Source organism: Prunus persica, chromosome G3, assembly GCF_000346465.2.
Source record: "Prunus persica cultivar Lovell chromosome G3, Prunus_persica_NCBIv2, whole genome shotgun sequence".
Classification (NCBI taxonomy): domain Eukaryota; kingdom Viridiplantae; phylum Streptophyta; class Magnoliopsida; order Rosales; family Rosaceae; genus Prunus; species Prunus persica.
Window position 1 is genome coordinate 7,834,240 of NC_034011.1, and position 144,179 is coordinate 7,978,418.

Sequence of the window (144,179 nt, forward strand, 5' to 3'; positions counted from 1 at the left end):
TGTTCTAGTCTAGGGTAATAGCACTGCTATTTCCTATGACATCCTATTTCTAATGCATGTTTACCCCTGTAATGTTCTAGTCTAGGGTAATAACACTGCTAGTTTACTGTCATGTTGATTAATGTTTATCATGTTGCTATTTCTAATACATGTCCACCAAAGAAAAGATGAAGAAAGAACAAACCAGACCAACTCAAAACAAGCTGAGCCCAGATTGTTAATACTATTATGTCATAGAAGTATATTGTTAATACTCTGTCATAGAAGTACATTGTTAATACCCTATCACAGAAGTACATTGTTAAACAAAAATGAGATTCATAACTGAAATAGTAACAAAAGTTGAATCGATCATCAAAGCTTCAAATACATTTCGAAAATCAACTAAAATCCGAAGAGAAACACATAATTGAAGCAAAAGATCAAAAATCTCAAGTACAAACCAAACGACGACGACGGCGGCGACGACAATAACAACGACAATGATGTGGCGAAAGAGGAGTAGAGCTCGAAGATGAGGAGTAGAGCTAAAAGCATCTGATCGAGGTTTTTTCAAGGTCTTGAACAATCCGAAAAAAAGAAAAAATCAATAGAAGCACGATTTTAGAACAAGAAATTGAAGGTGAAATATTGAAAATTGTAGATTAAAGATGAATAATATAGTTGGACCTGAGACTGAGCTTCAATGGAAGCTCCTCTTGCTCCAACACCAGAGAAAACACCAGCGAGAAAGGAGAAAATAAATATGATTTGATTTTTTGGCAGATTTGGTTTTTTTGGCAGATTTGGTTTTTTGGCAGACATGGAAATATTTGGTTTTATGGCAGATCTGGGCAGATCTGATTTTCCTCTCTTAAATCCATAGTACAAGGACAATATAGGTATTTAACACACACAAATAAACTAAAAAACAACTATTAAATTAAAAAAAATTGATAGCTGTCAATTTTTGGATTTTTTTTGGGTGTGTTTATAGTTTTTAAACGGTGTAGGGTTTCTTTATAAAACCATGTCTAACATTGGGTATATAACTAAATTTCTAAAAACTCAATTTCAAATTAAAATTAAAACTAAGATGCATACATTTATTTTAGGAATAACCCAATAGAAGAAGATAATTAAAGAGAAGAGATTAAGAAGAATACTTGTTTCCTTGTATATGAGAAGAGAAGGGGCTGTCCACGATTGCACAACTTGACTATTGCACAACCAAGACTATTGAGTTGAGAAGAAGCTACCGACTCTGTGTGGAATTGCACAGCCACTATTTGGTTGCTTATAAGTTATATTCCCCCTTTTATTAAAGTATGATTGGGCCATTCCATAACATGGGCTGGTTATAATTTTTTTTTTTTTTTAAAAGTTTGAGTGGGCTTTAACACATGTGGTGTGGGTTTTACATGGGCTGGTTAGGCAAGGGTTTATACCATCACATGTAGGGCTCGTTTGGTACACCGTATTAGACTCTGGATAGGAGTAAATAGTCTATGTCATGTGTTTAGTGTCAACTTGTATTATTTAATTAGCCGACTATTTTATACAGGTTAGGCTTTTAATACTCTCCTTACCTGACTAACTAATACAACCCACACACTCCGGTTTAGATAATACACGCTTAATTATACTGCTAGGGAAAAAGAACACGCCTTCTACGAAAAAAATCAGACGCTCTTTTCATCTTCTTCTCCCTAGGGTTGTTCTCTGCTATCTTCTCCACAGGTTATTTTCTTCACTCTTCTCCAGGTATCCATCTCTCACTCTCTCTCTTTTTCATACTCTCTCCAATATGCTTTATATATTTCAAATTTTTAGTGGAAATTAGGTTATGAATTTTTCTTTTTTGGCTTTTTTTTTAATCGAATGTTTTCTTTGTATGTGATATAGTAATTCGACATTGTGGGAATATTTAGATTGTTGGTATTAAACAGAGTATTGCCAGTTTTCGTCCAAAAACAAACAACTGTGCTAGTGTTGGTAGTTTAGTTGAATACATACATACCTGACGACTAGGAGAGCAAAATTACAAAATTAAAATTGTATGAACCTGAATTCTAAGAACCATTTTTTTTCTTTGTCAATTGCTATTAGAAAAGCAAAGATGGACTTGTCTATTAATGACCAAATTAAGGCACTACAGCTAATTTTGGAGAAAGCAAGTGATGAAAAAATATTCCTGACATTGGATGGTGCTATGAGAAAAGCATTTGTTCTTCTCTTACTTGGGGCGAGGGAGTTGTGATTCACTCTTTGATGTAGTTTGGTTTATGAACAATTTTCTCTTTTGCTCTTATCACCTTAATATGTGATCACTTTGAATTATACATTATTTGGTACTGTTTTTATTAACGTATGCGAGTATGTTGGTATTTTTATGAGATACTACAATTATGATAATGGGTTATATGAAAAAAAATCTTGGCAAAAACAATTGAAAAACAAATCTTGTCATATGAATCTTACCCAAAAAAAATTTGTGTCATTTGAATCTCAATTTCCATTAAAATTATCAAAGATTTTTTATTTATTATTATTTATAAATAGTCTGATATGAGGTTATCCGAAACATCACCAAACATAGTACAACTTAGTCAGATTATTTATCCGGAACAACACCAAACGCCTTATAATATTATCGATAAATAGTCAGTACTCTCCGGAACAGATTAATACTATCCGACAGAAATTAGTCAGTACAGTCCGACGTACCAAACGAACCCATAATGGGTAGCAATTACTTTGCTTATATATATATATATATATATATATATTGATGAAATTTTTTTAGTTAGGCAGCTGCCTACCTCCTGGCTGTAGGACCACCACTGGTTGTCGCAGTGCTTGGGCAAATTGAAGTTGCCCTGAGCTCGGAGCCCTGTGAATATCTTAGCAGCTATGGCTCTCCTCCTCTTCTCTCTCCTCCGGTTGTTCTCTCTCTCCCTTCAGGACAACTTACTTCGCTTCACTGTCGCCGCAGACGTGGCTCCATCCGACGTCATTCCCTGATCAATTATCTTCCCTCTCTTTTCTCTCTCAGTATCAGGTGCTGTGCAATTAAGTTTTTTAAAGTATTATTAATTTTTTAATAATTAAATTAAGTTGTTTAAAAGGCAATTTTTAATTTTTAATTATTTTTTTTTCACACATGGCATTTAGTTTAACAAAATAGTGGGTCCCATTGGTGCCACATCAGCATTTTTATAGGAATTTTTAACGGACTTGACAGTGAGGGGGCAAAGTGAGACATAAAATATCGGTTAAGGGGGCAAAGTGAGTCACTTTAACTTTAAGGGGGTTTTAGTGAAAATTGACCAATGTTTCAAGGGGCACTGTAGCAATTAAGCCTAAATTTAATAACACTAAAATTTGTACCATTGCAATATTCTCAAAGAGATATTTAAAAAGAGACCAATATTGAAAAAAAAAATTTCTATTGCATTGAACTATTGAACAACCATTGCAGATGCTCTTAACAACATAATGCATTAATTATTGTATTTTTTTCCTTTTTTTATTGACATGTGGGTCCAATGGTTAGCCTATTGCAATCGCAATAGATGGTTCATCACATTACCCTTTCTTGCAATTGCATCTATTACAATGAACTAAATCACACCATTGCAAATGAAATTTTAGTGTTTTAGTTCAATTTCATACAATAAAATTGCATTGATTCTAACCATTGCAGATGCTCTAACAGGCAATTCCTCTTTTAACGCCACTAACCTAGCCAAATTCTCATTACTTTATATCAAAATAGTGAGCCCAAGCCATCAATTAGCCCAATTCTTTTATTAATTTGCATGGATTGAAAATAGGCCCAAAACACAGGGATGTAACTGAAGCAATTAAGATTCTTGTACAAAAACTCAAAATCATAAGAGCATGCTCTCATGTTCGCATGGTGTCCGAGTTTCTCCTCTTCTACTGCTGCACGTAAGATACAGTGCATACTTTAAATTTCTTTTCAAAGGTCTAATGGCTTACCCTCGCCTGTTACAGGTGAGGGTACAATTCACCTCACTCCTTCCTTATCATCATCCCGTGAGCTCTTGGTTCTCAATATTCACTGTAACTTGTTATATTTTGGTCATTTATTTGATACACTTAATGTGTTTGCTATTTTCTATTCTACTCATTGTATTTTCCAAGATCTTAAGACTCACAAGACAATTGGACATGGTAAACGGAGAGGGGGGTTATACTACTTGACTTTACCGATTACAATAGTTCGTGATTGTGTTGCTAATAAAGTTCAGAGTGGCAGTGTCAAAGACAAACAACAAATTTGGCTGTGGCGTAGTCGCTTAGGAGACTCGTTATTTGGTTATCTTAAGCATTTGTTTCCGTCATTATTTTGTTCTTGTAATGAGTCTACCTTTCAATGTGAGACTTGTGTATTGGCCAAGAGCCATTGTATTGTTTTTCCTTTAAGTAATAATAAAGTTGCCAAGCCTTTTGATTTAGAACATTTTGATGTATGGGGTCCGGCTCATGTTACTTTGAACGGATTTCGTTGGTTCGTCACATTTATTGATGATTTTATCTGATTCACTTGGGTTTTCATGCTCAAAAATAAAAATGATGTTGCTTTCATCCTTCCTGAATTTTGTAATATGTTATCTATTCAGTTTCAGGCTCGGGTCCAAGTATTCTGGACTGATTAACGAGGGGTAAATATGTGAATAATACTTTGGCATATTTCTTTCGTGCTCACAGTATCATTCATCAAACAACCACCCCTTTTACTAGGCCTCATCATTTGGCCCGCGGGCTCATGGGCCGATGGGGGCCCGCCCGGCCCACGGAAAAAAAGCCCGGCCTGGCCCGTTATGGGCCGACACGGCCCACCCACAAAAGCCTTACCCGTTAGGCCCGCATACGTATATAATTATATATAAATAAGAGTTTAGGATTAGGATTATGTCACTTAAATCACATATATAATTTGTTTCATTTCATTTACTTTTCTTTACTCATTCCTAGTTTATAATTGGATGATTAGCACGTTAATTTGTGTCAATTATTAATACAACAATTATATATAAAAATAAGATGAACAACATATCATATCACCAAATATAATCATATCACGAAACATAATCGTACCACCAAATATAATCATGCTTTTCTTGAACACATCACCAAACATTTGCATATTTATTCATGCCATCCTTTAAAAATTATCTTTATGATACTTATTATTTTTTAAAATTATTTCTTAAAACGTATTACAGTCTAATTATGTAATAACCTCAAAAATAATACTTGGTTTTATTATTTTTATAGAAAATCTTATTAAGTTGTGTGACTTTATTAGGTGTTTTATGAATTTGGTTTGATGTGAAAATATTGGAATTAAGTGAGTTTAATCTCAAATTTGGACTAAAATGCCCTTATGATTAAGTTTATGATTTTTTTCGAATGAAGTAGGCCCGTTTCGGCCTGGCCCTTTGGGCTTAGCCCGGCTCGACCCGATGGGTTTTCTCAAGCCTGGCTCATGGGTCATGCTTGGGCTTTGAATTTTTTTAAAAACCCGGCCCAGCTCGGCTCGATATTTTCTCTCTCCTCTTTAAAGCCTGGCCCGGCCCGGCCTAAGCCCATTAAATTTGGGTCAGACTAGCCCGACCCGGCCCATTGACGAGCTTTACCTTAGACCCCTCAACAAAATGGTGTGTCCGAAAGGAAGAACTGACAATTGCTTGAAGTTGCTCGCTCACTTATTTTGGATATGTCTATTCCCCATTATGTTTGGGGACATACTGTTATGTCTGCTGCTTATTTGATCAACCGTACTACTAGTCGTGTTCATGACTTTGACACTCTTGTTCATGTGCTTGGTGACCATGTGCTTCTTTCTTGTTTTCTGTTTTGTGTAGGGAATTAAATTGAATCAATCTATCATCAATCTCCGTGGGATCGACTTCGCACTTACATATGTTATACTACCCAACGGTTCATGCACTTGTGAGTATCACAAGTTGAGAATGCAGCTGAATCAATTTTGGCACAGCTGAATCGACACAAGAAGTTTTTGGTGACGGGGATCAAACCCGGGTCACCCACATGACATGCGGGAATATTTACCACTATACTACAACGACTGGTTCTGTTGCCGGGACTTGAACCCGAGTCTTTCGGTTGACAGCCGAATATCCTGAAAGCCAAACTTTACAATGTAAAACAATGTTACCAAGAGGTGTGGTAACAAGTAGAAAAAGAGGCACACACAAATGATGCTACAAATAGCCCAAAACGAATTCTTTGAACCAGGCTTGGAGTGGGAAGGCCTGAGATCTCAATATTGATCTAATAGGGCCCAAATTTGGATATGTTGTAATAGACACCTATTGGAACAACTTTCATGAAGAATGTATTCCTATCCGAGCACAGCAACATGCTGATCCAAAGCCAAGAATTTGACCTACGAAATGAGAAAAAACAATTTATATTCAATAATGAACTTTTAGCTCACATTTATTCCAACCAAGGTAAAATTCTATAATAAAAAAAACACAAAAAGAAAGTAAAAGACTATAAACTGTCAATAACTAACAAAAAATATCGGTGAATCACATGATAAATCATGTACAAAAATGAACCCAACAAACTTCCCAAACTTATCTTTTTTCTAGTCCTTGAGCAAAACAAAAGGAAAATAAAGAGAAAAACAAGAAGTTAACTAGACCACTTTCGCAGGTAACTCGATTGCATTGAGCGTATACAACAAGCATTTAAACCTCTAGGCATCCCTAATAGGAGGAGTTGTGTCGCTTAAGGATTTAACAGATACAATACCCACAAACGTTTTACTGACTCTTCAAAACAAAGTGGTTAGAAAACTAATTAAATTATGTTAGTCCTTGAGCCAAAAAAAAAAAAAAAAAAAAACTCAAAATAATCTTTCTGAACATTTTCAGAAGAGAAACGACTCATGCACATGACTCAAAAGTTTTAACAATAAAAGTGTAGTAGTGTGATAGCCAAATGCAACTTATTCCCGAATTTCAATTTTCACATGATTTCAAAAATCATACAAAGCACAAATGCAACTTCAAATCTCACCAAAATTATCTTCTCACCAATGAATCACTCAGAAAAGGGAATGCATCACTCAGTTATAAACATGAGATTAGAGTTAAACCATAAGGGACTTAACTCGCAAGAAAGATGAAGAACTTGCATTAATATGATCTCAAGAAGGATGTCAAACACTTAAAAGTAGGTGCAATTCAACCATTTGACCTTTAGGATCAATTTAGGACTTTAACATAGGTTGAAATGGGGCCAAGGTGTAAGGTGAGTGAGAAATGAAAGGTATGGATAATACAAAGCCCAAGGAACTCACAATGTAAGAGCATAAAACAATGGTTTCCAAGACTTCGAATCATAATGATTAGAATTTTTTTTTTATATGATCAATTAGATCATAATTCCTTATACCTCCATTTATATTGATTCACACTCATTTCTTTTAAATCAACTGATTTTTAAAAGCACAACTTTTCTCTTTTCCTTCACCAATTGGGTGAATTTCTTTGTTTCTTTATTTTTTTTTTATTTTTTTTTTTATAAATGTAACACCCCTTCCCAAACTTAGCATGAAAAACACATCACAATTAAAGCTCATGAGTTCCCTGGAAAGGTAAATACTTGTTTTTCATACTAAGGCGAGAAAAAATAACTGATTAAATGAAAGAAAAGGTTTACGTGTAAGCTCAAAATGGTTAACAATGGAAAATCATACTTAAGCATGCATAAGGTTAGCTTGGAAGGCACAAACGATTCAAAGAGCGCCTTAATATCATGTAATCAAATTGCATAAGAATGAATGATTTTTAAGTGCTCAACCAAATCAACGAATAATGAGATCAAACAATTTTGATGACAAGAAAATAAGAATATGTGTAAAAACACTCATGAATTGCAGCACAAGCAGTGGCGGTTGTACACAGGGGGCAGGCTGGGCTGCTGCCCGGCCCAAAATTTTCCATAAAAACAAATAGGTAAATGTGTTATCCAAGCCAAAAAAAAAAAAGAACAACTCTGTCTCTAACTAGTTGCCCAACCAGCCATGGCCTACACTTACCAATTGGTGGCTGGGCAAGAATACCCACCACTTGCTCGATGAAATACCTCAGTGAAGAAGGCATAGCAACACCTTCCTTGCGATGAGTTTTCTGATTTGCAGAGGCAGCACTATGTGCCTGGCAAAGAAGACCATGTCTCGGTGCCCTTATAAACGAAACACACCGTTTTGTGATTAGCCTCCTTTAGTGAAACGGTGGTTTAGTGTTCAACACTTGGCTGCCTCTTTTCATTGTCGATGGGTTTAGTGGGCTAGTTTTCGTTTTATCGGTTTTATGAGGTTTGGCTTCATAATAATGGGTGAATTATTTAAAAACTTTATCCTATGGGCCAATATAATATAATAGAAGATTATTTAACAAACAAAAAAACTATTTTAACAGTAAATATAATAAATATATAGAAATATATATATATATATATATTTAACTAATGTGTTAATTCGATAATGCAATGATAATTGAGAAATTTAAGACTTCTTGTATGGTAAAATTTCAAATTTAAATAGTGTTAATATGTATTGTATTGCATTGTATTTACTTGTGATTTTTATTTTTATTTTTAAAGCTTTTATTTATGTATACAGATGCATTTGAAGTAAGGCTCATTACATTCCCATGAGTAGATGTATCTTTTAGGGTTTATTACTGAATTCACTCGTAATCTCAAGTTTAATATGTAAGTTTTGCCTAGCCAGTTTTCAAATCTTGAATCCGTCACTGAGCACAAGGCTCAAAAGCTCACATTATATGGTTATACAAGTTTAATTTATGCTTGATATACAATTCCTTGGATCATGCAAGTCCTTTAATTGGAAAATTATGAAGCAAATGGCAAGTGCATAGAAGGTTTCAAACATATTATGCTAGAATGATGCCATTAAGTGACAGTTTTTTATTTTTAAATTTTTTTTTAAAAATCAAAAATCAAATTTTCATTCAAGTCATGCAAACATTTATCACAATCTCATCATATGTGTTCGGAAAGTGACTTAAAAATGGGAAAAAAAGACTCAAATAAAACAGAAAAAAAAAAAGAAGAAGCAAAATACAAAATACAAAAAAATAAGAAAAACCAAATTTACTTACTAAACTACCTTCCAAAGTTTAGAAATGAACATTGTCCTTAATGTTTAAAAGTTAGGCACAAACAATGTCATAGCAACAAATGAAAGGTACTAAAACAAATAAATATCACAAAATACAATAAATAAAATACAATAAAGTTTCAAAAATAAAATTAAAAATTACCAAAAAAAAAAAAAAAAGATCAAACGGTTATGCAAATTGAAACCCAAACCATTTTGAAACCCAATCCACTTTGAAGCCCAAACCACAGTGAAATCCGAAGCCCACACATTTTTTTTGAAATTTTTTTTCTTTTATTGTAAATTACCAAATTTAAATTTTTTTTTTTAAGACGAAGCGTGATTGGGAACGTGGGTCCCAACATCTCATCTCTTGGTAAGTCATGCGCAAACAAAGCACGAGAGGCGTGTCAACACACAGAGGTGCCGCAGATCCCTACCGAAAATTACAAATTTGCTGAACGCCTTCTTTCAGAAAGGTCACGTCGCGACAAATTATTGGGGGATGGGTAGAAAGCCAAAAGGCTGTGGAGCTCGAGGAACAGGGGAAAAGTCAGAAATATGTAGAATGGTGTTGTGGCTAGGGTTCGTCAAAATGGACATCTAGAAAAGGAAACGAGGGAAAAATAAAAAAATTCATAACCACGCAGAAGAGAGAAAGAAAAGAATAAAAGAGAGATGGGAGAAAGAAAGAAATAGAAAGCCGAAATAAAATGTCGTCTTCCTTCCCATGTTCTCTAAATCTCAACCTACCTCCGCCAACACATACATGGGGGTAAGGAGAAGCACCTGTGTGGATGCCCTACTTTTCTCTCTAGATCTCAACCTACCTCTGCCAACACAGACATGGGGGCAAGAAGCGGCACCTGTGTGGGTGCCCTACTTTGCTTCCTCACGAGGACCAGTTACTGTAAACGACTCTTTAATTACATATTGACAACGATGTTTCGATTGGAGTTACGAGGAGTTTGGTGAGTCCCAAGGATTTGTGCGTGCTAGGAACAAGGGATGACAACTGGGTAGGAGCGATGCCTTGACATTGAGCGTGCAAAGTGTGGCATCTGTTGCAAGTGTGGGGCATCGCCTCATTGTGAAATCCTATGAGGTGCTGGTGCTAAAAGCTCAGTTGGTGGTAAAGCAGAATTTGGTTGAAGATTATCAGAGTGTTATAAGGAGATTGAAAAGGTATAGGGCAAAGTCGTTGGAAGAGACACGACACCAACTTGAAATATTGCATGACGAGAATAAAAAGCAATCAAAGATGGTAGATTCTTACTCTAAAGACATGCAAAGTAGCAGGAGGCCCTAGAGTGAACGGGTAAATGCAAGCACGGAGATCACGAAACAAGTTTTGCTCAAACTAAGAGAGTGATCTTTAGGAGCTTAAGTGATGAGCCCCAAGAAGCAGTGTGTGAAACCTGAGAGATGAGATCCAAAGGGCCAAACAAATGTCTCCTATTGTGGAATCGGGAAGCACTCCATGATATTTGATAAGACCCGACTCGAATTCTATCTTGGAATCCGTGATGAACCCTGTGGTTTTTTCGACATCTAACCAATGCCGGGCCCACTTACTAAAATAGTCCCCTTCTTTGCTACCAAGGAAAAAAGGGCTGAGACTTCTATCGAAATTTCGATAAAGTCACACTTGAAAAAAAGAAGAAAAAAAGAAGAAGGTATTTTTGCAAATTTTCCACTTGCGAAAAACAACAGAAAAAAGTTCTCAACTACCAGCACACACAATGCTAAAGGCGCACAGATTATAGAATAGGCCTTCGGCCTTAAATTCAACCCTACATGGTCAATAATACAACAAATCTAAGAAATCTTTAGTTTTACAACCAAAGCATAAGTTCCAAAGGAAATTAAACAAGTAAAAGTTCCCTACAACAGTTTGAGGCATGAGAGTAAGAAGTCTTGGCTCGGTTGCACGGATCAAGTCAAGCTACTGCCTTAGGGCGCAAAACAGAAATTGTGAGTGGACAAAAATAAAGTTTTAACATACTTTTAAACAAACATACTAACCCCACCGTTTTGGAAAACGATGCCAAAACATGCAGAAAAACCATTTATATAACATAATTGACTTTTAAAACCAAGGTATCCCATAATCCCGATGTAGCATATAACACAAACTCAAACTAGACTTTTTTCCCTTCCTAGACCACTCTCTTCTAAGACACATGCCTTTAAGCACAACAAAGCGAGGAAGGATCCTCACAAATAAATAAGAGAATATATATATGTAGGTATAACCACTACACCAATACTAGTACATGGGAAACAATCCAACACGAGGATTGTTTGACTAGACCACATGTAGAAATCCTCAATACACATTTGGCTAGGGAAGAGCAGTCCAACAGGGACTATTGCTCACCACACATGCACAGCAGAATCCTCAATACTCTGTCTAACACACGTTGACTGCCCCACAAGGGCCTACGATAACACCCTGTCAAGGGTGCCCGGGTTCCAACATATCCAAGTATCCATCGTTTCCAAGTATCCAAGTACCAGGGAGGTACATAGGGTGGTGCTAATAGCACTCCAATATAACATATTCCACATCCCAACATATATATCATAACCATATCCCAAATTCCAAATATTCCAAAGTACCCAATCCCATATACATAGACAGACATTAATAGAGTCCATAACTCAATACCCAAATATTTAATCGTAGTATAGATATCAGACTCTCAAAAGCATATATTCCATAACCGAAAATATTCACAAACTTCAAATATCAATATAACATCTGATAACCATTAGATATTAGGGAAATAGCCCTAAATGACACCCATTTCATAATTTTAATTAAAAATACCATCCCTTCCCAATTTTTGTACAACTATCACCTATAAATATAAAATTATTGTCCACTTTCTCTTTGGTTCACAAGTTCAGAAATTTTGGAGAGAAGAAGCTCACACAGCTCTCTCTCTCTCTCTCTCTCTCTCTCTGTGGCACAGCTCTCTTTCTCTTTGGTATCTGTCTATCACAGCTCTCTGTGTCTCTCTTGGGCTCTCTCTATCTTGGTCTCTCTATCTTGGCTCTCTCGCTCTTGGCTCTCTCGCTCTTGGCTCTCTCTCTCTTGGCTCTCTCTCTCTCTCTCTCTAGGCTCTCTCTCTCTCTCTCTAGCACAACTCTCTGTCTCTCTCTTTGCTCTGTTTCTCATAGCGCAGCTGTCTCTCTCTATCTTCGTTATGTCCCTTTCTCCCCTATTCGATCTCTTGCTCTCTGTTTGGAATCGCGAACCCCTCCCTTTAGCTATGTCTTCTGAATAGCTGCTTGCAACCTTGAAGCTCTAGTGGATTGCCGACCTCGAAAAGGTAGTGTTGATGGTTATTTTCTTAATATCAGTATTATGTGAAATGGGTTATAGTTTGATTGTTTGGGTTTGTGTTAAATTCGTTTTGGCTTTAATTTATTTGGGTTAGGTTTTGTTGAATATTCATGCTCATTCATCTGGGTTTGTACCAATTGCATTTAGATTGGTCTGGATATGTGAATCTTGAAACTTGGGATTTTCTATTTGATGTAGTAGATCTGTATAGTGTGATTCTGTTGTGTTCCTCTTATTTTACAGTCGTATTGCTGTTATATTGCCATTATATTGCCTATATATTGCTGTTATATTGTGGTTATATTGCTATTGTATTGTATGATTATTGTGGTTATATTGTGTGAATGAAATGTTGTTTTGTCATGGTCAGAAATGGAGACAATTGTTATTCTCGTGTGCTATAATGGAAAATGGGTCACCTCGAAGAAGATGTGCAAATACGAAGGGGGTGACTCAAAAGGCTTAATAGTTCCACGTACCATCAAATTTGCTGAACTGTTGGACCGTGTGCATCAGATTGGTAATAAAAACAGCAGGGAAGACAAGGTTTGCTTAAAATTCTCAGTTTTGGTGGCCTCGAATGAGTGGAAGCACATAAAGATTGAGGAAGATGATGATGTCAATTTTTTTATGAAGTACAATTCCGAGGTAACACCTTCAAAACTAGCTCCCTTACTCGTGAGTATAGAAGATAAAGGACTGACAAATGATGTAGTTCATAGTATGCATATCACGAAAGATAGTAGTCGGATGGGTCATTCTTCAGTTGCCATTGTTGAAAGCAATGAAGTAACTTGGAATAATACAAATGTCACTGATTTGGGAGGTGAAGTAGGGACAGATTTTATGGATATGATTGATTTTAGCGAGGTGGAGGAGATGCATGGTGGTGATAATGGTACTGAAAGAAATGAAGTGTCAGTGTACTCTGCCCCTCCTAATTTGGGGTGCTTGAACACAGCTGCCCAGTTGCCAAAAATGCGTTTAGGAGGAGAATCTGAACCCACTTGTCAACATTATTGGAGTCAAATGGGTGAACAAAATCGATATAATACAGTCGGTGTAAATGATGAAGAAGCATATTTGGACAGCGGGTTTTCACGAAGCGATTGGAATCCGAAAATTACAGTTGGGCAAATTTTCTCTAGTAAGAAAGCATTGTTGACGGAGTTACGGTTGACGGCATTAAGAGGCCACTTTGAATTTAAGGTGCAATTCTCTTGCACTAAGAGGTTGCTTGTGGTTTGTTGTCAACGTCCATGCCCATGGCGGGTCCGAGCATCGAGAATTGGAGAATACAGCTTCATGATTGTGAGGTGTACAACTGTCCATGAATGTGATTTGAGGTTCGTAAGTGACAAGCATCGTCAAGCAACCGCAGCACTTGTAGCCACTTCACTTAAAAGTAAGTTGAAGGATTGTCGGACAATATACACACCAAGTGACATTATGAAAGATGTGAAACACAACTTTGGTTGCACCATCCATTATTCGAAAGCTTGGAAAGCAAGGGAGTTAGCTCTATTGTCCATTAGAGGATCAGCGGAGGAGGCATATTATATCCTTCCAGCTTATTGCTATGAATTGGAGCGTATGAATCCCGGCACAAAAACACACATCCGAACTGATGAGAACAATCACTTTGTGTATTTATTTATGGCGGTTGGCGCATGTATTAGAGGGTTCCGTTCTTCCATGCGCCCAGTGATAGCCGTGGATGCCACTCATTTAAAATCCAAGTACAAGGGTGTTATGTTTGTAGCAAATGCATTCGATGGTAATCGAAATATATATCCTCTTGCTTTTGGGATCGGGGATTTGGAGACGGATGCATCATGGCATTGGTTTTTCACTAAACTTCATGAAGCCATTGGTGAGTGTCCCAATCTTGTTATTATTTCTGATCGCAATGTTAGCATAGAGAATGTGTGGAACAAAATTTTTCCAACTGCACAACATGGCATATGCTTTTATCATATGAAGGGGAACATGAAACGCACTTGCAAGTTGAAAAAGCGTGATCACATACTTATGCACTTTGAGAAGGCTGCGAAATCTTATTCCATTGCTGAATTTGATTGTCATTTTCGCAAGATAAAGCGAAAGGAACATGTTGCTCAATATCTTGAAGACGCAGGGTTACATAAGTGGTCTAGAGCTCACATGGATGGACGCCGCTACAATGTAATGACAACAAATATTGCGGAGTCAATCAACTCAGTCCTTAGGTTTACAAGAATGCTGCCAGTGGTTCATTTGATAGGGGAAATTGTTAATCTCCTTGTGAAATGGTTCACCGAACGTCGTGAGTTGGCTTTGAATTGCACAACAACATTGTGCCCCAATTTTGGAGAGAAGAAGTTGAGGAACAGGTTGGAGGATGTGGCAAGGATGAATGTGGTTAAAGTTAATAATGCACAGTATAATGTTTTGGACGGTGATATGGACGACCTCGTAGATTTGATGAACAACAGTTGTAGTTGTAGAAAGTTTCAGCTTGAGCAGCTACCTTGCAAGCATGTAGTTGCAGTTTGCCCGCTTCTTGAAAGTAAGTGTATACGCAAAGGCTTCTCGGTATTACACTCGGAAAACCTGGATGGATGCTTATTCGGATAGCATCTACCCGGTACACCCTCACGAATGTGGGATACTCCTGAAGATGTTCAAATCCAAGTGTGCTGCCTCCCATGGCAAGGGTCATGTCAGGCAGACGAAAGAAGTTAAGATTTCCCTCGCAAGGAGAGGGCCACCATTTGCTCCGTTTACCAGACGTCAAAGGCTTCTCGGTATTACACTCGGAAAACCTGGATGGATGCTTATTCGGATAGCATCTACCCGGTACAACCTCACGGAATGTGGGATACTCCTGAAGATGTTCGAAGTCGAGTTGTGCTGCCTCCCATGGCAAGGGTCATGTCAGGCAGACGAAAGAAGTTAAGAATTCCCTCGCAAGGAGAGGGCACCATTAGAAGAAAATGCTCAAGGTGCGGTTCCGCAGGGCACAATAAAAGCACCTGTAAAAACAATATTCCATTGCGCAATGTATCTTAGACAATATGATTTGTGTTGCTTTAGTAGGTCATGTAAACTCTACTTTTATTTGTGGTGGGTTTCGTGTTATGTTGAATGGGAATTCTTTTAAATTTGCATTATTTGGGTTGCATTGCTACAGCATGCTGTATTGCTGACAGATTGCTATTATATTGACCTTTTATTGTACTGGTATTGCTTCCAGATTGCTATTATAATTTGAGTGCGAAATTAAAGGGACTGGAATGTAATTCCAAATGGATCCAAAACATTAAAGTGCTTAGAATTTCTATATTACACAGTTACTGTGATACTCCGACTATACCTTCTTTTTTTATTACAAATTCGGCCGATGCATAGGCCAGATGTAGGGCAAATACAAGGTGAAATGTCCTGTGTGTTTGACTACATATACTTGTTGAAGGAGCATTACGAATGTCAACCTCAATAGATTGCTCATGTCTTGCCAAGAACACTCTTGAATTTATGCAATGTGCCCAAGCCAGTCCCAAAGCTGGACTCACCCGTCTCCCATCTGCCTGATGTGTCCAGGGACTCCAAGTTTCCCAACCTCACCCTATTCACTCCATCATGTGGCCCAATAAAATCCACCACTTGGTTGGTGACAACCACCGCCAACCCAAACTTATTTGCTAAACCCTTCAATGTCCCAGATATGTTGAAGAACATTTCAGACCGCCGTTTCAAATCTGCCGGTGTTGTCTGATACTGTGATCGGAACAATGCAGCAATGGAATCAATGACAATGAGTTTCACAGGTAGGCGGGTGTGATCAATGGCAATAAATGCTTCTATGTCTCCAAGGACATGGATGAGTTCTTGAGCATCATGAACACCATGAACATATATGTCTTCCAATGGCTCCAACCTTATTAAGTTGGGGTATGATGCATGATAAAGGTTGCCTAGTTGTTGCAATCGACGAAATGGGAAGCTGAATTCTGTGAATATGTAGACGGAGGAGCCCCCTAGTCCGCCATGTGAGGGTGGGAGCTGAGCTCGTACTGTAAGTTGGAGACAAAGCTGCGTCTTCCCAGAACCACTCTCCCCTACTATTTCTGTTATGGAGTTGCAGGGTATCCCACCCCCCAAGCAGTGATCTAGTATTAGGCATCCAATGGATAATTTAGGGGTTGAAAGAGGAAGGAGCATGAGGTTTTGGGGTGTCATGTTTGTGTAATTTAGGGGGGGATGTGATCGTGCTACAAGGCATGCATTATATATATATATATATAGAGTTCATTTTGAAGGTCTGTACTGTAGGCCATCTGTCTTTTAAGGGATGTATAATTCATCCTTTTTCCAGGTTGTAATTACTTTTTTGTTTATTTATTAGTATTTTTTTGGACCATATAATTTAAAACATATTCTGATGCAGTACGTCCTGTAATAGGATCATATTGTAACTCTATCACCACTCTATTGTATTGATATTGACATAATATTGCCACTATCCGCATGTTTATTGCATATTTATTGATGCTATATCGCCACAGAACTGGAGACCGATAAACTGTATACGCACAAATACAAAATGAGGCTTCATCATTCCATAAAATCCTATTGCCAAACTTACATAATACAACAACAGGCCACCCCATCGTTACATAATACAAAAATACGCCACCTCATAGTTCCATTTCCCTACAAAATGAGGCTTCATCATTCCATAAAATCCTATTTCCAAACTTACATAATACAACAACAGGCCACCCCATCGTTACATAATACAAAAATACGCCACCTCATAGTTCCATTTCCCTGCTGTTGACAAATTCGAAGTTGCATACTCTTCAAGTGCGGTGACCGCGACCCATGAAATTCATGACCCCGGCCACAGTGATGTTGGCCCAGTTTCCTGCCGGATCCATAATTTTTGCAAATTTACGAAATAGTTCGAATCCCCTTTCCACTTGTTCTTGCTTCAACTTGGCCATTGCTTCTGATTCCTTGAATACCATAATTGCAGTGGCAGGGGCAATTTCAATTTTTTCTTTCATTCTCTTTATATGTAGGAGATGCATGCGCGCATGATAACGAGAGCGAATTGTGCGGTTTTTTTATGACACCCCATCTAGCTTGGCCCTCCACAATTTTTGAAACTATGTCTGCATGAAGATTTTTCCAAAACATGGTATTGCCTCGACATTGCTGTATGCCATGGACCAAGTCTGCAGGGAGTGAATTCGGTGACTTGGCTTCTGTTTCAGTCCCTCCTTCAGTAATTGAAAGCGTTGGGTTTGGTGTGAGGTTATGGTCCATGGTCTTTGATATTTATTGTTGGCTGGTCTACAACTTAATTGGAACAACAGGGGACTAAATGCGATTTGAGTGAAATCAGTGGGGAAGGTAATGGCTGTAAGCAGCAGTTAATGTGATGGAAGTTTTCTGAGGCAAACAGCTGGGTTGATTAATATAGGCAGGTTTTAATGACCAAACCAGTAAGTCAGAGAGTTATTGGCGGGAGGGATTAGGGGGAGTAATTAGCGGGAGGGATTGGCGGGAGTGTTAGGCGGGATAGTACTGGGCGGGATAGTATGGGCGGGAGTTATTACCCAGGTTGACTTTATGCCTTTTTGTAATATATTTGTATGTTGGACGTTCCCAACTTGGTCATTTTCCCATTATGTATTTGAAATAAGGGAGTTGCCTATTTGCCTAATTCACCAACTCATTCGAATTGACCAATAATGGTTATTGTCTTATTTCTCATTTCAGCAATCTCAATTCGTTTCCATTTTGCCATTTTTCATATTTTCCTATTTTCCATGTGTCATCCAATTTTTCAATTTTTCATTATTTTTTCCTATTCCCTATTTTCCTATTGTGCAATTTCCTAAGTTTCCTTTTGTTCTATTTCCAGTTTTCCAATTTTTCAATGTTCCCATTTCCCCCCATTATGTACTTAAAAAAAGTTGCCTACTTTGCCTAATTCAGACAGTAATTAAAATTGTCCAATATGGTAATTGTCTTATTTCCCATTTCCACAATTTCAATTCGTTTCCAGTTTTCTGATTTTCCATGTATCCCTGTTTCCTATTTCCATTTTTCAAAATTTAAGTTTTTGTCAAATTATCCAATGTTTTTATTTCCAATTCGACTATTTTCTAAGTTTCCTTTTTTTCCATTTTCAAATTTTTCATTTTGGTAACTGTCCTTTTGTTCAATTTCCAATTTTGCTATTTTCCAAGTTGCCTTATTTCCTATTTTTCATTTATCCAGTTATCCAATATTCCATTTTTTCAATTTTCCAATTTTCAATGTCCCAATTAGCTTATTTGCCTATTTTCCAAGTGTCCTTTTTTCTTATTTACTATTTCGAATTTTCGACTTTTCATGTTTTCAGAGTTTCCTTTATTTCCTATTTCCTATTTTCCTATTTTCCTATTTTCCTATTTTCCTATTTTCCTATTTTCCAAGTTTCCTTTTGTCCAATTTCAAATTTTCCAATTTTCCAAGTTGCTTTCTTTTCCAATTTACAATTTCCAAATTTCCTATTTTCCAAGTGTCCTTTTTTCCTTTTTCCAATTTTCCTATTTTCCAACTGTCATTTGATCATATTGCCTACTTTCCTGTTTCCAATTTTTCCTTATTTCCTTTTTCCAATTTTCCAATTTTCCAACTTTCCATTTTTTCATATTTCCGATTTTCCAATTTTCCATTTCTTCAATTTCCAATTTTCCAAGTTTCCTTATTTCCCATATCCAAGTTTTAAGTTTTCACTTTTCCAAATTTCCAATTTTCGTGTTTTGCTATTTTGTGTTCTGAAATTCGCAATAAATGCTTACTTACATAGTCCTATTTTGGGTTCCAATCCACAATTTCCTATTTCCCATTCAGGTTTGGTTTTTTGTCGTTTGGAAGCCAATTTTATTGTTGTTAATGTCATGTTGTACTGCTGTAACTTACAGCCAAGGAGTTAATGGTGTAGTTTGCAATCCCATCAATTGAATGCACCAACACAATACCCAATTTACTTCATATCAGTTCGTACATATAACTGAACCTTCCTATATAGAACTGCAACAGAGGCACCTTCTTAACGGGAAAGGTAATTAGTCTTACTGAAAGGCAAATATTCTCCACTCAAGCTAACCATATAGTCGTTTACAACTGGAGACTGAATGTACCTATATTTGTTTTGTTGCAGGCAACAGCTGTGAATTGTCCCCAGTAATACTTGAACATGTCGGATGTACGCCCTCCTAACGAGCATGTGAGTTACCCGGGGGACCAGCCGTGGCATGTGCCATTCCCATCTCCACCTCGGACTCCCAATCATGATCCCACTTCATCTGGAAGTGAAGCTGAGAGTCATGATCCGCTTGACAAAATCTCTGCCGTCAAGCACCACCTCCAATATATGTCAAAGGCAACGGATTGGTGGGAGAGTAAGTGCGATATTCATGGCCAAGTTATGGGAAACTTGGCCAACAAGTTGAACAATGCATACGCTGGAGAGGTGAAGCAAGCTCTTAAAGCAAAAAGTCGGAGCAAAGAGTTAGAGTCCTTGAAGTTGAAATTGGAAGACAGAAAGAAAAATGCCCTCGAAACATTCACACAATCTGAAGAATATAACCATGAAATGGTTGAATGTTTCAACAACGGCTTGAAATGTTGCTAGATTATGCTTCGGTCATCTCACCAGACCACAATTGGAGTGAAATTGATGTAGCTGGTGTCTGGCAGGTACTTAATATGGGTTCTGATGGAATGGCTCATCATAGCCTCGTGCATGCAGCGAGAAGAAAGGACAAAGACATGGATCTTTTGATGGACCTGTAGTAACGGCGAATGCTACTTCAATTCATCTCACCCGAGTACATGGATCTTTTGTTGCCTTCATTTTCCCTTCGCGGGATAGATAGTATTGTTAAGGTTCGATGGCGATTTCTTTGGCATGTGTGAAATGTTGTCTGTAATGTGTATGTATTGTATGTATATTGCCTTAATATTGCCTTCCTATTGTGCTTATATTGCCCTAATATTGCCTTCGTATTGTATATTTATTGTGGCCATATTGCGACATTCTATGTAATGATAAAATTCCTATCGTATTGCCCTTATATTACTATTCCCTTCTATTAAGTTCATCTTGTTTCATCTGGGACTGGTTGTGATTAGAATCTTCATCATGAAGATGATGATGAGCCTGAGCTTGAGCCTTTGGAATATTATGAGCACTGGAAAATAAATCCACAGGCTCAGAATCAGCAATTTTGCCTCCTTCAAGAGGCGTCCCATGCTTGTATGCAACCCTAGCCTTCTCCCACGGGCTCAAAATAAATTGACTGTTAACAATCATTCAGAAGAATGGTAGAAATAAGCTCCATTGTGCCAATCCACGAAGTTCAACAAATAAATTGTGTTCGATACACAGATGACATGTAAAACTAACATTAGCATTCTCCAATAAGAAGACTTCTCTTCTTTCCCACCCCTCGTGGATTGAGAAAGAAAGAAGAGGGACAAAACACACACTACCAAGTTAAGGTGACATTACAAACCTACAAAATATCCTCATCAAACTTATAATGCTCCTTTTTTTCTTCTTTAAAGCAAAACTTCATTCAAACTGAGAAAACCACGTGCTTTCGATAATCACTCCGGAATTATTTGCTCATTATCTGCATCGCCTTCTGTCTCAACTTGAGGCTTCGAAGCAGCTTTGGCACCAGGAGGCTGCTTCTTCTTGATCCCACTCACAATGTCATCGATTCTGAGAAGTAGGCAAGCAGCTTCTATGGCCGTTTTAAAAGTCTGGGCCTTCACGTTGTAGGCATCCCATATCTGACATCATAATTGCTATAAATTAACAGCCTTACCAACAAAAGAAATTTCAGATTCAAGACTCCATGGATGCTCAAATATGAGCAATGGCGTTCACTTTAGTAATAACCACGACAACAGCACTTCCCCTCACATGAGTGCTGTCGAAATATATTGGGAGAAGCTGTAAACTATAACTACTACTGAAGCAAATCGACAATATCAACCAGAATATTGACGCTTATGCCATATCAATAAAGGGACATATAATGGATACATTTGAGAACAATAATACATTAAAAGTCCTATTTCAGAGCTTTCAGAAAATATCAATCACCCAACAAATTTGAATATTGAGATAGTGAAGGAAATAAAAGAGAGCAACAATAGTAAGCCAAAAAGATATCCACCTACCTTTTTCTCTTTCACATCAGTTATCACACCAGTGTTACCATCAATGCCAATCCATGCATTTTCACCATTTGCATGCTATGGAAAAAAAATTGTGGTTAGGATATCAATGATGCATCATATTGTGACCACAAAAAATAATCATGCATCAGAACGTATATAGAAATGACAAATCATAAAATAAAACAGAACAAAGCCATACAAAACAGATTCAAACCTTTGCCTGCAGCGCCGTCATTGTTCTAATCACATTCACCCCGCAATTCTGAGCCAAGGTACGTGGTATAGCCTCAAAAGCTATAGCAGCAGCTTCATATGCCCACTGTTTTACCATCAAAATACGTGTAGCCATAAAACTCCATTAAAATGCATGTAAAGTGAAACCACAACTAATTGTTAATCTTAAGTATGTCAAGGAGCATGTGAAGTGAAGTGACAGCCAGTTTATTCATAGAATTTAGATTTCTACTTCCACAAGGAGTTATTCTTCGACGAGTTTTACACAAGAAATACCGAACTTTTGGATGAGGAAAGGAGCTTTTACCTTTTCTATACCTTATACAGATGAACTCTTTTGCTTCAATGTAGCAGATAGAGTTCACTCTGTAGCACCACCAGCAGGAACAAGTTTCGGATTCTTGAGGATGTTTCTTGCTACAGACATGGCATCCTATGACCAGATATAAGGGAGTAAATAACAAATTTCAGCAGACTATATTTATTCTACGTAATGGGGACAAAGAATTAAAACCATTATACCTGCAAATTCCTTTCCACTTCATTTAAAATATCTTTACTACTGTCATCTGAAGAGTACAGTACATGCTTTAGGCTCTTTGCAATGAACAATGAATGCAAAAAACTCATCACCAATTTTCTTAACCTCAAATATCCCAGCGCCTGTACCAACATCAGACTCTTGCAATTCATCTGGTCTGTTAACAATTACAGCCCCACAAGCCTTGGCAATTCGGTTATTATCTGTTTTCCGCAACCTCCTGATTGCACTGACGCCGGCCTTGCTAAAATAATGGCATGCCAAGTCACTAAGCCCCTTTTATGTGATAACCACATCTGGTTTAAACTTCAATATTTGCACACATAGCCTCTCGATGTATTCTTCTTCCAATTTTAGCAGGACTCCCCAATCTTCTTCTTTAAGCAACTCAGCATTTGTTTGGTTCTCGCCTTTCTTATATTCCAGAGGACAATCAAGAAGAATGATGCGTAGGTTGAAAATCTTTCTTCTCATTTTTCCAGGTGCAATAACATCTTTGTTAATCATTACTCGTTTGAGAACCACTGAATCTTCCAACTGGCCACCAGGAATCTTCCAACTGGCCACCAGGAACCTTCTCAACCTTTATGTACTTTTTAATATCCATTCCCGCAGACCCTGGCCAAGGTCCACCCCTACTATTGTGGTAGTGTCAAGTGCAATTCAAGGGGGCAGTCAATTTGGTATGGTGGCATAAACATGTTTACTCCAGGATTCACCTGTATGGGACAGAGCTTCCTTCTTCCCTTGTCGTCTGTAGGTTTCAACTTCACACTTTTGATATACATGTATGACAACTTGTGGCTATTTATGTATGGCCTCCTAACACTTGTTCTGCCATTCCACAGTATTAGGCGAAAATTTTTGAGTTGAATAACTGGAAAGACTTCAGATGACAGAAGACATTTACCTCATAAATATGCCTCCCCCCTTAAACCCTCAATTGCAAGCTTCAGTCGGTAATATTTGATCTTCAAAGGGTCAACTTTATCTACTTCAATCCCAGCACTGAGATGCTCGATGAATTTGACGGTCAAGATTCCGCAAGACGCACTGTGAGGCCAATAAGTTGGGAAATTAGAGGGGGCAGTCATGTAAAATTTGGATAAACTGCACAAAATTCACAAAGCTTACCCATCTCGTTGTTATGGCACATCTGCAATGCTGCACACTGAGAATGGCGTATACATCGACATCGTCAGCCCCTTTTGCTTCACCTCTTCAACCTCAGAATCATCATAAAAGTGCATATCATACAGCACTCGTGCCAGCGTATCGCTAATAGGGTGCAGAAGTGTAACCAGCTTTGAACGTTTGGTAAAATCAACATAGGAGTCATACACAGTTGCAGTATGTCTGACGAAATCAATTTCGATTGCAACCCAGTGAGACCCTTTCAGATTATATGGCAAATAGACCTTCCGGACTTTTGTCCAAGCTTGGGCATACCCGTGTTGCCACGTACCACGCACAAAGTGATGTATATTCTTCAGCTTGCTAGGTGGAAGGTCAATGGTGTTTGAAGCAGCTGCCTTCTTCGATCCACGTGTCCTGGAAGTCGGTTTGAACGGCTCTAGAAATTGCTGTAGAAATTTAAATGAAGGCATATTAGAAAATCACAACCGACAGCAAATGAAGCAGTGAATGTAACATGGTTACGTGTTTACCTGCAAGCAACAATCTGCCGTTGTCCAGTCAGTTCCAAAAACCAACGGTTGAGAGAGTTGCCTTTTCCGGATAAGAAAGGTTGCCATGTCCAGGTGCTGAAAGTTGACACATAATATTAGCACAATTTCATACAACTGTACACTTAAAAAAGGTGAGAAAACAATTGAATTATCGTAATAAAGTAGAGCTTTGTGTATCGTTACCCTTGAGCTCATCCATTCCGTTTCATCGACAAGTCTGTAGAAAAAATCAGCGCCCACTGAAAATGATTCCAGCTGCACCTCCGCACTACAAAAGGCAAACTTGCAACGGTTACTTTTGTAGTCATCTCATAAATCTGACTTTGTTGATGACAAAAATACACATGTATATTAAACCAAACTCTACATTCTCTCATTAGTCTATGATTACATAGTAGAATAGGATGAAGATTGGAATTCAAAGGTCAAGAATCGTAACCTGATATCGCTTTTCCAGGCACTGCAAAACTGTATTACTGCCTTCACATCTTCAATGGGCAAGGGTTTTGATGGATCAAAACATGGCGGGGTTGCAGTCGCAGCCGACACAGTCATCGTCCTCTTCTTCCTCAAAGGATCAGTAAATGGGCTCAACAATGTCTGCGCCGGGCACTTATGTCTGCACCCTTTACCTTCCACTTCTTTTTTTTCAACACTCAAACTACCTTCTTCAACACCAGCCATAGTAACTGTGGGTAGACTTGGAGGATTGATCGAACCTCCCGATTGCATACTCTTAGTGATTTTCCAATCTTCTAACAGCTTCATGACTCTTTGGCAGATTTCGTCATACCCGGCCACATCTTCCGGGGTAGGCAGCTTCTCGGATTCTGCCTGCTTAGCTACTTCATGCACTTCTAAGTGAGGAACTGAAGCGGCCATTTTTGCCTCTTCAACTACCATGGCTGCGAAAGGTTCGGCTCCATCACCGGGGACTTGTGTTTCCATTACTGCCGGTTCTGTAGGCGGACTAGCATTGGCATGTAATGGCGACAAGTCATTGTTGCCTCCTTCATTCATATGAGGACTATCGAGGTCCTCATGTCCTTCCCCAGCTTCATTCACCCCACCATTTTGTTTTTTCAGCTGCTCTATCTCCAACTTAAAATAATGCTCCATTGAAGCCACGGTGTTGCACAAATCCTCCACACACTTTTTATTTTTTTCGAACTCTTTTTCAGCTTTCATTGACTCCTTCCGTACCTTGTCTTCCAACTGATGCACTCTATCGCGAAGCGCTCGATTTGATAGGGCAACTTTGGCCAATTCATCCTTTGTCCTTTCAAAGTCACGCTTCAAAGTGCGTAACTCTCTGGACGCGACTGTACCCTGCATTAAGTTATAATGCATGTGTTACTATGCAGGCCAAAAAATATTGCAACAATACAGCAGTTATTTTCCTATTGTATTATGACGTATATCTTCGAAAATATGTAATGCTTGCCTTAGAAGACGACGGAAGGCTTGCAGTTTCGTCAATGTCCTTATCTTCTTCTTCTACAGAGGCAGAAGTGCCGGTTTTTTTTTTAGCGTCATCGCCCAACAAGTCAACAAGTTCTTCAGTGTCGTCAGCACTGTCACCCCAAGTCCAATACGGCTGCTGCTTGTCCATTACAGATGGCCGGAGAAGCTGCACATCAACCTGTAATTTACACATACAATATACATATCAGTAAAGTAATTATATTATATTTTCATATCCCTAACATTATCATTACAAACTGAACTAACCTCACGGTTCTCGAATACTTGGCTCATTAGCTCATAAAAACGCGGCGAACTATTGCTCCTCCAATGTAGTAAATGAGGGATGTACGCATTATCTTCGTGCACCACCAAATGTAGTGCAGCCAACGCTGGAAAGACCTCATACGCCCAAATCTGGTTTGAGGAATAAAAGGTCAGTCATTGTAAACAAATGCAATTTAACTTCAACATCAATGGACATTTGCTCACCTGAAGTGCATAGGCAAAACCTTTGAGGTGGTACTCTCTTGGTCTACCAGTTGCCGTTGTTGTTGGTTTCTTTCCAGAATTTTTTTTTTTTTTTGCAGTTTTTGTGGGCAGTTTCACTCGCTGGTAATCTGCAGAAAGTGCCCTCAGCAGTGACGCATTTGTCTTCGCATAACACACAGCACCCCATGGATACTTCCCAAACTCTTCAAGGTCTTCCGCCAACTTCAAATATCGCATGTCAATGTGGACATGTTTTTCACTGCCCAACAGCACAAACACAGCAAAGTATACGAATCCGAGCTTCAATACATCGTCCTCATCATCGCATTTGAGGAAGGCCTTTTCTAATTCCAACAGGTTCACAGTTTTATCGTTGGCAAAGTACTTCCGTTTCAATGAGCAGTTCTCATTAGTGGGAATCGGAATTAAGGGAAGGTTTCCAAACCTTAGCCCTGTCACGATGCAAAATTGCTGCACCGTGAATTGGATGACCTTATTGCCAACAATGAATTTGATCCCGTTCAGTTGGGAAACTGTCTTGGGATCAGCTTTCCTGAGCAGCAAGCAGTGGACAATTGGAGAAGTCCATTTGAGGTCCTCAATCCGTAGGAGATGACCAAAACAACTCTGTTCAAACATTTGCAGCTGCTGTTCAGTGAATTTCTCCTTGATCGTAGTGATTGCGGTCTTCGTATGGGATAGCGACAATGCTTTCCCTTGGAACTTTTGTTCCTCTGCAATCATCAACTTCACTTGACCAACCATATTTCCCTGCATGCCAATATTATAAACAAACTTTCAGTCGGTTGCAATCTAGACAATAACAAGCAATAAACAATCACCACTTATCAACAGCCTATTATAGGATATGAAGTGAAAAAAAAAACAACAAATACATATCATAAACAAAACCCCAGCTATTTACAACTGACCTCCTCATTTAATGGCTCAAAGCCAAGTTTCAAGACACCCAGTACTCTACCACTCCTGCATAACCCTAATATCTAAACACACATCTCAACACACCATATAATCACACCATCTAATCATGAGACAGCTTCAGCTAGAATGGGATTGTGCGGTAGCACAAGCCTAATTGAGAACAATTCAACACTAACGATACAAATCTATCTGACTAGAAAGAGTTTTAAAAAACAACAAGACATCGGGAAACAATTGATTCACTTCAAGGTATAATGTAGTGGAACATCCTATGAATTAGTGGCAACCGCAATACTGACTCTACTATGGCCCTCCTTTCAAATGTAAGAAAATGAAATAAATTGACACCATTCCTTCAGTTTTTTCTTAACAAAATATCAAAGATAAATTCATAAATAAAACATCAAAACTGTATAAAATGTTTGTAAGACATGTACAATTACAAAATTATAAGTTCTCCTCAGAAACAGAGTTCTCTAAGTATCCATACACAAACAAGAAAAGCAAAAGCTTAAACAGTTAGCTTATAGCAAAATCATTGTCCCCATTTCTCTAAACCACACCTGCTGGTGGTAGGTTCCCATCTTCACTCATTTCCCGCTTTCTTTTAAGCACACAATGATGAAGCACAAAACAGCAAACTTTTAAAGAACTCATATTACACCACATATGGTTCTAAACAAAACTCATCCATATCCAATATGCAAGCCCTAAACTTAGTAAACAGAGTTATAAAAAAATATGTCAAATTAACAAGCATTATTCTCAAACAAAAAGTATGATATGGTTGGGAGTTTACAAGTTCAAAATGATATACACAGGTTAATTGTCTTGCACTTTTGATATCATCTTCAACAAACAAAATAGATACCAATTAGACTTGTAAGAAGGTTAAATGCAATGGTCATAGAGACTCATACTAAGCCACCAAATACTAATCAATAACTGCTACAAAAACCATAATAAAATCATAATAAAACTAAAAATACAATAGCACTAAAATGCCAACACAACATCACTACATTAGCAATACACTAGCAAAAAAACACAATACGACAGCAATAGCAACAGCAACACAATAGCAGTGCAAGCATCAGTCCACAAAGAACAAACCCATTCACTGTTTGAAACAAGGAATCATCATACTAAGATCATTTCAGATAAACCCCAAAACCAATTTCGTTGAAACCCCTAAACCAATTTCAGAGAAACCCCTAAACCTTCAACCAATTTCGAACAAACCCCTAAACTAATTTCAGCGAAATCCCTAAACCTTCAACCAATTTCGAACAAACCCCTCAACCAATTTCAGAGAAATGCATAAACCCTAAACCAACTTCGGAGAAACCCTTAAAGTGTAAGAAAATGCCGATGAACAGTACCTGTCGCTGGGAGAGGAAGAGAGAAGAGAGAGTCCGAGCTGAGGGACGAGAGATTGCGAGCTGAACGACCAGAGATTCAGAGCAAAGCCACGAGAGAGTGAAGAGAAACAGAGCCGAGAGAAGAGAGAGATCCGAGAGAAGAGAGAGAGCCGAGAGAAGAGAGAGAGCAAAACAGAGAGAATAAAATTTCAGCAAAAGTGATATGTGTGCAATAAGGGCACAATAAAAATATATTTATAGGTTATAGTTCCAAATTTTTTAAAAAAGGGTGGTATTTTCAGTTACAATTATAAAAATGGTGGCATTTAGGGCTATTTCCCAAGATATTATAACCCATAATTAAAACAACAATATAACTTCATAATCTCAATAATCAAAATAATCAAATTTATATATATGCAAGACAATCCACTCTTTGAAAATAATGATCATTTAAAACAAAGTCCACTCACGAAAAGTCCAAAGTTGCTTGACCCTTCGAGGGTCCCACCTGTTGAGTTCGTGGAGCCTGAGTACCTATTTTATCGGGATTCAACTCCTAAGTTTTCGGGATTCAAAGTGTGTGTGCACGACTACCGGGGAGTTTCTAAAGCCAATATAACTCTTTTCAAAAGGTGGAACGACCTCGGAAGACTCACGGTCAACAGGGTGGCCAAACTTCTCAAATTGGTCAACCCAGCGGGGCCACGACGTTTGATTTTCTATCCGAAAGTTCCTACTCAATCCTAAAGGTACAAAGAACAACATATTTGAAATTGGGACCGATCAAACGGTCCGAACCTATCAAACCCGGATATCGCATAATAGGTGCAATATTCTTTCGATAGTCAAATGAAAACCAATTCAAAATCCAAGCATACCGTCGTGCTCAGATTCAGACTAACTAGCCACATAGTGGTCCACGCGCCGCCACTCTCCGTCGGCAAGGTATGGTGTCTTGAGAATTTTCCCATGAAAACACCTTACAATACCTATGCCAACAGATTCAGACTAACTAGGGGATCAACTTCTACGCTGAAACCGTAAGCTAAAATGGGTATATTGAACGATTTGTAAAACCTTGAAATCAATCCAAGATACATATACTAACAGCTAGAGCACGTGAATGGGATGAAGAACCATACCTTGGTCAACAGAAACAGCAGCCGGAATCGCCGAAAATTGCACGAACACCACCGGCGACCAAACTAGGGTTTCGCTCGGTTCTAGTCCAAAATCGCGACCAAACTTGGAGTTTCGTAGGTGTAAATGGGTATGCACGTGTAGATGACGAAGAGACGAATGTTTTGTGGGTCGTGACGTCGCCAATCTTGATCGGACGGAGGAGAAAACGCCGACCAAACAAGCCAGTCTATTTCGGGAATGAGAAGAGGGTTGCGCGAGCAAGGAGAGGGTTGCACGAGCTAGGAGAGAGAGATCTGATAGCTCATTTTAAAACCCAACTTTGAAAAAATTATGATTGTGCCACTGCACTTCCATAGACCACAAATTCTTCGTTAAATCTCTGATTTGGGCCTACTACGTGTCTTCGAACTCGTGAGAGCTAGCTCTACGCAATGGTGCCACTCATTTTCCCAAAATCCTTCATAATCGAAAAGTGACTAAAGTGACCCTACCCCTAAGGGAAAAATTGTAAATTCAAAAATAAAAATAAATTTAATAAAATGATTAAATTGGGTCGAGATGTTACAATATTGTTGTTGTTGTTTTTCTTTAATTAATGTAGCCCCCTGGTTCCTCCTCTCTTTTTTTTAATTAATTTTTTTTTTGTGTAAATTTTTTATTTTATTTTATAATTTTAGCGACACTAAGAAAGATACCAACTCACCACACAACTTAAAAACATAGACTAACTTATAAGAAAATAACTATAAAAACAAAAAACAAAAAAAATCACAAATTTTAATTTTAAATATATATTTTCTTACAAGCAAAAACATTTTTAAAAAACAAACTTAAATTTTTATTTAAGTTAAACTTTATATATATAAATTTATTTTATGGACACATAAATATACAAGCAACTCAAGGATGACTAGTTAAGGGCCTCTGAAAACACAGCCAATGGTTCCGGGAAGGTTGGAGAGGTCAAAATTGTCTTGCTTAAAACCCAAACCTTCTTAGACACCAAAGGTGTCGCCGAAGAACTCCTAGACACTATATTGACAGAGGTAGCTCGTTCGGTTTACCAAAAATCGGCTCATATGACACATTAAATATTTATATTTATATTAATTTTAATTTTAATTTTAAAGAAACAAAAACTTAAAATTACTAAAATAATAATAACAAAACATGCAAAGAGAAAATAAAAGAAAAGAAAATAAGAATTATTGTATCACTCGTGTATCACCATGTAATCACTGTGGTATCACCCGTTTATCACGTTTTAGAGATGAATTTATGAACTTTCTATGTTTTCCAGTTTCGACCTCTGTCCCGTTTTGGACCAATAACTTTCAAACCGTTAGTCCAGATTTTATGTTCATTATATGGTTGGAATCAACATAACAAAATGAAATACTCAACCTGGACTGAATGGCAAAATTAGTTATAGAAGTGTACATAATTCATTAAAACGAACACTCAAAGTTTCGACACAATAAAAAAAATTCCCACCAAGAACTTAAATGAAACATTGTCCTTAATGTTGAAAAGAGTAAAATTATGCAATGTATCATAAGGCCAAGGGAAGAAACAAAACAAAATAAAATTAAAACAAAAACTTAAATTACTAAAAACTAAACAAGCAAAGAGGAATGATTGGAATACTCCCCTTCGAAGCGATTAGGGCGAGCATGGAAGCATTTGGAGGTCACGATTTCTCCCAATACTCAGCACTTCCCTTCTTTGTTTTGTTACTATTCCAGTTATATCTTTCTTAGATTGTAGATTAATAATTGTTTTTGAGGTGGTTTTGGTAGTGTCTTATTCTTGGTGGTATATTTTGTTACGGAATAATAATGGCATCGTAGTTTCTATTTTTTAATTGAGTTTTTATTTTTATTTTTTATGTAACAATTATAGTTATATTTTTGTTAGATCGTAGAATCATTGTTTTTTAAGTAGTTCTAATAGTGTCTATTTTTTTGGTATTAAAGTTCTGGTGGTGTCTTAGCGTTGCAAATATGTTTAGTATGAAATATAAATTGCTTCGTCATTTCTGTTTTTAACTGTGGGTAGGGTTTTGCCATTCAAAGCTTAGGGATTCTAAATCTTGGAGACTAAACAGTTAGCAACACATGAAATTTAAACATTAAAGAACAACTAATTATATAATCTGAAGGAGGGTAGATTCGGTGACTGCAATGCAACTAATTATACAACTAATTATATAATTAAAGAACAACTAATTATCTAATCTTAAAGAACAACTAATTATGTAAACAGTTAGCAACATATGAAATTTAAACATCTTTTAAATTTAAACATAAGCATTTCCATTGCATTTGTTCAATGTATCTCTTCCATCTTTTAATTTGGCTGAAAGACACAACACTTAATTAGACAATGAAAAGCACGTGGTGGAGCAGTTTCAATAAATGAGGGTGCGTTCCATCAACAATGATGCGCTGAACCTCCATACTTGAAGCTTAGTGAGAAAATATATTAGAAACTACAAAGGTTTGGAGTGTTGGGCAGGGCCTTGCAAAAGATGTCGGTCCACGTGAGAGTGAGGGAGTCAGTGGTGGTGAAGCCAGAGGAGGAAACGCCAAAACAGGCGCTGTGGATATCGCACTTGGATATCGTGATTTCGGCAACTCACCTTGGAAGTGTTTACTTCTACAGGAGGCCAAACGTTCAAAACGGCGCACATCATCTTCAAAACAACTGTGTCTTGGATTCGGAGGTGCTCAAGTGCTCCCTTGCCAAGGCCCTCGTGCCCTTCTACCCCTTGGCCGGCCGCCTGAAGCTGAACGATGAGGGACGTATCGAGATCGATTGCAATGGAGAGGGAGTGCTGTTTGTTGTGGCGGAGACTGACTCGGTCCTTGATGAGTTCGGGGACTTTGCGCCGACTCTTGAGTTCCGGAAGCTCGTTCCTGCTGTTGATTATTCCGCTGGGATATCCTCTTATCCCCTCTTGGTCGTACAGGTATTCAGAGAAAGAGAGGAGACATTTTTTCACTCCCTTTCTTTTATTTCTCTTGCTCATAATATCATCCGGGACAATTCTTGAACCTGATATGACTTAAACTTACAAAGTATGGTTCTGGTTTTACTCTGTTTATGCATCAGGTCACATACTTCAAATGTGGTGGATTGTCACTTGGTGTTGGCCTGGAACATCGTGTAGCAGATGGCTTTTCTGGTCTCCACTTTGTAAATACATGGTCTGATATCGCTCGAGGTCTTGACCTTACAATTCCACCATTCATCGACAGGACATTACTTCGTGCCCGAGACCCACCACAGCCTGCATTCGATCACATTGAATACCAACCTGATCCACCCATTAAAACCGGTACAAAAGCTGTAGGTGATGAGAGCGCAACGGTATCCATTTTTAGATTGACACGGGAGCAGCTCAACATCTTGAAAGCCAAGTCTAAGGAAGATGGGAACACAATCAACTATACCACATATGAGATGTTGGCAGGTCATATTTGGAGATGCGCATCCGTGGCACGTGAACTTCCTGATGATCAGGAGACCAAACTACATATTGCAGTTGATGGAAGGTCCAGACTGCAACCCCCCCTCCCTCCTGGTTTCTTCGGCAACGTGGTTTTTTCAGGCGCACCAATTGCTGCAGCAGGGGATATCAAATCAAAACCAACATGGTATGCTGCAAGCCGTATTCATGATGCTGTTGTGCGTATGGACAACAATTATCTTAGATCAGCGCTGGACTATCTTGAACTTCAGCCTGACCTGTTACCCCATGTTCGCGGAGCTCATACTTTTAGGTGCCCGAGACTTGCAATAACTAATTGGTCTAGGCTGCCGATCTATGATGCTGATTTCGGTTGGGGTCGACCTACTTTCATGGGGCCTGGTGGAATTGGATATGAGGGGTTGGCTTTTGTGTTACCAAGTGCAACAAATGATGGAAGTTTATCAGTGGTCATTTCTCTGCAATCTCAACGTATGAAATCATTCTCCAAGTTGTTGTATGAGATATAAGGAAATGAAATGCGTCGAATGGGAGCAATACGTTGAACATACTTTGGGCTTCTGTGTGTGTCCTCCGAGTTCTGGGACTTTTCATTGACTGTGGCCTAGCTGATCGGAAAGCAGCTGTTTTTGAAAAGTTCAAGTGGTCTTTTGGTTAATCTATATTAGAGTATCTGTTTTAGAAACACCCTAGTACTGAATAAGATTGTCGGAGTATCTGTAAGCTTTGTTTATTGCTGTGGAGGACTTCTTTTTCGGAGTATCTGTAGTTTACTGTGATTCTTAATAAGATTTTCTTTCTCCATGAAACAAAAAGATACTGAATCACTTTGGTTGCATAAAGGTTAGTGCCTTTGGTAAACCTGCACTTCGGTTATACTTTCAGAAATTTTGGATTAATGCAAGAGCATTTGTAGCGTTTTTATTTCTCACTGTGAAAAAAGGAAGAGTAAATAATCAAGAGGTTCTTGTTCTGGAGACTTCAGTGTCAAGTCTGCCTATTCGCTGAATTATGTATGCTTGTATATTAAATTTATGTCCTAAAATTTTAGGAATGGAAGAATATTCTGCAAGACTAGAGAATAATCAACATGATGCAGGTAAAATGAATTTTAATGGGATTGAAAAGGAAAATAATGGGGATGAAACTGAAATAATGACACTGTAATGAGTGTTGAAGAAAAAGTACAAGACCATCGAGTTGGAATGATTTTTGACATTTTTGATGAGGTGATCGCATATTACAAACAATATGGGAGGCAATCAGGTTTCCAGTGATAAGGAGATCATCAAGAAACGGAGATGATGGAAATTTGAAATATGTTATTATTTCTTGTGCCCGAGAAGGCAATTCAAAAAGTAAGTCAAGTAATTTTCTTAAACCTCGTCCAAGTATATAGAATAATTGCAAGGGTCAACGTAGGGCAGGTTTATTGCACGTCTCTGCACCACCGTTCTTTTTGCGATTTCTTTATGTTTTGAATAAATTGCAGAGAATCTTTGGGTATTTCCATACTCGGCTCCTAACCGGCCCATTCCCATACCTAATTATTTTCATTTGTAAAACTTAAGATACTATATCTCTAGTAATTCCAACACAAGACAAGCCAATTCAAATGATAATTTCATGGAGTGAATCTCTTTAAAATAAGGGCGAAGTATTACTTTTTAGGAATAGTAAATCAAATAAATAAGCATAAGTTATTGGTTTCAATCATATTATTCAATTTTAGACTTGTATATAATCGCTTTGATTCTCCATAGGAACATCTACGGAATTTTTTGATGACACATGTCCCCTTAACACCGTAACAATTGTCCACAACTCCATCTTTAGGTCCAACACAAAGTTTGGTAGGCCATGTGAACCTCCCAGCTTCATATGGTATTTTATCTCAAAAGATACATGATTGAGTTAAGCGCAACTTGTCTGGTACAGAGCTGATATTATCATAAAGGAGAGGTCCCATCTAATATTTGATATTATCACAAAGGAGAGGTCCCATCTAATGTTCGATATTATCATAAAGGAGAGGTCCCCTCTAATGTTTGGTTTGTTGTTCCAGGTTGTGTCAGTTATTAAAATTTGGAGACCCATCGACCAAAAACAGTTTCAAACCACGTCCTAAAAGTGGAGCAGTTTGTGTGATCTGAAATTAATCCTGGTAAAATTTGGAGACCCATCGACCAAAAACAGTTTCAAACCACGTCCTAAAAGTGGAGCAGTTTGTGTGATCTGAAATTAATCCTGGGTGAAGACATAGTGGAACAGTTTCAAACCACGAGCTATTTTGTTTGAAGACATCGTGGAACAGTTTGGGTCAGTGGCGGAGTCAGGAATTTATGTGTTGTGAGGCCAACATATAAACTGAAAGGACCCGCCCCGAATTTCTCAAAACCCGAGGCGAACCCTTTGGAATTCTTGACATCACCCCGATGTCATGCCCGCTTACCAAAGACCGAGACTTCCTGCCGAAATTTCGGCAGAGTCTCCCCTATAAATTGGACATTTCCCAAAATTACAACCTGCATAAAAACGCATTTAATATTCACAACTGGCAGCATGCACAATATAATTTCATGCAATTCACACAAACGGCCTTCGACCTTCCAATAATTCTCAACTACTACCAAACCCGCTAACCAAACAATTCATGCCTTAAACAAGGCAAACAATTTAAATATAAATTATGACTAACATTTAGTCTACGGCTGCACCTAATAACCTTAGGCTGCCTACGTACCCTCCTTGAGGGATCAAGCCACACGTAGTTCTTCCATAAAACACAATTCCACACATAAGCGATACCTTATTTCATTTCCCTGTATTTCTCATAATCTCCCTATACGCCGATACAACCAACGCCACGTATGGGGCCTGTCCGCACGCCGGATAACCTACGCCACGTGGGACCTAACTTTCACTTGGTGGTACTTGTAGTGCAACCAAAATCCGGGGAGGTACCTAAGGTAGTGCGTATAGCACTCCAAACTGACATTCTAGACTCTTTTGTACTCTTGTACAAACATATATAATTATATATAATAATTCTAATATTGTGTAACCCTCCACAATAGTCTAGCACCCGATAATCCCCCCTGGAAGGGTGAGATTACTCTGGGAGACTCACGGTCAACCAAGGGTCAAACTACCCTAACCCTGGTCAAACAGACCTGCGGAGCCTACGACCTCCAATTTCCGATCCGAAAGTCCCTATGGGTTTTACAAGGTATAAGACACTCGTCCTACAAGTTTGGTTTAGATAGGACGGTCGGATCGGTCACGATCGCACGATCTGACGGTTAATATAAAATATAAACTTTAAATTATTATTCGGAACATCCGGGGCTCCGATTCACAGTCCGTGAATTCCTATACGATCCTAGAATTACCTAGATTAACATATATTAAATTTGAGACCATTCAACGGTCCCAACCTATCGAACCCGAATAACGCACAATATACGATCGTCCGTTCGATAGTCAAACGACGTCCGAATTGAGATCCGCGAAATTCTACGCACTCGTGACAACCTAAGGATCTCATCGAGACACAGTGCCACTTTTTCTACAGTGCCCACACGCCGCCGCACGCTCCGGCAGCACGTGGGTGCCCAAAGCGATAAAGCTTCACAGGAAAATCTCAACACCACGGCTCCAAACTCCTACCCTGGGTATAACACCCTATTTGGAGCCACTTTTGTTCTTGGACCTACCCCAAAAACTGACCGGAAGTGGCCGGAATCGCGATCCTAAAACCGGCCGAATTTCAATTCGAAAATCGAATTGGCTATGCTAAGAATCGATCCAATCCTACCCAACAGGCAGCTAGAGCATGCAGAAGGGATGAATTTCCATACCTTGATTGCCAGAATCGGTGGCCGGAGGAGGGAGATCGACGGCGGCAAAGATCGGACGACGCCGGCCGCTTCTTCTCCATTTTCCGGCGAAACCACGGTGGCTGGAGGCGGGAGTCAGCTGGGGCTGGAAGAGGACAATGCCCCGGTCATTTTGGTACCGGCCTCGTCCACAGTCGTGGCCGGTGGCCGGAGTTACGAGGAGAGAGAGAGAGAGAGAGGGAGAAAATCTGATTTTTATAAAAAAATCTCATTTCGAAATAATTACGATTATGCAACTGGGTTTCTTTTGACCATATCTCTCTCGTTACAACCCCGATTCGAGCCCACTACGTGTCTATGAACTCGTCTCAGTACGACCTATCCAAAAATACTAGTCACTGCCCCAAACTTTCTCCGATTAAGAATATGACCAAAATGCCCTTATCTCAAGGGTAAATTTGTAATTTCCCTTAAATAATTAAATAATTTAAATAAGGGTTAAATTTGGAGTCAGAGTTTTACATAAACCAAACAAGACATTAACAAATTTCAATTTTTCAACCTTAACAATGTTTGGAAAAATTAAAGGCAAAAAATAATTGTTTATTCAATTAGGTATCAAAATAACACTCGTCGTTCTTTCATATCTCTAAAATCATCTATGATTGAGTCAATGCTAAACTTTTCTGCAATTTTCCTTTTGATGCACATAATCAAAGAGTCTGTGAGAAATTCGTCTTCCATCTTGTTACGAAGCCTAGTTTTTACTATACACATAGCAGAAAATGATCGCTCTGCAGTTGCTGTGGAAACAGGAAGAGTAAGCACAAGCACAACCACTCTATAAACAAGTGGATATGTCGTTGATCTTCTAGTCATTACCATCCATTGAGATAGATCATATTGTTGACAAGTTTTTGAACTTTGGAATTCTAACGACGTCACTCTCAAAATGTTGAAGTTGTCTTCTCAAACCTATCTTCTCATGATCTTCAAAGTTTTGCGGATAGAACTTATCTACTAATTGAAAAATATCATCAATACTAAAAGATTTATTCACTTCACGAGGATCCAAAGCCGACCCCAAAATAAGCGGCTCTATTGTTTGATCACTAAATCTGCTATTTAATTCTTGAAGTTGAGAATCTATTGCAGCATAAAAAAATATCTATCATGTAATCATGCTTAACCGTAAAATCATCTTCTTGATGGCTTGCTCGACCTCGTCTTGCAACATAGCGAGCATTCATATCTAGGATATCTATGATCTGTGCTTCACAAAAAGAATTCACCTTGGTAAGCAAAGAATCCCATCTATCATCTCTTAATTCTTGGATGAGTGCTTTAGTGGAAGAAGCAAGATTCATGGCATTTATGATGTCTTGGGATTGACATTGCAAAGCTTGACAAAGATCATTAGTGATCTCCATAAGTTCTTTCATAAGATGTAAGATAAAGACAAATTCATATGAAGTCATTGCCTCATAAGCCTCATCAGCATCTCCTCGTTGAGCATAAGTAGTTCCGTTATCAATTATATTAATTAGAACTGTGCATGTTGCACTAAACATATTTACCAAGCTAGTAATTGATTTCAAATGTGAGAACCCCAACAAGTATCACCAGCACGTTGTAAGGTGCCAATTTGGTTAATTCCTTTCCCAGTCTTGAGCTCATCAATTGCAATCATGTGCTCAATTTCAGCAGCTTGAGCATTTTTTAGTTCATCATTATGCTTGCATGAAGCACCAACAATATTGACAATAGATGTAACACCCCGACTCCAAATTTAATTCCTATTTTAAATTATTTAAGTGAATTTACGAATTTACCCTTAGGGTAGGGGTAAATTGGTCATTTTCTTACCCGGAAAGTGTTTGGGGCAGTGACTGGTATTTTTGGATAGGTGGTACTGAGATGAATTCGTAGACACGCGGTAGGCTTGAATCGGAGTTGTAACGAAAAAGTTACGAGCAAAACATCGACAATGGCAAAATCGTAAATATTTCAAAATCTGGTTTTAAAATATCTGACTTCTCTCTCTCTCTCTCTCTCTCTCTCTCTCTCTCTCTCTCTCTCTCTCTCTCTCCCGCGGCTGAACCCCTCTCCCCCGTTTTGATTTTTCGCCAGAATTTCAGATGGCGAGAACTTCGCCGTCCGACCTCCATTTCAGGCGCCGTTTCTTGCAAAAGCTTCCTCTCTTCCTCCTCTACCCAGCCCACCCCTTTTCTCCGATCGAAAACCCGGCGAACGGCGGTGGCAACGACGGGAAAAACAGCCGAAACTGCCGACATCACAGGCGACGTTTCCGGCCGTCGCGAGCTGCACCGTCACTTGGAACAGATAGCTCTCCTCCCCTTCTAGCTATTTCCTAGGTTGTGCGATGACAATGTCGACGGTGGTCACCGGATCGAAGCCCTGAAGTTCCGGGTTAAACCGTGAGTTTCCGACGCCGATTCCGGCCAATTGCCGTCCGAATTGGACTTGGGTGTAGTTGAATAAAGTGTTCCACTCGTCGAGTAGAACCTGTAGCCGGAAGGTGGCTTGTAGTTTGGAGATTTTCCGGCGAAGCTTTATCGCTTTGGACACCCGCGCGCTGCTGGCGCATGTGGCGGCGCGTGGGCACTGTAGCAAAGGGACATATTTGTCCCAATACGATCTCCTGGTTGTCACGAGCACGTAGAATTTCGCGGATCTCAATTCGGACATCGTTTGACTATCAAACGGATTTTCGCATATTGTGCGTTATCCGGGTTTGATAGGTTCCAACCGTTATATCCTTTCCGAATTAAAATATGTTGTTCTAGGTATTCCTAGGATCATATAGGAATTCACGGATCATGAATCAGAACCCCGGATGTTCCGGTTCAATAACTTAAAGTTTGCGTTTTTTTAATAACCGTCCGATCGTGCGATTGTAAGCGATCTAACCGTCCGTTTCGGACTAAACTTGCGAGACGGGTATCTTAGACTTTGTGAAACCTTTAGGGACTTTCGGATTGTAAAACGGAGGTCGTGGGTCCCGTGGGCCCGGTTGACCCAAATTGGGAAGTTTGATCGCCGGTTGACCGAGTGTCTCCCGAAGTTGTTCCATCGTCCAAATCGGGTAGTAGGACCTTAGAAAGTCTCATTCCTAGTACACTTACTAGAAACTTGGGAAATTAGGATACTTAATTTAAAGTACTCGTTCTAAACGTTTCGTATTAATCTCGTATACGTATTCTGAATTAGGTACTCCGACTACGCATACACAGGAGGCGGGACCCTCTCAGGGTCAAGCAGCGTGGGACTACTTGTGAGTGGACTTTGTTTTCAAAGCTTATGCATGGTTTTATTGATGAAAGATTTATGCATAACGTTTTAAATAATTTAACGAATATATTATATTCATGAGTTGAATTTGATGTTTGTATAGTGTTTTGGCATAGTTGGGTATTGAAAGTATATTTTATATATGGATTTTGGGAAATATTATGCATGATGTTTTAAATGGTATTTTGAATATATTATTTATGAAATTGTTGAAAGTGATATTTTTATGAGGCATTGAAAATATATTTTGGGTTTTGATATATTGGAGTATCTTGAATACGAATATTTGGATTTTGAGAATTTCTATATATATATTTGGCTATGTGTGAGGTACTTGGGTTGTTGAGATGAGATTGTGGAAAGTGGTGAGTATAGAATGTCAGTTTGGTGTGCTGTAAGCACTACCCTATGTACCTCCCTGGATGTGGAACTTGGATACAGAGACTTGAGATACTTGGAATTGTCGGAACCCGGGGCATCCTTGACGGGATGTTGCTGTAGACCCTTAATTGGGTAGTCTGCGCGCGTAGGACTGATCACAGACGTATGGGTTTTGAGGTTATCGACGGTACGTTCTGGCTGAGAGTTGGTCCCCCAGTTGGACGGCTCGTTCCCTAGTCACATGGTGGATTGAGGACTCATCACGAGGACTCTGCCAGGGTGACTAGTCAAACAATCCCCCGGTTGGATTGTTTCCCCGGTACAACTAGGTGATGGTTATATTTATACTATATATATATATATATATATCTCTTATATTATATATTTATATCTATTCATTCATTCTTGTTTCTCGGTGTGGATACTTCCTTCCCGGTCGTGCCAATGGGTACGCTTTCGAGAGTTTACTTGTGTGATTTATAAGTTTTGGATGGTGGGCTTTGTAAAGCGTTCGTTTTGGATTTCGGACTTGGCATCTGGTATCGATTTGTTTTGATATATTATATATATACATATATACGTGAGTATGACGGTTTTGAGATGCATGGGATTTCTTGCATGGTTTTCTAGACGGTGGGGTTATATTACGTTGGTTTACATTGAACTGAATTTATTTTTGTCCACTCACAATTTTCTGTTTTGCGCCCCCCAGCCAGTAGTTGACTGAGCTCCGCAACAGAGCCGGATCGTGAGCTTCCGAGCCTTGAGCCTTTGTAGGACTCTTTCTTCCTGTTATTTCCTTTGCACTTTGTTTTGTTGAAATTGAAGTTCTTAGACATGCTCTGTTATCGCCCCTGTTAGGGTTTGAATTGTGAGGCCGGAGGCCATTTTTGTTGTAAACTGTTTATTCGCTTCAAAGCATGCTGCTGGTTGGGATTATTCTGTATTTTTATGCAGGTTGAATTTTGTTAGTTTGTTCAATTCATAAGGGAGACTCTGCCAAAATTTTGGTAGAGAGTCTCGGTTTCAAGTAAGTGGGCCCGGCATCGGGATGATGTCGGAACAAAGACGGGGTCCGCTCCGGTTTCCGGGGAAATTCCGGGGCGGGTTCTGTCAATAGAAGTCAATTTAGTGAAAAAGTGGTGAACATGAATAACTTCTCTTGATGATGCAATTAATGCCAATTGTAATCGATGTGCTAAACAATGAACATAGTAAGCATATGAGCAATCATTCAAAATCAAAGCTTGTAACCCATTCCATTCACCTCGCATGTTACTTGCACCATCGTATCCTTGTCCTCTAATATTTTGAAAATTTAGTGAATTATGAGACAATATAGAGTAGATACCTTTTTTCAAAGTTAATGCCTTAGTGTCTGACACATGAACAAGCCCAAAAAAAGGCTCCTGAATAAGACCTTCTTTGTCAACAAATCACTACACTATAGCCATTTGCTCTCTCTTTGGATTCATCACGCGCTTCATCAACAATTATACAAAACTTTGATTCCCTAATTTCTTCACAGATTGCTTTCTTCACTTTAGTTAAAAAAACATGTAAAATTTCTTTTTGGATCTGTGGTGATGTGTAAGGGGCATTTTTGGGAGCTTTATCTAAGATAACTCCAACAACTTTTTCATTATATGCAGGCAATATTTCTAACATTTGAAGAAAATTTCCACGATTGATTGAATTCTTTTTTCATCATGGCCTCTAAAAGCACATCCTTGGAATGCAAGCCACGTGACTGCTTCAATTGTTGCCTTAAGTCATAGTCGATTGTCTGCAATTTGTTGGGAAGAATAATTCTCAACGACTTTCTGTATATGCTGGGATTGATTCATCAAATTCAAACATGATATTTCAACAATCTTATGAAGGGAGTTAGGATCTTTCCCCTTGTGATTTAGAAAAGAACAATTTTTTCCGGCTCTAACTTTCTTTCAACTTTGAAATCCCTCAAGAGTGAAAGCATTTTTCCCATAATGTCCAAATGGTTTATTAAAAAGATAGCATGGTAGACAAAAAGCTACATCTTTCACAGGTGAATATTCTAACCACGAAGGAAATAGTTTGAACCATGAACTTTGAAAGCTACGCTGATGAGTTACTGGTTGGATACTTGGAAAGTATAGGTTGGTATGGACTAACGTTAATGTAAGCTCGTCGAATTTCGTCACGTTGATTAACAGGATAATTCCATATTTGTGGACATAGCCCTGGTCGAGCTCTAAAGTACTAATATCAACTTCATTGTCAGTAGTCTCAATTCTTGGAGATCCAGAATGATTTTCATATGCTACTGTCTCAATATTAGAATCAGGTACAGATGAGGTAACTTCAATATGTTTTCTTTTGAAAAATCCATCAATTTTAGGTTGTTTCTTCATCTACAATCCAATTGCAAATTTTATTAAGCACATGATAAATTATACCACCAAAAAAAAAAAAAAAATCATATTCTATGCATAGAACATATAAGATACGAAACATATAATTATAACAATGAAAACTTCAATTTTCACTCATATCGCAAGACAAAGCTTGTCATTTGGGTTCTGGGTTTTATGTTGCTGATGATGATTCAATGCATACGACGACTTCCACGACCTTGTTTGTTGAGTCGGTGAGGGGTGTTGTAAAACTAAAAGCTGAGTTTGCTGCAGAATGAGTAAAAGGAATGTGATACTGATTCATTGACTTGAAGTCTAATTAAATACAAATGCAAATAACAGAAAGCTAGAAAATAAAGCAACCTCTAATCCCACGACTAACAACTCCTAATAATCTGGGATTCTCCTAAGGAATAGGTAAAAGCAACAGACTTCCTAACAAATAGGAATTTATTGAAAAACAAACGACTAAATATCTTAACACCCTCCTTTAAACTGAATGCCATCTATGCAATCAGTTTAAAAAGGAACTTGAACAAACTCCAAGTAATCCACGCAACTTCTCAAATGCTTCCAGCTTTAGAGGTTTGGTTAGGATATCTGCAACTTGGTCTTCACTTCGACAATAAACCAAATCAATGGTTTTTTTAGTTACAAGATCATGAAGAAAATGATACCTCACATCTATATGCTTGCTTCTTCCATGTAAAACTGGGTTCCTGGAGAGTTTAATAGTTGAACTATTATCACAATGAATCACAGTAGGCCCATGTTGATGAAACTGTAGCTCTTCAAGAATCCTTCTCAACCAAATTGCTTGACATGCAGAGGTTGCTGCAGATACGAACTCTGCTTCAGTTGTTGACAAAGTTACAACCTGTTGCTTCTTTGATGCCCATGATATGGCACCTGAACCCATCATAAACACATGCCCTGTTGTACTCAGCCTATCATCCAAATTACCAGCATAATCACTGTCAGTGAAACCAATCAAAATAGGTCCTCCATTTTTCTTGTAGAAAATACCAAAATCTGTTGTTTCTTTCAAGTAACAAAACACTCTTTTAGCAGCTCTGAGATGCAGCTTCATTGGTCTTTCCATATACCTGCTAATTAGACACACTGCATACATAATATCAGGCCGAGTGGTTGTCAAGTACATTAAACTTCCAACAATTTGTTTGAAGTAAGTACTATCAACCCTCTCTCCATCAAGATCACTTGAGAGCTTCAATCCCGGTTTAGTTGGAGTCCCAACTGGATTACAATTCTCCATGTGAAACCTCTCCAAAACCTCTTGAGCATATTTCTTTTGCCCAATAAAAAATCCAATAGCTGTTTGTACTACTTCTATACCAAGATAATATTTCATCTTCCCCAAATCAGTCATGTCAAAATCAGCCATCATAGAATTCTTAAAATCAACAAACATAGCCTCATCATTGCCCGTAAAAATAAGATCATCAACATATAGGCAAACTATCAGGATTTTACCTTCTGCTCCAGACTTGATGAATAGAGTGTGCTCATATGGACACTTGTTGAAACCTGCCTTTTCAAAGTATGCTTCTATTCAATTGTACCAGGCATGAGGTGCTTATTTCAGGCCATATAAAGCCTTATTTAATTTGTAAACCTTATGTTCATTACCTTTTATCACATAACCAAGAGCCAGCTCAATGTAGACTTGCTCAAGTAGTTAACCACTAAGGAAGGCCGATTTCACATAAAGCTGGAAGATAGGCCATGAGTTTTGTGCTGCTAATGAGACTACCAACCGAATTGTATCCTGTCTTGCAACAGGAGCAAAAACCTCTTGATAATAAACTCCATGCTCTTGATTATAGCCTTTCACAACCAGCCTTGCTTTGAACTTGTCAATTTCTCCTTTTTCATTCAGCTTCGTCTTATAAACCCACTTTACACCAATGGTTTTTTGCCCTTCAGGAAGATTGGTTAGCTCCCAAGTCTCATTTTTCTCTATAGCTTGAATCTCTGCATCCATGGCTTTTTTTCACTTTTCTTCTTTCACTGCTTCTGCAAACAATATAGGATCAGAGCCTGCAAATAAAGCGAAATGAGGCGTAGTATCCTCATCAGATAATTCATCTCCACTCACATAATCTATCATCCAAGATGGTCTTTTTCTTTGTCGTTGTGGTTCTAAGCTAGTTGCCTGAACTTCATTTGGAATTGAAACTCTTGCTGAAGAACTTGGTGAAACTTCTCCAAGGGACTGACCAGGAAGTTGCAATTGTGATTCAGACCCCTGACTTTCAAGAAGAGGTTGTAGTGGTTGTATAATTTCCCCGCCAGCTTCCTCATGATCAATTAAAATTTGCTGTTGTTCAGTGCTACTCCAATCCCATGTGTTTTCTTCATCAAACAGAACATCTCGACTTATTATTATTTTCTTGGTAACGGGATTATATAACATGTACGTTTTGGATTCTTCACTAACCCCAATAAAGACACACTTCACACTTTTATCATCAAGCTTTGTTCTCTTTTCATCTGGGACATGCGCATATGCTATACACCCGAAAATTCTGAAGTGATCAACTGATGGCCTGACTTCACTCCAAGCTTCTTGTGGTGTTATGTTTTTTTACAGCAAGGGTAGCGCTTTGGTTGAGTACATGAACACTCCAATTGACTGCTTCTGGCTAGAAAGTCTTCGGAATACATTTTTTTACCAACATGCTTCGCACCATGTTCATAATCATCTGATTCCTTCTTTCTGCCATGCCGTTTTGCCTTGGTGTGTATGCAGCAGTAAGTTGCCTCCGTATTCCATGCAATTCACAAAAACTTGCAAAGTTATGTGAGTTAAATTCACCACCACGATCTGTGCGAAGGATCTGAATGTACTTGCCAGATTCTTTTTCAACTCGAGCCTTAAAGCTTTTAAAAACAACAAAAGCTTCAGATTTCTCTTGCAAGAAATAAATCCATGTTTTTCGACTATAATCATCAATGAAGGTGATGAAATACCTTTTGTTTCCATTCGATGTTGGATTGATTGGACCACAGATGTCTGAATGAACCAACTGTAGGATTTGCTCAGCTCTCCATGCTTTTCCTTGTGGGAAAGAATCACGATGTTGTTTACCAACAATGCAATCTTCACACATTTCTGTGGGACAATTAATCTTAGGCAATCCTTCCACCATGTTCTTCTCATGTAGGGTTTTCAAGCCTTTGAAGCTCAAATGACCATAACGAAGATGCCACAGCCATGTTGGATCTTGCACTCTTGTTGAGAGACACTTTTGGGCATCATACTGAATGTGCAGAGGGAACATACGATTTGCTGTCATTTTTGCTTCTGCTATGAGGCCCTTCTCTGGATGATGAATTTGACACCGTCTTTGTTGGATGATGATGATATAACCCCTCTCTTGCAGTTGGCCCATACTGATGAGATTGCTTTTCAAATCTGGGATATAAAACACACTAGAAATTGTCTGCACATTGTCCTTTTTCATATGGAATTTGATATCCCCTTTTCCCATGACAGAAATGCAAGAGTTGTTCCCAAGCTTCACAGTTTCTCTGAATGTTTCATCCAAATCATAAAATAAAGACTTGTTTCCACACATGTGATTGCTGCAACCTGAATCTAAATACCAAGTATCACGTGATGAAATCTCCTTCTTGTCGATGTAAACCATCAAGAGTATTTCTCCTTCAGTCTCAGCGAAATTTACCTTGGTTTCCTTCTCATTGTCAGGGCATTCATACTGATAGTGTCCAAGCTTGTGACAGTGATAACATCCCACACTCGCCTTGTCAAATTGTGCTCCTTGATTGTAAGAAAGTTGGCGTCCTCTACCTCTGCTGCTTCCTCGAAATCCTCCACATCCTCTACCTCTTCCTGAAGAAGTAGTTCCTTCATAAGTACTGACCTTCAAGGCTTGCTCCTCCACAACATAGCTGGTCATCCTCTGCTCATGAACTAACAGTGAGCTTTGCAACACATCAATCGAAAGACTATCAATGTCATCGATTCTTCAATGGAACACACCACATAGTCAAATTTGCGTGTCATTGAGCGAAGGATTTTCTCAATGACTGCAACATCTTTCAAATTTTCTCCATGGATGCGCATCTCAATGTTCTTGCAAAGTAGTCATTTACTGACTCTCCTTCCTTCATGTGAAGAATTTCAAACTCTTTGCAAAGAGCTTGGAGTTGTGCACGTTTCACCCATGCATGCAGTGCCTTGGTACTTCGTCTTCATTGAATCCCAGATGTATTTAGCAGTGTCCTTCTTCAGGATGGTTTCCAAAATGGCACGATCTATCGCTTGAAACAAATAATTCTTTGTCTTCAAATCCTTCAATCTCTGATCCTCCAACGTCTTTCTCTGCGCTTCTGTCAAAACAGTCTCACTAGTGTGCACATCGATGCCGGTTTCCACAAGAGTCCAGTACTCCTTGGATCGCAGAAAATTTTCCATCAACATACTCCAATGATCATCTTGACCATCAAAGCGTGGAATCGCAGGTTGCACAAAGCTGTTTTCAGAAGCCATTGAATATCTTGCTGCGGCAAGAATGAAAGCTGCTGCTTTTCCAAATCAGATCCTAGTGGGGGGCTCTGATACCAATTGTTGTAAAACTAAAAGCTAAGTTTGCTACAGAATGAGTAAAAGGAATGTGATACTGATTCATTGACTTGAAGTCTAATTAAATACAAATGCAAATAACAGAAAGCTAGAAAATAAAGCAACCTCTAATCCCACGACTAACTACTCCTAATAATCTGGGATTCTCCTAAGGAATAGGTAAAAGCAACAGACTTCCTAACAAATAGAAATTTATTGAAAACAAACGACTAAATATCTTAACAAGGGGTGTTTCCGATTCCGCTTCCAAGAAAGGTGATGCCTCTATGATTTGTGATTCGATTTCTGGCTCTCTTGTCTCTAATGCTGCTTTAGTGAAAGGTGAAATTGACATAGCCATTGTTGAGTCAAAGAATGTTGTCTCGGTGTTTCAGAGTATCAACCCGCCTCAATTCCATGCCTTTCCATCTCTGGTAGGTGAACAAGTTGAAGATTCGCTGGTAAGTGCAGTGGGTCTTGCTATGACTCCACAGTCTGCTATTGGCGTGAGTCGTATTTCGGCTTTGCACAAGACTCAATTTTGGGTGGGCTTTGAACCCATTACTGCACAAACTCTAGTATCATCCTATCAGAGTTCTTCCAAGATCGCAGAAATCAAGATTCCTGCTCAATATTGGGTCCTAGAGTCGAGCGCCATCTCTGCACTCTAACTGTTTTGGTCTACAACTACCAGAATAATAGTCTTGCACAAAATCTTATTGGTACTTACATAGCTTTGTTCTTGAATTGAAATTCCTTGCTGGTGTTTACGAGTGAGTGAGTTAATGTGTGTTCATGTGAAATTTGCGAATGTGTTATCTAATATGCTTGGGTACGACAAAGGTGAAATTCTCATGCAAATAGTTTTCAGGAATAAACATAAGTATATAGTTCTGTATTCTTTCCTTATATATTATGAGTTGTGCGATTTCGCTTATCTTAGAATTGATTCAGTCCTTTTCATGAATGAGCTCTTAGTATTAATTATTATGTTCCATGTTTGAATAATGCTCTCTCTTCTTTCTCCATTTAAATCTTCCTTTGGATGTCTGTCTTTGTTGATGTATCTTAATCCAAGCATTTACTGTCTTGTAATTATATCTATATTTCTGGTTTAGAGGTTATTTGGCACCAAAGTACGCAATACTGAGGGCAATTGACAAGGAAAGCAGATATTTATACCTTTGGGGTGCTCCTTGTGAAAATAGTCAGTGGAAGATGTAATACAAATACACGACTACCAATTGACGAACAGTATCTGCTTGAAAGGGAATTAATTTCAGATTTATCTGTCCTTACAAGCTTTTTCTTTCAATTTGTTTAAATGAAAAACATTAGATGGCAATTGCATGTGTCATGTGATTTTGGTAGATGCAGTTTTGCTTTCATATTTCCTGATCACAGTAATTTGGGTACTGCTAAACTCCTGTTGGTATTTAAAAGAAAAAAAAATTGGTCTTTGATATGCTGCACATAAACTGATAAGGCTTCTGAAGTTTGCAACCTTGTTTCCCATCAATTCGTTTGTTGCTGGACAATTTTGTACAGATGTTGTTTTTACAAATTTTTGTGTGTGTGTGAGTTGTGTGTTCTAACAGCTTCCTTCATAGCCATGTTGGCTTGTATTACCAAAGAGCAGGTGCAAGGCATGGTGATGAGGGAAAAGGCTGAATTTTTATTGAAATGCTTGTAGTAACTAGTTGTTTGAGTCATTGATTCATTTATGTCATAATTCCTATTTTATTTGAGTATATAAAAAAACATGTAAGAAGATATTACAATTAATCTAAAGCTATTAAATTGTAATATTGCAAGTTAAAATGCAGTTGAATTCAATAAATGTAAAAATAGTTCAACAACCATTTTGAATGCTCTGAAACACAAGAAATAATACAAAGGGGCTATCTTTATCAGACAAAGAAAAGCACGTGGTAAAGCAGTTTCAATAAATGAGGGGCTCTTCTGTTTCTATTCTGTCACAGATTTTTTCATCTTCTTCTTCCTCCCTCTCTTATTCATCTATTTCTTATTGTATGGTAGTCCAAAAAGAACAAAATCATACCAGCCATTTTTACAAAGGGAATAAATAAGCTGGAGCTGTGGAGGTGGAGGGGCAAGCTGCGAAGTCGTCGAACCCAGATCCCGTAGGCTCCGTCTCAGTATTCTCGCAACCTCCATCTCAGTACCTTCGCAGCCACAAGTTAATCACCAAAACCGAGAAAACCAAACCGTTTGACCGGTTAACCGGAGTTGGTGGTTCGGCTCCGGTGCCAGAAATCTCTCCACCGAAAGCTACGGTTCGGCGTACGGTTTTGGGTAAAACCCAAACCAAACCAAACCGTGCTCAGCCCTAGGCAGGGAGTTGCAAAAGATGGCGGTCAACGTGAGAGTGAGGGAGTCAATGGTAGTGAAGCCAGAGGAGGAAACGCCAAAACGGGCACTGTGGATATCGGACTTGGATGTCGTGATTTCGAGAACTCACGTTGGAAGTGTCTACTTCTACAGGAGGCCAAATGTCAAAACGGCGCGCATCATCTTCAAAACAACTGTGTTTTGGATTCGGAGGTGTTCAAGTGCTCCCTTGCCAAGGCCCTCGTGCCCTTCTACCCCGTGGCCGGCCGCCTTAAGCTGAATGATGAGGGACGTATCGAGATCGATTGCAATGCAGAGGGAGTGCTGTTTCTTGTGGCGGAGACTGACTCGGTCCTCGATGATTTCGGGGACTTTGCGCCGACTCTTGAGTTCCGGAAGCTCATTCCTGCCGTTGATTATTCCGCTGGGATATCCTCTTATCCCCTCTTGGTCTTACAGGTATTCAGAGAAAGAGAGGAGACAATTTTTCACTCCCTAATTTCTGTCGCACGAGAGTTGAAATATTTTTACCATTTTCGTTTTGAATGTACATTATTAGAAAAAAAAAAAATAGGTACATTATTTTGTGAGAAAAAATAGGCTCATTTAAAAAAATTTGTTTTCATAAAACAAACAATAAAAAGATAATCAAATTATTTTTCATAAAACAAGTAATAAAGAAATAAAATAGGTACAATATTTGGAGAAAAAATAGGTTCATTAAAAAAATGTTTTTAAAAAAAAACAATAAATAGATTATCAAATTATTTTTCCACATAATTAGAATGTACACTATTATTCATAAAACTATAATAATAATAAAAAGAATACTTGTCGTATAATTCATAAAAAGAAAACAACATTAATTCCTAAATTTAATATTGAATTTAAATTATTAATACTTTAAATAGATTACTAGTCGTAATTCATAGGAAGAAAACACCATTAATTCAAAAATAGATTACTAATACTTTAATGTGGAATTTAATATTTAATTTCAAATAAGTTTCTAAATTAGTTCCTACATCCATTACAACTATTTAGAGGTATTTCCAAATTCAACGGGTGTCATTAGTTATACCCCCCATAACACATTAACTTATAAATAGAGGTAGTTTTGGAATCCGAAAAATATAATAAATAAGATTTTAAGCTATATTAGGTAACTTGCTTAGTTGGATCCTAGTCATTGGGTATTATTTGAAAAAATTAGGTATTTTAAATAGAAAACTAAAGGAAATGGTTGTAGGTGATTTTAAATGAATTTTATGGGTCTAAGCTCAATTTACTAATCGTATATCTATTTTGAAGTTTCTAATTGTCACCTACACTAGTAAAAAACAAACCCTTGCGCGACCAAATTTTGCGCGACGAAAAACTATTCTTCGCTCAAAGTCACTTTGCACGACGAAACTCAAAACTTCGTCGCTCAAAGTCTTCCACGACCAAATTTTGCGCGACGAAAAACAAGTCGTCGCGCAAAGTCACTTCGCTCCACAAACTTTTGCGCGACGACAATACATCGTCGCTCAAAGTATTGCGCGACCAAATTTTGCGCGACGAAAAAAAATTCGTCGAGCAAAGTAACTTTGCGTGACAAACTTTTGCGCGACAACAATACATCGTCGCTTGAAGTGACTTTGCGCGACGAAACAATAAACTTCGTCGCGCAAAGTCCTTATAAAAATAAAATATATATTTTTTTAAATCTTTGCATGACGTAATCCAAACATTTCGTCGCCTAAACCAATTTATTTTTGTTTTTTATTTTGTATGCATAACACTTAAGAAATTAAACAGTATATATATTTATTAAGTAGCTTTAAATTTATTATTTTAGATCGGATCGGATTTTTGTTAGAAAAATATATTATTGTTGTTCAGATTGGGTTTTTGTTAGAAAATATATATTTTAAATTGACAATCGAATTAGTTCATTGTATTCATATAGGGTCAAGGAGTGTAGCTGTAAAAAATCATCAAAATCGGAGTTAAAATAACCGTTAAATCGTGATTTTTCATTATAACCGTCGAAAAGTTTTGTCTCATTACTTGATCTCTGAATGTTTATTTTTTTCGATTTTTGGCGTATATGATCTCGAAGTATAAACAAACAAGTTTGACGGTTGGATCGTTGAAACTAGTTTTGGTGAATGCATATGCCATCAAAACAATATATTCACTAACAATTAAGAGTTTATTTATATGTTCGTTAAATATAACATAAGATTTTGTGGTATCCACTAGTGTAAATATTTTATATTGAAGATCAAATTCAGTCATTGTATTCATATAGGGTCAAGGAGTGTAGCTGTAAAAAATCATCAAAATCGGAGTTAAAATAACCATTAAATCATATGATTTTTCATTTATAACCGTAAAAAAGTTTTGTCCCTTTACTTGATCTCTGAATGTTTATTTTTTCCGATTTTTGGCATATGTGATCTCAAAGTATAAACAAACAAATTTGACGGTTGGATCGTTGAAACTAGTTTCGTAGAATGTGTATGCCATCAAAATAATATATTCACTAACAATTAAGAGTTTTTTTTATACTTTCGTTAAATATAACATAAGATTTTGTGGTATCCACTAGTGTAAATATTTTAAATTGAAGATCAAATTCAGTCATTGTATTCATATATGGTCAAGGAATGTAGCTGTAAAAAAAACCATCAAAATCGGAGTTAAAATAACCGTTAAATCGTAATTTTTCATTTATAACCATCGAAAAGTTTTGTCCCGTTACTAGATCTCTGAATGTTTGTTTTTTACGATTTTTGGGGTATACGATCTTGAAGTATATACAAACAAGTCTGATGGTTGGATCGTTGAATGGTGTGTGTATATATATTTATTTATTAAGTAGCTTTAAATTTATTTATTTTGTACGTATAACACTTAAGAAATTGAATAGTATATATATTTATTAAGCAGCTTTAACCTCACTTATATTTTAAATTGTAAAATAAAATATTTTTATTTTTATTATTCATAACAATTATTTTTATAAATATTGTGCTACGAACCAATTTTTCGTCTCTCAAAAGTTTGCGCGACCAACAGTTTGTCGCACAAAACTCCAAAAATTTGGACGGGTATCAAAAATGGGACGCAGGATTTTTTTTTTTTTTTTTTTTAAATTTAGACTTTGCGCAACCAATATTTTTTGTCGCTCTAAACTTTGCGCGACCAATATATATTTTTCGTCTTGCAAAAATTTGGGCGGGTACCAAAAATCGGACGCGGGAATTTTTTTAGACTTTGCGCGACCAATATGTATTTTTCGTCGCGCAAAAATTTAAAAATTTTGGTGGGTACCAAAAATGGGATGCGGGGATTTTTATTTTTTTTAAATAATTTTTTTAGACTTTGCGCGACCAATATGTATTTTTCGTCGCGCAAAAATTTAAAAATTTTGGCGGGTACCAAAAATGGGACGCGGGGATTATTTTTTTTTTAAAATAATTTTTTTAGACTTTGCGCGACTAATACTCCTATATTCGTCGCGCAAAAGTTTGCGCGACCAATATTCCAATATTTTTTGTCGCGCAAACCTTTGCGCGACCAACAATATTTTTCGTCGCGCAAAGTGATACGGTTTTTAAAACCGAAATAACTCCTCCACCATTTTCTCAATGTCTTTCTCTACTCTTACCTCTCCTTTCTCTTTCCCTCTCCCCAAATCCCACCATTTCTCTCACTCACTCCTCTCACTTAATCTCTCATCTCTCTCTTCACTATCTCTCACTCTCTCTCACTCACTCTCTCATCTCTCTCACTCACTCTCTCATCTCTCTATCACTATCTTCTCTAATTCTCTCACACTCACTTCTCCCTCTCATTCTCACTCACTCTCAATCTTGCCAAAAGGTATATTCTCTCCAAATTTTAAAATTTTTTCATTAATATGTGTTTTTGGAGTTAATTTTTAGTTTGTGTGGGTTTTGGGGTTGAGTAAAGGGGAGGGATTGGAGTTTGGGTTGGATTTGTGGTATAACAATTTTAGGGGAGATTATGCCTTTTTTTTTTTTTTTGGGTTATTTGACCATATTTGTTTTTTTGTAGGGAATCATCGAGACTTTGACGGCTAAAGTTGAGGATTAGGAAGCTATCAAAACATATCCTCCGCCACTACCACCACAATACGCTTGTATTAGGATTTTATTATTGTACTTTGTTAATTTATGTGTACATTTTAAATATTATATATATATTTATTGGATAATTTGATCACTATTTTTCATATGTAATTTTATTTTGAATATGTCAATTTAAATTAAAGTAATTAAAAAAATCATACAATTAAATTAAATTTAAAAAGTAAAAACTTGAAAAAATTAATATCAATTTAAATTAAAGTAATTTTAAAAAGAAATCATACAATTAAATTAAATTTAAAAAGTAAAAATTTGAATAAATTAATATAAATTAATTAATATTAAAGAAATAATAAAACAAAAAGTCAAAAACCTTGACGACAAAATATTTCGTAGCGCAAATTATTAAATTAGTTTATTTTAAATTAAAAAAATTTAAAACAAAAAATATTTCGTCGCGCAAATATTTGCTCGACGTTAGTATTCGTCGCGCAAAACTCAAAAAATTTGGGCGGGTACCAAAAAATGTACGCGGGAATTTGTTATTTTTTTAAAAAAAATTTTAAGACTTTGCGCGACCAATGTTTTTCGTCGAGCAAAACTTTGCGCGACCAATGTATTTCGTCAAGCACAACTTTGTGCTACCAATATTTTTCATCGCGCAAAGTCACTTTGCGCGACCAATATTTTTTCATCGCGCAAAGTCGCTTTGCGTGACCAATGAAAAAACTTCGTCGCGCAAAGTCTTTCTTCACGATCTTTGCGCGACGGATTCTGCGCGACGAAATTTCTGTCGCGCTGAAATTTGTGCAACTACAATGTATTTTGCGCGACGAAATTCTCTTCGTCGCGCAAAGTGTAAAATGTAGTAGTGCTATATCCTGTTTTGATACTTCTAATTGTAGTTTTCCTTGTACTAGTAGAATGTGGGTCGGAGTCCTCTTACACACCATTTATGTATTTAACTGTTAACGAAAAATTTAGGAATACTACCTTACTTGGATTGTTCTGTTTAGTTTCACATGTTGCCACTTGGATGAGATTATTCTTTCAAATTAAGTTACGATCTACGTGTTATATGTATATACATAATATACCATGTTCTTAAACTTGAATTAAGCTTACAAAGTATGCATGCTTGTGGATTTTACTCTGTATATGCCTCAGGTCACATACTTCAAATGTGGTGGAGTGTCACTCGGTGTTGGTCTGGAACATCGTGTAGCAGATGGAGTTTCTGGTCTCCACTTTGTAAATACATGGTCTGATATCGCTCGAGGGTGTGACATTACAATTCCACCATTTATAGATAGGACATTACTTCGTGCCCGAGACCCGCCCCAACCTGCATTCCATCACATTGAATACCAACCTGATCCGCCCATAAAAACCCCTCCGCGGAGCACAAACGCTAGTAGTGTTGAAAGTACAACTGTCTCCATTTTTAGATTGACGCTGGAGCAGCTCAACATGTTGAAGGCCAAGTCTAAGGAAGATGGGAACACAATCGAATTTAGCACATTTGAGATGTTGGCAGGTCATGTTTGGCGTTGTGCATCAAATGCACGCCAACTTCCTGATGATCAAGAGACCAAACTACACGTTGCCCTTGACGGAAGGTCCAGACTGGAGCCGCCTCTCCAGCCTGGTTTCTTTGGCAATGTGGTTTTTGCAGCTGCCCCAATCGCTGCAGCAGGGAATCTCAAATCAAAACCTACATGGTATGCTGCAAGGTGTGTGCATGATGCTGTGGTGCGAATGGATAATGATTATCTTAGATCAGCACTTGACTATCTGAAACTTGAGCCTGATTTGTCGAGCCTTGTTCGAGGGGCTCATACTTTTAGGTCCCCAAGACTTGGGATAGCTAGTTGGGCTAGGCTGCCGATCCAATGATGCTGACTTTGGTTGGGGTCGACCTATTTTCATGGGACCTGGTGGAATTGGATATGAGGGGTTGGCTGTAGTTTTACCTGGTGTATCAAATGATGGGAGTTTATCAGTGGCCATTTCTTTGCAATCTGAACATATGAAATCATTTTCCAAGTTGTTGTATGACATATAAGGACATGAAATGCCTGAAAAAGGATTTCCGGGCATTCCATTTTCTTCTAGTCTAGCTGATGGGATGGGAAGCAAGCTATCTTTTGTTATTGTGATGTTTATTAAAGAACTTAATCTGTTTTTATGAAATAATGGGATATTATTTCTGTTGCATAATGGATAATGCAAAGACCATATGAAATTGTTGTGCTTAACTAAGCTAGTACCTCTTGATTTGTCGGATTTTGGTCATGTTTATCTTTTCTTGACTCTGAATGATGTCTTTTTTTCTTTTGGCATCTAATAATATATGCTTATGTAATCTTGAAAACAAAGATCTACAAGTTTTTATAAACTAATCAAGTTCATTCATTTTGGTCTAACGCTCATATAGTTTTTTATTTATTTATACAAGTGATAGATTAAATTACTCCAAGTTGTAATTTGCGAGAAAGAAAATTCGAATTTGAGTGCAAGGAGCAAACTCACTATCATGGCCCACCCACACATGTGGCAAATGCTCACATGCTCCCCTATAAGAGAGAGAGAGAGCGAGAGAGAGAGAGAGAGAGAGAGAGAGAGAGAGAGAGAGAGAGAGAGAGAGAATGAAACTGTGGAAAAAGGCTGTCGGGATCAAGGTCTAAAATATCGAGAGTTTTGGAAATATCGGTGGTTCAAAATTATGGATATATCGATGGAAATATCAAGAAAATATCGATTTCGATAAAAATTGAATAAAAATCACGAAAATTGTGAGAAAAACTTGAAAAATTTTATTGAAACTTTAGAGGATGTTTATTTAGTCAATTGTCTATTATTTTATCACAAAAAATTGGAATAAAATGTATGGCATGGTGGGTTAGAGTGATTTAAGTTGATTATGTAGCGACCTGACAAACACCGTGTCTTTAGAAAATATGTAGTAATTAGTGAACGAAAATAAAACACACCATAATTTTTTAGTTATAATAATTTACTACAATATATCGCATATGATAAGATATATGAACTTGACAAATATATATATATATATATATGAGTAACTTAGTACCACATAGAAAGAATTCCTATTAAAGTTAAAACGTAGTATCACATATAATGAACAATATTTAAACTCAATGGTGAATAATAATACAACTCCATAATATATATAACCACACCCAAAAAAAAAAAAAACTCCATAATAAAATAATAAATAAAATTAAAAATATGCCTAAATTTATCATTAGGGAATTTTTTTTTTTAATGGAAATTTATCCTATATAATATTAGCTTGCAGAAATTTTTTAAGACCATATAAATATTACACGTAGTAACTTTAACAAACTCATTCGCAGTGTGTTGGATAAGGCCCGGCAGATGGATGGGAAATAGAGTAGTTCAAATCACCTTGTGTTGGCAAAAGTGTCATTTCTCAACAAATTTCATTTATTTTTCAGTTTTAATCGCGATATTATCAATAATAATATGATATTGAAAGGACTCGCCCCGAATTTTTCAGAACCCGAGGCGAACCCTTTGGAATTCCCGACATCCTCCCGATGCCATGCCCAAATACTAAAAACCGAGACTTCCTGCCGAAAATTCGGCAGAGTCTCCCCTATAAATTGGACATTTCCCAAAATTTATACCTGCATGAAAACGCATTTAATATTTCCAACTGGCAGCATGCACAATATAATTTCATGCAATTCACACAAATGGCCTTCGGCCTTCCAATAATTCTTAACCGATTACCAAACAATACAAATACCAATTATGACTAATATTTAGTCTGCGGCTGCACCTAATAACCTTAGGCTGCCTACGTACCCTCCTTGAGGGATCAAGCCACACGTAGTTCTTCCATAAAACCCAATTCCACATATAGGCGATACCTTATTTCATCTCTCTGTATTTTACATAATCTCCCCATACGCTGGTACAACCAACGCCACGTATGGGGCCTGTCAACACGCCGGATAACCTACGCCACGTGCGACCATGCCATACTATCATAATATCTCCCCATACGCCGGTACAACCAACGCCACGTATGGGGCTTGTCAACACGCCGGATAACCTACGCCACGTGCGACCATGTCATACTATCATAATATCTCCTCATACGCCGATACAACCAACGCCACGTATGGGGTCTGTCTCAACGCCGGATAACCTACGCCACGTGAGACCTGCATATCATACCACATAACTCCCTATACGCCGGTACAACCAACGCCATGTATGGGGCCTGTCCCAACGCTAGATAACCTACACCACGCGGGACCTCAATATCATATCACAAATCTCCCCATACGCCGGTACAACCAACGCCACGTATAGGGTCTGTCGACACGCCGGATAACCTACGCCACGTGCGACCTCAACACAATATCACAATATCTCCCCATACGCCGGTACAACCAACGCCACGTATGGGGCCTGTCCCAACGCCGGATAACCTACGCCACGTGGGACCTAACTTTCACTTCATGGTGCTTGTAATGAATCCAAAGTCCGAGGAGGTACCTAGGGTAGTGCGTATAGCACTCCAAACTGACATTCTAGACTCTGTTGTACCCTTGTACAACTTATTATAATTATAATAATAAATATTAATTCTAATATTGTGTAACCCCTCACAATAGTCTAGCACCCGAAAATCTCCCCTGGGAAGGTAAGATTACTCCGGGAGACTCACGGTCAACCCAGGGTCAAATTACTCTAACCCTGGTCAAACGGACCTGCGGAACCCACGACCTCCAATTTCCGATTCGAAGGTCCCTATGGGTTCTACCATGTACATGACACTTGTCCTGCCAGTTTGGTTCAGATCGGAAGGTCGGATCGCTCACGATCGCACGATCTGACGGTTAATATAAAATATAAACTTTAAATTATTATTCGGAACATCCGGAGTTCCGATTCACGATCCGTGAATTCCTACACGATCCTAGAAATACCTAGATTAACATATATTAAATTTGGGACCATCCGACGGTCCCAACCTATCGAACCCGGATAACGCATAATATGCGATTATCCGTTCGATAGTCAAACGACGTCTGAATTGAGATCCGCGAAATCCTACGCACTCGTGACAACCTAAGGATCTCATCGGAACACAGTGCTATTTTTCTACAGTGCCCACGCGCCGGCAACGCGTGGGTGCCCAAAGTGATAACGCTTCTCCGGAAAATCTCAAAACCACGACTCCAAACTCCTATCCTAGGTATAACACCCTATTTGGAGCCACTTTTGTTCTTGGACCTACCCCAAAAAGTGGCCAGAAATGGCTGATCACGGCGGCTGAAGTTCGGCCGATTTTCAATTCGAAAATCGAGTTGTCTACGCTAAGAATCGATCTAATCCTACCCAACAGGCAGCTAGAGCATGAAAAATAGGTGAGAAACCATACCTTGCTCGTCGGATTTGGTGGCCGGAGGAGGGAGATCGAGCTCCTTGAATTTTGGGTTAAAACCGGTCGGATTTTTGCATTTTTCGGCGAGCACAGGTGGTTCCAGTGGCTGAGATTGGTCGGGATGGAAAGAGGAAGATGGCACGGTTCTTTTGGGACCGGTGCCACCCCGAGCGGTGGCCGGATGCGGCGGCGGCGGCCCAAAAACTGCCGCTGTAAACAGTAACAGGGGGGGCTGTTCTGCACGCAGGGAGAGAGAGAAAATCTGATTTTATAAAAAATCCTATTTTGAAATATTTACGATTGTGCCACTGGACTTCTTTTGACCATATCTTTCTCGTTACAACTCCGATTCGAGCCCACTACGTGTCTATGAACTCGTCTCAGTACGACCTATTCAAAAATATAAGTCACGGTCCCAAACTCTCTCCGGTTAAAAATATGACTAAAATACCCTTAAATAATTAAATAAGGGTAAAATTCGGGGTCGAGGTGTTACAATCTACCCCCCTTATAAAAATTTCGTCCCCGAAATTTCCTACCTGTCACTCGAAGGGTTGTGAGCATGGGGCCCGCATCTACCACTCGGGTTCCCAAATTCTTTCTCCGCAACCGTGTTGGCAACCAAGCCAAAAGCTCTAGCTAAGCAAACAGAGAAAGAGAAGTCTCCTTCTCTAACTAAGAATACCCTCTATAGCGAGCTCGCGTGAGAGAGCAAGGAGGAAGAACCCTAATGTTCCACTCTTGTCAATCGCGGCATTCAAGCCCACGCGAATGAAGTACGGTTCCACCCAACTCCACTACTTCTCCCTTTAATTTGCCAACACGATTCTTTGAGAGAAATGTCAGAAAGGATCATTTTTACCGAATTGTAATCATCGTCGATCTCTTCTCGACCATGATCCATTTCTGATTCCAATGAAAGATCTCTACTCAAACGTGCTCACGTGAGATGAGACCCCAAAGTACTCTCTCCATCTCCATAGGTAGGATTTCTCAATCCATCTGGGCCTCGTCCTTAGACTTGACCACAGTATTCCCACCACACACGAGCCTCTTTCTGTAAGAGACACTTGTGATTTCGATTATCCCAACGCCACCCTTCTGACCTTGGATCCCTTGATCCAATGTCGGGGAGTTGCTCGTCCCAGAGATAGGTTATGCTCTTAGGATCTTCGACTCGGTGCTCTAGGCATACAATCGAAAATTAGCAATATGTTCAGGCAATGGAGGATCCCTAGAAGCAGGTTGATCAACTCCCTATCCTCCCGCTTATGCGGACGCATGAACAACTTTGTCATAGGAACATCCAACTGTACCCTAAGTACAAGTGTTGCCCTATGCAAACCTTCGGCTTCTATTCGCAATCTTCCGGAACTTCTGAAACAACCACTGTCTATGGTAAAGCTCCAGCCCTTCCTATGCTCCGGCGGCCTATGTATCTTTCCTCTGTGAAATAATTTGACTTTTGTGACGTCCTCAACGTCGCAAATGTACCATTCCGAGATGGAACCCATTTTGATCCCCACAATTTAAGGATGCACATAAAGTGCAGGGTCCACAGGGAATTGAACCTAGAGCCCTGATACTAACTGAAAGGACCCGCCCTGAATTTTTCAGAACCCGAGGCGAACCCTTTGGAATTCCCGACATCCTCCCGATGCCATGCCCAAATACTAAAAACCGAGACTTCCTGCCGAAAATTCGGCAGAGTCTCCCCTATAAATTGGACATTTTCCAAAATTTATACATGCATGAAAACGCATTTAATATTCCCAACTGGCAACATGCACAATATAATTTCATGCAATTCACACAAATGGCCTTCGGCCTTCCAATAATTCTTAACCGATTACCAAACAATACAAATATCAATTATGACTAATATTTAGTCTGCGACTGCACCTAATAACCTTAGGCTGCCTACGTACCCTCCTTGAGGGATCAAGCCACACGTAGTTCTTCCATAAAACCCAATTCCACACATAGGCGATACCTTATTTCATCTCTCTGTATTTTACATAATCTCCCCATACGCCGGTACAACCAACGCCACGTATGGGGCCTGTCAACATGCCGGATAACCTACGCCACGTGCGACCATGCCATACTATCATAATATCGCCCCATACGCCGGTACAACCAACGCCACGTATGGGGCCTGTCAACACGCCGGATAACCTACGCCACGTGCGACCATGTCATACTATCATAATATCTCCTCATACGCCGGTACAACCAACGCCACGTATGGGGTCTGTCTCAACGCCGGATAACCTACGCCACGTGAGACCTGCATATCATATCACATAACTCCCCATACGCCGGTACAACCAACGGCACGTATGGGGCCTGTCGACACGCCGGATAACCTACGCCACGTGCGACCTCAACACAATATCACAATATCTCCCCATACGCCGGTACAACCAACGGCACGTATGGGGCCTGTCCCAACGCCGGATAACCTACGCTACGTGGGACCTAACTTTCACTTCGTGGTGCTTGTAATGAATCCAAAGTCCGAGGAGGTACCTAGGGTAGTGCATATAGCACTCCAAACTGACATTCTAGACTCTGTTGTACCCTTGTACAACTTATTATAATTATAATAATAAATATTAATTCTAATATTGTGTAACCCCTCACAATAGTCTAGCACCCGAAAATCTCCCCTGGGAAGGTAAGATTACTCCGGGAGACTCACGGTCAACCCATGGTCAAACTACTCTAACCCTGGTCAAATGGACCTGTGGAACCCACGACCTCCAATTTCTGATTCGAAGGTCCCTATGGGTTCTACCAGGTACAGGACACTTGTCCTGCCAGTTTGGTTCAGATCGGACGGTCGGATCGCTCACGATCGCGCGATCTGACGGTTAATATAAAATATAAACTTTAAATTATTATTCGGAACATCTGGGGTTCCGATTCACGATCCCTGAATTCCTACACGATCCTAGAAATACCTAGATTAACATATATTAAATTTGGGACCATCCGACGGTCCCAACCTATCGAACCCGGATAACGCATAATATGCGATTATCCGTTCGATAGTCAAACGACGTCCGAATTGAGATCCGCGAAATCCTACGCACTCGTGACAACCTAAGGATCTCATCAGAACACATTGCTATTTTTCTACAGTGCCCACGCGCCGCCGCACGCGCCCGCAGCGCGTGGATGCCCAAAGCGATAACGCTTCGCCGGAAAATCTCAAAACCACGACTCCAAACTCCTACCCTAGGTATAACACCCTATTTGGAGCCACTTTTGTTCTTGGACCTACCCCAAAAAGTGGCCGGAAATGGCCGATCACGGCGGCCGAAGTTCGGCTGATTTTCAATTCGAAAATCGAGTTGTCTACGCTAAGAATCGATCTAATCCTACCCAACAGGCAGCTAGAGCATGAAAAATAGGTGAGAAACCATACCTTGCTCGTCGGATTTGGTGGCCGGAGGAGGGAGATCGAGCTCCTTGAATTTTTGGTTAAAACCGGTCGGATTTTTGCATTTTTCGGCGAGCACAGGTGGTTCCAGTGACTGAGATTGGTCGGGATGGAAAGAGGAAGATGGCAGGGTTCTTTTGGGACCGGTGCCACCCCGAGCGGTGGCCGGATGCGGCGGCGGCGGCCCAAAAACCGCCGCTGTGAACAGTAACAAGGGGGGCTGTTCTGCGCGCAGGGAGAGAGAGAGAGAGAAAATCTGATTTTATAAAAAATCCCATTTCAAAATATTTACGATTGTGCCACTGGACTTCTTTTGACTATATCTCTCTCGTTACAACTCCGATTAGAGCCCACTACGTGTCTATGAACTCGTCTCAGTACGACCTATCCAAAAATACAAGTCACGGTCCCAAACTCTCTCCGGTTAAAAATATGACTAAAATACCCTTAAATAATTAAATAATTAAATAAGGGTAAAATTCGGGGTCGAGGTGTTACAGATATATTGCCCAAATAAAGCACGAACGAGTAGGATATTACCACCTCCAACAATAAAACCCACTTCAATTACAAAAGGATTTATCATGAATTTTCTCATATGGTAAGATAAAGAGCGACAATAAACTTCAAGACTAGCAAAGGAACTCTTTGAATTTAGCATTTTTGTAAAGCATTTAGAAAATCAAAACCAGAAAAGATCAAAAATTAGAAAATTAAAACTAACAGAAGCAAAACCAAACTAATAACAAAGAACAAAAAAATACTATAAAGATTCACTAAAAAACTCAGAATCAACAAATTCCAATCCACAATCAACACTTTAGACAGAAAATTACTTCAAATTACATGCATAATCAACATTTCAGCATAAAGAAAAAACTTTAACATATTTTCATCTTTTAATTTATTATCTGATAATTTGATAATTTTGTTTGTAATATTGTTCTAATTTCTTTTTTTTAGAGGAAGGGGCAAGAAGGAAATGCCCTTTTTCTTATTGGTGGGTTTGGTTTGCTGCAGGGGGAGATGGGGAAGAGATTAGAATTCTATTCTTCACTCTCAAGGTTTTCAATATCACTTTTTGGCTTCTAAATTATAATTCACACATTCCTCTCTCTTTTTATTTTTTAATCTATATATAAATAAATAAATAAACAAAAGGCAAAGAATGGTGAAACATTCAAAATATTATAAAATACCCCTAGTTAAGTCAAATATTAAGAATTGAAATTATTAATTAAATGAAGATAATAAGGTAAATTCACATTTTTTTCATATTAAAAAAATTAAAATTAAAAACAAAATCATATAATTGGTCCTATTTTTATGGTACATAACTACCCATGTTATCTTTTCTTAATTCTAAAAATAAAATAAAAAAGAAAAAAGAAAACCAATTGGCACATACTCACCCAAGGGGCTAGTTTTTTATTATGGCTTAAGTACTTTTTTTGTCACTAGATTTGACACAAGAATTCAATTGGGTCTCTGAGAAAAAAAATTTAGTTTTAAAAAAAAATTCTATTTAATTTTTTTTTTATTATTATAGTGAATTGACGGAAATGCCCTTAAGCTAATGAATTTTTTTAATGAAGTTAGACATAGATGGTGGTTTGCAACACTTTACAAAGTGAAATTTGAGGGGTGGTTAAAACTCTAATTTACAAGTCAATGTCATTTTGCACTGGGTTAGACCGCATTGGCTCAAGTACTTTTTTAGAAAGGAGTTTAATTTTCAATAATAAAAAATTAACGTGGGCAGTGCTAGCAAAAGTTTAACGTGTTTTTAATAAAAATTTTAAATTATTTTTATAATAATAATAATAATAAATATATTTTTGCAATTACATGAGGGCTTTTGGGTGTTTATTGAACGGTTTCAGCTATACATAAGTTTAAAATTTATTTTATTTTTCATAAAAAGAAAACTTGTTGATATTTGAGTAGATTGATACGCCATAACGCTAAATAATTTCTCGTAATCTTCTCTCAAACAAAAGCCAATGGGACAAGGAGAATCCTAGCAACCTTCTCCTTATGACATGTGTCACTTTCCTTAGACTTCAAATAATGTCATTAATGCATCACACAAATTAATTTTTGTTTTCCAAGTTTATCCTTATTTTAAAAAAAATTAATAAAAAATTATATTTCTATTTAAAAAAAGTGTTTTTTTTTTTTTCAAAGTTAACGTTTTTTCTTTCCACAAGAAAAATGGTATCACTTCCATGAATAGTCATTTGACAAAAAAGATGTTATGTAGCTATTATTTTCAGGTAGTTAAATGCTAAGAGAAGAAAAACAAAACATAACAGCAAAAGATAAATTAATATTAGTAACAATAAACATATGAGTAAAAACAGCTAGTTTATTAGCAACATCTTTTTTTTTTCAGAAAAAAAAAACTGATATTTAGAGTAAAAAAGGTGGTAACAAAGTTTAAATAGACTAACTTCATGCATATAAAAAAAATTAATATTTAATACGGGTAAATTTGGAAAACAAAATTAGCTTGTGTGATGCATTAATAACATTATTTCAAGTGTAAATAAAGTGATACATGTCATAAGGAGAAAGGAGAATGTCCAAAAGAGAAGGTTAAAGAGAATGTTGCTAGCATTCCCCATGAGGTAAAGGTCATAAAAAGGCAAATGAGTTTCATAATCCTCTGCAGTTAGCTCGGCTTAATGGTTAAAATTAAGATAGGATTAAAGCTCCCAATGTAAGCTAGTAAAATAAAGAGAGCAGAAGCAGAAGGCCCAAGAAGGGCAAAGATGGAGTCCCAAGTAATTTTGCCTAAAAATAAGTTATGCCTATCAGTCAATTCCATGCAGAAAACGGGCTTGCCAAAAAATACATTATTTCTCTCTCCAACTAAAGTCATGTGGAGTCATGTGGCGCCATGAAATACCTTGTTGTTTGTAGTGATATTATAAAACTTGAAGGCCAGCAGTTTCACTCATTGTTATTAAACAGTAGTATTAAAATAATTATTGAATATGTAGTGCTGTTGGAAGACATCGATATCTCCATTTTATTCATCTGATACCAATTGTCGGGGGGCCCAGTAGGAGCCTATTATATGTTCAAATCATGCACTCATATTGTTCCCACATTAATTATCACAGTTCAAATCATGCACATGATTGCGAACGTAGGAGTAATTCCTTTTAGATTTTTTTTAATTTTTTAATTGTTTACTTTAATTTTTTCATTCTGTTTAATTTGAAATTTTATACCTTATTTCCCAACTTCTTTTTGTCTTTGAAGACTGTAACGCAATGCGTATAATTTACATGAGTAGGAGTTTGGCACTCGAGGTTGAGGTAGAATTGGTGACTGTGATGTATCATTGAGTAACAATGCCCTAATTTTTGAAATTTTAAGTTCTCGGCTGATTTTAATTATCGACTTAAAAAAGAAGCAGATGGAAATCAACTGTCCAAAACCTCTGACATCCTTCGACATATGGAAATTTACATGTTCAAGACCTCGTATCAACTGCAACTCCATCAGGTACATGAGTGAAACGCTTGGAATAACCAACATGATCACCTTTTTGGTTGAATAAAACTTCATTCAAATGACACAAAGACCAACCCAAAAGCAGGGAGGGAGAAAACAAAACCAGAGCCACACCAAAACAAACAGGAAACAACAAAATAACCAAGACAGCATAACCCAAACCGAAACCAAAAAACACACCAAAAACCCAAACCAGCGACCCGAAATCCCTCCGCCATCCCAAGGTGGGCAAGGCAATCCATCACAAGAAAGAATACAAACAAAGGAGGAAGGGGGACGGTTGATGTACTGTCCCACAGGGGTCACTTGACCATTCTCAGCATTTTGAAAATCTATATTTATATATGTTATGTTCAAGTTGTTTTATAGTTATACTTACCCATGGTGACTAGCAAATGTAATATTATCTACAATATTTGGTACAAATAAGATGAAAACATGAATATGATTTTTCGAAGATCCATGACACGTCATTCCTTGCCTCACTCAAAGTTATTTTTTAAGGATTTGTTTGGGAGTGATTTTGGATAGGCCAATAATCACTTCTATGGAGAAACACTTTTTCATATAATCACTTTAAGTAGTTTTAAGTGATTTTATGGAGAAGCACATGCTCCAAAATCACTTAAAATCAATAAAAATGATTATATGGAGAAAGACGTGGGAGGTGTTTCTCTCCAAAAGTGATTTTTGCCTATCTAGAATCACTCCCAAACGAGCCTGTCATCATCGACTATATATTTTCATGTCTTCATATGTCATTTACATATATGTGCCATGGATTTTATTTGATTTTGTCATTCTGTCTAAGATCAACTTTTGATATTTGTTTACCCTTTCAATATTTTTACCTTGATAGAATCAAGGTTATATTTACTCGAGATATCAAATTTGTAATATTGAAAGTTAATCATTATAATGAATTCTTAAGTATATATACCTATAAAAATTAAGGTTATTGTAATTGTAGAGTTTATGGCTCCGTCAGAGGGGCCCAACACATGAATAGCCTTGCTCCGATTCCATAAAAGGAAGTCAAAGTTTCACTCAAAAAGCAATTAGCAATTGAGAGAGTAGCCCAACTCCTTATAAACCCAAGCTAGATCTCTTAACTTTTCAATATGGGAAAAACAATCATTAATCTCAGCTTGTGAGGGATGGCGGGGTGGGGATAATGGTCAAAATTAAGATAGGATTAAAGCTCCCAATGTAAACTAGTGAAATAGAGAGAGCGAAAGGACCAAGAAGGACAAAGATGAACGCCAAGAAATTGCTTTAAAATATATTATGCCTATCAGTCGAATCCATGCAGAAAATGTGGAGCCACGAAATTGCTTTAAAATATACTAGCCTATCTGCACGCGCTTTCGCGTTTGCGAGAGGTTTTTTAAAAAAAATAAGTAAATTTATTTTAGAATTAAAAAAGATAATGGGTAGTTGTATTCCATAAAAATAGGATTCATTATCTGCTTTTTCTTTTTCTTTTAATTTTTTCAAATATGAAAAAGTGTGAATTTACCATATTATCCTCATTTAATTAATAATTTGAATTCTTAATGTTTGCATTAACCAAAGGCATTTTCTGGTATTTTGAATGTTTCACCATTCTCTGCCTTTTGCTTTATATATATAGATTATGCCTATCAGTCGAATCCATGCAGAAAACGGGCTTGCCAAAAAATATTAACTCCGGAGTCATGTGGAGCCACGAAATTGCTTTAAAATATATTATGCCTATCAGTCGAATCCACGCAGAAAACGGGCTTGCCAAAAAATATTAACTCCGGAGTCACGTGGATCCACGAAATTTCCAAATAATATTCTCTACATGTCGATCTACCGCTGCCATTAGCAACGTCCTTTGGCAAAGCACCACATATAAATAAGGCGGGTGTTATCAACTGTAAAGCATTCGATCGTTTGGGGTCTCTCTAGCTATGATTAATTCTTTCTAAGATTTACACTCTCAGCATCATTAATCTCAGCTTGTGAGGGATGATAGATTCTTGTTGTCGTCGTGTATTTGTGTTGTAAGTTGTGATCACAAGAAAGAAGCTGTAATTTTCTTTTCTTCTTTGCTCATAAGGAAAGGAACAGTGTGTTCCTTTCTAAAATCCAAAGAAAAGATGGCGGAGAAGGTGATGGTGAGCATAAGGGAGTCAACAATGGTGAGGCCAGCCGAGGAGTCCACGCCTCGGGGCTCCCTGTGGCTCTCCAATTCAGACCTAGCGTTCCCACCCTTTCACACGTCCAGTGTTTACTTTTACAAATCTAGTGGTGAGCACAACTTTTTTGACAAGGGAGTGCTCAAGCAGGCCCTCGGCAAGGCCCTTGTGCCCTTCTACCCCATGGCCGGTCGCTTCAAGCTCAACGACCAGAACGGCCGTGTGGAGATTGATTGCAATGCGGAGGGAGTGGTCTTTGTTGTAGCGGAAAGCAGCTCTGCTGTTGATGATTTTGGTGATTTTGCGCCTACTCCCGATTTCCTGACACTGATCCCTACAATTGATTACTCTGGTGGGATATCCTCATATCCAATTTTGGCGTTACAGGTATTTTAAATTTTGTGATTTTTGTCAAATAAATGTGTATTTTGTTTAGGTACATTCTCATGGAGAACTCTCTGGTGTACTTCCAACAAGTATCATGCGCTTGACTTTCTCATCTTAAATCCTTCATATAGTCTTAGATTAACTAGCTATTGGTTTAGTGCAAAGCTTCTCTTCTCATAGGTTCGAAGAAATATACCAAGTTCCATTCCCTCCTGTCTTTTGATTGAGAAAAAAAAAAACCCTTCAAATCTTAGAACACGTGAAACTCTGAATAGAACAAATTTAATGGAAACTCAACAGTGAAGGTGTCTGTAACTTGTTGTTGGTAGTGGTATTATAAAACTTGAAGTGCTCCTTAGTTCAGAATCAGATCTGGTTTTCCCTTTTCTTTATCTAGTTTAAAAAGAATATATAGAAAGTCGGGACTCGGGACGGGAGATGGAATTATTTATTACCAGTTTTGGAGGTACGTTGTGCAAGTTTACTCAAAAGAGGAGGTATGCTCAGGCCATTGAAATTTTAACTCAACCAAGTGAAAATAGGGAATTCTTGAACATGGGATATTTACGTGTACATATAATATATATTGTTAATCACATGTCATCTCGTATTGTTGCAATTCATTTCTAGAAGATCTTTTAGTTACTTTTTTATCACATTTCATGTCTATACGTGACTAGGTTAACCCACTTGTACCTATATATAGATCATATACTGTATCAATGAGATTATCAAATTCACCTTTTCTACACATACATACATATGTTGTTCTGGATTTTAATGTCTATATCATATATACATATATATATATATATATATATATGTGCAAATGCAGATCACGTACTTCAAATGCGGTGGTGTGTCACTTGGTGTTGGCATGGATCACCGCGTTGCAGATGGAGTTTCTGGTCTCCACTTTGTAAATGCATGGTCTGATATTGCTCGTGGTGATCTCTCAAATATTAAACCGCCCTTCATGGACAGGACATTACTTCGTGCCCGAGACCCACCTCAGCCTGCATTCCCCCACATTGAATACCAACCTTCTCCACAAATGAAACCTTCTGATAATCTGAAAAGTACAAGTAATATTACTACGTCCATTTTTAAATTGACGCGGAAGCAGCTCAACATCTTGAAAGACAAGTCTAAGAAAGATGGCGGGAATAATATTAATACAATCAACTATAGCTCATTTGAGATGTTGGCAGGTCATATCTGGAGATGTGCTTGCAAGGCACGTAAACTTCCGGATGATCAAGACACCAAACTACTTATTGCCACCGATGCACGGTCCAGATTGCAACCCCCACTCCCACCTTATTTCTTTGGCAATGCTGTTTTCAGAACCACACCAATTGCTGTTGCAGGGGATCTCCAATCGAAGCCAACATGGTATGCTACAAGCTTTGTTCATGATGCTTTGGTGCGGATGGACGATGATTATTTTAGATCAGTCCTTGACTATCTTGAGCTTCATCATCCTTGTCTTTCTGAACTTATTACGGGGCCTCCGTCGATTTGTTGCCCAAATCTTCGCATAAACAGTTGGGCTAGGATGCCAATTCATGATGCCGATTTTGGGTGGGGTCGACCCATTTTCATGGGGCCTGGTGCAATTCCATTTGACGGGATGTCTTTCTTGTTACCAAGTGCAACAAATGATGGGAGTTTATCACTGGTCATTTCTCTGAAATCCGAGGACATGAAATCATTTTCCACGTTGTTGTATGACATATAATTAAGGAAATGAGACCGTTGGAGAAATTTGGTCATGTTCGGATTGAAACGCTGTCCTCTTCTTCACCTCTACGGTTGTTCAACTTTGAAGTTGTGTATTGGTTGTACACGTTGCTTGATTGAGTATTACAAGCTTTGTTTCAAAAGCCATGAATGTATTGGTGCATGTCGTGGACTTTCTGTCCACCATGCTTGCTGTGTTTTATTGTGATTCTTAATTTTCTCTTTCTCATCAAATAAAAAGAATTCTGAATTCTATATCAATTCTGGTTTTGTTAAATTAAGTTTCCTGTATATTTTTGTCATGAGTTTCTGGTATTGTAATTCTCCAGTGAGAGAAATTAAGAAGTTGTGCTGTCTACATCCTTCTATCAGGGCCGGACCATTAGATCATGGTCAAATAACTACAAAAATAATATACGGAAAGCATTGAAAAATTAGGGATTCACCTTATTTTCTAGGTTTCTTCTTGCAATCATGGCTTCATATTCCAAATACAAGACATGATTTCTAATAGGAGAGAGATGGAGAAGCAGAGCACGTTTTGGCCTTGGCAAAGAAGATGTTGGAACGAACAAGTAAAGAAACGATTTGGTCAAAGAAAAGAAGAAAGATTTGGGAAAAGCAACGTTGGGAACTTGGGAGAGGAGAGCATCCGGGGAACACAAATTTGCTTGGAAAATTGTTTTTGGGTTAAAAAAAAAAAAGAGAGTAGCACGCTGGAACAAGAACTTGCGTGGAAAAATGTAATGCAACCTTATAATAATAATTATATATATAATATATGTTATAGTTGGGCAGAACATTTGGAGGCCCTGTTCAGTCGCCCAGCCTGTACAGTCCGTGAAACGGCTCTGCCTTGTATTATTAGAAAGTTGTGATATACATGTATATCTTTGTGATCTTCTTGTTATTTGGACTTTACTAAAGGTCAAGGACGGATTCATAATTTTAAAATGGACTAAGTTGGATTTACCTTAAAATTCGACCGTACGAATGAATTTTATTAATAACAAAAAAATAAATAAAATTGATACACTTAGATATAAAGGACATAATGAGTCATATACCTCTCAAAATGTATCTAATACATAAAAATAATAATAAATAAACATGTAATGCAAATACAACATAAAACAACTGGTTCCAAAATTACCGTCACTTACAGATTTTCCATTCCCCGTCTAGATGATGTGTTGAATGTTCTGAAGGGTTCAAAAATTTCTCCAAAATTGACTTGAGGAGCTGGTGCCACCAAATTCGCTCAAACGCTAGGTGACAAGCGGAAAACGACGTTAAAAAACAAAGGCGGTTTGTACAAATGGTTGGCGATGTCATTTGGGTTTTCGAATGCCCCTAGAACCTTTATGCTGCTCATGAATCAGGTGCTTCGTCTTTTTATTGGATTATTTATGGTTGTTTATTTTGACGACATCTTCATTTACAGTGAAACAGAACCCGAGCACTTGCGGGCTTATAAGGCAAGTTGTGGAAGTACTGTAGCGAAATAAACTGTACAACAATCTTAAGAAGTGCAGTTTTCTCACCAACAAATTATTATTTTGGGGTATTCCGTGAGTTGAAAAGGAATTCATGTTGATGAAGACAAAGTGAAGGCAATCCAAGAATGGCCAGTACTTGATAGAGCTCATTCCGTATTGTATTTCACTAATCTAAATTGTTTATTTTTTAGATATTCATTCAAAGATCATTTCTACAAAAATTAACTTGAATCCAATATCATTTGACCATAAATATACAACAGATAGCCCAAAAGCTCTAAGCACAACCCAAACATGAATACTAAGAACAAAACGGAAGCTTAATGAAATGATTCGCAACCAAATTACAATCACGATGTACAAAATAAGAGCATCTACGATGGTTATGATCAATACAATTTTATTGCATGAAATTGAACTAAAACAGTAAAATCTCACTTGTAATTGTGCCATTTAGAGCCCCACAAATTGCTGAACTAGGGGATCTCGTATCGAAACCAACATGGTATGCTACAAGCTGTGTTCACGATGCTTTGGTGCGGATGGACGATGATTATATCTTAGATCATTCCTTGACTATTTTGAGCTTTATCATTCCTCTCTTTCTAAACTTGTTAAGTCTCTGCTTGTCGGTTCTGTTAATCTTTGGATAAACAGTTGGGTTAGGCTGCCGATTCATGATGCTGATTTTGGTTGGAGTCGACCCATTTTCATGGGGCCTGGTGGAATTCAATTTGACGGGTTGTGTTTCCAAGTCCAACAAATGATGGGAGCTTATCACTGGTCTTATTTGTCTGAATTATGAGCACATGAAATCATTTTCCAAGTTCACGTTGGTCCTGTTTCGTTTGAATTGCTGTCATTCCCTTAATCTTTATAAGTTAAAGTTGCGTATTGGTTTCGTCATGTTGCTTTGATTATTGAGTATTGCACGCTTTATTACAAAAGCTGTGTTTTCTTGTTATTCTTAATGGCATTCTCTTTCTCATGAAATAAAAAGAATATTGAATTTTATAACGTCTGATTTTGTTAAATTAAACGTTGATTGTATATGCTTATGAGTTTCTTTTTAATTCTTCTTCCCATATTTTTCGTAAGAGAGAAATCAAAGTGGATGTGCTTTTTACCTCTCCCTAAGTATGAAAAAGAAAAATAAAAGAAATTTTAAAAAATTAAAAAAAAAATCAGAAAAATTAAGAAAATGAAGAAGAAACAAAGAAACAGGTTGGCATGTTGACCCGAAATCCGCCCGTTTATTAAACCGGTCATGGCGTGTTGGCCTAAAAATTATCCGAATTTTCACCATGCGGGTTTCCAATTATGTAACTAGTCTTATTGGAAATTACCACCCCTTCTTCCAGGTTGTAAATCTAAAATCTATATTTAAAGGACAATAAAGGTATTTAACATACTAACTCAAACTCATAAAATGGCCAGCTGGACAAATTTGGGTTTATAATTTCAAAGGGATAATTGTCGAAATGTCACCTGAATTTATACTTTAGTTTCAATTTGTCACCGTAAAGAAAATTTTAAGAGAAATGTCACCTTAATTTTTCAAAATTCATAATTTGTCATCTCATTTTAACACCATTCAATTTTCCATCCATTTTAAGGGTATTTTAGTCTTTCCATTTTTTAAAAAAAATATAGAAAAAAGAGACATCTCTCTCCCTTTCTCCCCCACCTGCACCCAAAATATTTCGCACAGGACCCCCTCTTCTCTCTCTCTCTGACCATGTATATTTTTTTTTTTATAATGATTTTCCATTTCTAAAATATCCTTGAAAATAGAAAAAACTTTAATACCCTTAAAAATGGATGGAAAATTGGATTATGTTAAAGTCAGATGACAAATCATAGATTTTGAAGAATTCAAATGAATTTCTCTTTAAAAAAAAAAAAATTTAAGTGACAAATTGAAACTAAAGTATAAGTTCATGTGACATGTCTACAAAAATCCCTTCTTTCAAATTAAATGAATTAAGATATCTTTATACTATTGATATTAGAAGTGGGTATATAAAGAAAAAAGTATATAATTTATTTAATTTTTATCATTTATATCTTTATGATCTTCTTGTTGTTTGGACGTTATGGAGGGATAAGGCTTTTATGTCCCCCATGCTAGCTAGGTGGTGTATCATGATAGGATGTTACTTTATCTTTTTCCCAACTAGAAAATTAGATTAAAACCCAACACACTACACCTGTGGATCCAGCATGTTTCGCACACACTGCCATTAGCAACGTCCAGGTCTCATCAGCTTTAAAGCATGTATCTTTTGGGGTCTAATACTTGAAGATCTTGTCGGTAGTGGATTACACAATGATCACACACACAAACTACACTAAGTAGAAGCATAGGACAGATAAAATTGTAAAGTTTGGGGGTCCGAAGCAGTGGCAGAGCCACAGTAGGGTCAATGAGGTCGCACGACCTCTTGAAAGCCATGAAAATTGGCTTATAGGTCCCTTAGAGCTAGGGGAGAGACCCCTTGGAACTGCACACCAGGTGCTCGACGTTTTTCCTGAGGAAGAAATGAACTGCTCGAGGAAGAAGAAGAGTAGCTTCTTTTTTTTTTTTTTTAACTTCCTAAAAAACGACATCGTTTTGACCTAGGAAGTTTTTAAAATGACTTGGCCCAGCAACGTCCCCCAAACCCACCCGATACTAAACTCCTAAAACCCCAAATTCTATTATTTTCTACCCTAAGTTCCCAACTCAATCTCCCACCCCCACCCCCAAACCATCAACATGTCTAAAAAGGTTCAAAGCTGCATTTGGAGCCTCATATATTTGGCTTGTGGGCTTGACTTACTTCACCAAGTTTTCATTCTCTTCCCTCTCCATCTCTGATTTTATAAATTTATTGTTCTTGGTGTACTTAAACCTTTGTGCTACAGTCTTTTGTTGATTTGTGAGGAATTTAATCTTTTGGGTCATTATATAATGGGATTTTTTTGTGTTTCTAGGAAGTGGAGATTTGTGATTCTAGTTGATGGTGTGGAAAAGCTCATATTCAAGTAAATTTTAAATTCTATCTCTAATTGATGATAATGCCTAATATTTTTATTGGATAATACTTTATTGGATTGGATTAATATTGATGATTTATTGGATTGGATGACTATATATGATTATTTGATTTGTTGGAATTTAGGATTTATGATTAATTTTGTGATGGACCTTTTGTCATCTCTCTGTTTGTTTATTTATCTTAATAAAATTTGTTTCTTTTAAAAAATTGATTGAATGTTTGGTATAATTAATTCATGTGTAGAATTATAGAACGATAAGAGAAAAGTAATAGAAAATTATCTTTTAGTGTTATTTTCATCCTAAAAAAAATATTCGAACTTTTACACTAAGACCCCTTGGGGTAACAATCCTGGATCCGCCACTGGGCCGAAGTAAAAAATACGAGTATATAAAACACTTATGTATTCAATGGTTATATGTTTAGAGTTAAAATTTTCTAATTTAGTCATGTCTAAATTGTTTTAGAGGAAATTTTAACTTAAATTATAAGTTTTTTAATTACAAATTCTATATATATATATTATATAATATAATATAGGAGAGATCAAAATGTCGGGGCCACTGTAAAAGCGCACACACACCAAACAATAAAAGCAAACATACAAAGAACACAAGAATTTATACAAACAATTGATTCAAACTTTAAGGCTTTTCTGCCCTCCATGCTAAGTGTATCATGTATACAGTCAATTGTTTATACAAACAATCTTGTAATGGTTATTTAAAACTGTTGCTCTGTGATCATATGGCAAAGGAAAGTTAATGTGTGGGTTAATCATTTTATTAGTTCCTGAACTTAGATCCGATTTGCATTTGAGTACTTCAATTTCCAAAATAGTTCCTGTGGTCCTTCAACTTTAGTTTCGTTATGACAAATGGTCCTGCCGTTAATTTTGTTAACTTTTTTGTTAAATGCAAGGGTAAAATGGTATTTTTGTATCAAAATTGATTAAAATATGAATAAAAATTAAAATTAAACTCTCTCTCTCTCCCCCTTTATCCCGATTTCTACTCCCCCCAAACTTTTTTTTTTGGTTTTTTATTTGATTTTCTTTTATGTTTATTTTAAAGATATGATTTTTTTTATTCATTTTTTTTTGTTTTAATATAAAAATATCATTTTGTCCCTGCATTTAATTGAAAAATTTAACAAACTTGACGGCAGAATCATATGTCCTAACGAAAGTGAAGTTAAAGGACCACGGGAACCATTTTGAAAATTAAAGTACTCAAATGCAAATCAGGTTTAAGTTCATGGACTAATAAAATGATTAACTCTTAATGTTTAAATCCAAAGGAACATACATGATATGCCTTACATGGGGGACATAGAAACCTTATCCCTCCATAAAGTTCAAATAACAAGAGTATGTGCTGTCCACCCACCAAGAAATTATTAACGGGTCTTATCAGCTTAAAATCATGCAAGTCTTCCTCAGATTCGATTTCAAGTTTGATCGATTTACTTCTGGTTGTTGTTGTGGGTTCGATTTACTTCTGGTTGTTGTTGTGGGTTTTGGGTTAACTTGTAACCACAAGAAAGAGGTCCTAATTTTCTTTTCTTAAAAACCAAAGAAAAAAGAAATATGGGGGAGAAGGTGACCGTGAGCGTGAGTGAGTTGAGTGTGGTGAGGCCAGCCGAGGAGTCGACGCCTCGGGGCTCGTTGTGGCTCTCTAACTTGGACCTATTCCCACCGTATCACACACCCCTTCTTTACTTTTACAGACCAAGCGGTTGGCACAACTTCTTTGATCCAGGAACGCTCAAGCAGGCGCTCAGCAAGGCCCTTGTGCCCTTCTACCCCATGGCCGGTCGCTTCAAACACAACGACCAGAACGGCCGTGTGGAGATTGATTGCAATGCAGAGGGAGTGCTCTTTGTGGTAGCGTAGAGCGGCTTTGTCGTTGATGATTTTGGTGATTTTGTGCCCACTGCCAATTTCCTTAAACTCATCCCCGCAGTTGATTACTCCGGTGGGATATCCTCATATCCAATTTTGGTGTTACAGGTATTTAACAATTAGGGTTCCTAAGAGAAAGAGACATTTAACTTTTATAGTCTATAAATAAGCCCACAAATTATGTAGTTCTAAATTTTACTCGCTACATATATACACTCAAATGCAGGTGACGTACTTCAAATGTGGAGGCGTGTCACTTGGTGTTGGCATGGATCACCGCATTGCAGATGGACCTTCTGCTCTCCATTTTTTAAATACGTGGTCTGATATTGCTCGTGGTGATTTCACAAATTTTAAACCACCCTTCATGGACAGGACATTACTTCGTGCCCGAGACCCACCTCGGCCTGCATTCCCCCACATTGAATTCCAATCCCCTCCGCAAATGAAATTACAACGCAGTACAAGTAATATTACTACGTCCCTTTTCAGAATCACGTATGAGCAGCTCAGCATCTTGAAAGCCAAATCTAAGGAAGATGGCGGAGGGAACTATACCTCTTTTGAGGTGTTGGCAGGTCATATTTGGAGATGTGTTTGCATGGAACGTAAACTTCCTGATGATCAAGAAGCCAAACTACTCATTCCCACTGATGGACGGTCCAGATTGCAGCCTCCACTCCCACCTGGTTTCTTTGGCAATGTCACTTTCAGAACCTCAGAAATTGCTGCAGCAGGGGATCTCCAATCGAAACCAACCTGGTATGCTACAAGTTGCGTTCACAATGCTTTGGTGCAGATGCACAACGACTATCTTTTATCAGTCATTGACTATATTGAGCTTCATGCTCCTTCTCAAGCCGAAACTGTTAACGGAATTTCGTTGATTGGGCGCCCATTTCTTCGGATAAACAGTTGGATTAGGCTGCCGATTCATGATGCTGATTTTGGTTGGGGTCGACCCATTTTCATGGGGCCTGGTCGCCCATTTACATTTGACGGGAAGGCTTTGTTGTTACCAAGCGCAACTGACGATGGGAGTTTATCACTCGTCATTTCTCTGCAATCTGAGCACATGAAATCATTTTCCAAGTTGTTGTATGACATACAAGGCCCCAATCTTAAGTTGGCCCCAAAATTATAACTTTGTTCAAGTGATGTAAACGTTTCTATTCATCTTTACTAAATTTCTTCAGATGTTTGACAAAAATAAAAATAAAAATTCATGTTGTCATGCATAGATATAGACAGTCACAGGCTAATCCAACTAGTTATTGCAAGTAGTTAGCTGCACAAAAAGGGCGCATTGCCAAAGAAACCACCAGGTGGGAGCGGCGCCTCCGCCAAAGTACCGCAACACGTGCGGAAGCTGAGATTTGCTCAACAATTGGAGGGAGGTGTCAAACTTGTTGAAGGAGATGCCTTTAATCTGATCTCCAGTCTATTCTTAGTGCAGACGAAAATTGGTCAGATGTTGGAGGCCTGTAAGGCTTTACTTTTGAATTTAGCTATGTTTCTGTTCATTTTGTTTTTCGAGTGGAGATGCCAATCTTGTGGCCATAGACTAGCACGATTTGCTTTGTCTCTTACTAATGCATCTACATGGTATAGAGGTGCCCCTGAATATCATTTAAGATATCTTTTGTAAGTTTGCTTTGATTCAATGAGATTGTATCTTAACAAAAAGTTATATATATTTTCTAAAACCTGATTGTTATTCAGATATCATTCAGAGAAAAACATACATTTTCTGTTTTCGGGTCAAATGAGATTCCATCTGTTTTTGGTTTTGGTACCTACTTTTTTTTTTTTCAACGATCCAAACCATCAATTTATTTTTCAAGTCTTCATTCATAGATCATCTTTACAAAAAATCATATACAATCTCATTGAATCGAAGCAAACTTATTTGAAGGATCCAAAAGTAGCTGTAAGAGTATGCATTTTGAGTTTTTCTTTTGGCTTTCCTTGACAATATTGTAATAGAACAATCATTGTAATTTCCCAAGCTCTAGTTTAGATTAAGAATTACTTCTCTAGGTGTTCTTATTTGACTACAATCTAATGGATAGTCAATGATTTTGACAATGGTAATTTATGCATTACATCATATTGCATTTATTAAATTTCTTAAGATCAAAATATTAGAATTTTAAAAAAAATTTGGACAGAAATTAGCAAAAAATATACTTGAAAAATAACTCACATATTATTATTATCAAACAGTCTCGATCTCTTGGACCACAGGAGTCCAAGAGATTGTGGTCACCCACCGTTGGATATTAATTCAATGGTTCAAAAAAGTTTCTTAAAAGAAGTGCAAGAGTGAGTGAACCATTGAATTTACATCCAACGGTGATTGACCACAAATCTCTTGGACCTCTATAGTCCAAGAGATCAAGACTGTATTATCAAATTGTCATACCAGACACATTTTCACTATTTTTGTTTTCTAAATCTGTTTTCTAATTAATCTACCAGACACATTTTCGAATCCTAAAAATGAAAATTTGTTTTCTCGTTTATATTCTCCGAAAACATTACCAAATAGGCCCTAAGTTGTTTAGTTATAGTGAATTGATGGAATTGCCCCTAAATTTAACGGAAAGTTTAACAGTGTTAGACATAGGTGGTACATTGACACACTCTACAGAATTCAGGTAGTTAATAATAAAAATTAAAAGTTCAAGTGATAATGGTGCACATGCCTAAAAGTTCAAGTGTCATTTATGAAAATTTCCCTTAAAAAAAAATGCTTGTGCTTTACAAAACAACTACAGGCTACAGTGAAAATAACTGAAAACAAAAGAACTTGTTTGTGTTTTGCTAGAAAGTTGATTCAAAAATATAAAATGCAGAAAAAAATTGATAAAATTAAAGACATCATTAAATAAATACTTAATATAATAATAATATATAGTATAATTTAATTATAGGGAGCCACTATGAGTCCTTTCTTTCTCCTCAGATTTAGGAGCTCCTAGAGGTTGATGTTTTTCATCATCAAAGATCTATTCAAGAAATAAATCACACTTTTATTACCCTTATTCCAAAATTAAATCCAGCGCAAAAAAATTAATCATTACAAACCTATTAGTCTTTGTAATCATTTATGAGTTGTGCTTGCAAAATGCATTTCTCAAACAATAGCACTACAGCAGGTACTAACTTATTTATCAATTTTTGGATACCAACATATGTGGCACATGACATGACAATCCATCTGCTATGTCATCTATTTTAGTTATATAATTTGTTATTAAAAAATGAATTTCACACAGCAAATATAAAAACGGAAATTTAAAAATAAAAAGAAACCCAACAATTTTAGATTTAGGAATAATATCCTAATTGGACATGAAATTATGTCTACTTTTCCTTTTAAAAGCCTCGAATAGCTATTAAATTGAATATGAAAAAGGCATATGATCGAATCAATTGAAACCACGATCTCTTATTATGCTATTCTAATTGATGTTAAACCATATGGAAATATTATGACATCTAGAGGTTTGAGATAGGATTCTCCTTATCTTTTCATTCTTTTTGTGGAACCTTTTATTCGACACTTAAATAATTTAACTAGTAATGCTTCTTCCTATATTGGACTTGTAACATCTAACCATGGCCTAAAAATCTCTAATCTTTATTTTGCTGATGATTGCTTACTTTTTGCCCAAGCAACAATGGAAGGTCAATCTTCAAAAATTTCAGGTTGGAAAAGCAACTCTAGTTTCCAGAGCAGGAAAACTAACCCTCATAAATTCTCAAATTCTAAGTATGCTACAATACCTCATGGCATGTTTTCTTTGTTCTAAAAATACCATTACTAAAGTCCTTCTATAGCATGGAATACTCTGTGTAAACCTAAGGACCATCTATTAGGGCGCACAAAGCATGTCATGAAGCTACAATTAGTTAATAATGCTTCAATAGCTAACTTGGGCTGGAAGATGATTACAAGCCTGATAATTGGGGGATTAAACTCATGTATCAAAAGTATCTTCGGAATTCTTCTTGTTTTGAAGTAATTGCAAAACCAACTAATTCAATAAAAACTATAAATCACTACATCAGAACACATCTATTATGATGCACAAAGTACGCCGTGAATTATCACGACGCGAAACACGCAAGCAGTAAAATCTAATTTGAACACAAATGTCTTTACTTGGAAATACTCCTATGCATAACACGGATGATTTAGTCAATTGGAATAATATTTGTCCTACTCAGTTGATTAACTGTTTTACCATTTGTTGGAAAATCTAGGATCAACGAAATCGTTGCATCTCTCAAAATAAAACACCTCATTTGTTGGCAAGCCAATCATATTACCTTTTTTTTTTTTTTTAAATAATAAATGTAAGAATAAAAATGAAACAGCTTATGGGTGGAGTCCACTACCTAAAAATGATTCAGTTAATGGCTAATGGTAATTCTGCTGCAGGTTTTATAATTCGAATCTCAAATACACTAAACCAATTATAGCAGGTTCTTCTTGTTTGGGGCATAATTATGTTCTCCAGGCTGAAGCAAATTAATGCACTTAAGCATACGTTAAATTGGACAACTCGGTTAAGGCTGTCGAAAATACAAGTGGAAGGGGATTCTAAAATTTTGATACAAATAATTACCAAAAGGGCAAATTTACCTTGGGAGTGTGATGTCCATAGCGGATCATATTTGGCAACTCATGGAGAAGTTCTCTCAAATATTAGTTACTCACGTTTACAGGAAAAGCCAATATTGTTGCGAATCTTTTAGCAGTGTCGGTCCTGAATTTTTCAAGGCTAGGGTAAAAGTAAAAATTAGGCTCATATAGATATACAGAGAGCTTCAATTGAGGGATTCTTCAAATATGCTTATTTGAGTGACACCTTTGCAAGGCCCACTCCATATTGTATTTCACTAATTCAAACCGTCTATTTTGTATATACTCATTCAAAGATCATCTCTATAAAAAATCAATTGAATCTGATATCATTTGAACACTCAATTAAATTATTGAAATTTTAATACTTTCTTCAAGCATCGTGTTCATTGATGTAGGACACAATTGGATGTTTTTGATTTGTCTAGTTTTTTACAATGATGATCTATGAATGTAGACTTAAAAAATATATGGTTTGGATCGTTGAAAAAATATTTGTAGGAAACCTTAAAGGGTGTTCGTTAAATAAAATTATTTGAGAGATCCCTCAGTAGAAGGGGACTGACATATATATACACATGCCAAATATCATGCCAAATAACCATGCCTAATAAAAACTCAAAATTTCCAAGTTCATGTGTTGCTAAACTTTCAGCTTCACTTTTTACTTTGGCATATTCACTAGTTTTTGCTACTTTAAATAAAGCTTCCAACGCTTTGTAGAATTAGCAAAATAGTGTTAAATTAAGAGAATGACAACCACATGACATGAACAAAGCTCTAGGATTTATTTCAAGTAATCTTCTTTATACACCTTGATTTTTCCCTTTCATATTAGAGCCATTATCATAACCATATCCTCTAACACCATCAATTTTAAGATCAAGGGACTCTAGGATAAATTGCAATTCATTGAAAAGTCCTAATCCTGATGTATCTTTCACAATTAAAAACTCTAAAAAGCACTCTTCTGTTTTCATTGGACTCCTTAGCACATTCACACACCGTATTATCAAAGTAATTTGTTCCTTATGACTTGAATCAGAAGTGCAATCAAGTATTATTAAAAAATATTTTGCTGGTCTGATTTTCTGAATGATTGCACTTCTGACTTTTGATGCCATCAAAGTTAGAGATACATGATACTCACACCAAAGGTTTTTAACCTGCCTATTAATACAAATGAGGAAAATACTAAGACCCAAAATGAGACAACAATAAAAAAAGAAGTCCCAAAAGGCCATAAGCAACCGAAAACCCCATCAAACTCGAGGGCCATATAAGCATGAGCAAAACTTCCCTCACAGGACACAAGAAGAAATAGTAAAACAATATACTTACCAACAACTACTATCAACTATCTCAAGAGAAAAATAAATAATAAAAAAAAGAAAAAGAAAGAGAGGACAAGGCCAAGCACAACAACAAGGACTCACTCTGCCCCGCATACCAACTCCTCTAGTCTTGCACTCGTGCCTTCTTCGCATAAATTGGTCCAAGTCCGCGTCAATTTGATTACGGATTCATCTTTATCCAGAAAGAAAAAAGCCGCCCGTCAGCCTGACGTCACAGAACTAACGGACTCACCTACCACCGTTATAACGTCGCAACCCCAACAGTTCCCCCTTCCGCATTCCTCCCGCTCCCAAGCATGACGTCAGCATAGATAAGGTGTGTGCCGGTCCTTTCTGCAAGCCCACCAACCCCCACGAGAACAGTGGTGGACCCAGTTTTCGAATCAGTGGGTCTCACACACACATATGATATCTCTTGTTTTTTTATACCGTGTACCGGAGAAAAAGAGAGTTGGTGGACAACAGGAGATGAAGAAGAAGAAAGCCCCTTTTTTTTTAAGCAAGTTTGTTTTTTCATTTTTCTTAGTATTATGGGTCACCATCTCACCAACTCTCTCTCTCTCTCTCTTGTTTTTTTTTTTTTTTTTTTTTTTTCGGTCAAGTCCTCTCTCTCTCTTTCTCTCCTCTCTTTTTCTCTCTCACTCAACAAAAAGCAGACAAAGCGACAAACCAAAAAAAAAGGGAGGAAAATTGTGTGCCACCAACTCTTATCATCTCTTTCATTTCATGCATTTTAACGCTATCAACTTTCTCTCTAACTTTCTTTATTTTTTATTTGACATATGTCATTTTCCTTATATTTAAAATAATGTCATTAATGTATTATATAAGCTAACTTTTATTTTTCAAATTTACCCTTATTAAATGTATTCAATTTATCCAAAAAAAATTCACAACTTTCTTATCATATTATTAATTTTTTTAACGTCAATTATTTTTTTTAAAGAAAATATCTGTTTAAAAAAAAAGAGAAAAGGAAATGTCTGTTTTTTTTTTAACACAAAAGGTTTAGATAGAAAAAAAACAAAAAAAGTCCTTCTTATAACAATACCATCTTGTGTAACTTGACTAGCAAAATATTCATGTATGTCTGAGGTCCACAAATTATAATTTCCTTGTTACATAGAGTAGATATGCACCTTAATTAATACAAATATATTAGTAATAAACACAAATAAATCATATATGACAATATTTAACTACCATTGGGATGCTTACGGATGTGAAGGAAATTTTTTTTTTTCTATCTAAACCCTCTGTGTTAAAAAAAAAAGAACATTTTCTTTATAAAAAAAATAATTGACGTTACTAAAAAATTAATAAGATAGTAAGAAAGTTATGAATTTTTTTTAGATAAATTAAATACATTTAATAAGAATACACTTGGAAAGTAAAAATTAGCTTATATAATATATTAAAGATATTATTTTAAATATAAAGAGAATGACACATATCAAACAAAGAAATACAAAAATATAAAATATAAAAAAAATTAGAAAGAAGCCTGCTATCATTCCTCTTTTTAAGAAATTAACTTTTCGTAGTGTACCACCTCCTCTTACAAAACAAAAGGGTAGCACGGTAGAGAGAGAAAAGAGAGAGAGTTGTGAAGGTCAAGGCTTGAGTGGTGACGTGGCATGTTGTGACTAGGCAAGTTGGGTAGCACGGTAGGTGAGTGACAGATGCTATCTCTCTCTCTCTCTCTCTCTCTCTCTCTCTCTCTCTCTCTCGGCTTCGGCTATACTTAATTGGGCAACCCACCTCTGACTTGTTAAGAACTCTTTTTCTGTCTCCCAATACTCTCCCAACCCAAAATCCTTGCTTTGCCCTGCCCTCTTCGTCTTCTTCTTCTTATCTCTCTCAACTCTGAGCAACAGTACCCCTATATTCCCCTCCCTGCTAAAGTACGCCGGTAGCAACACACACTCCCCAAATTCACAGGTAAATTTTCTATCATATTATTCTCCTCTATTTCTCATTTTCGCCAGAACGGCACGGCGCATTTTAGACTCAACGGTTCAGCGCATTTTAGTAGTAATGGTGGATTTTAGCCGGACCGGCGCATTTTAAGACTAGGCTGATCATGGCTAGAGATCCGCAGCGGAAAAAAAATAACGCGAGAAAGGAAAGAGGAGGGATTTTTGAACTTTTATTAAATCCGACGGTGCACGTTTAGCCCAAGCGGCTAGATTGGTGATGCACCAGCCAGCGCGTATGAAAACAAAAGAAGAAAGAAAGAAACCGGAAAAGGAAGGGGATTGGATTCTAGTTAATTATAACCCGAGGACGGCGCACGTTAGCCGAGGAGCCAAATCCAAAATTTAAAATAAAATGCTAAAAGCGTGTGTGTTGGGTGGTATGCAGGTGAGCCAGGCGGTGGGGCCCAGAGAAGGAAACGCGCGAAAAGATGGTGGTAAACGTGAGCGTAAGGGAGTCGACGCTTGTTAGGCCGGCGGCGGAGACGCCGAAGCACGCGCTGTGGAACTCGAACGTGGACCTGGTGATCCCGAGCATCCACACGCCCAGCGTCTACTTCTACAGGCCCAACCAAAACGGTGTGTCGTCGAACTTCTTCGACCCGGCGGTGCTCAAGCACGCCCTGTCCAAGGCCCTCGTGCCCTTCTACCCCATGGCCGGCCGCCTCAAGCGCGATGACGACGGCCGTATCGAGATCGACTGCAACGGCGAAGGGGTGCTGTTTGTCGAGGCGGAGACGAGCTCGGTCATCGATGATTTCGGCGATTTCGCACCGACTCTCGAGCTCCGGAGGCTCATCCCCGCCGTTGATTACTCCGCTGGGATATCCTCATATGCTCTCTTGGTGTTACAGGTATAAATTGTATTGATGGTTTTTTTAATTATTTTTTTCCGGTAATGTTTTGGGATGTTCGTATTATCGTATTGATGGTGTTGTTTTGATGAATGTTCGTATTATCGTATATAAAACACTTAACAATAAAATAATTAAAAAAAAAAAGAGAAAAATCTTGGGAGGGAATGGTGACCTATTCAAACAAGGTGTCTATATCATCAATTGGTCAACCTATATAGCACTTTTGTGTTTTGGTAGAAACTAGTGATCGCATGTATTGACCTACTATATTCAGGGCATTTACTAGCCTAGGTAGTAAGTTGGTGTGTGAGTGACTCATAGTTGTTGATTTGTATAGATAATTGTTCTCTAAACTCATTCGTGTAATGTGTGTAATGTACATTGACTGTATCATTCATGTAAGTAGAACTCATAGGTATTTACATACACAAGTGGGTCCACCTTTGGGAAAATGTGTTAACATCGTTACCATGTTAGGTGAAGTACACATCTAATCTAATTGACGAATCAAGATGGTTAGGAAATGTGGTTTAACTTAGTGATTTGGTGTGATTTTGGATTAGCGACCTTTTTTCCTTGGATTGGTGAGAGGACATGGGACTTTTGGCTTTAAGCGAAAGCGATAGGCGGATGGAGGGTATAAAAGAATTAAGTTTGGTCACATTTCACAACAGCTATTTTCTAAGTTTGCTCACATTTCACAACAATTATTTTCTAAGTTTGCTCACATTCCAAACCAATTATTAATTTCCTAGTTACATTACAGTACAGTCAAGTCTAGAAAACTAATTTTACGCATCAGGGTAATTTCCATTGTGGATCTCATTTCAAGAAACTATTGAAAACTAGCTTTAAAAAGTCTTCAGATTCTTGAATTAAAAAAATATAAAATAAAATAAAAACTCTATGGATTTGATGTCCCATTATTCCCTTCTAGAATTTTTCCAAGGAAGTCAGATGTGTGATATTATTAAATATCATGTCTAAGCAATCATGTCTCAGATGTCAAAATAGTGAAAGTTTCAAAAAATATATTTAATAGGAAAAATGTGCTGTTGAGAAGTTATTATTAAGACTAATTATTTGTTGAACATTTCTCTCTTAAAAATAAAAAAATAAAAAAATAAAAAAATAAAAAAAAATTTGTTGAACATTTCAAGGGTTGAATGAAATAATATTGAAAGATTGTTTGAATATGTCACCCTCTGGACTTGGTTGCATGATTCTTGGTGATCAATTGGTAACAGTCTGTTGAGTAACACTGGATGTTTCAACCATTTGACCAATTGGAATTGTTGAAGAGTTGAGCTTACCTTTGCAGGTCACGTACTTCAAATGTGGAGGAGTGTCCCTTGGTGTTGGAATGCAGCATCATGCAGCAGATGGATTTTCTGGTCTCCACTTTGTGAACACATGGTCTGATGTGGCTCGCGGCCTTGACATTACACTTCCGCCGTTCATCGACAGGACATTACTTCGTGCCCGAGATCCACCGCAGCCGGCATTCCACCACATCGAATACCAACCTGCTCCACCAATGAAAACCCCTCCGCAAAGCACAAAACCTGGCGCTGATAGCACAACAGTCTCCATTTTCAGATTGACGCGGGAGCAGCTCAACATCTTGAAAGCCAAGTCCAAGGAAGCTGGGAACACAGTCAGCTATAGCTCATATGAGATGATGGCGGGTCATATTTGGAGATGTGTATGCAAGGCACGGGAACTTCCCAATGATCAAGACACCAAACTATATATTGCCACTGATGGAAGATCCAGACTGCAACCCCCACTCCCTCCTGGTTACTTTGGCAATGTGATTTTCACAGCAACACCCATTGCTGCCGCAGGGGATCTCCAATCAAAACCAACATGGTTCGCAGCAAGCCGCATTCATGATTCTTTGGTTCGTATGGATGATAACTATCTTAGATCGGCTCTAGATTATCTTGAGCTTCAGCCTGATCTGTCAGCCCTTGTTCGCGGTGCTCATACTTTTAGGTGCCCTAATCTTGGGATAACTAGCTGGGTTAGGCTGCCGATCCATGATGCTGACTTTGGTTGGGGTCGACCCATTTTCATGGGACCTGGTGGAATTGCATTCGAGGGGCTGGCTTTTGTAATACCAAGTGCAACTAATGATGGGAGTTTATCAGTGGCCATATCTCTTCAATCTGAACATATGAAATCATTTTCCAAGTTGTTATACGACATATAAGGAACCGACATGCCTGAGGAATTTAGTCCGGCTTGAATTACTTCGGGCAGGTCATATTCAGGTTTGCCATATTTTTCTGATGTGGTCTTTCCGAGTGCTCTTTTCCTCATACATGGTTTATGTCAGTGGGAATACTAATGCCTGAAACAGGACATATGTTGTACACATTTAAGGACTTTGACAACAATTGTATTACTCATTGATATTGAATTTACAATAAGTTTAATTTTGTTAAATCACAGAGGCTGCATAAAGAATATTTGCCTGTGCTAAAGCTACAAACTGGTACAAGTTTTGGTAATTCTTGTTTTATAAACAGTTGTAGTTTTATTTCTTATATATTGTGGAAACTGCATTAGCATGGCTAAAAGAACTATGCTAGTTCGTGTTTTTTTTAGTATAAGCGATAGTCTAAACTACATGGGAATGAGGGTTTTCTCACACACACACAGAGACCACTGGTCAATGCCATTTTTCACTGGGCTAGACCCCTTGATATACTAGTGTCTGCTTAAACTTATATTTGAGAGTGTAAAAAGGTTCAACACCACAGCACAACTGTGAGGCACAGAGCAGAGCATATTACTCAACAGAACAGTCAATTAGTGTGTCATTTAAGTGCTTTGGTGTGGAAGTTTAGCTTAATTAGGGCAGCTCAGCCTAACACTGGTCATGTTGATTCACACTTAAATCCTTTTCCATTTTCAGAGAGATCTTCACTCCTTACATTTTGGGATTAACACCGAATTACAGGCATCCGCCTTAATCTATAATCCTTCTACAGTCAATATTTTCCTCTGCCAAGAATTTTAGTCATACAAGATTGTATGTGTTTCCTCAATTTCTTAAGGATAGCCCCACTGACTTCAATGTTGAAAGACACCATACTGGTGTCTGTTGGAGGAACAATAATCTGTATTACACTAATAATTTAATTTAATAATTTAATTAAATAATAAATAAAATTACGAAATTAAACAAGGCAGTAAAATAAAAACTGACTGGTTTTTCAGATAGAGGCTTGCATATTGCAATGTCCATTTATGGCGAAATCTATGTGTTTCTCTCAGGCGACGAACATGAATGATGACTTTGAATGATATATGCATTTTTTATGTGTTTAAACACAAACATGGCTCCTGTTTATATTGAGGGTTGCCCAAGGCCCATCTTTTGATTAAGTAAATATATATTAATTAATCATTAACCCAATTAATTAGGCATTGAACCAAAAGACGAAATCCATAAGCCACTTAATTGGGCCACTTGCATAGCTGAATCCAAACTATTCTATTCCAAGAGTACGTCTTATAAAGACCCGAGAAACTCTAATTTTCCAATGTGGGACTAATTTTAACTCAACCATGTTTGCAATGCCTTGCAAAAACCAACAGTGTCATCTTGTTATAATAATATACACCTCATAACACACTTATGTTTCAGGCTATTGATCCTCCAACATCTTTTTGATTCTTTGGTTTATCTTTGAGAAGCTCATTTCTTTCCAAATGGTGGAAGATGATAATTCTGCAACAAGGAAATGTGTTGAAGTCCTGTTTATAATTGCCCATTATTCTGAGAGAGAGAGAGAGAGAGAGAGTACATAAACATAAATCACACCACATGCACAACCAATTTAGTAAGAGAAAGTACAAGAATAGCACAATAATCCTGGTACAAGCTCACAAGCAATTTCTGAAAACTTACCAACAAAAAAAATCAACACTCATCAAATTACAATCTTAATTATAAGTAAGGGTGTCATAATCCTATAAAAAGACTAGGAATCAAAGGATCTTCCAAGGACACTCAAAGGGAAAGCTTAAAATCAGACATCAAGAGGTAAAACACCAAAGAAAAAGGGAGAAGAACGCACAATTGACAGACCAAAGCTTCATATTCAATACAAATTTCCGATCGATCGGAAACTTATTAGAGCAATTGAAAGAGAAGAATAAGAATCAAAGCAAAGGTTACTTGCAACCTGGTTTTAGTGAAGAGAAAAAGCCGTTGGGGCTTTGCTAGCAATGATGGTGCACTACTTCTCTCAGTTGGGCGTGGCTTATGAGCAATATTTGCACCCCCATAAACTCCCCCTTTCCCTTTTTGGATCTTCCTTGGCTCATCCATTTCATGTTTTTCTCCACACAGTTTGACCGCGCCGTCCACACCTATATGCCTCACTACTATAAAATGTTCATTCAGCGCAACAAAAAATGAATCATTTGCAAATATAAAGGAATTCTTACCATGAAAGTCTTGTCCTTGTCCAATAGGCCTTGAGAGTTTAGCACCTTTTTGTTCATATTCTAACTTGAAGAAGCCTTTGAGAGCCAAGCTTGATAGGGCATGAGAGCATGAGATGAACAAAAACCATGCAAGTAATTTCATTCCCTTCATTTTTCGTATTGGGAGAGGGAGTAGGGATCTTGGGTTGATTTGGTTCGATAGGATAGGGACAAACTATTAAAATATTTAGGCCTTAGGGATGGTAGTTTCTAGCTTTTGAGAGAATCTTAAAAGAGTGGCACAAGCACCATTGCAGCTGTAAAAGGAACTCAGAAAATGGTAGCGTCAAAGAGGAGCAATTATATAGGCACATTCCGAAACCATGCCATTTTGCTGTGGAGTGGGGGAATATTTTTGCACAATAGTTGTGTTTGTCAAGCTTAGCACATGACATGATTTTATTTTTATTTCTTTTTGCCAAAGTTAAGAAAGACAGGAGGAAAACTCACACACACGGATACCATGGAGACTTGAACCCAAGACCACTTGAGAGCACACCAAAGACTTGGGCCAATCATCCTTTCAAGTTTATGCGCACAGGAAGTGTACAAACTGATTCAAATATCTATTTATATTGGTCCTAATATTTTTGAGCAACTGAGGGAGTAGTAGTGTCTATTTGGGTTTTGCCTTATTTTGGAATTGTAGCATGCATATTACTTTGTTTTGCTTAGTGATGCAGTTGGTATTGGTTTTTCATTTCCAGCGATTAGGGGCTAATTGGACTTAAATGAATCCTTGTAAAAATTGACCTTACATTTGAACTAAAAATATTATTGAAAGTCAATTTAGTCACAAGAGTCATTTTGGTGTAGTAGTTAGTTATACTGTTTGTCAATGACTAAAGGGTGGTTGGAGTTGGAGGTTGACTGCGGCAATCACCGGATTCAGATGGTAGTTGGTCACAATTGTCGGAGTTGGCCAACCGGAGAACATTCCTTATGGTATTTGGCCGGAGGCTGGCCTGAAATAGTAGCCAGGGAGACGTGAGGTGCTAGAATTTGTTGGTTTATTTATACATGCATGGTTGACAATGAGGTATCAAATTGACAATGAGTGCAAACTTAGAGGGGTAAAATGTAATTTGCCCTTTTTGTTTTTGTCAGATAATTTCTTCATTGAAATGCCCAAAAGGTTGGAAAAAAGAAAAAGACAAAACGTTACTTTTGGTCCTTTTGATTTATCATTTTTATCATTAAGGTTTCCGTGGTTTCAATTTGATCTTTTTTACCCTGTGGTTTCAATTTGAAGCAATTCAAGGATAATTTTCAATTTCTATCAATTTTTTTTAACTTAATGCTATTTGTTGAGAGACAATTTAGTCTCTAAATTATTAAAAATTAATTCCTTTTAAAAATAAAGAATATAAATATAAATAATAAAAAATTAGTTTCAAAATAAAATAAAACATCTATGTCCCTTTTTTCTCCTAACTCCCACCGACAGTCCCTACCCAACACCAGCCAGCTGCCACCTCCTTATAACTCAACTTAACAAAAAAAAAATTAAAATAAAACATATCTTATCGTATGCTATTGGCACAAGAGTGTTGGGAAAGAATGAGAGTTACACCTCCATAACCATTAGAGAGTTGTGTTTGACTCTTTATTTTAGAAAGAATTTTAAGGCCCATTTACAATTAATCATCTCTGCCTACAAGTACAAATGGGAAATTGAACAAACTCTTTATGCTGAAGAAGAATAAAGAATAATTACATTTGCTCTTCTTCATTCATTGCCTGCAAGTGCTAATTATAAGAGCAGTTCCAGCAACAAGGATTAGGAAGGGGGGGTGGTTTGGTTTAGGCCCAAAAATTGTTTCCAGTAGCAAAGCCTGGCCCTGGCAGGAGATGAGGCCCACGAACTTAGGCTAGCTCTCAGGCAAGATCTGTCTTAGTTCCAGCCCGAGTTTGATGACGTCAGCAACAAAATTTTTTTTAGAAAAATCTAAAAAAAATACAAAAATTTTCAGATTTTTTAAAAATAAATACTTAGTTGTAGTTTTCACTTCCCACACCAAAACTCTATACAAATTTCTCTTCTCATATCTCATGTGAATAGTTGTTGCTATTACAATTGGTGGAAACATCACAACCTTTTGCAAAGGCAGCAACTATTCATGTGAATAGTGGCTGCCCTAACCCCCCTTGCCATGACAAATGGTAAATGAGTGGAGTTGCTCTAAGGAGGTGGTGGTTGGTTGGGGTGGGGTGGGGACTATTGGTGTGGGTTGGGGTTGGGAGGTTAAGGGAGAGAGATGTTTTTTTTTTCATTTTAAAACTATTTTTTAAAATTTATATTTGTATGATTTATTTTAAAGGAATTAACTTTTAATAATTTATGGACTGAATTGCCCCTCCTCAAATAAACAAAAGTTTTAAAAAATTGATTGAAATTGAAAATTGCCTTTGAATTACTTCAAATTGAAATCACAAGGGTTAAAATGACCAAATTGAAACCATAAGGATAAAAATGACCAAAGTAAAATCATAGGGATCTTAGTGGTAAAAGTGATAAATTATAGGGATCAAAAATGAAGTTTTGCCAAAGGAAAACTTGGCAATGCCCACCACCACCAACCTAAACTAACGACGTCGTCTTGAGCTGGCAAGCGTTCTTCTTCAGCTCGCGTTCGTTCTGGTTCTGGTTCTGGTTCAGGTCAGGTCGCTAAAGCTCTTCTTCTCCCCATATTAGCTGAAGGCTGAAAGCTCAGGTATTTTTTTTGTTTTGTTTCCCTCCTCTCTTTGCTTCTCTCATTTTGTTCTCTATTCGCTTCTATCAATTCAGTTAGGATTTTCTTAGAGTTTGAATTTTGTGGGTTTTCAATCTGAGTTTGTGGCATTCGATCTGAGTTTTTTGGGCATGATTTTCTGATTTTTCTTACCTAATTGATTTATTTGAACCTTACATGCAGGGGATACCATTTCCAAGGGAAGCCAACAAACCAGTCCCTTCCTAGAACTCCAATCAAATCCTACGGGTAAAAAGTATGGATTCCGATACACCTGATTCCCAAACCGTAACCACCGAAACACCTCATCCCCAAACCGTAACCACCGAGACACCTGATTCCCAAACCGTAACCACCGACATACCTGATCCCCAAACCGTAACGACTGACCTGGAAACCCTAACCCTCTCCAACGATCCATTGACAGACCAGTTCGGCTCCCTCAATGACGTGGCCCATGAGCTCGCCTCCCTCCAGGACCTTGCCACGCGCGGCTCATGGCGCTCCATCCTAGACAAGGTGGCCCGGGCTCGAGCCCAATCTCTCCTCCACAAACCCCACGACCACCTCGTTTATTTCACCTACAATGTGCTTGCCTTGACTAAACTACGCAGGTTCCTCGAAGCCGCTGCCGAGATCGATTCCTTAGAGGACCTCGACAGCCCTCGCTACCAGTACGAGTCGTATCCAAAAGTGTACCCAAACCGGGTTGGGTCCATGGTACCCTTCTCCCTCCGGTGGCTTTATGCCTTAATGCCCATCAAGTTGGGCCAGCGACAAGATGGTCTGGACCGGCTCTACTGCTTGTTAGATTTTGTACGGAGCAAAATAAAAGAAAAACAAAAAAATGGGAGTGTTTCTGTGTGGAAGAGAAGGGAGGTGTTTGTAATGAATGGTATAATTGGGGTCCATTTGAGCAACAAGGAGGTATCTGTGTGCTTGAGCTTGATCAATGACTTGCTTAACCGTGATTACACAGATCCAGTTTTGGTGTCGAAACTAGGGTACATTCAGATGCAAATGGGAGACTTAGAAGGAGCTAAGAGCTCCTTCAACGTGGTCCAAGGATTGGTGGAGAATGAGGGTGAAGCGAGCAACGAGTTGAAGAACATAGTAAGTAGGAACAAGGCCTTGGTGTACATGGTGGGGAAGGACTATGTGTCTGCAGTGAGGGAGTATGAGGAGTGCATTGAGAGGGAGCATAACGACATTGTGGCCATCAACAATAAGGCACTTTGCTTGATGTACTTGCGGGACCTGTCAGATTCAATCAAAGTGTTGGAGAATGCTCTGGAAAGAGTGCCTACGGTGGCATTGAATGAAACCGTTGTGGTGAATTTGTGTAGTATGTACGAGTTGGCTTACGTTAATCATTCTGATATTAAGAGGACACTGAATAGCTGGATTGCCAGGGTTGCTCCTGATGATTTTGATTCATCATCTACGAGGATTTGATTATGGGTAGTTTCACACCTTTCTCATTTGGCTTATGGATTCTAGTGTGTCACACATTGTTGAATGAGTTTGGAGTTTTTAGGATGAGATTCAGTTTTTTATAGATGTAACTTGATTTGAAAAGAATTATCCACTTCTTTGGATGTTTTATGAGTTTGGAAATAGTGATGATCATTATATTTTATTGAGTACAGGGGCATGCTGGCATTGCAATTTCTAATTTCTCCTCTTCATTATAAGTTTCCCAAATCATCTATATGACAATACGTTCCTTTTAAAGAATCAGACTTTGATGGTTGTTCAGTTTGGTTTTTATTTCATATTTTGATGTGTATTGAGTGTAATTTGATTGAAAGCGTATACACTGGAATCAGCCTTCTGTGGTAGTTTGGTGTATTGAGTGCGATTATGACTTCACTGTATAAGTTGTTAGATATGGAACAAAGAAATCTTTTGTTATTCTTTTGGACTTCATTATGGGTTCATAATTGTGCTCATCGTTGAAGCACTCTGTTATAGATTTGAACTACAGTCTATCATCGATACTTGAGGTATGTGGTTTGTGATGCAACTCCCCAAACTCTGCTGAAATCTCAAATGCGGGCAGATACGGTTTCCTAGCTGTGAGGCCTTGGGAAGGGTTAAACTGCTGAAGAACTCTTTTATCATGCAACTGCAGGGCACCAAAACTATTAGAAGGAGATCCTATGGACATGGTAATGGAGCCTTGACATTTATGTGAAATTACTATTGCTCATCTTTGGGCTATGCAGATGCTTGTTGCTTCGAACCAAATCCAGAATACCATGCGAGCTCTGTAACATTGTTCCCAAAATTCATCCTCCACCTGCAGATTTTGTTATACTAGTTGGACTGCAGAACTAACTGTCTGATTTGATAAATTGACTAAAGAAATGTCAGGTTCTTTAATCATTTGAAATTATTCACATTTCTTTCCTAATTTTTGTTTGACTTCTGTAGACATAATTAACAGCAACTGAGGGGCCAATTGTATCTATTATGGTTTTGCCTAATTCTGGAATTGTAGCATGCAGATTGGTTTCTTGGCTTAATGTTACAGTTGGTCCATTGTTTTTCCATTGGTGTCTTGCGTAGATCCTAGTTTTGCCAGTTTGTTGCAGCCTCCCTCTGCCTGATGGTTGTTCCCTTTTCAGGTTAAACCTATTTGTTATGTTTCTAGAAGCACATGGATGATTGGCTTCAGCTTGGTCTTGCTCCTGAAATTGTATTGTCTATCTGGTGCTTGCTATTGATTGATTTTGGCTTTGTATATGAATTTTTTACCATGTGTTCTTGTTATTAGGTCTTAAATCTTTTGTTCCTTAAACCGATTCTGCAAACATGCTGACAGAAGATTATACAGTTGTTTGGAGCTTAAAACTTGATTTGATTGATAGAAGTGAGAAGAATTAGAATGAATTCCTTTTGAAACAGAACCACTGAGATTTGCATGATATTTGTAGATGAAGAACAGAATAAAGTTTTTTTTATTTAATCACACAAAAAGCTGAAATATACATCACATCCTCACATGGTTCCTACGTCTACCTTTCACTCAAGAAAAAACAGTAGAACAAGAGCAGAGTTCAAAAGCTGAACATCCAAAAAGAAACCTATTCTAGCTTAGTCAACCTCTTCAATCTTAGGCCCAGCTCCTGCTCCACCAGAGCTAGCGTTGCCAAATCCGCCACCGGGCATCTGAGCACCGCCCATTGGCACATCTCCACCAGCACCTTGATACATTTTAGCAATAATTGGGTTGCACAAGCCCTCCAGTTCCTTTTGTTTGTCCTCAAATTCTTCAACTTCAGCCAACTGGTTCCTGTCAAGCCATTCAATCGCCTCATCAATGGCTTTCTCAATCTTCTGCTTGTCTGCAGGGTCCAGTTTTCCAGCAATCTTCTCATCCTTTACAGTGTTCCTCATGTTGTATGCGTAGTTCTCAAGCGAGTTCTTGGCATCCACCTTCTTCTTCACCTCCTCATCTTCAGCCTTGTACCTCTCTGCCTCCTGCACCAATCTCTCAATCTCCTCCTTGCTCAGCCTTCCCTTGTCATTGGTGATAGTGATCTTGTTCTTCACTCCAGCAGTCTTGTCTTCAGCAGACACATTTAAGATGCCATTTGCATCAATGTCAAAGCACACATTGATTTGAGGAACACCTCTTGGGGCCGGAGGAATGCCTGTGAGTTCGAATTTTCCAAGAAGATTGTTGTCCTTGGTTCGAGCCCTCTCTCCTTCATACACCTGAATTAATACTCCCGGCTGGTTGTCAGAGTAAGTAGAGAAGATCTGCTCCTTCTTGGTAGGGATAGTGGTGTTCCTCGGAATCAAGACAGTCATGACACCACCAGCAGTCTCAAGACCAAGGCTGAGAGGCGTAACATCAAGAAGCAGCAAGTCTTGAACCTTCTCATTCCCTTCACCAGTCAAAATTGCAGCTTGAACAGCAGCGCCATAAGCAACAGCCTCATCAGGGTTTATGCTCTTGCACAGTTCCTTGCCATTGAAGAAATCTTGCAAAAGCTGCTGAACTTTAGGAATCCTCGTCGACCCACCAACCAGAACAACTTCATCCACCCGACTCTTATCGATTTTTGAATCCCTCAAACACTTCTCCACAGGTTCCATACACTTCCTAAACAAGTCCATGTTCATCTCTTCAAATCTTGCTCTTGTAATTGTGGAATAGAAATCAATACCTTCGTAAAGCGAATCGATCTCAATTGTGGTCTGTGCGGTTGAAGACAGAGTCCTTTTCGCCCTCTCACACGCAGTCCTCAACCTCCTCAAAGCTCTGGCATTGCCACTAATATCCTTCTTGTGCTTTCTCTTGAACTCTTGCACAAAGTGATTAACAAGCCTATTGTCAAAATCCTCACCGCCAAGATGAGTGTCCCCAGCAGTGGCCTTCACTTCAAAGATCCCTTCCTCAATTGTGAGCAAAGAAACATCAAAAGTACCACCACCAAGATCAAATATAAGAATATTCTTCTCACCACCCGTCGACCCTTTCTTGTCAAGACCATAAGCAATGGCAGCAGCAGTTGGCTCGTTGATAATTCTCATCACATTCAGGCCAGCAATGACGCCCGCGTCCTTCGTAGCCTGCCTCTGCGAATCATTGAAGTAAGCAGGCACGGTGACCACAGCGTTGTTGACTGAATGACCCAAATAGGCCTCAGCAATTTCCCTCATCTTGGTCAGCACCATGGACGATATCTCTTCGGCTGCAAACTGCTTCTCTTCGCCTTTGTATTGAACGACAATCATGGGTTTGTCGCCTGGACCGGGAACGACCTTGAAAGGCCAGTGCTTCATGTCGCTCTGGACAGATGGGTCGGAGAATCGCCGGCCGATGAGCCTCTTGGCGTCGAAAACGGTGTTTTGGGGGTTCATGGCAACCTGGTTTTTGGCTGCATCGCCGATCAAACGCTCTGTATCAGTGAAAGCAACATAGGAAGGGGTGGTTCTGTTGCCTTGGTCATTGGCTATGATCTCAACGCGGTCGTTTTGCCACACTCCCACGCAGCTGTAGGTGGTGCCGAGGTCGATGCCAATGGCCTTGCCTTCTGTCTTTGAAGCCATAGATGACAAAACTCAGCAAGAAACTATATGAATGAAACAGAAATTGAAAGAGCTCAAGAATAGGGATTGTTTGAAAATGTTTTTGGGTTATTTCGTGTGCACTTTTCTGTTGTTGATTGATTGCTTATTGGTCCTTGGATGTGATATGAAAGTGTATATATAGACATTGGTCTATTAAGGAGGTGGGAAGAAATTTGGAGAGGTGAGTAGAAGAAGAAAGAAGCAACCAGAGAGTTCTGGAGAAATTGAAATAAGCAGCCTCCTCTATTTTTGGGTTTTGTCCAGAGGGTTGTCGATTTTATTATTTTTTTTGGACGAATCCAGAGGGTTGTGGATGCTTCCACACAATGGTTTCCAAATTCAATACCAATTTCCAAAATTTGATTTTTGGGTTTGAAGGTGAGTGGAGTTGAGTTGGGCTATTTCACGTGACTGTACTTAATTACCAAACTATAATTAGTCGCTAATCCATTAGCATTTGAGCCCTATTTTTCTTCAGTAATAAAATAGTTATCTCCAGCCCAATTGAAATGGGTTTGATTCTCCTATAAAATCATTGTTTGACCTGTTCCATCACTAGCCTTCTTCCTGCCCTTGTGGTTGAGTGTGTTTGCACTTGCTGTTGGTGGTCTTGGGTTCGAAGGTTGGTATACAAGCCCCAAACTAGCAACAACAATGTGTCATTCTATAGTGAGGGCCTTATATAAAATGAGGTATTCTAAAATACCTTTGTTTTTTTTTTTAAATGCATGTTTGCTCCACCTATTCTCTTTTACTTTTTTCTCCCAGCTTCTGTCTTGACAAGTCATAATTAACACCCTAAGAAAGTATAATTATGAAAACAGAAAACAACTAAACAAACGAGAAAGAAGTTTTTTTTTCTTTTTGAGAGAAATAAGTTTTTTTTATTATTATTTCGTATTACACTTTGCGTTAAAATCTCTTTGGAGCATTGGTGTTGCAAAGAGTCTTCTTAATTCTCTATCTTTCAATTCTAAATGAGGTGGGCTTGCTCTTGTCATGTTTTTTCTCACTGTCTTACTGGATTTAATTATCCAGATTTATTGTATGTAATAACCTTTGTTTGGGATGTGTTTTTACCGTAAATCACTTGTATTTGCCCATGTTCTAAAGAAATTCTGCTTTTTCTATTAAAACAAAAAAAATGAAAGTACACTTGCATGAATGCATGTCCCCCCCGGCTGTACCAAGCAAACTTGACGGGCTTACCCAAAGAAAGAAGCAACCAGAGACTTCTGGAGAAATTGATACAAGCAGATTCCACTGTTTTTGGGTTTGTCCAGAGGACTGTGGATGCTTCCTTACATGGTGTGTCCAATTCAATACCAATTTTCCAAATTAGATATGGGATTTGAAGGTGAGTGGACGTAGGCTAATCAAACACGTTTGGGGTAATTGCCTTTCAATAATGCTGATCTATTTGCACCCAAACGTTGTATTTGGACACCCAAGCTCAATAATGTTCCTCAATGACAAGTTTATCCCTTGCCGATAGTAGACTTAGATAATTCATTCATCAAAGACGCCATGCTATATATGCCAATTGAAAAAAGAAAATAAAAGCTACCTATTTATTGGTAGAGAGGTGTTCAAGTGCTAATCGGTTAGTGAATTTATGCAACGTTATGCACTCGCTTGAATCCATTGCAAGATATAATCTCATAATATGGATTATTCATTTTTTAGGCCAACATTCAAGGATATTTCTTATAAAAAATTACCCAAATTAATATACATAGGCTTAGTCAAGTTAGTTAAAGCGAATGTGCTCCAAACTTTTTGTCCGAGTTCGAATCTCCCTCTCCGTAATTTAGATTAGATTAAAGTAGAATATCGCTTGTACATAATAAAATATATACTTAATATCATTGTAAAGTTGGCTCAAAAGAATAGTTAGCGTCGTATTAAACTACTAACTAGGATAAATTATTGTATGATACTGGAATATGGTCATATGGTTTGATATGTCTACGTGTTATAATATGAATGAACAACATGATTGATATTTCTCACTTATAAAGTATTATCAATAAATATCCATTTATATTATAACACGTGAACAAACTATACCGTGTGCTTGATTACCAAACTATAATTAATCACTAACCAATTAGCATTTGAGCCCTATGTTTTCTTGATAATACAATAATTATATTATGTGGCCCAAATCAAATGGTTGAAATGTGTTGGATTCCCCTATAAAGTCATTTGTTTGATGAGTCTCAACACTGGCCTTCAACCTGCCCTTATGGTTAAGTGCGCTTGCACTAACTCCTAGAGGTCTTGGGTTCGAAGGTTGGTACCACATTCTCTACAAAACCCAAAATGGCAACAACAACAACACACAACACACAACACAGCACACATTCAATTCAAAATGAGGTATTCTAAAATACCTTTGTTTTTATACAGGTATTCTCTTTTGTATATTGTGTTCACAAGTCATAATTAACAACCTAAGAATGTATAATTATGAAAACAAAAAAACAAACAAACTAGAAATAAGTTTTTATTATTATAATTTCATATTACATTTTAATTTACAATTTACATGTTAGTGTAATAAATGCATGTAAAATAGGGAGTTGAAGAGTATGAGAAGTGAGACAGAACTTCTGTACTGCATTTCAGATTGTATAGTAATGGTGTACTTTAAGATATAATAGAATAATTAATACATAATGAATTATGGTTTATAGTTATTCTTTCCACTCAAAAAACAAACTTAATTCACATTTTGGCAATGTAATTAGAGAAAAGTTAAAGAAAATTAGCGCACACTTATGCTGCACTTAAAATATGCAACCATAAAGTAAAGGACTCACTAGTATAGTAGTTTGGAGTAATTGCTTATTCAAGTAAGATCCTGAATTCGAGTCCTAGCATTCGTGTTATGTGTGTGAGTTTAGTATATTATTGCGTCTTTGAATAGGAAATGTCCTAAAATATATGCAAACACAATGGAAGATGTTTTTTTTTAATAGCTCAAGTGGTTAAAAGTAATCACATATGCACTCGAAGTTCTATATTCAAATTCCCCTCTACAATATCGCTTATATCAAAAGAAAAAACATGCAACCACATTATTTCTCAACTTTTCTTATATATACACATAAATTCAAATTTAGAAAAACCACCTAAAATTGGCAAATAAATATGGTACTTATCCAGTAAAATAAAAAGGCCCAAAAGGAACTTTTTTTCATCCAAAAAAAACAAATTACCCTGCCTGCAGCTTAACTGGAGTTATTATTATTATTATTTTTTTTTATAACAAGAGATATGAGTTCACAATTAGGGATGACAATAATACTCATTGGGTCGGGTCCCCAGTCCTAACGGGGGGAGTTTTTGGGGGGAAATCCGGGCGGGGTACGGGGATCTCTGAATTTGCAAAATCCCCGATCGGGGATGGGCCAGGGATGAGATTGTTATCCCTATCCCCAAACCCGGCCCGATAAGTAATATATTTATTTATAATCAATATATATTAATATAATATAATAGACAAAGTTACCCTAGAGACTAGATGGATTTATTGTGCTTATTGAAAAAGTTTCTAAAGATTTGGATAGAAATTATTTCAAGTTTTGTGTCATCCTTCTTTGCCTTGTTGAGTTATTATTTTAACAAGAAATATCTTGTGGTGGTTGTTTTTAAAATTTCACAATGATGTGATTGTGCTTTAGAAAATTATTTTAACAAAAAATATCTTATTAAAAACCGGGGATTGGGGCGGGTATGGAAGGCACTTCTCCGACGGGGATTCCCCGAAAAGCCTAAATAGGATATTGAGGCGAGAATGGAGATAGAAATAGTGAGCGAAGACGAAGATGGTATTGTCATACCCAGCCTCTAACCGTCCCGTTGCCATCCCTATTCGCCGTCAACATAAGGTTTTGAACCTCGTCACGAGTTATTTTTGGCTATACTTCACTTTGGAAAAAGAAAAACATATGTCAGCCCAACTAATCCAAGATAAATTTTTTTAATTTTAATTTTTTTTTAAAAGCTAACAAACTAGCTCCACCACTCTCCAGAACTCTCTTGCGTGGCCTCTTTTCTTCCTTCGCGACCCTTCCACCCCCTTCTCTTCCTCTACAATGAAGATTTCCATGAACCCTGCCCACGCATATAAATTCAACCCCTCCATTCTCCACCACCATATCGTGAAAAAGCCAAAAGCATTTCAAGCATCCAGATTTAAATTACCAAAACACCATACCCGAAGCAACCAACTAGCTCTTAAGCTCCAATTTCTTTTGCTTCTTCGTTACTGCTTTTCTCAATCAATTAATCAACTAGTTTCTTGTTGAATTTGTTATCTATGGCTTCAAAGACAGAAGGAAAGGCCATTGGCATCGACCTCGGCACCACCTACAGCTGCGTGGGAGTGTGGCAAAATGACCGCGTTGAGATCATAGCCAATGACCAAGGCAACAGAACCACCCCTTCCTATGTTGCTTTCACTGATACAGAGCGTTTGATCGGCGATGCAGCCAAAAACCAGGTTGCCATGAACCCCCAAAACACCGTTTTCGACGCCAAGAGGCTCATCGGCCGGCGATTCTCAGACCCATCTGTCCAGAGCGACATGAAGCACTGGCCTTTCAAGGTCGTTCCCGGCCCAGGCGACAAACCCATGATTGTCGTTCAATACAAAGGCGAAGAGAAGCAGTTTGCAGCCGAAGAGATATCGTCCATGGTGCTGACCAAGATGAGGGAAATTGCTGAGGCTTATTTGGGTCATTCAGTCAACAACGCTGTGGTCACTGTGCCTGCTTACTTCAATGACTCGCAGAGGCAGGCTACGAAGGACGCGGGCGTCATTGCTGGCCTGAATGTGATGAGAATTATCAACGAGCCAACTGCTGCTGCCATTGCTTATGGTCTTGACAAGAAAGGGTCGAGGGGTGGTGAGAAAAATATTCTTATTTTTGATCTTGGTGGTGGTACTTTTGATGTTTCTTTGCTCACAATTGAGGAAGGGATCTTTGAAGTGAAGGCCACTGCTGGGGACACTCATCTTGGCGGTGAGGATTTTGACAATAGGCTTGTTAATCACTTTGTGCAAGAGTTCAAGAGAAAGCACAAGAAGGATATTAGCGGCAATGCCAGAGCTTTGAGGAGGTTGAGGACTGCGTGTGAGAGGGCGAAAAGGACTCTGTCTTCAACCGCACAGACCACAATTGAGATCGATTCGCTTTACGAAGGTATTGATTTCTATTCCACAATTACAAGAGCAAGATTTGAAGAGATGAACATGGACTTGTTTAGGAAGTGTATGGAACCTGTGGAGAAGTGTTTGAGGGATTCAAAAATGGATAAGAGTCGGGTGGATGAGGTTGTTCTGGTTGGTGGGTCGACGAGGATTCCTAAAGTTCAGCAGCTTTTGCAAGATTTCTTCAATGGCAAGGAACTGTGCAAGAGCATAAACCCTGATGAGGCTGTTGCTTATGGCGCTGCTGTTCAAGCTGCAATTTTGACTGGTGAAGGGAATGAGAAGGTTCAAGACTTGCTGCTTCTTGATGTTACGCCTCTCAGCCTTGGTCTTGAGACTGCCGGTGGTGTCATGACTGTCTTGATTCCGAGGAACACCACTATCCCTACCAAGAAGGAGCAGATCTTCTCTACTTACTCTGACAACCAGCCGGGAGTATTAATTCAGGTGTATGAAGGAGAGAGGGCTCGAACCAAGGACAACAATCTTCTTGGAAAATTCGAACTCACAGGCATTCCGCCGGCCCCAAGAGGTGTTCCTCAAATCAATGTGTGCTTTGACATTGATGCAAATGGCATCTTGAATGTGTCTGCTGAAGACAAGACTGCTGGAGTGAAGAACAAGATCACTATCACCAATGACAAGGGAAGGCTGAGCAAGGAGGAGATTGAGAGATTGGTGCAGGAGGCAGAGAGGTATAAGGCTGAAGATGAGGAGGTGAAGAAGAAGGTGGATGCCAAGAACTCGCTTGAGAACTACGCGTACAGCATGAGGAACACTGTGAAGGATGAGAAGATTGCTGGAAAACTGGACCCTGCAGACAAGCAGAAGATTGAGAAGGCCATTGATGAGGCAATTGAGTGGCTTGACAGGAACCAGTTGGCTGAAGTTGAAGAATTTGAGGACAAACAAAAGGAACTGGAGGGCTTGTGCAATCCAATTATTGCTAAAATGTATCAAGGTGCTGGTGGAGATGTGCCAATGGGCGGTGCTCAGATGCCCGGTGGCGGATTTGGCAATGCTAGTTCTGCTGGATCAGGAGCTGGGCCAAAGATTGAAGAGGTTGATTAAGTGAGGAGAGGTTTCTTGAGGATGTTCTGCTTTTGAGCTCTGCTTGAATGAATGTGTGAAAACAATACAAAGTTTATGTTATTTTCTGACAAATTACAATGATGTATGTTTAAGTACATTTTTCTTTCTTTACTGGAATATTATAAATTTGCTTTGCTCCATAATGTTGTTTTCAGGGCCTCACTAGATAAGTTGTAATTTGAGCTTGGTTTGCCTTTCATTTAACCCTTTGTTGCTTTTGTGGTCAAACAAGCCAAACCATAATCATAATTTGTTCTCATAAAATTGTGCTTCATTATCATATATGATATGCAGAATCATGTCAAGGTTAATGGAAGAATGGGGAAGAAGTTTAAGTGATTATTAAGGGTAGTTGAGGAAATTTCATCTGGGCAATGTTCAACAAGAGCATTTGTCTCGGGCAAAGTAAGCAAGTGCCTCCAATCTTAGGGCTAGGATTTGTTTGGCTATTGTTGTTTATTTTGTTGGCCTTCTTTGTTTGGGTCTCTCCTTTTTTTTTTTTCTTGTGTGTTTGTTAGTTGCTCCTTTCTCAGTGGTGGGTATAAGTATTGTTTGGGCTCATTTTACACCTTCTTGGAAGCTCCTACTTTGTTTCTGCTGCATCTGGTGGTGTTTTCTTTTGGGCCTGCTTTTCTTACAAGTGGCTTTCTGCCCATCATTTCTTGGAGAGGAATTCTGTGTGAACTCAATTTCTGTCACTGAACATCCCTCAAAATTTTGTGCAATAAAATACGAACATACTCATTTTGTAATATTACCAAAAGGAATTTAATGACTTTATATAAAAATACTAAGTCTCTGTACATCCATAAGAAAGGTATATATTATTGCTTGTTTCATATTGGTGTTGATATGAGGCCACTAATTTCACTAATTTGACAAACCTGATATCCAGTGAATATTGTACTCAACTTTCTTTTTTTTCCTCCTTTCTTGGATTTTTTAAAATTCTTTAAATTTTATTTTTATGTTGAAGCTAATCGATTGAAATGAGTTACCAATAGGGTGTTAGTTGAATTCGCCCAGGCCTTTGGTGTGTTTACAAGTGATTGTGGGTTCAAATCCCCATGGTGTGGCAAAAAAAATAAAATTGATAGAGATTGACATTTGACAATAAGCAAGCAGCAACCTTCAAGGCTTCAAGACTGAAGAGCTTTCAAATATCTAATCAAATGTGCAGACAGATTAATAACTTGAGTGATGGGTAAGGCACTTAGTTTGCTCAGCATGGCTAGAATAGTGGGTTGGAGGCTGTGTCACTGAGCACAACTATCATGTTTTATTTATCATTGTGTTTTTGATTTGCTTGCTCTCTTTTCATGCCCTTCCACAGTGCTCAGTATGTTTTTGCATTCTCTCTCTACGCATTTCTGGTGTTAGGATTTGTACGTTTGTGGTTATTAATTATTCATCATCATTAAGCCTTTTTTCTGCAACTTGGATGTCCCAAGCCATACTTGTCTTAGCTATAATTGTTATATATGTGAACCATGTGTGCTTTTGTGGTTATTATAATCTGCAACAGGGCAGCGCTTTGCCTCTTACTCATCATGTTTTCTATCTTTAATGATTTATTAATATGCAATTTTCTGCAACTTGGGTGTCCTAATCTGTTCTTATCTTTCCTAATTGTTAGTGGTTGATGTCAGGATCACCATAACCCACTCAACTTCATTGTCACAGTCACATATGCTTATGTGGAAAAAAAACTTTTTTGTAACGTGAATACCACTGTTTTGCTATTCCCAGTTAATAACACAATGACACATGAAAAAGTTATCCCACGTGTCATTGTGTTATTGGCTGGGATAGTAAAAAGTGTTATTCCTGTTACATGAGAGTTCCTCTCGCTAGTGCATAATACAATGCTAACAATTACCATTTTTTTGGGTATTGTATTGTTTCCTGTAAGAGAAATCTATTCCTACCATGTTTATGTTTATGGAATTTGTTTTTTTCAATTTCTGCTTTATAATATTATGAGCGTATCTGCAAGTAGCAAATGATTGTAAACAGATTGCTTGCATTGTGCCATTGATGCAGATGAGCAACTTTCAATTATTTCAGATTGCCATATGCATGCTATGTATGATATGACTTGACCCACAATATTTGCTAATTGGACTCACATTTAGCTAATGACAACACCATTTTCAAATATCCAACTATACTGCTTGTTCTTATTGTGTACAAGAGTGTAAATCAGAAAAGCATTTTTCAATGTAGGCTCAAAGGGTAGGGCAGATGCTAATCATCCTCTAGGGTAGAAGAAGAAATTCCTAGGGAAGAGGCAAATGTTGCAGTTGTATCTCCACAGAGATATCTCTTCAGTCGATCCAAGTCATCTGCTGCATCGAGCATTGTAGGCCTAGTGGACGAGGACTCCTGTGTGCAGAGAATTCCCAACTCTATCAATTCTCCAATTGCAACATCCCACATTTTTTTCACCTCAGGTGGCTGATCCCTAAAAGCTCTCATCAAGGAAGAGTCAACTACCTTTTCCACCCTCCCATGATAATGGTTCTTCACCCACTTGTGCAGGCTTAACCCTCCAACAAACATGTCATCTGTTGGCCTTTTTCTTGTCACCATCTCTAGGACCAGAATGCCGAAGCTGTAAACGTCGCCTTTTGTTGATGCATTAGATCCAAACCCGTACTCTGCATACAAGGAATTGAGTGTGAACTAATAAATGGACCTAAAATTGACTTGGGTAGAGATTTCTTATCATTATGGTTATTTTTACTGTTTCCATAGTTAACTGATGATATAAGTTGAATGAGCTCTGCCTTTACTCTTCAAAATGGCTTCAATATGAAAATAAACAAAAGAAGAAATGAATTATTGATCTTAGTTACTTTGCACAGATTTTACTTGTACTCAGAAATCAGTGCTACAAGTCCCAATTTACATTGCCTGATTGATAAATGTAGTTGTGAACAACACTTGTTCTCTGTTTGTTTGGTTTTACGAATCGCTTAAGCAGATGATAGAACTTTACCTGGTGCTATGTATCCGATTGATCCACATAACATATTTGCAGTAGAGTTTCCCATGTTCTCAAGAGCTGAATTTGCTCCTCCAGCGATCAACAATCTTGCAATCCCAAAATCAGAAACTAAAGCTGTCATATCATCATTGAGTAGAACATTGCTTGGCTTTAGGTCACAATGTATAACTCTGACTGGAGAGTGGTGATGTAGATAGGCCATCCCTTCAGCTATGTCACTGCAAATGTTCAGTCTTTGGATCAGGCTCAAATCAGAAGAACCTGAGCTCAGACCTGTCTGTGAATGTGGATAGAGACGGCTATCCAAGCTACCATTTGCCATATAAGGAAGAACAATAGCCTTAAAATCAGGTAGACTGCATGCTGTTATGATCCTTATGAGGTTCCTGTGCCTAATTCGCCTTAAGATTTGGCATTCTCTGGTAAAACTCTTTGTTGAATTCCCAGATTGTAAATGTAAGACCTTGACTGCTATAGTTGTCCCATCTGGAAGAACTCCCCTGTAGACGCGTCCATAGCTGCCCATCCCAAGCAGTCTCTGATCATCAAATCCACTAGTGGCCTCCGACAGATCTCGATATGTAACTCTTGGGAAATTATGAACCAATTCTGGTTGTGTGGGTTTTCTTGCTGTCTCAGTCCTCTCAGCTGAAATTAGTGCCTCAATGTGCCGGAATGCAATCACACAGCATATTATTGACAAGGATGTTGATATGAATATGACTAAGGTGAATATGATTAAGAAAATGCGTGTACGAAACAGACGATTTTTCTGAGGGCAAACAGGTTTGACAGCAACTGGACCACAAAGGTGCTGATTTCCCAAGAAAGATGAATATGAGACTGATTCAAAGATGCCACCAGAGGGAATCTTTCCTTCAAAGTTATTGAAAGAAAGATTTAAATATGTGAGTGTTCGAATTTTGTTGAGGCTTAGCGGAATCCTTCCAGACAAGTGGTTTCCTGAAACATCAAAGGACTCAAGGTTCTTTAGCTCACCTATGGAATCTGGAAGTTTCCCTTCCAAAGAATTGTGTGAGAAGTTTATCAGGGTCAATGCAATGCAGCTTGATATCTGTGGAAAGATACTTCCACTTAGGTTATTTGATGAAAGATCTATCTCTTGAACATCTTTCAGTTTGCTGAGCTCAATCGGTATGGGCCCTTCAAGCTGATTATGTGACAGGTTAATAAAAATCCTGATCTCACTCAAACCTGATAATTCTGGGGGAATGCTCCCTGTCAATCTGTTGTATGATAAGTCAAGCTTGTACAATTCTGTGCAGTGTACTAATGTTGGAGGTATTGATCCGGAAAGGAGGTTGTTGTTGAGGAACAGATAGTTCAGCCTAACCAAATTTCCTATACTGCTTGGAATATCACCAGAGAACGTATTGTGAGACAGATCAAGCAGGCCGAGGTGAGTCATCTGCCCCAGTGCCGGAGGAATTGCACTGGCGAAAAGGTTGTGTGATAAGAAAAGCTGTTCCAAGTTTGACAGCTGACTTATGTTTGTTGAAATTGTTCCATTCAAAAGATTGGAGGTCAAATTCAACACCACAAGCTTAGAAAGATTACCTATATTTGGAGGAATTGAGCCAAAGATTTGGTTTTCTTGCAGCAACAGATTTGAAAAGTTGATACCAAGGCCGCCAATGGAACTAGGCAATACTCCTCCGAGAACCATGCCAGCCAATTCAAGCTCCTCTAGACTAGTGCAATTTGTGAGGGCAGTGAAGAATGGGTTGAGATTTGTGTTGCCATCATGGCTTATCATATTGTTATTAGACAAATGAAGATAGACAATTTTTGGCAACTTTTGTACAAATTTGATAGGCAGTTCACCAGAAAGATGGTTATATTCTACATCTAAATTGGCCAGTGAGTTATTGGTCAAAAACAGAGGAAGCTCTCCAGTGAACTGGTTGTTGTATAAATTGAGGCTCCATAGATTTGGACAATTTCCAATCTCAATTGGAATTTTTCCAGAAAGAAAGTTGTTGGAAAGGTCTAAAACCTTTAACATAGTGCAGTTGGAGAAAAATGTAGGTGGAATGGCACCGGTTAAATTATTTTGCAATAGACTAACTATAGTGAGCTGTGAAGGAAGGGCTAAGGAATCAGGTATTGAACCATGAAAGCTGTTCCTATCAAGCAGAAGATGATGGAGGCGCCTTAGCAAGGCAATTTCAGAAGGGATAGTTCCGTGAAAATGGTTGCCTACGAGCGATAGGTTACGAAGGCCTGTTAGATTCGAAATGATAGGAGAAAGCCGCCCTACAAGCTCACAATCCTGCAGAAGGAGTTCTGATACGCGATGACGCTTTTTGTTGCAGCTGACACCAGTGAAGTTGCAGACACCGGTAGCTTCGTTCCAATTAGCTAGTGTGGAATGTGGATCATATACAATGGCTTTCTTGAACTCCAGAAGAACAGCCTTGTCTGCAAGCAAAGAGTGATGAGGATGGTGGTGATGACCTATAACTGCATTCCCAGATGTTAAAACCAAATGCTGGAACAGAAGAAAAAACATGGTTTCGACCAAGATCATACTGGATAAACTGAAAGAGCCTAATAATATTTGTTTATGAGATTTTCTTCTGTTCTACTTTCATCATGCTTCATAATAGTAAGTTCAAAATAGTGAGTCAAGAACATATTTTAAGAGTGTGAAGCACACACTCAATGGAGAATAGAGATGCAGAAAGAGATGGTACTAAGAGAGATTGGAGAGAAGGTGGAAAATGATATTTTGGAATAAGAATTCAATGGAGGCTATGATTTGTGGAGGGACTGGGGAAACTCTTTATCCTTCCGTAAAGTGGTTTCAACCATGATGGTAGATTATCAACTTGAACATATATAAATTGATAGCTAGACAGAGGACACCATAAGAAATTGTGATGGGTTGATGGGTGATATTTCTTTTTTGGTAGGCCAAGTGCAATCTCAACTGACATGAAGCTTGCCACATGATTGGCAGGCATATATATATATATATATGTTATATTCCTATTTAGATTGGTGCACTAGATACTAAATTATATAAAGTTCAATAAGAGTTTAAATTAGGTTATACCTTGAGGCCTGAAACCTTGTGAAATAAGAAAAGTTTTGAAGCCAATTAAAGGGGTCCTATTTATATATATATATATATATATGTTATATTCCTATGTTAAAAGTTGGATCAAGTTGACAAGAACGGGCGAGCTTGGGCTGGACCCTGATGACTTGTTTCTTTTGTCCTGATCATGGATTGCGTAGGTGTGCCACTATTGGGTATGAGACCAGCCCAATAGATCTGGTATATGTAGTATAGGATATTGATTTGTTGGATTTGCACTTGTTCTGGACTTTTGCTCTAGCCATTGTGCTCCAAGGGGGATACTAACATGGATAAATTCTTTTATATGCCTCAATCAAGAGGACTTCAATATTCTTTCATTCGTGCGTTGCCAGTTCAATAGATACGAACAGTACCTGATCAAACAAGCGGGAAACTAGGGTTGTGGTTAATGTTACCCTATTTGGGTTCAGAAACCTAACTTAAATCCGAAATGACCCTAGATTGGGTCAAGATTTCAGTCGATTTGGTCCCAATGATATAGTTTAGGCTTGAACGAGCCCTTACTTTTGGACTGACATAGCCTTATTTGGGCCTAAACCTTTATTCCGGTTCCAAATAATAGGCTTGAATAATATATAAAGGTGGGTAATCAAATTATTCTATAAGAATATATATAAAGCAGTTAAATAGCAGATATTCGATAAAATAACTAAGACAAATTTCGGAGAGTGGGGAGATTTCAAATGTTAAAGATCTCTCTATCCAATTTTAGCTTGATGACAAAAAGGATAAGAGCCACAGATTTCTCCATTTAACTAATTTCAAACACTGATTACAATATAGGAAAAACTGGAGATTTCTCCATTTAACTAATTTCAAACACTGATTACAATATAGGAAAAACTAGAGATTTCTCTATCCAGTTTGAGTAGTACATACATCTATAACAATTCAAATTGATTATTTAATAGAAATCATACCATGAGGATGGCAGAGCGACAAAAGATAAACGCATGAGTGGCCAACTAGTTATCTGAATATTAAGTAGGCTTATTTGAAAAGATCATGAGTTTTTTCAAGTATTTTCAAGACGTTGCGTTTGGTTTTTGGAGAGAGAGTCATCTTTTGCTGCTACGGAGCCTCTATATTTATAGGCAAGAATTCCTAATGATGAAAGTTGAACGAGGATATTTGGCTGCTATCCAAAGTCAGCTGTTGGTTTGTCTTCTTGAACCGGTTTATAGGTGAGATGACGGAATATCTCGGTCAAAACTGCTAGTCATACAAGATGTTTTTCTGACTCGAGTCCTTTGTAGCTGGAAATCCATTTAGTAATCGGTTTCTTTCGGTCCTAGTGGCTATTATCCAACTTGCTTTCTTGTTGGGAGAGAAGGTGGTCAAGACGCCATTAATGATGACAATCCTTCTTCAGACCCTCACATGGGTCGATGTGCAACAGTTACCTATTTCCTTAACTTTTAGTGTGGACCCAAATGAGGACTCTTTAGCACTATAGGCTTCTATAAAGTTTTACCCATTGTTGGCCCAAAAATCAAAAGGTTCGTTTTATCCTTTTTTCTAAAGGAAAGATATTGAGCCTGGGCTTAATAAATCTTTTCCAAAAATTAAACTATTTTTGGCCCATTTTCCAAATATGGTACAAACAGTTGTTGAGCGAATTATTGGGTTCGGGTTGGAATTTAGGTAGTGGTCTTCTCTCGTATGTTTGTAAATATGGACAAAGAGGTTGATCTTCTTCTTTATTTGTGCATTTACATGAAAAACAGAGAGGTTTTTTTTTGTTTTTTGGTTTTGTTTTTTTAATCAAACCCTTGAAAGGTTTGGATCTATGGCATCGTGAGCGGAAGCAAAGCGATAGCAAGATGATGAGGGCCTGGACGATGACGCGATTGAGATGATGAAGAAATTTGGGGAGTAGGACATAAGAGTTGGGGATGGCGGTAGGGCCTGGAACACGAGTTTATTTTTTAATTGTTAATTTTTTTAATATATATTTTTAAATTCTTATCGTGTGAAACGGACCATGTTGTGTGATTCGTGAATTGTAACGGGTTGTGTTCATGTTTGACATTTTCAACCCGTTTTCTTATCGTGTCGTGTCGTGTCGTATTAACCCGTTAACACGAAAACGACACACACTGCAAAAACGACATGAATGCCAGCATTTAAATATCAGCACAGTGGCCTGAAGTGGCCCCATTTTGTTCATTTGCACTCCTCACCCTGTTTTTTATGTTAACAAGAATTGCACTCAGAAGGCCAAAAATATCATTGCCATCTTTCTTTTAGCTTTTGCACACCTCCTCCCTCCCACTTGTAATCTCCATAATCACGTTTTAAACAAGTGTGGACGAGGATTTAAATTCTAGCTACCTTTCAAGATTTAGGACAAACAACTGTATACTATTCTCTCAGCAGAGTAGGCAAAAGTTGGGGTTGTTGAAAGGAAAAAATATTGGAAGACCAGCTAGCCAAGGAAAATAAGGAGCCAGACAAGCCAAAAGCCAAACAAAAGGTCAGCAAATCAAGTAAGGCGAAAACTAATCCGCAGAGGGAGGCTGCAGTGAATTGGAATAGCTTGGATCTAAGGAAAGACAGAAATAACAACTCCATCCTTATGCCATGAAACCAATCCACTGGCTGCAATATCAAGACTAACGAAAGTAAACAAACTTACGAAATTTTTTCGAATCGTTTTGTACAATTCTGTGAATGACTTGGGGCGAACAAAGGAATTAGAACTACAGTGCAGAATCCACCAAAAATAAGAACAGCTCCAGCAAGGAACTGAGGCAGCCTATATCCACCTCCAGCTAGAACAACCAAACCAAACCCCCCAGGCAGAACCAAAAGCTTTCAGTAACATAAAATAAATTAAAGAGAGGCACAAATCCAATGCAGATAACCAAAACTAAGACATATATTTATTTTTTACAATTATGTCATTAAATGTCACAATGATTAATTTAAAGTTACGGAAATCAGGAAGAAAAAAAAAAATTTCAATCGAAAGTGATAGATTTACTGAGTTTATCACATTGAGCATTCACTTCTATGTGGCCACTCAACAAAGTCATCATCTTTAGCAAAGAAAGGGAAAGGAAGAAATCTTGGATCAGATCTCTTGTCCTACAAATATTAATCTATGCGTTAAACTTTTGATCAAATCTCAAATAGAGGCAATACCAAAACTTTGCAGAACAAATAACTTATAATTAAACATCATATGTGGTCATATTTATCTTTCGCACCTCCTTCCACTTGTAAATTCCATCCACCAAATCAAGTTTTAAATAAGCGGATGAGTATTTATATTCTAGCCACTTTTCAAGATTTAGGAAAAATCAATTGTAGCGCATTGACTACTTTTAAGCACACAAGTTAGCCTTAAGGATTTCCCACCGAAATGCCTATAATATGTTGGGTTGTTAATTTTGAATTACAGTGATTGGGGAGGAGGACTACTTTTCCTAGGATTCGAACTGGTGACCAAGGAGGGGAGGGGGAGGGACCTCTCCACTAAGGTATACCCCTCGGTTATATGTTTGGTTTTTATTAAGCCATCGAACACACGTTACTGTGTTCGAAATCCCAGCACCAAATATATGCATCACGAAAATAGCTTCCACAATCCTTTAAAATGGCAATTACGCCCTCCGTTTTTTGTAAACTTTCTCTTGTTTGTTTGGTGTAAGTGATAAATGAAGTTATTCCTTTTGATTTAAAACAAAAAAAAAAGAAAAAAAAAAAAAGAAGTTGTTGGCTAGGTGCTTGTCGGGCATGGAAAGTGTTATGATATTTATTGCAAGCGCACAATTCGCACAAGTAATATAGTGATGAGTGAAGTGTCGTTCCCACGAAGAGTGATTTAATTTACCAAGTACCGATTGTGATTAACCCAAGACTTTATTTGAACAATTGATGATGAGATTTGATTGATTAATTAACTAAAACAATGAATAAAAACAAGCGTAGAAAAATAAAGTAGTGAGATTCAAGTTATGAGAGCACTAGAGCTTCCGATTTCACCATAGCCAAATTCTACCCAATTCCCTTAGCATGTATCTAATTATTCTCTATATGACAGTTGACAGTTGATTTTCCTACTTATTCGATACTCCATCCCTGGGTATACCAAAAGTAATCTATTACCAACCACTCTATCCCTAGTAATGGAAATTAAGATAATAAGAACCCATTAAATTCCTTGAAAAACCTACAAAACAACCACATAAGTCATGACAAACATCCCTGTCTAATCATGTAACTCATGGTATCTATTACAAGAAGCAACCCCAAATTGGATATTCCTATCGTCAATTTAGCATCAAAACAATTAAATGTTGGCCAAACATTCAAAGCATTAAGCATGGTAATAGATACTCAACATGGAAAAATATTTGGAATTAACATTGACTAAAGTAATTGAATATTCATGGCTAGGCTACATCGTAGCCCTAGCAAGAAGAAATTAGTTCATGACAACTTTAATAAAAATCATGATAAATAATATCATAGGAAAGAAGTAACCAATTGAAGATTTGATCTCTGCACGACAGCAACTCTAGCTTCAGGTTGTCTTCTTTGTCTCTCTAAAACTCTCTCTCTCTCTCTCTCTCTCTCTCTCTCTCCTTTGAGTGTTTCGGCGATGAGTATGAATGTGTAGGGATTTTAGGGTAGATGATGGAGGATGGATGATGGGTAATGGATCCCTTCAACAATGACCTAAACTCCCTATTTATAAACCTCCTAGAAATCCTACCTAAGGAATAATTACAATTGTTATAAACATAGGATTCCTTCTAAAATAAAGTCTTCTTTATTTCTCCTTGTTTGACTTGATAAGACTTGCACCATCTTGAACTAGGAAATTTGACAACATTCCTTGCAACAAAAGGAATGACTTGGCTTCTTTTTAGTTGATCTTCATCTACTTGCCTTTTTTTTAGTACACTTTCTTTTATTTCACAATTCCTTCACAAATCTCACAAAACCAATTAAAATTAAACAACCAATTTAAACTAAGAAATTAATAAATAAATAAACAAAGGGGGCATAAAATATATATAAAATATAGACTTATCAGAAAGCAAAGTTAAAAGGCAAGTTTGGGTTTGGTATCGTGAGGGTCACAGTAGTTTCCTTAAATTTTTCTAAAGTTGTTGGGAAGAGTCAGAAGCTGCCAGCTCGTTATATCTCCTCTCCTCTCCTCTCTATGAGAAGTCAATAGGGTTGATTACAGAATATGAATAAAACAAAACCAAAACCCAGCCAGCATATGAATAAAACAAAACCTAGAGACAGAGACAACATGCAATCAAAATTAAAGAAATGATGACTGCATCCATATGAACCGCCCTCAGTCATATACAAAACAATAGACTAATTAAACTTCCTCCAATTAAACATTTTAAAAATTAACGGTCAATTTTGCATGTGGGAGTGACAGTATAAGAAGTGGTTTTCTTGTGTCACTTGCTGATTTTTAATGGAGGAGCAGGTCAAGCTTTCTGATATAATTAATCATTCCACTATGAGTGAGTGAGAGAGAGAGAGAGAGAGAGAGAGAGAGAGAGAGAGAGACATGCTAGCTACTTAGTCTGCTAATATACGATCACCATAAATTGAATGGACATATCTGCCTGCTTAGTCCAGTGCATGCCTAATATTCAAGAAGATGAAGATGGCCATGCTGAGAACCATTTTTCTTTTCTCTCTCATCAGTTTTTTCCAATTTTCCACCTGTTCTACTTTGGTTAAACCAAAGAGTAGTTCACAAGGTAAGTAGCTGTCCTCCTTAATTATTCTCCTTTGTAACTTTTGCTGTTGATTAGCTTTGGTAAACTGTTGACTGTATATTTTTGTCTGCGTGCGTAACGAGATGCTTTATAAAGTTATAATTAATCCGCTTCAAAGACAAGGGAAATTATTTGTCACCGGGTCTACTGGGATTGAGTTTCTTCTGAGAATCACATGAGCCGTCTTACATGTGCAGGGTCGTCACAAAAAACATGGTTTGTGAGCATAGATAACTACAATGATGTCCAACGCCGTTCACCGCCACCACCTCCGAAAGCAGGACCGACACCAGGCCAGTCACCAAGCCCAAAAGATCTTCTATCCAAGTCCAAGAGAGCTCCTCCAAGTCGATACACAGCTTCAGCTTGAAATGCTTAAGCTTCAGAAAGTTAACAGGCTAGCTAGTCTAGGCTGTCTATTATGTCCAGCTTATACGTACATTAATTCGTGTAGTCTCTCTTGTTCTTTAAAGTTTGTTCATGCAATGGTACTTGTATAAGAATTAGTAGCAAGAGCAACCTGAGCATGTTGATGGATATAGGGCCCCTGTGGTTCAAATCCTAAAGCAAGTACCAATGAATCTCTGCTCAGGAGTCAATTTAAACAAATCCAAAAACCTGTTCCTCTCTGAGGGAACTACAAGTACTAATTTATATATCTTTTTTCAGTAATCCATCTTCAAAATGAGGGCATCTCTGTCACACAAAGGACTTAATGAAACATCATATGACATCATTTTTCCCATTTGAACTTTTCTCCCACTTGCAGCTTTCATTGATGAACTCACATTTTAAACAAGTGGATTGAACCAACTGTATCACTAAGTAAATTGAACAAGTAGAAGAAGAGGAAGATATAATCACAATTATATGGAAAAAGAAAAATGAATTCGATTCTTCATAAACAAGAAAGCCTCACCTATAAACATAAAAGACCAAGGCCATCAACAGATATAAAGAAACTCAAAAACTAATCCAGAATGTAACAAGCACCAGCTATGGGAAATCTCATGCATAGTGTGGATGCAAAATATCTCACCCTAGGTCAAATAATTAGGCCAATCAATTTGGGAATTATTTGACCTAATTGGGAGTTACCTAACCTAATTGGGAATTACCTAACCTAATTGGGAGTTACTTGAATTAATTGGGAGGTTACCTAATTCAAATTGGATGTATTTGATCCTCGCCTTAATTAGGAATTTGGTTAAATCCCTAATCCCTAAATACACCAACCTCACCAACTACACTAACCCCACCAACCTTGCCGAGACCCCCTATAAATACTTGGTTACACACAAGGATTGAGGTACGTCTGAATTCCTACTCAAACTCTGTATAAGTTATCCCTCACAAACCTTAGCCACCATATTCTTTCTCTCTCACACACAAGGCTCCGGTCACCCGGTTTTCCTTGAAACACCCAACCTAACTTAACCATCGGAGGCCAACACCCCCCGGGTGTGGTCCTTTTACTCCGATTTATTTTGCAGGGAGAAAGATAAGTAGAGAAGACGAAGGAATCTTGGGCAAATATTCTTGGGTGAATATTCTAGTGTGACGAAAATCGCTCCCACAGCAGCAAGTACCAACCAAAACAGTTGTTTTAATAAGAAGTAGCAAATCAAATGAAGTGTACACTCATCAGGGAGAGTGAATCTGCATCAAAAATTGGACAGAAATTTGAGTGATTGCATAAACTAGTAAAAAAAACCCCTTGCGCGACCAAATTTTGCGCGACGAAAAATTATTCGTCGCTCAAAGTTACTTTGCGCGACGAAACTTGAAACTTCGTCGCTCAAAGTCTTGCGCGACCAAATTTTGCGCGACGAAAAATAATTCGTCGCGCAAAGTCACTTCGCGCGACAAACTTTTGCGCGACGACAATACATCGTCGCTCAAAGTCTTGCGCGACCAATTTTGCGCGACGAAAAATAATTCGTCGCTCAAAGTGACTTTGCGCGACGAAGTTTACTTTTCGTCGCGCAAAGTCCTTACAAAAATAAATAGAATAAAAAAATTATTTTTTAGAATCTTTGCATGATGTAATCCAAACATTTTGTCACCTAAACCAATTTATTTTTATTTTTTATTTTGTATGCATAACACTTAAGAAATTAAACGGTATATATATTTATTAAGTAGCTTTAAACTTATTATTTTAGATCGGATCGGATTTTTATTAGAAAAATATATTATTGTTGTTCGGATTGGATTTTTGTTAGAAAATATATATTTTAAATTGACGATCGAATTAGTTCATTGTATTCATATCGGGTCAAGGAGTGTACCAGTAAAAAATCATCAAAATCGGAGTTAAAATAACCATTAAATCGTGATTTTTCATTACAACCATCGAAAAGTTTTGTCCCCTTACTTGATCTCTGAATGTTTATTTTTTCCGATTTTTGGCGTATATGATCTCGAAGTATAAACAAACAAGTTTGACGGTTGGATCGTTGAAACTAGTTTTTTTTTGTTCACTAACAATATATTCACTAACAATTAGGAGTTTATTTATACTTTCGTAAGTATAACATAAGATTTTGTGGTATCCACTAGTGTAAATATTTTAAATTGAAGATCAAATTCAGTCATTGTATTCATATAGGGTCAAGGAGTGTAGCTATAAAAAATCATCAAAATCGGAGTTAAAATAACCATTAAATCATGATTTTTCATTTATAACCGTCAAAAAATTTTGTCCCATTACTTGATCAATGAATGTTTATTTTTTCCGATTTTTGGCATATATGATCTCGAAGTATAAACAAACAAGTTTGACGGTTGGATCGTTGAAACTAGTTTCGTAGAATGTGTATGCCATCAAAACAATATATTCACTAACAATTAAGAGTTTATTTATATTTTCGTTAAATATAACATAAGATTTTGTGGTATCCACTAGTGTAAATATTTTAAATTGAAGATCAAATTCAGTCATTGTATTCACATAGGGTCAAGGAGTGTAGCTGTAAAAAATCATCAAAATCGGAGTTAAAATAACCGTTAAATCATGATTTTTCATTTATAACCGTCGAAAAGATTTGTCCCGTTGCTTGATCTTTGAATGTTTATTTTTTTCGATTTTTGGCGTATATGATCTCGAAGTATAAAAAAACAAGTTTGACGGTTGGATCGTTGAAATTAGTTTCATAGAATGCATATGCCATCAAAACAATATATTCTCTAACAATTAAGAGTTTATTTATACTTTCGTTAAATATAACATAAGATTTTGTGGTATCCACTAGTGTAAATATTTTAAATTGAAGATAAAATTCAGTCATTGTATTCATATAGGGTCAAGGAGTGTAGCTGTAAAAAATCATCAAAATCGGAGTTAAAATAACCGTTAAATCATAATTTTTCATTTATAACCGTCGAAAAGTTTTGTCCCGTTACTTGATCTTTGAATGTTTATTTTTTTCGATTTTTGGCGTATATGATCTCGAAGTATAAAAAAACAAGTTTGACGGTTGGATCGTTGAAATTAGTTTCATAGAATGCATATGCCATCAAAACAATATATTCTCTAACAATTAAGAGTTTATTTATACTTTCGTTAAATATAACATAAGATTTTGTGGTATCCACTAGTGTAAATATTTTAAATTGAAGATAAAATTCAGTCATTGTATTCATATAGGGTCAAGGAGTGTAGCTGTAAAAAATCATCAAAATCGGAGTTAAAATAACCGTTAAATCATAATTTTTCATTTATAACCGTCGAAAAGTTTTGTCCCGTTACTTGATCTATGAATATTTATTTTTTCCGATTTTTGGCGTATATGATCTCGAAGTATAAAAAAACAAGTTTGACGGTTGGATCGTTGAAACTAGTTTCGTAGAATGCATATGCCATCAAAACAATATATTCACTAACAATTAAGAGTTTATTTATATTTTCGTTAAATATAACATAAGATTTTGTGGTATCCACTAGTGCAAATGTTTTAAATTGAAGATCAAATTCAGTCATTGTATTCATATAGGGTCAAGGAGTGTAGCTGTAAAAAAATCATCAAAATCGGAGTTAAAATAACCGTTAAATCGTGATTTTTCATTTATAACTATCGAAAAGTTTTGTCCCGTTACTAGATCTCTGAATGTTTGTTTTTTGCGATTTTTGGGGTATACGATCTTGAAGTATATACAAACAAGTCTTATGGTTGGATCGTTGAATGGTGTGTGTATATATATATATTTATATACATATATTTATTAAGTAGCTTTAAATTTATTTATTTTGTACGTATAACACTTAAGAAATTGAATAGTATATACATTTATTAAGTAGCTTTCACCTTAATTATATTTTAAATCATAAAATAATTTTTTTTATTTTTTATTATTCATAACAATTATTTTTATAAATATTGTGCTACGAACCAATTTTTCGTCTCTCAAAAGTTTGCGCGACCAACAGTTCATCGTGCAAAACTCAAAAAATTTGGGCGAGTACCAAAAATGGGACGCGGGTTTTTAAAATTAAAAAAAAACTTTAGACTTTGCGCGACCAATATTTTTTGTCGCTCAAAACTTTGCGCGACCAATATATATATATATTTTTCGTCGCGCAAAAATTTTGGGCGGGTATCAAAAATGGGACGCGGGAATTTTTTTATATAATTGTTTTAGACTTTGCGCGACCAATATGTATTTTTCGTCGCGCAAAAATTTAAAAATTTTGGCGGGTACCAAAAATGGGATGCGGGAATTTTTTTTAAAAAAAATAATTTTTTTTAGACTTTGCGCGACCAATACTCCTATATTCGTCGCGCAAAAGTTTGCGAGACCAATATGTTTCGTCGCACAAAACTTTGCGCGACCAATATATATTTTTCGTCGCGCAAAAATTTGGGCGGGTACCAAAAATGGGACGCGGGAATTTTTTATATATAATTGTTTTAGACTTTGCGCAACCAATAATTATTTTTCGTCGCGCAAAAATTTAAAAATTTTGGCGGGGAACAAAAATGGGATGCGTGAATTTTTTTAAAAAAAAAATAATTTTTTTTAGACTTTGCGCGACCAATATTCCTCTATTCGTCGCGCAAAACTTTGCGAGACCAATATGTTTCGTCGCGCAAAACTTTGCGCGACCAACCATATTTTCGTCGCGCAAAGTGATACGATTTTTAAAACTGAAATAACTCCTCCACCATTTTCTCAATTTCTTTCTCTACTCTTACCTCTCCTCTCTCTTTCCCTTTCCCCAAATCCCACCCTTTCTCTCACACTAACTCCTCTCACTTAATCTCTCATCTCTATCTTCACTATCTCTCACTCTCACTCACTCTCTCATCAATCTTTTCACTATCTCTCACTCTCTCATCTCTCTATCACTATCTTTTCTAATTCTCTCACACTCACTTCTCCCTCTCATTCTCACTCACTCTCAATCTTGCCAAAAGGTATATTCTCTCCAAATTTTAAATTTTTTTCATTAATATGTGTTTTTGGAGTTAGTTTTGAGTTTGTGTGGGGTTTGGGGTTGAGTAAAGGGGAGAGATTGGAGTTTGGGTTGGATTTGTGGTATAACAATTTTAGGGGAGATTGTGCATTCTTTTTGTTGTTGTTGTTGTTATTTGACTATATTTGTTTTTTTTGTAGGGAATCATCGAGACTTTGACGGCTAAAGTTGAGGATTAGGAAGCTATCAAAACATATCCTCCGCCACTACCACCACAATACGCTTGTATTAGGATTTTATTATTGTACTTTGTTAATTTATATGTACATTTTGAATATATATTTATATTTATTGGATAATTTGATCACTATTTTTCATATGTAATTTTATTTTGAATATGTCAATTTAAATTAAAGTAATTAAGAAAAATCTTACAATTAAATTAAATTTAAAAAGTAAAAATTTGAAAAAATTAATATCAATTTAAATTGAAGTAATTTTAAAAAGAAATCATACAATTAAATTAAATTTAAAATGTAAAAATTTGAAAAAATTCATATAAATAAATTCATACTAAAGAAAAAATATTTCGTAGCGCAAACTATTAAATTAGTTTATTTCAAATTAAAAAAATTTAAAACAAAAAATATTTCGCCGCGCAAATATTTGCGCGACGTTACTATTTGTCGCGTAAAACTCTAAAAATTTGGGCGGGTACCAAAAATTTGACGCGGGAATTTTTTTAAGACTTTGCGCGACCAATGTATTTCGTCGCGCAAACAGTTGCGCGACCAATGTATTTCGTCGCGCAAAACTTTGCGCGACCAATGTTTTTCGTCGCGCAAAACTTTGCGCTACCAATATTTTTCGTCGCGCAAAACTTTGCGCTACCAATATTTTTCGTCGCGCAAAGTCACTTTGCGTTCGTCGCGCGCGCAAAGTCACTTTGCGTTCGTCGCGCAAAGGTACTTTGCGCGACCAATATTTTTTCGTCGCGCAAAGTAACTTTGCTTCACGATCTTTGCGCGACGGATTCTGCGCGACGAAGTTTTTGTGGCGCTGAAATTTGTGCGACCACAATTTATTTTGCGCGACGAAATTAACTTCGTCGCGCAAAGTGTGAAATGTAGTAGTGTATAGTTCTGTCATTATAAACTTGAAACTTTGAAATGGTTAACTGCAATTATGGGACTTTAAAAGTAGAAAGAATAGTTAAGTGAGCAATCTTCCATCATCCCGGAATTAGGCCAAGCAATAAAAGGATAAACACTCCCAAAATTACTGCAAATCTTTGTGAATCTATTTATCTCCAGTGCAGAAGCTGAGTCTAGATTATAGAAATAAATCATTAGTCATCTGATCTAAATTCTAGTAGCTTAATTAGGATTAGGTCGCAACTACCGGCATGCGCAACCTTGTTAGAGCTAATCAAGCACAAAGAAATGAGGGCAACCAAAAGTAAACACAACTTAGTACGAACAAAAGTAAACTAAAAACCAGGACAGAAATTTTGAATCACTTTGAAAAATTCCGTGTTGATGAACTTGAAACGAATAGTTTCAAGCAAGGGACTTTACAATTCAAAAGAATACAACAACAAAGAACCTAACACATTTGTACTGAGTTTATCACATCAAACAAGAGCAGCATCTCAAAACCGGGTGGTGGCGGAATTCTGCGAACAATGGCAGAGCTTGCGTGACAATCTGCACTTGGTTTGGAGCCATCTGCGTAGCCTGAAGATGAGCAAACCACCTTCCCCTTTGTATGACGAGCTTCTTTCGATGGCTTCGGCCGTATAACGAATGGATGAAGCAAGAGCTTTTCAGCGGTCAGCCTTTCGCAAGACCTCATGGCAAGGCAACTCTTAAGAAAATCCCTGGCCACACCTGAGACTTCAGCAGGGATTTCGGGAATCTTCAAGTTCACAACCAGGCTTTAAATCTGAGAAGGACTTGCCGGTTAGCATCTCAAGTACGATACAACCAAGAGACCATATATCAGAGGGCGGCTCCTGCTCACTATCATTCAAGGCTTCTGGGGACAGATACGTAGGAATGCCTCTCCATTGACCGCAATTCTCCTTGGTTTTCTTAGCCAATCCAAAATCTGAAATCTTAGCCACAAAACTACCAGTACTAGTTGCATGATTTGGCACAAGCAGAATGTTTTCCGGCTACAAATCACAGTGAACACAATCAAACTTGTGAATATGCTTAATCCCTTCAAGTATCGACCTCGTATACCTTCTAACTTCAGCTTCAGGCAATCCATGACCGTTGGATTTCTCAATCAGATCACCAAGAGTTCCTCCAGGGGCAAATTCCAGCAACAAGTTATAGACCATGTGATCACCACCCTCTTCACTGGTTGTGATTTCTTCACCAAAGCGCTCAATGATAAAAGGGCAACCCTTAATATCCAACAGAACCTCTGCCTCATGCCGGATTGACTCCGAATCAGAGACCTCTGCCGATTTCACCGCCATCAATCCCGGAAAGTTTAGCATGCTACCTGCAACACCCCCGACCCCAAATTTCCCCAAATTTTACCCTTATTTGATTATTTAATTATTTAAGGGTATTTTAGTCATATTTTTAACCGGAGAGAGTTTGGGATCGTGACTTATATTTTTGGATAGGTCGTACTGAGACGAGTTCATAGACACGTAGTGGGCTCGAATTGGAGTTGTAACGAGAGAGATATGGTCAAAAGAAATCCAGTGGCACAATCATAAATATTTTGAAATGAGATTTTTTATAAAAAACCTGATTTTCTCTCTCTCTCTCTCTCCCCCGCGGGTCTCTCTCTCTCCTCTCCCTCGCGCGCGACAGCCGGCCACGTTTTGGCCGGCCGTGCTCTCCTCCGGCCACCAATGACGACGGGACCGGTACCAAAATGACCGGGCCGTCGTCCTCTTCCTACCCCAGCCACCTCCCGCCGCCAGCCGCCGTGGATTCGCCGGAATTTGGAGCTGAAGAGGCCGACGTCGTCCAAACTTCAAAGCCGCCGATCTCCCTCCTCCGGCCACCAATTCCGTCGGCCCAGGTATGGATTTTGAACCTCTCGAGCTGTTCTAGCTGCCTGTTGGTTGGGTTTTGATCGATTCGATCCCTAGATCACTCGATTTTCGAATTGAAAATCGGCCGAAATTTCGGCCGCCGTCATCGGCCATTTCCGGCCACTTTTTGGGGTAGGTCCAAGAACAAAAGTGTCTCCAAATAGGGTGTTATACCTAGGGTAGGAGTTTGGAGCCGTGGTTTTAAGATTTTCCGACGAAGCGTTATCGCTTTGGGCACCCACGCGCTGCCAGCGAGTGCGGCGGCGCGTGGGCACTGTATAAAAAGTAGCGATGTGTTCGGATGAGATTCTTAGGTTGTCACGAGTGCGTAGGATTTCACGGATCTCAATTCGGACGTCGTTTGACTATCGAACGGATATTCGCATATTACGCGTTATCCGGGTTCGATAGGTTGGGACCGTTGGATGGTCCCAAATTTAATATATGTTGATCTACACCCTACCGGTCTTGCACTTTACTCATCTCATCCTTCTCTTTTTCACTAGAAGGAAAAATTTGGGCACTCAATTTAAAGTGCTCCACAAAAGGAATACACACCGACTCGCAATCCAACATGTTGAATTTCTCAACTACCTTAGATATGTACTTGCCTTATGACAACCACAACTTCCTTGCTTCTCGGTCTCTCCTTATCTTCATTCCTAGGATCTTTTGTGTAGGACTAAGATCCTTTAGGTCAAACTCCCTCCCAAGAAAAGTTTTCAACTCTTGGACCTTTGGCATGTCTTGACACTACTACAAAAAGTGAAAAAGATGACCAGAAAACAACGACGGTCTAAGTGAAAACCGTCGTGGTTTTTAAAAAGACGACGGTTCTAAAAACACCGTCGTGTAATACAACCTTAGACAACTAAAAAATGGAGATTCAAATGGCTGTTCAAAAACAACGACGTACCTAATTAAACAACCGACGTCTATTTGAAACAGATTTCCGCAGTGTAAAATCAAAGCAAACAAAGAACGGCAGAAGTTATGAATCGACCGACGTAGAAAGTAAAGACGACGATTTCAATAAAAACCGCCGTTTTTACTCATAAAATAACACGACGAGGTTTTCGTATAAGACGCCGTATAATTACAAACAAATCCACGGCTTTAAAATACAAAATATCGCCGTATTAAATTAATGTACAACGACGGAAAATATAAATATATCGACGTCATTCTCGTATAGTTCTACGACGTTATCTTTAAATCGTACTATAAAATTTAACGTTGTATTTATTCATTTTATACGCGTACCTTTAATTTAAACCGTCGTCTTAATAAGAATTTTTGTTAACAATTTTTTTCTTTGATTTTTTTATCCTACGTCGGTAGATCTACTTATTGACAAGAATTGAAATAACCACGACGGTTTATATAGAAAACCGCCGACATAATCAGATTTGTCTGAGATCCCAAGGGTTACGAAATCTTACCAGATTGAACTCTGTTCCACATCATAATCTTAACAGATGACACAGATTTGCAATCAGAGAGACAATTTTTTGGAAGTTGATGATGTGTGTGCGTTTGTGTATCTACAAATATTATACCTAACGTCGTTGCAAATTTGCAATCAGAGAGACAATTTTCAACGACGGTTATATTATACCTAACGACGTTTAAAAAACAAATCAACGTCGCTCAACAAATATATTACGTCGTCTTAGTCTTACTTAAGACGACGAAAAACGACGACAGTAATACAAAAACAGTCGTTGTTTTTATATTCTTGTTTTATTTAAATCTGTCATCCAAAAAAGAAACTTTACATATTCCAGAACATTAATTTCCTTCATTTTATATTTCCTCCGGAAAAAAAAACTCTATTTATAACGCACTGTAATTGAAAAATAAACTGAAAGGTCACGGAAAAAAAAAATTCTATTCATAATTTAAAAATTCAAATCCACGTCGGTTATATTAAACATAACGACGTTAAATGAAAAGATTCCACGTCGCAAAACAAATATTGCGTCGTGTTAGTTAAAAACGACGGCATAACAAAAAACCGTCGTTGTTTCAAACTGAAGTAATTTAAAATTTATTCGGGAAAGCAAAATCTATTTATAATTTCCTCGGGTTAGTAATATTGCGTCGTGTTAGTTTACAAATTCTAGAACATTAATTTCCCTCATTTTAAATTTCCTCGGGAAAGAAAAATCTATTTATCACGCTTTGTAATTGAAACTAAAACTGAAAGAATTCGGAAAAAAAACTCTATTTATAATTTAAAAATAAAATCCACGTCGGTTGTATTACACTTAACGACGTTTAACAAAATAATCTATGTCGGTAATTATAAATCTACCGCCATCTTACCTTAATATAGACGACGAGAAAAGACGACGGTAGAACAGAAAACCGCCGTTGTTTCAGTTTCTTTAACAGTTTGGTCCTTTATCTTTCTGCAGGACTTGTATAGTTCAAAGCATTGACAATGTCTTCATCATATCTCCCAGCAACTACTGATTCGATTGCTCATGCTTTAGAGGCCATCTGAAGCCATTTCTATTCTTTATCGCATTCTTGAAACCCATCTTCTTCTTCTGAAGCTCTACGGATAAAGGAAGAGGCTATCACAAATCTGACGGATCTTCTTAGCCAAGAAAATCAAGCAGAGGATCAGGCACATCTGATCTTCAGATTTCCCTGAGAAGCGAACTTTCCTTCGACAGCTAGTGGAGGCCAGGCTTGCATCTCTTTTGATGGAAAGCAAGGAGTATTCAGAAGCACTAAGTGTCCTATCAGGCTTGATCAAGGAAGTGAGAAGGCTAGTTGACAAGCTTCTTCTTGTGGACATATATTTGATGCGAGTAAGCTCAATTTCTCTTTGAGAAAGACATCCAAATTATTGTCTTTGAGACGTGAGAGACAGTGTCTCTGAGAGAGGAAGAACTTGGAACCCTAAATGTAAACCGAAAATGAATGAAAGCGACAAATTTATAGAATAAATTTTTAAAACCAACGGCGGTCCTTACAAAAAAACCGCCGTTTAAATTGTAAAATCAACGTCGGTATAACCGACGTATATTACAGAAATCCACGTCGGTAAATTAATAAAAACGACGTGTTAAATAATCTACCATGACGCGAGTTATTACTTATGTACTTTAATTTTTGAGTTTACTACGACGGTACCTACAACACTACTGTCGTATTTATTTACCACGTCCGAAGTTAAATGTACCGTCGTATTTTGTAATTTATACGTCGTAGTTATATGTAACCGCCGTATTATTTTTTTGAAATGATTTTATATGTAAGCAACTTTTCGTCTACCTGACTTACACATGCACTGTTTCCAAACCCGATTAAAAATTTCAATCTCCCAGAGAAAACTTTTAGACTTTTTTCCTTGTCAGAGCACTGTCAGAGTATCTCATCGTCTTCCTCTCGTCTTCTTCGTCGTCTCTGAACTTAAACATCGTCTTCCTCTTGCTTTCATTGCACGCAAAAGGTAAGCTTTCATTTTCACTATTTTGGTTGCTGTTTTGCATGCTCATACGTTTTTTGTTTGAAAAATCTTTTTACCTTTTTCCTGACAAAATCATTTTACTTCTTTCCAAGTTCGATAAAATATACAGACAAAGAGGGAAAGTTTCCAACTTTGAAGACAACTACCTCAACTAAATAAGACGACGGTAGCTTCTTATTTACGTGGTTAAATATGTAGACCACGACGGTTCGTCAGTCGTTCTAGCGTCGTCTGAAAATTGACAAAGTTGTTTTTAAAATTATAGTCTTTTTTTTATTTGCTTGTTTAATTGCAGGTTTGATTTCTCTGAACAATGGTTTTTGTTTTCCCTAATTTGATAAAATATAAAGAAAAAGAAAGTAGGGTTGTTATCTAATATAGACGACAGTATCTTATTGTTTTACGTCGTGTGAATGTTAATACCACGACGTCATATTAAAATACCGTCGTCTATATAAGATTCCAAAACTTTCTTTCTTGGCCTTGTATTTTATCAAATTAGAAAACAAAAACCATGGTTCAGAAAAATCAAATCTGCAATCAAACATTCACAGAGAAAGAAAGAAGGGTTTTGGATCCTTATATAGACGACGGTATATTACTATTGACGTCGTGTGAACATCAATACCACGACGTTATATAAATATTTCGTCATTTATAGTTAATTATCACGTCGTCCGGTAAATATCGACGTAATAAGTTATTATTACGTCTTATTTTATATTATTTCGTCGTTGTTTAATTACCTTGGTTTTAAACATTTATTACGTCTGAGATTATTTCATTGCGTCATTTAAAATCATATCATACGTCGTATTTTATTAATAACCGTTGTTTGTGTTCTTAATCTTTTCCTGAAATATTTTCACTTGCAGTTTTGTCTGTAAAAATGGTTTCTCAAGACCAAAGTAAGGACTCTGGCTCCAAGAAAAATGGAGGTAAGGAGCTTGGAATGGTAACTCCTCAAGAGAAGTCTTCGAACAAGATGAAGTCTTCGAAGAAGATGAAGTTTGCTTCATCATCTGCTGAGACAGAACCAACCAGCACGACAACAATCTCTGATGATTCAAAGTCTGGTCGAGGTATGAGCACAATGCCTCGTGTTGTGAAGTGAAAACTTCAGAAACTCAGGCCAATTGTTGAGTACAATAAAAGGGGGAAAGGAATTGGCCAAGCACATAGTGAGATGCAGTCCTACATTAGTGTGTTGGCACGCTCCAGAGTTCCACTTGTGGACATGAAATGGGCTCAAATCCCCAAGGATATAAAGGAGCAGATTTGGGAAGTAGTTGACATTGCTTTTGTGGTAGGTCAAGGGGGCAAGAACTCTGTGTTAGCTTCTGCTGCCAAGAAATGGAAGGATTTCAAGTCTACACTAACGAGGCATTATATCCTTCCATACACCAATGACAGGGAGAGATTAAGCCAACCCCCTGAGACATATAAATTCATAGAGAAAGCACAATGGGATGCCTTTGTAGCTTCAAGGTTATCCAAAGATTTTGAGTCTGTGCATTATCAACATGCACAGATTAGGGAGAAACTTGAGTACAATCATCGATTGTCTCGAAAAGGATATGCCGGTTTGGAGGATCAATTGAAGGAAACCATGCCTGGGGTAAAAATTGATCGATCTACCTTATGGAAGAGAGCTAGACAGGACAAACATGGTAACATCCCGGATCCAAAGGTGGCAGAGAAAGCAAAATTAATTGTAAGCCTACTCACTCTGTTTTAAATTTTTATTAAACTGTGAATAATTCTTATTACGTCTTATGTTATATTTTGCGTCGTGTGAATGATATTACCACGTTGACATTTTTAAAAAAACGTCGTTAAAGGTCTAAATCAAGAATCACTATTCTGTTTTCTGTAATTATAGCATAAGATGTCGGTGGTTCATTTTCGCGTCGTTTGTATTAAATTACTACGTCGAAATGTTTTAAACAAGGTCGTTAAAGGTGTGAATATTGAATCATCCCTCTGTTATCTGTAAATAAAGTATAAGACGTCGGTGGTTTATTCATTTCGTCGTTTTAAAAAACTAACCACGTCGGTATAACTACCGTCGTGATAAATTATAATAACGTCGATTTATATGTTATTGCGTCGTGTGAAATTATATAATACGTCGTTTGTATATAAATAACCGTCGTGTGTTTTTTGTTCTTACTTTTTTATATATCTTTGTTTTAGGATGAATTGCAAAAACAAGTCTCCGAAGGCAAAGTCAGTGTATCTGGCAGTAATGATGTGCTGACCATGGCTTTAGGCCCCGAGCATCCAGGCAGAGTGAGAGGGGTAGGTGCTGGGATTTCCCCAAGGCAATATTTCAATTTACCCAAACCACAGAGGATGAGCTTTGACGACCGTTTAAAGCACAGTTTAAGAGTTCTCCTTCAAGAAGAGAATAAAAAGATGGAAGTTAAGGCAAGGTAAGAGGCTTTAAGGATGGAGGCTAGAACCAAACAATTGGTAGAGGCTGAGAGGGAGCATTTCCTGAGTCAGCTTTCCCAATTAATTCCCAATTTTGATCCAAGCATGCTTAAACCAAGAATTAGCCAAAGTCCCAAAAATCCAATGTCTGACAAAGCAAGCTGCTCTGGAGGTGATGTGAGATCCCTACATTTTGAGGATGATACTGCCAAAAATGGGAAACATCAGGAAGAAAAGGTAACATATCTGAACTTTGAATTCTCTGTTTTTTTAAAAACTATTAGACGTCGTTATTATTAATAAAACCGTCGTTTGAAATACATACCACGACGATTTTAAAAATAAACCGTCGTTTGTATTTCAATACCACGTCGTATTTAGTTTACTTGTTTTACATGCCATTAAACGTCGTTATTTTTAAAACTTTGTGGTTTTTAGACGATAGTGTTAGTCATTCCCGACGTAATAGATAAATCCCACGTGGTTTGTTGTTGTGATAAGAATATTTTATTATTTTTATATCAAAATATTCAAAATAAATTTAAAATAAATCAGAAAAATGCAACGTCAACTCCTATGAAGTCATTGATATATTTTCTTCCCCTAAACCTTAAAAAAATTCATTTTGAATAACAAAAATTTAAAATGACCATCCACAACAAAATTGTTTTGATGAGTCATAAAATCACTTCTAGTTTTATGGTTTAGGGTTTAGAGTCTAGGGTTTAGAGATTAGGGTTGTTATTTATTGGGGTTCATTTTTAAAGTATAATTTTTGGGTAGTCTAGGGTATATATTAGGCTGTAAAACCATAAACCCTTTTATAAACTTAATTTTTAAAATTATATAATTTAGTTTTAAGGGTTTAGGGTATTAATTTTTAACGACGGTGGTTGAGTCGTGGAATACATGTGTTACGTCGTGCAGTAAAATATCCGACATGGTTTATACTTTAAACGACGTCATTTTAATATGTAAGTCGTCTATTATAATTTACAACGTTTTCAATTTCTTAACCCCGACGTGGTTTTTCAGTCGTCTTTATATCAAAATATTCAAAATAAATTTAAAATTAATCCGAAAAATGAAGCGTCAAAATAAACGGCGTTACGTTCAGTGTTTCCGTCGTGGAATATTACATTTACGTCGGTTCTTGTAGAACTTTCGCCATGGTTTTTCTTTCGACGTTTTAAAGAGCGTGCTCTCTAAAAATTTTCGCGCGCCCTAAATTTTTTAGATTTGGCTTTATTCTTATACTTCTAACCCTGAACCCTAAAATTTTCAGATTTCGCGCAACATAACATTTCGCTCTCTCACTTCTAGTCTAATTAAAAGTTGCACTCTCCAGGCTCCGTCGAATCTGTGAGCTCGTCCAACCTGTAAGTACAAACCCTATCTTCCCCTTGTAAATTCATTGAATGATATTAGGTTGTTTTGTTAAAGGGTTTTAGGTATATGCTTTGCGATCTGTTAATAATGTGCTTATAGGTATGGGTTCATGGATTTTTTGTTTAATGGGTTCATGGATTACATTATCTGTTATGTTGAATTGGGAATGGATTTAATTTTGTCGGATCTTTTAATCACCCTATGTTATGTTGAATTGGGAATGGATTTATTGTTTTCATGCTTGGTTTTATGTATATGTTGGTTTCTTGCTTGGTTTCATATATATGTTGTGTTCTTAATGGGTTTTGGGTTCTTGAAAATAAACTGAGACACGACGCCTTTTTAGGCATACGACGACGATTACACGACGGTTTATGAAAAAACCGTCGTTGTATTACTTATATTAGACGACATCTGCTGAAAATCCGTCGTCTATGTATGCCAAATACGTCTGTTTTTGTTTAAAACCCGTCGTCTCTGTTGTGTATTACTTGCTATTAGATCTTTGTATAATCTGCTATAGTGATGGTCATTGCCTGTATTTTCACTTTATTATAGATAATAGGTTATAGTGTCGGAGATGGATAAGTCATGGATGCACTCGGATAGAAGATCGAAGGCATATAAGTTTGGGGTGGAAGTATTTTTGAACTTTGCTGTAGAAAATCTTCTAACTACAACACATATCCGTTGTCCATGTGTTAAATGTGTCAATTTGAAGTTGTTTGGGGTTGGAATTATAAGGGATCACTTAAACTTTAATGGAATTGACCAAAGCTATAAGAATTGGACATTTCACGGAGAACCTTGGGAAGCAACTACTAATGCTAGTAGAAATGTTGAAGAAGATGCTGGCCATAGTAGGTACAGTTTTGTGTCTGAAGAAATTGATATGGATGATAATGATTTTGGTGATTTTGGTTCTGATCCGTATGAGTTTGCCAATGTGATTGGGGATGGAGATCAACCAGTGTACCCTGGTTGTAGAAAGTACACGAAGTTATCGGCATTAGTGAAGTTGTATAATTTGAAGGCAAAACATGGGATGAGTGATGTCTGTTTTACAGAATTATTGATACTTCAAGGCGATTTGCTTCCAGAAGGAAATACAATACCAACCTCTATGTATGAGGCTAAAAAGACTTTGTGTGCATTGGGGGTGAGTTATGAGAAAATGCACGCATGCCCCAATGATTGCATCTTGTATAGGAAGGAGTATGAGGATTCAACTAATTGTCCTACTTGTGGTATCTCAAGGTGGAAGGAAGGCAAAGATTCAATCTTGAAAGAGGGTGTGCCAGCGAAGGTGGTGTGGTATTTTCCTCCAATTCCAAGGTTTAAAAGGATGTTTCAATCACATGAGACAACTAAGAGTTTAACTTGGCATGCTGCTAGAAAATCAATTGACGGTCAGATGTCTCATCCGTCGGATTCCCCGTCTTGGAAACTTCTTGATGATAAATGGCCTGAGTTTGGTAATGAGCCGAGAAACTTGAGATTGGCTCTTTCATCTGATGGATTGAATCCCCACAGTTCTCTAAGTAGCAGATATAGTTGTTGGCCGGTTATCTTAGTTACATATAATCTCCCTCTATGGCTGTGCATGAAACGAAAGTTCATGATGTTAACCTTATTGATTTCCGGTCCTAAACAACCCGGAAATGATATAGACGTCTACTTGGAGCCTTTGATTGATGATTTAAAATCTTTGTGGGATGGGATTAGAGGAGTGTATGATGCACATAATGGAGAATACTTTACACTCAGAGCTGCATTAATGTGGACAATTAATGATTTCCCCGCCTATGGAAACTGATCTGGTTGTGTTGTTAAAGGATATAAAGCTTGTCCAATATGCGGCGATGATACACCTAGTCACAGGTTGAAAAATGGCCACAAAATTTGTTACATTGGGCATAGAAAATGGTTACCAATCAATCATCCATATAGGAGGCAACGTGCAGCTTTTAATGGGAAACCTGAATATGGCACACCTCCCGAGCCATTAACCGGAGAAGAAGTGCTGCATATGGTTGAAAATGGTGACAGAGTTTGTTGGAAGAAGAAATCAATATTCTTTGATCTCGAGTATTGGAAATACCTTCTTGTGAGGCATGCCCTAGATGTTATGCACATTGAGAAGAATGTTTGCGATAGTATCATTGGTACATTGCTAGAGATCCCTGGAAAAAATAAAGATGGGATTGCTGCTCGATTAGATTTATTGAACATGGGGGGTCAAAACTGATTTGCAACCCGAGTATGGATAAAGACGTATTCGTTTGCCTCCTGGGCCTTGGAATTTGTCAAGAGCAGAGAAGAGAGAGGTTTGCAATTCTTTCTATGGTATGAAGGTCCCTGAAGGTTATTCTTCAAATATTAAAAATCTTGTATATTTACAAGATTCAAGACTTCTTGGACTTAAATCACATGATTGTCATACCTTAATGCAACAATTGCTCCCTGTGGCAATTCGTTCTGTTTTGGAGAAGCCTGCAAGGTATGCAATAACTCGTTTGTGCTTCTTCTTCAATGCTATATGTGCAAAGACTGTTGATGTTTCCAAGCTAGATAAGTTGGAAGAAGATGTAGTAGTTACTCTGTGTTTGCTTGAGAAGTACTTTCCCCCTTCATTCTTTGATATCATGGTTCATCTAGTAGTACATCTTGTCAGAGAAGTTCGTCTATGTGGGCCAGTATATTTTAGGTGGATGTATCCGTTTGAAAGATATATGAAAGTGCTGAAGGGGTATGTTCAGAATCGTACTCGTCCCGAAGGTTGCATTGCTGAGCGGTATATAGCTGAAGAAGCGGTAGAGTTTTGTACTCAGCATTTATCTGATGTTAGTACAGTTGGAGTGCCTTCAAGCCAAAAGATGGGAGTTTCAAAGCCATTATCAGGTTGCACAGTGAGCGTAGTTGATCAGGACCTGTTGAATCAAGCACATCTATATGTCTTGGAGAATACGGAGGAAGTCCTACCTTATATCGAGTACGTATGAGTTTTATTCTTTAAGATTCCATTTTAAATTATTTCTTATGTTTATCTTATATATTTGGGACCGTAATGCTTGAATTTTTCGTGTCATGTAGGCAACAGATGATCCACATCAAGACTGCTTATCCAAAATTTAGAAAGAGAACAAAGTGGCCGCAGGATAAGCACAATAACACTTTCATTCAATGGCTACGCTTCAAGGTATATGTTGTTGAATAACATATTTCTCTTTTAATTTTCTTCTTATTTCTATGTTAGATTGAATTAAGATATGATTAATTTGCAGGTCCAAAGTGAACTTGAGGAAGACAATCATGGCGTATCAGAAAATTTAAGGTGGCTAGCAGCTGGTCCAAACATGGCAGTGCCATTATATAGGAGCTATCTTATTAAAGGTATTAAATTCAATATCAAGGCACAAGATGATGTGCGGACAACTCAAAATAGTGGAGTTTATTTACTTGCACATACCATGCAAGTTGCTAGTGCCAAGGATAAAAACCCAATTCTCTCAAAGATGGGTTTCTATGGTGTCATTCAAGAAATTTGGGACCTTGACTACCAAAAGTTTACAATCCCAGTCTTTAGGTGTGATTGGATAGATAGTTCTGGTCTTGTAGTCGACGAACTTGGATTTACCCTTGTAGATTTGAGTAAAATTGGACATAGGAATGACCAATTTGTTTGGGCTTCTCAAGTCAAACAAATATTTTTTATTGACGACCCGATGCATCGTGATTGGTCGGTAGTGTTATCAATGCCTAATAGAGAATATAATGATGTTATTGGTGATGAAGTCTTAGGTGATGTGATAATTGAGTGTGAGCCATTTACTAGAGGGATGCCAAATGTTGACATATTTGATGAACTGATGGGTGAGTTAGGTGGTCAAAATATTCGAGATGGGTGTGAAGATATATGGATTGAATGATGCTTATGTAATTGGCAGTGTATGACATTAATTTTGTAATATATTGTAATGTGATTTCTTCACTTTCTATGTTCAAATAAAACACGACGTTATTGTGAACCAGTTATTCAGCATATTTACCGACGTCTTAAAGCAACGTAACAATGAAGAACCACGACGCTATTGTGAAGCAATTATTCAGGATATCACGTCGGGGAAGGATTAAGAACCGCCATGTAATTCAAAATAACACGACTCCAATCCCATAATACCGACGTCTAAAAAACGAGATATATAATCTGAACGTTAAAAAATACAACGTCATCATACATTTTCCACGTCGCAAGTTCTTTTATAAACGAAGAGGAACGAAATGAATTCCGACGGTAATTCATTATAACCGCCGTCTAATATCAATTAAACGACGTTATTTGTAATACGGCTCTCATCATAATCAACGCCGTCTATATGTTCTGTAATACGGCTCTCATTTATTTGGAACCGACGTTGTTTAGAAGTTCAACGTTGTCTATATTAATAAGTACGTCGTGAGTAATGAATACATATAAATACAACGTCGACTATATAAAGGCCACCGACGTTGTTTCCCATTTCAACGTCAACTATATAAATACATACGTCGTAAATAATGACACTGACAACTATTTCCACGTCATCTTTTTTAGAAAAATCGAAGTGAAAAATTTATTTCACGACGGTTGTTTGTAAATAAGAGACGTAGTAGATTTCAATAACGTCGTCTTCTCATGTATTTAAAGACGTCATATTTTTTCTTGTCATGAAAATTATATTTAACGGCGTAGTGTTTTAGTTGTCGTCGTTGTATGTCTATCTTGCGGCCTTGTTCTTTTAATATGTGTCATATTTTTCCTTTTTAACGACGGTGATTTGTTTGAGTTGGTCGTCTATTCTCATCTTCGACTATTTTTTAGAACTTTAGCAGACTAAACACGTCTGTTTTTATTTGTTTTCGACGTTGTTTTATTTAACAACGTCTAATATTTATCGTCGTTGTTTGTTTCTGAAAATAGGACGTATAAATTTTGTAATACGACTCTCATATATTTGTAACCGACGTTGTTTCGTTGTTCAACGTCTACTCTATAAATACATACGTCGTAAATAATGACACTGACAACTATTTCCACGTCATCTTTTATAGAAAAATCGAAGTGGAAAATTTATTTTACGACGGCTGTTTTTATATAGGCGACGTAGTAGGTATCAATAACGTCGTCTTCTAATGTATTTAAAGACGTCATATTTTTTATTGTCGTGAAAATGATATTTAACGGCGTCTTGTTTTAATTTTCGTCGTTGTATGTTTATCTTGCGGCCTTGTTCTGTTAATATGTGTCATATTTTTCCTTTTTAACGACGGTTTTTTTAGAGAGTTGATCGTCTATTCTCATCCTCGACTGCTTTTTTAGATCTTTTTGCAGTACAAAGACGTCGTTTTGTATTTATTGATGACGTTGTATATTTTAACAACGACGGTGATTTAGCGTCGTGGTTTATGAGGGAAAAGATGACGGTGGATTCCACGACCATTGAAAAACCGAATACACGACGGTGATTTACCGTCGTCTTTTTTCTTTTTTGTAGTAGTGTGACACATAATACGCATATCATCCACACAACAAGATGATCTTCCCATCCTTGAACACATGAGTGTATACACAACAATCTGATTCACATCCTCTATACCCAATCAATAGCATATACTCAAGGCGCTTGTACCACTATCTTAGACAAACCCTTGAGGTTGACCCATATAGATGTCTTGCTCTAAGTCTTCATGAAGCAACACCGTCTTTACATCCATTTGCTCCAGCGCCATGTAACATTGTGCCACTATGGAGATAAATAACTGTATAGAAGTATGCTTCATAACTGGTTAGTAAATATCATCAAAATCAATTCCGTCCTTTTATAGGTACCCCCTTAGCCACTAGAAAAGCTTTGAACCTAGTTAGCTTATTCTAATGCATCCCTTCCTTCTTCCTAAACACTTACTTGCATCCGATCACCTTTTAATCTTTGGGTTTAGAAACCAACTCTTAAACAAAGTTTCGGTGTGGAGATTCCACCTCATCCATCATAGCATTAATCCAATTTTCCCTCTTCGTGCTCTCAACTGCTTTTTGGAACGTGGTTGGATCTCCGTCACTCATGTTTAAAGCATAGTGAACTACGTCATTCTCCCATCCAAATCATTGAGGAGGTTTGATGGTTTTCTTAGGCCTAGACTGAGCTATAGATGGCGGCTCCACCTGATTCTAAGTCTCTTTTTCTTCTTGAGTTTTTTGTTGTTGCCCAAAATCCTCCACCTCACTGTTGGACTCCACCACCTCATGAACGTCTTCAATTGACTTCAACTTGGTACTCTCATTAATAGGTATGAAATCATAGGCACTGTATCCAAATAATATAAGATTAGTATATAATCAACTGATTTATTAAACCATACCTCTTCTGCACACTTGTAATCAAGATATCTCGATGGCGATCGGTTAACCAAATATGAAGCGTGGTTAACTGCTTCGGCCCAAAATGATTCGGGCAAGCTGGCATGAATCCTTATGCACCTGTCACGCTCTATGAGAGTTCTATTCATCCTCTCATCGGCTTCGTTTTGTTGGGGCGTCTTCTTCACGGTGAAATACCTCTTGATACCCTCACTCTTGCAAAAATCAAGGAATTTGCTATCTTTATATTCCCCACCATTGTCACTCTTTAGGATCATGATCTTCCTTCCCGTAAGGTTCTCTACCTCCATCTTCCACTCCTTAAATTTGGTGAAAACCTTGGATTTCTCCTTCATGAAGTAAACCTAAACCTTCTTAGAAAAATCATCCATGAATATCATGTAGTAACGGGCTCCAACCATTAACTTGACTGGTGCGGGCCCCACACATCTGAGTGTATATTAGTAAGCAACCCGTGCTCTTATCCTCTTTGTCTTGCTGTTGTAATACCACCTTAGACTGCGTCCCCATGGTACAGTACTTACAGAACTCAAGTTTACAACTGTTCACTCCCGTCAAAAGCTTCCATTTGTGTAATGCTTGCATGGATCGTTCACTCATATGCCTTAACCTCAAATGCCAAAGCTGAGTATCATCCTCTGAGTCCTTCTTGGTAGATATAGCTGCTCCACCAGTCAGTGTTGTACACCATATAGTCTATACATGCAGTTAGGTTGAATCTCTCATTTCATAATCACAAGTGAACCTTTTGAGATTATGAGTGTCCCTCCCATGACCTTGTAGGAATAGCTATTCTTGTCAATAGTACTGAGGGAGATGAGATTCTTCTTCAAGTTTGGTATGTACCTAACCATACCCAATGTCCTGACCGTGCCATCAAAGATCTTCACCTTGATAGTACTTGTTCCTTCCGTTGACTCTATAAACCAAGCCATCGCTCATCACAAGCGAGCCGTCCAAAGGTCTCTTGGAGAGAAATAGAGAAAGATAGAATACTCAAAATAATTAATGGTTTTAAGTAAAACATGTTGAAAATGGTTGAACTATGATTCAGTTTAATTTTGAAAATAAATGTACAGATTATGCTTCTATTTATATGCAGGTATAGTACCCTTTGCCCTATTTGTAGTAGTAACCATGTTACAATAATTATAAATTTTTATTAGTTTCCTTCCATGATTATAGCTCATTATTGAGTTAGTGTTTAGACCAATTCATTTCCAAATAGATCCACATGTGTGATGGATATATATATATATATATATATATACCTATATCTATATATAAATTCTAAAATCTTTTTCTTTGGATGCTACAATGTTATACTCTTGGGGCTTTGTGTATGCTTCATGGGTCATGCATTTCATTTTTTCCATTAGAAAAGTAATAGCTTTGAGTACATCAAAAGGTACGTCGATATAAGATCACATAATATTTTTCTTATTTTTATTCTCCAATAGTTGATAAAAATATTTTTCTTTTTGTCTTGAGTTTTCTTTGTACTTTCATATTTCTTGTGTTTTTCGGTGCTACATTATTTTCATATTTTGAATCCCTCAATACTTCCAAGAACCTAGTACATCACAGTTAATTTTTTTTTTAAACTGAAATTTTAATCAAAACAAAATTTAGCAATTGCTCTAATTCAAGTTGATATAGTGTATAAGTAACAAAAAAAAAGACACTAATTTTTTGAGGAGAGTGTGGGCGTGTTAATTTTGTGTGGAAACTAAGATTGTTTCAAAAAATGTATAGGTTATTGGTGAAGGAAGTTGAAGTTCCACCCCAAAACCAATTAGCAATGAGAGGAGTAGCCTAACTCCTTAGGAGCCCTTATTAGGTTTCTCAACTTTCCAATGTGGGACTCTTTACCTTCACATTCTCACATACCCCCGCATATGAGGCGAATTTTCAAGCCTAACCCGTGGACAATACATATTGGGTGATGTGGAGCACGTGTAGCCGTTGGGCTTTCACTTTGGGCTAACCCGCTTTGATACCATGAAGGAAGTTGAGGTTCCACCTCAAAACCAATTGGCAATGAGGGGAGTAACCTAACTCCTTAAAAGCCCTTGCTAGGTTTCTCAACTTTCTAATGTGGGACTCTTTACCTTTACATTCTCACAATTGGCACACACATATATATACATACTTGTCACTCAAAACTCTTTAAAGCCCTATTTGAACATCCAATGTTTAAGTGATTAATTAACTTCCTTAATTAATCATTGCTACAATCAATGAACTTCTTTAATTGACTCAATCATCTTCCTTAATTTTCTGAAACTTTCTATCTTAATTGGTATCCGTTCTATTAGCTTATAGTTATTGAGACAGTGGACGAGTATAACTCTTTAATTTGATTGTAAATTTAAACCCCCTTTTAATTCTCCATTTTGTGAGAAACCAGTTACAGTATGTCCTCAGGGCATCCAATAACCATGATTGAGAGCAAGAAGTCTATCACAGATACCCAATGTAAAATGAAAAAGCCAGATATCATATTCAATTAATTGGAATTAGAATGCAATACAAAATTCATGTCAAATCTTTAGCGTGAATTTCCATGACTTACATGTCACCCAAGTGTGATTGGAAACATATTTTTCAATCAAACTTAATAATCTCGCTAGAGATTCACGAATCAGATCATAAAATATTCTCTTGTTTTATCGAAAGCGGAGATCTCTTCTTGTACACTCACATACCCAGATAAATCAATCAAGCACTCTGAAGATATGTTAGGACCATACGACATAATCTAAGATCAACGGCGTACCCATAGAGCAACCATGATGCCTCATGTCTAAGGTGACAGGACCCGCCCCGAGATTTCCCCAAAATCGGGGCGAATCCCGTCTTTGTTCCTACATCATCCCGATGCCGGGCCCACCTATAAGAAATCGAGACTTTCTACCAAAATTTTGGCAGAGTCTCCCCTGTAATTTAAGCAATCCCAACAAAAATTTACTCAACCTGCAACATACACACAAATATAATTCCAACCAGCAGCATGCTTTCATACATCTACAAGTTATACTAGAGTGGCCTCCGGCCTCACAAGTAAAATTTACCATGGCAATACAGAGCATCTACTGAATTTAGATTCAAGAACAGTTGAGTAGAAGAAATTACACAGTTCCTAATTAGAAAGATGCACAGATTGAGCTTCGTACACCACTCGCACGCTTCCTGGAGTGACTACTGGTTGGGGGGGCGCAAAACAGAAAACATGTGAGTGGACAAAAACCAGATTTGCAGTTAAAAACAATATAGTAACCCCACCATGTAAAAATAATGCTTAAGTCATGCAGGTTCACAATTCAATAATTAATTACTCAAAACATGTTTCATTAAAACTCTTCTAAAAACATCAGTTATCTCTTTCAGAAAGAATCCTATTCTCTCAATCTTACACCTCCTGTCAAACTACTAGACAAACTCTAATTCCTTACACACTCAACTATACATATACATATAAATATACCTATATATATAAATATAACTATAAATATCTATACGATATACGACCGTCAGACTCAACTCATGAACATAATATATATATATCCATAAGCCATTAAAATATTATGCAAAAACTTTCATCAATTAAAACCATACATATGATTGAAAACAAAGTCCACTCACAAGTATTCCCTCGCTGCCTGACCACGTGAAGCTCCTGCTTGCTGCGTACGTGCAGTTTAAACACCTATTTCGAGATACGAACCGTTAATTAATATAAAAATCACGTCTAAGCGGAAATTACAAATTAAATGCTTAACTCCCCAAATTTCCCATACGTGCACGTTGAAGAAGGCATCCTAAGGTCCGATTACAGGTTTAAGAAGCGTTCACGATTTTTACGATTATCGCTAACCCGCAACTTTGCATTATTGAATCGGAACATCCGGGGCTCCGATGCAGAATTCGTGAAGTCCCATACAGTCCTAGGAATACCTAGAACAACAAATTTTAATTCGGGAAAGATCTAACGGTCGGAACCTATCGAACCCGGATAACGCACAATATGCGAAAATCCATTCGATAGTCAAACGGCATCCGAATCGAGATCCGCGAATTCCTATGCGCTCGTGACAACCTAAGGATCTCATCGGGTTAATTTACATCCTCACCAGCCTCGCCCATGCGCCGCCACACGCACCGGCAGAGCGTGGGTGTGTAGAGTAATTCCGGCGACGGAAAAACTCCATACCCGAGCTCACCCTTCCTACCCTAACTTCTACTCGAGGTCAGGATCACTTCATTCAACTACGGGAAGGTCCAATTCGGGCGGCAAACTGGCCGGAATTTCACTTTGAAATTCGGCCAAAACCTAGATTTTCTAATCGATTTCTTAGACAACAAATCGGTCTAAACCTACACAACCAACAGCTAGAACTCAAAAAATGGATGAGAAACCATACCTCATTCACCGGGTTTGGGCGGCGGAGGCGGCGGCGCGACGGCGGGAAGGCTCCGGTTCAAAACCGTCGAGCTCGCGGCCGGATTTCGTGGTTTCCGACGGGGAAAATAGGCGGGTCTTGATCGGGGCAACGAGGCGAGTCGATCGGGACCGATCTCGGGTCCTGCCGTGGCCGGAGCTGAGAGAATCGAGGAGAGAGAGAGTTGACGTCGGGGAGAGAGAGAGACTGAAGAGAGAAAGAGTGTCGCGTGCACGAGGAGAGAGAGAACTGAGGAAAAATCTGATTTTACCAAACTTTTTTGAAATATTTACAAGTTTGCCACTGACAATATTTTGCCCGTAACTTTTTCGTTACAACTCCGATTCAAGCCTACCGCGTGTCTACGAATTCGTCTCAGTACCACCTACCCAGAAATACCATCCACGGTCCCAAAATCCTTCCGAAGAAGAAAGTGACCAATTTACCCCTACCCCAAGGGTAAATTCGTAATTTTATTTAAATCGATTAAAATAAACATTTAATTTGGAGTCGGGGTGTTACATAAGGTAACTGGAAAATGCCTTATGTACCCAACTTCTACTCATTCAAAGGAATGTGCTAAATTTAAAGGGTGTGAGTTACAAGAAAAGGCCTTTTGGACCTAGCTTCTTTAGATCACATTCTTCATCTCACATGTCATGGACTTGTTGCTTTGGTAAACAACTATGAGTGAGATTATTTCCTAAATCGACGTAATTTCTTTTTAGATTAACCACAAAAAGGTAATGAAATATTCATAATGTTATTGATAGGTTCATAAATATATTCATGTATTCACCCTTATTAGTTAGTTTTTTAGGAGAATTTGCTTTAAAGAAGACTTATTACTTTATTTTCTCCATTTTCAGCTTTCGGAGTACTTAATTGATTTTCAAT

At 37.7% G+C, this 144,179-nt stretch overlaps 9 protein-coding genes, 3 long non-coding RNA genes and 4 pseudogenes across 12 annotated transcripts; 9 read left to right on the forward strand and 7 right to left on the reverse strand.

Moving 5' to 3' along the window:
• Positions 326-1,034, reverse strand: LOC109948222. Its single transcript, XR_002270829.1, has 2 exons — positions 670-1,034; positions 326-559 (listed from the first exon to the last, which is right to left on the reverse strand). It is a non-coding gene; the product is annotated as an uncharacterized LOC109948222 (long non-coding RNA).
• On the forward strand, positions 13,554-15,140 carry LOC109947963. The gene has a single exon (XM_020559846.1). The coding sequence runs from the start codon at positions 13,554-13,556 to the stop codon at positions 15,138-15,140; it is 1,587 nt and encodes a 528-aa protein (XP_020415435.1).
• LOC109947964 lies at positions 15,857-17,007 on the reverse strand (annotated as a pseudogene).
• Positions 20,890-23,196, reverse strand: LOC109947965 (annotated as a pseudogene).
• Positions 32,018-34,059, forward strand: LOC18784459 (shikimate O-hydroxycinnamoyltransferase). The gene is made up of 2 exons (XM_007216615.2): positions 32,018-32,597; positions 32,741-34,059. The coding sequence occupies exons 1-2, from the start codon at positions 32,157-32,159 to the stop codon at positions 33,626-33,628; spliced, it is 1,329 nt and encodes a 442-aa protein (XP_007216677.1). The 5' UTR covers positions 32,018-32,156; the 3' UTR covers positions 33,629-34,059.
• LOC18782727 lies at positions 49,467-56,305 on the forward strand (annotated as a pseudogene).
• Positions 68,458-71,104, forward strand: LOC18782933 (shikimate O-hydroxycinnamoyltransferase). Its single transcript, XM_007215996.2, has 2 exons — positions 68,458-69,079; positions 69,915-71,104. Exons 1-2 carry the CDS (start codon positions 68,654-68,656, stop codon positions 70,818-70,820), a joined length of 1,332 nt encoding a protein of 443 aa, XP_007216058.1. The 5' UTR covers positions 68,458-68,653; the 3' UTR covers positions 70,821-71,104.
• On the forward strand, positions 76,436-78,988 carry LOC18782705 (annotated as a pseudogene).
• Positions 84,989-88,623, forward strand: LOC18783187 (shikimate O-hydroxycinnamoyltransferase). The gene is made up of 3 exons (XM_007215339.2): positions 84,989-85,215; positions 85,639-86,104; positions 87,429-88,623. The coding sequence occupies exons 2-3, from the start codon at positions 85,682-85,684 to the stop codon at positions 88,320-88,322; spliced, it is 1,317 nt and encodes a 438-aa protein (XP_007215401.1). The 5' UTR covers positions 84,989-85,215; positions 85,639-85,681; the 3' UTR covers positions 88,323-88,623.
• LOC109948192 lies at positions 89,561-90,844 on the reverse strand. The gene is made up of 2 exons (XR_002270799.1): positions 90,572-90,844; positions 89,561-90,493 (listed from the first exon to the last, which is right to left on the reverse strand). It is a non-coding gene; the product is annotated as an uncharacterized LOC109948192 (long non-coding RNA).
• Positions 93,083-95,080, forward strand: LOC18782101 (trafficking protein particle complex subunit 12). The gene is made up of 2 exons (XM_007216841.2): positions 93,083-93,324; positions 93,526-95,080. Exon 2 carries the CDS (start codon positions 93,601-93,603, stop codon positions 94,795-94,797), a length of 1,197 nt encoding a protein of 398 aa, XP_007216903.2. The 5' UTR covers positions 93,083-93,324; positions 93,526-93,600; the 3' UTR covers positions 94,798-95,080.
• On the reverse strand, positions 96,275-98,660 carry LOC18783547 (heat shock 70 kDa protein). Its single transcript, XM_007216929.2, has one exon. It carries the CDS (start codon positions 98,404-98,406, stop codon positions 96,442-96,444), a length of 1,965 nt encoding a protein of 654 aa, XP_007216991.1. The 5' UTR covers positions 98,407-98,660; the 3' UTR covers positions 96,275-96,441.
• On the forward strand, positions 102,453-104,936 carry LOC18783634 (heat shock 70 kDa protein). The gene has a single exon (XM_007216925.2). The coding sequence runs from the start codon at positions 102,755-102,757 to the stop codon at positions 104,717-104,719; it is 1,965 nt and encodes a 654-aa protein (XP_007216987.1). The 5' UTR covers positions 102,453-102,754; the 3' UTR covers positions 104,720-104,936.
• LOC18783630 (putative leucine-rich repeat receptor-like serine/threonine-protein kinase At2g24130) lies at positions 106,852-110,474 on the reverse strand. The gene is made up of 2 exons (XM_007217237.2): positions 107,742-110,474; positions 106,852-107,400 (listed from the first exon to the last, which is right to left on the reverse strand). Exons 1-2 carry the CDS (start codon positions 110,299-110,301, stop codon positions 106,988-106,990), a joined length of 2,973 nt encoding a protein of 990 aa, XP_007217299.1. The 5' UTR covers positions 110,302-110,474; the 3' UTR covers positions 106,852-106,987.
• On the forward strand, positions 116,404-117,321 carry LOC109948276. Its single transcript, XR_002270892.1, has 2 exons — positions 116,404-116,618; positions 116,834-117,321. It is a non-coding gene; the product is annotated as an uncharacterized LOC109948276 (long non-coding RNA).
• LOC18783932 (probable cAMP-dependent protein kinase catalytic subunit) lies at positions 123,950-124,540 on the reverse strand. The gene is made up of 2 exons (XM_020559848.1): positions 124,307-124,540; positions 123,950-124,228 (listed from the first exon to the last, which is right to left on the reverse strand). Exons 1-2 carry the CDS (start codon positions 124,538-124,540, stop codon positions 123,950-123,952), a joined length of 513 nt encoding a protein of 170 aa, XP_020415437.1.

Coding starts and splice junctions, on each gene's coding strand:
- LOC18783187 (XM_007215339.2), top strand. CDS start 85,682: ATGGTGGTAAACGTGAGCGTAAGGGAGTCGACGCTTGTTAGGCCGGCG. Junction 86,105..87,428: donor ATGCTCTCTTGGTGTTACAG/GTATAAATTGTA, acceptor TTACCTTTGCAG/GTCACGTACTTCAAATGTGG.
- LOC18782101 (XM_007216841.2), top strand. CDS start 93,601: ATGGATTCCGATACACCTGATTCCCAAACCGTAACCACCGAAACACCT.
- LOC18783634 (XM_007216925.2), top strand. CDS start 102,755: ATGGCTTCAAAGACAGAAGGAAAGGCCATTGGCATCGACCTCGGCACC.
- LOC18783547 (XM_007216929.2), bottom strand. CDS start 98,406: ATGGCTTCAAAGACAGAAGGCAAGGCCATTGGCATCGACCTCGGCACC.
- LOC18782933 (XM_007215996.2), top strand. CDS start 68,654: ATGGCGGAGAAGGTGATGGTGAGCATAAGGGAGTCAACAATGGTGAGG. Junction 69,080..69,914: donor ATCCAATTTTGGCGTTACAG/GTATTTTAAATT, acceptor GTGCAAATGCAG/ATCACGTACTTCAAATGCGG.
- LOC18783630 (XM_007217237.2), bottom strand. CDS start 110,301: ATGATCTTGGTCGAAACCATGTTTTTTCTTCTGTTCCAGCATTTGGTT. Junction 107,401..107,741: donor AATCGGATACATAGCACCAG/GTAAAGTTCTAT, acceptor CCTTGTATGCAG/AGTACGGGTTTGGATCTAAT.
- LOC18783932 (XM_020559848.1), bottom strand. CDS start 124,540: ATGGCGGTGAAATCGGCAGAGGTCTCTGATTCGGAGTCAATCCGGCAT. Junction 124,229..124,306: donor ATGGATTGCCTGAAGCTGAA/GTTAGAAGGTAT, acceptor TGTGATTTGTAG/CCGGAAAACATTCTGCTTGT.
- LOC18784459 (XM_007216615.2), top strand. CDS start 32,157: ATGTCGGTCCACGTGAGAGTGAGGGAGTCAGTGGTGGTGAAGCCAGAG. Junction 32,598..32,740: donor ATCCCCTCTTGGTCGTACAG/GTATTCAGAGAA, acceptor TTTATGCATCAG/GTCACATACTTCAAATGTGG.
- LOC109947963 (XM_020559846.1), top strand. CDS start 13,554: ATGGGTGAACAAAATCGATATAATACAGTCGGTGTAAATGATGAAGAA.